General features: G+C 40.5%; 5 protein-coding genes across 13 annotated transcripts in view; all 5 read left to right on the plus strand.

The window, feature by feature from the left end:
• Positions 1-4,725: 4,725 nt before the first annotated feature.
• Positions 4,726-105,814, plus strand: LOC120741398 (rho GTPase-activating protein 21-like). Of its 7 annotated transcripts, XM_040044289.1 has the most exons (26): positions 4,726-5,125; positions 5,815-6,070; positions 55,097-55,285; positions 58,882-58,903; positions 74,612-74,704; positions 75,542-75,620; positions 77,971-78,025; positions 81,060-81,083; positions 82,520-84,488; positions 91,030-91,176; positions 91,267-91,369; positions 91,890-91,926; positions 92,222-92,341; positions 92,640-92,939; positions 94,636-94,700; positions 94,794-94,936; positions 95,564-95,706; positions 95,797-95,955; positions 96,230-96,308; positions 96,398-96,471; positions 96,597-96,686; positions 96,843-96,968; positions 97,048-97,089; positions 98,082-98,187; positions 101,623-101,654; positions 103,029-105,814. In XM_040044289.1, the coding sequence occupies exons 2-26, from the start codon at positions 5,993-5,995 to the stop codon at positions 104,730-104,732; spliced, it is 5,979 nt and encodes a 1,992-aa protein (XP_039900223.1). In that variant the 5' UTR covers positions 4,726-5,125; positions 5,815-5,992; the 3' UTR covers positions 104,733-105,814. The 7 variants fall into 7 exon arrangements, with proteins under 7 accessions (XP_039900223.1, XP_039900222.1, XP_039900219.1 ...); XM_040044288.1 differs by lacking the exons at positions 4,726-5,125; positions 5,815-6,070 and adding an exon at positions 13,140-17,358; XM_040044285.1 differs by lacking the exons at positions 4,726-5,125; positions 5,815-6,070 and adding an exon at positions 17,369-50,580.
• A 3,746-nt stretch (positions 105,815-109,560) lies between these two features.
• Positions 109,561-116,102, plus strand: LOC120741400 (apolipoprotein D-like). 3 transcript variants are annotated; one of them, XM_040044294.1, is made up of 6 exons: positions 109,653-109,690; positions 109,981-110,050; positions 112,755-112,870; positions 112,956-113,077; positions 113,703-113,788; positions 114,768-116,102. In XM_040044294.1, exons 3-6 carry the CDS (start codon positions 112,760-112,762, stop codon positions 114,995-114,997), a joined length of 549 nt encoding a protein of 182 aa, XP_039900228.1. In that variant the 5' UTR covers positions 109,653-109,690; positions 109,981-110,050; positions 112,755-112,759; the 3' UTR covers positions 114,998-116,102. The 3 variants fall into 3 exon arrangements, with proteins under 3 accessions (XP_039900227.1, XP_039900228.1, XP_039900229.1); XM_040044293.1 differs by lacking the exon at positions 109,981-110,050 and having other exon boundaries at positions 109,561-109,690; XM_040044295.1 differs by lacking the exons at positions 109,653-109,690; positions 109,981-110,050 and having other exon boundaries at positions 112,754-112,870.
• A 6,542-nt stretch (positions 116,103-122,644) lies between these two features.
• On the plus strand, positions 122,645-124,791 carry LOC120741476 (apolipoprotein D-like). The gene is made up of 4 exons (XM_040044409.1): positions 122,645-122,968; positions 123,060-123,190; positions 123,387-123,472; positions 124,063-124,791. The coding sequence occupies exons 1-4, from the start codon at positions 122,858-122,860 to the stop codon at positions 124,293-124,295; spliced, it is 561 nt and encodes a 186-aa protein (XP_039900343.1). The 5' UTR covers positions 122,645-122,857; the 3' UTR covers positions 124,296-124,791.
• Positions 124,792-131,316: 6,525 nt separating this feature from the next.
• Positions 131,317-140,989, plus strand: LOC120741455 (apolipoprotein D-like). Its single transcript, XM_040044390.1, has 7 exons — positions 131,317-131,334; positions 133,306-133,354; positions 138,667-138,727; positions 139,383-139,498; positions 139,575-139,711; positions 140,227-140,312; positions 140,413-140,989. Exons 4-7 carry the CDS (start codon positions 139,388-139,390, stop codon positions 140,637-140,639), a joined length of 561 nt encoding a protein of 186 aa, XP_039900324.1. The 5' UTR covers positions 131,317-131,334; positions 133,306-133,354; positions 138,667-138,727; positions 139,383-139,387; the 3' UTR covers positions 140,640-140,989.
• A 112-nt stretch (positions 140,990-141,101) lies between these two features.
• The window catches only part of LOC120741458 (apolipoprotein D-like), a 5,258-nt gene continuing 2,180 nt past the window's right edge, over positions 141,102-144,179 (plus strand). Inside the window, exons 1-4 of the mRNA XM_040044392.1 lie at positions 141,102-141,597; positions 141,801-141,916; positions 142,475-142,596; positions 143,782-143,867. Of these exons, the coding sequence (XP_039900326.1) occupies positions 141,806-141,916; positions 142,475-142,596; positions 143,782-143,867 (319 nt within the window). The 5' untranslated portion in view covers positions 141,102-141,597; positions 141,801-141,805. The remainder of the gene's footprint in view (positions 141,598-141,800; positions 141,917-142,474; positions 142,597-143,781; positions 143,868-144,179) is intronic.

Consider the following 144,179-nt stretch of genomic DNA (forward strand, 5'->3'; position numbering starts at 1 on the left):
CTTGCCACATTAAAATACCTGCAGCCTAGAGGAACCTTCTCTACAAACAAACACACACTCATAGTGAGGTTTAAGTCTAAAGGAGTCAATTGTGCGTATCGACAGACAGACCAGAGCACGCTTCACTGCATAGCAAGCACTCGGGGAGTGTTATCATGTGGCTAAGCGCTCTTGATTCTCAATCACCTGAAACTGCAAACAGCCGTCACATCACATAACAGGAATGCATGTATACACGGAGGTATCATTCGAAAGATCTGAAAAGATTTCTTGAAACAAACCGGGGTGGGATCGCATCTCAGCTAAAAGAAGATGATATAATTAGTGTGTTTATGTTTACTCTTAGTCTGTGTCTTCATCACTTAATGCCGATAACTTGTGACTGCGTTCGCTGTTTCATGTAGAGGCCACCAAGATGTGAAGTGATTCTTGGCTTGAAAGAATATATTAAAAGGAAATTCATTTTTTTCTCATCGTCTCTCTGTAGTAATTCAAAAATCAAATGTGTGTTTTTCTCACATTTTAAAAACATGTTTCCAAGCCAAAGGTAATGATGCGTCTCCAGCTACAAGGCCTCTCCGCGTTAAATGACCTGTTAAATGAGTTGCTATTTGGATAATATGAATGAGTGCAAACAAAGGAGTTCTGGGAGGTTTGGAGCACTCAGCTCCTGCATTAGAAAACACTCTCAGGTTTCACAGCACCTTAGCTATTATATTTAGGGGAACCCTGGATTTAGTCAGATTTCAGCTCTTGTTTGTGAATCTTGCAGAGGTGTGAGATAAGAAATAGGAAAAACTTACAAATAAATCACACAGCTGTCTGGTTTTGAGCTCTGTGCAGTCTGAGCTACAAATACCCCCATTGTACTGCTGTGTATCCTTATCATAAGACATCAGCACTTGGAGGTAGTTGTTAACTTATCCCAGCGCTAATGCCCTCCTGCGCTGCCCTGGGAACTCGCAGGCCATTGTCCTTCACCTCCATGCAGAGTTTGGTGAAAGGAGGAAGGGACAAAAAGCCTTGTAGGGTTCACATGCTGCAGCTTTGTAGCGCTTCGTCGAGGGAACAGAGGTTGGGGATGACCGCAGAAAGTAGGCTACAGGTAAACTGCGATCAGTACAAAAGGAACAAAATGGGAATTGTGCATTTGAATGGCCACACATCCCTGCATCTGACATATGAAGCCTGTAGTTAGAAACAGCCAGCTGGATAGATTTACATCTCACCAGCACAGCAGATGAGGCATATTTTTTTCCTGATGGCAATTATTTGGCTCTTCTACCATTAGAGGAGAGGTTGACATTTCATGTCTGTTAAATACACAGCCAGCAGTCTGTTAGACTAGCTCTGCATAGGGAATGGAAGAACACAAACATATGCTAATTTTGATGACAAATAAATAAGATACCAGAATTTAACTCACGAAAACCAGAGTACAAGCTTCTCTGTACCATTTTTAGCACATTTAAACACACAAAAAAGCATTTTATATATAATAATAATAATATGTAGCCAATAATGCACAGCAGCAAGCATTATGTACATTTAAGCAGCTAAGTCATAAAAAAAAACCCTGTACAGTTGTGATCACACACCTAACATGTTTCTTATTGTGGATGGTGTGTCTTGTGTCTTGGCAGACTTAGCTGGGTATCTCTGCTAAAGCGTAATTTGTGGTCCTGTACCCCACAACCAATTTGTTGTTTATGAAATCAGACAGCAAGGAGAGGGGTTTCCACCCACCATTTCCACCCACTACCCAACATATGCTCACATGTAGTCCTCCAAAAACCCAAGTGCACATTGCCAAGTAGGCCAGAATAGGGAAGCGAGCGACACCAGACACATAACTTGACCCTGAAGAGTGTTTTTTCCACATTCGTTGTACACTGCCTCCATCAACAACAAAGCTCTCCTCGGGTAGATGGGCTGTACCTGGACTGCCAGCAGATTGCAAACACACAACCTCCCTAATGAACAATAGATCCACTTTAGATAGCTACCCTGTGGACCTGGATAAGTGGCAGAACACGGATGAGCAGAAAATTGTAATTACGGCTAAAATTACAGGCTTTAAAGGTGTTTATTTCTGCTGTAAAGTTGGGTATTTCAACACAGGAGTCAGTGGAGCCCGACTCACTTTTGAAACCAACGTCAAGTGGCCATTAGATGAATTGCAGCTTTTGGCTCTGCCACACTGTCTTCATTTTATCACACATCAGCTTTGGCTTAACAAAAAAACAAAAAAGAACAGAAATTTTGTGAAATACAATCATTGCACAACCTTTTGTTTCTGAGAGCTTGATTAGAAAATATGTTTGAAATTTTAAATTTCACTAATTAACACAAAAATCTTGTTATTTCTTTATGCTTGCAGATTCAGCTTTAAAATAAATTATTATGTACTGGACTTTTTACTCTACCCATTTATTATATATATGCATAATATTAATTAACAGAATTTGGATCTTAATAAAATACTGCTTCACTTTTACTGACGTGTCTCAGTACACAAATAGAAAGAACATCCTCTCCGCTTCTGTATTCCACTCACTGACTGGTTGTCCAGTGTGCTTGATAGATTGACTGCCGCTGACTTTCGTCCAGTCATCAAACTGTGTGCCAGATCCACTTACACAACCTGGAGTAGGGAGTGATCCTCATCCTCTTAAACTCTCAAACTCTGCTACAGCTTAAAAAAATCCTTAATGAAGTTATATATGCCATGTCTGATGAATGTAAACCTTGCCCAAAGATTGTTTATGTCCCATGGGTTGTTGAGAACCTATTTTACATACACTCAGCATGCTGTGCTGGAAAGGCGTTTCCACCTGTCCTAATCCTAACGCTGCTGGGCTTTGAACTTGGGCTTCATGTGATGTACTAATCCAGCCAAGCATTTTGCTGCCACGAGAGAGCTGGTAATCTCCTCTCTGCTGAATGTCTGAGTCAGTCTGACTCTGCAGCGTTTGGCACGATGGAATCAGCAGTGAAAGTATTTTAAACAAAGTTTGAAACCCTGGAAAAATGCAGGGGAGATTTATCTGCTTCAGTGAGATATGAAAGAGGTTTCACCCACTCAAATACAGCAGCCTGCAGACTTTCTACAAGCTCTCAATGAGCTTTGTTCATTGATCTAAAATCCTCTGTCCTCACCATTCATAAAAACAGAACTGCGTGCACTCAATGTGTTGTGCACATCAGAGTCTGCAGTGTTGAAGTAACTGAAGTGGAGGGAAAGCCCCACGTAAACAGAAACCAGTAAAACGTTTTATTTTTTATTTTATAGTTTTCTGGAGAATTTTTAAGCACATGTGTGATTCATAGAGAAGCAGATTGTGGGTTGTTTGTGTGGGAAAATACTCCACCTCCAGCTGAGTTTTGTCTCTGATGCAGAATAACACTTGATGTCAACTGCATTGAATAATGTGGCACGGGTTCAGTAAACAAATTAAATGAATATGAACCTCATGTTTACCATCACATAATGCAAGAGTCTCACTTGAATCATTTTAAAGTTCCCCATTGTCTGAATGAGGGTGCACCGGCTCTTTAGACAATAGAGATGCTCTCTGAAACCGGGGAAACCTCACCACAGTATGGGTGAAAAGAGTCCTATTGTCCTATCTTCTATTGTGCTGCTGGAGTAGCCTGCAAACAGAACACTGTCAGTCTTTGTCTTTGTCCGGATCAGCTGGGCATCCCTGTTTTTTCATGCTCTGCAGAGCCCCATGTGGCTGCCATGCCCTACATGTCACCGTAATAAAGTTAAGGACACTGCTGTTACAGTTGATAATGGAAAGGCAAATATGTTAGAAGCTCGGCATATGTGTAGCCCTCAAGTCTTTTTCCCCCCTCAGTATTTACAATGATGTTCTTGTGATTTCATTTGCTGGCTTTAAAAGGCTTAAATGGCTTATTGACACAGTATGGGAATAAAGTGCTGATTAGCAAATGACTAGCTGTTTATTCTGTGAGTGTATAGTTGTCCCTGTCATTGTCACGAATGCCGATCATTAGTCATCAGTATTGGAAGATGAATTTAAAAAGGGGTGGGAGGGTAAGGAGTTCAGTACTTCGGTAATTTTCAGATAAGCAGATTGACAATACGTATAAAGCACTAAAGCAAAAATAAAGTGCTAAAGTACTTAAGATTAGGAAACCACTTGAGAAGCCCCTCTTTTATTTATTGATTCATTCATTTATTTAAATTTTCCATTACTGAATTTAAAAAGACAATCTCAGTCATGTAAAAACATGAAGCTGTATTTGAATATAAAAGTGGTAACATAGTAACAAGCCTATTCTAACAAAGAGTAAAGCTTCTGCTCTCAAATTTATTTTGAGTTTAAATGAAAAAGTGTTATCAGAAAAACTACATCAGAAGATAAGGAGTATGCATAGTACTTTGAAATTATTTTTCAGTGTGTACAACATGTTATGCTTTAAAAAATATATTTTTGTTCATAGACTGGGGTAAGAAATACCGTACACACCGGAATACAAACTTAGTGTAACATAAAATACTATAGTAACAATGTAGCAAATAATAGTTTTCATCCAGTAACCAGAATGAACCAGCTTCTACCTTTTACTGAAATTGTTATGTAACAATGCTTTCCATTGGCCCGCTTTAAAATTCCAAATTTAAACTGATCACCTGATTGGGTTTCCACCAGCGGGAAGGCAAGGCCGAGGGGCGGAGCTTTGTGCTGGTCCGGAGATTCGTCAATCTATGTACAGATTGTCGCGCCGCCAACCGGGACCACATAGGAGTACACGTTACTTTTTTGTCTCTATTTGGAGAAATTTAACATCGAAGTGAAACACGCAAATGAGTGGAAATGAATGAGGTTTAATTTTCGTCGGGTCTCCCTGACGGAGAAATGTACACTGAAGGGCGTTTTCCGTATTTTTTCCAGCGTGTTTTTCCTAACAGGTAGTGAGCCTGAGCGCTCAGTCAGTGCAGCTCTGTAACGAGACTGAATATCCCGCTTTGTAATCTCTTGACAGCCTTTTTAACCCATCTTTGGCTCGACGGAAGCTTGTCTACTCTCAACAGAAATATGGACTGTGTGTTTTTTTGGATATTTTTGGGCGTTATTTTCTGAATTTGTAATAGGTATGGGTTTCTTCTTTTTCTCTTTTTTTCAATGTTCGCATTTATGGCAACAACCTGTCGTCCGCCTGGTTAGTATTTGGCAACAGGGAACCGTATTCATAGCCACAGGGGACGATTTTGTTGTTTAAAGTAGCCGAAAAATAACAAAAATGTTGCTTTTTCTGCAGCCTTTGTGTCATGTGTGAGAGAGAGTGAGCAGCGTATAGTATTATACACGGTGGCTGATGTATTGCCTTTACACCGCAGTGGCATACGTGGGGCTTGATGTGCACTTTCCTCCCCATGGAGTCACGAATAACGCTTTTATTTAACGCGCATATATTTGTGCAGATTATTATTTCAGGTGTGTCTTTAATTAAAAGCATTCGTTTAAAGAAAACAAACCCACTCCCCCTATGCACCTGCCACCGCTCACTTTTAGCTCTCCCTCAATTGAACTAGAGCTAGATTTTAGACAGGTGCTGACTGATTTCCCACTTTGGTATCTGTGTGCTACGATATCACTGTCATATTACTAATTCTGTAAGAATTTAAGGCGGTATAAAGTCTATTAGAGACGTGTTGTTTTCTATCAATAATGATGCAAGGATGTGGCGTTCAGTGGCTGTAGTAATTTTCTAAAGGCTTGCAAAAGTCTGCAAAAGCTTGACTTAGTTTAACTTTTTTTTTTTTTAATTATTTGTGCGTAGGTTTGAGCCATTGATGGACATGAAGAAGGAAGACGGTGTGGATTAGGATCTTCCCCAACCCATTTTTTCTTTTCTTTTTTCTTTCTTTCTATCTTTCTTTCTTTGGTTTAATCCCCCCTCCTCTCGTCCTAAATGTGGGCTCTAAAGGACTTCTTCCCCCTCTGCGGCTTGGAATGAAATGATGGCAGCACGTTGGAGTGATTCACCCCAGGACAATGAGGAGCGTAAACACAGAGCCATAACTCCATGTGGCAAGGTAGGACTAGCTGCAGGATGGAGGCAGTTGATCATATAACTGTTTATTGAGTGCATCAAAGTTCATTAAGGGCATTTTTTTTCCCCTTCCATATGGACCATCTGTTTTTGACACAATGTGAGTTCTGTGCTGTTGTGCAAGGTGCTTGCATGTGGACTCACTTGTCAGAACTCATCACCTAAAACCTCCAAAGTACCTAACATCATCAGCGCTGTCATATAGAGGTATCATCACTTGCACAAAACCTGGGGCAAAATTTCAGAAGAGGGCAAACAAGGGAGTGTGAGCGTAGCGCACAGCACATCTTTCAGTGTTCGGGTTGACAGGGTTCATCTTTTTTTCTTCACTCTTGCAACTGTTTAAGTGCACAAAGAGAGTTTTATACTTGCGGCACTAATCTTACTGGGTCCTTTGTGTGTCTGCATGCCAAACTCTGATAAATGGCACATTGTGGAGCTCATCCTTTTCCTCTTGTGCGCCAGAGCTTCAGCGGTTACATCATCATAATCATCATCTCGGACCAGCTAGGCTTGAAGCATGTCATAACAGCATTGGACTGGTGGCATGTTTTGGATTAATCCATCATCAGAAAATGGCAACAGTGCTCTCTCTCTCTCTCTCTGTTTGTGTGTGTGTGTGTGTGTGACTCTAATCCTCTTACTGTGTCAGTACTAGCTGAGGATGGAGGACATAAATCTTTGGGAATGGAGTAACTCAGCATCCTAGCAGAGCTGGACTGTTTTTGCAGTGGTTGATGGGGTTAAAAAGGAGGTGTCTGCTAATGCTTTTGGTTTAAAGTGAATCTTAATGAGGCCATCAGGCTGGATTGTCAGCAAACATAGTTTATATGTTGTCTGTAAAAACAAACTGCCATGAGGCAAAACCTTTTCCTTGTGTCTCAGCGGTGAAGTTTTCCACTTGCCTGTTTCTGCAATCTAATAAATGCTTGCCACAACATCACTTAACTCTCCCACACTGCGGAAAACTCCAATCACCATATCCCAGCAAGCTCCCAGCTTCCTTTTTCACTGGAAGTCCGATACTTAGAGCTTTTAATCAGCTGAGAACCACAGCTGATACTGGTAACATGCTCAGGGACAGCCCACTGAATCTGCAGGTTGATACAATTGAAATCTGACTCTCCATCACACCTCTGCTTCGCTGCCGAAGCCGTGACTCACCCATGAGTCAGTGCCTGTGTTTAACCTGAATATTTGCAGGCCTGACATATGAGCGAGGCAGGTGTTGTTATCCACCTGATGCCTGCCGCAGACAAACGCCCAATTTTAAAGCTTGGCTGCTTATGAACTGCTGTCTCCCCCCAGGGGTCTAGTGAGAGTGCTCCCGCTCTTCCTTCTCCAGCTTCCCACCCCCACCTCCATCATCTTGGCTTGTTAATGAGGGAGAATTCAGGGGGTGGCTTCTCTAAACCTGCCCCCACCAAACCCCATCCTGCTACTGCCAAAGCAATGGCAGCAACTCTGTGATAATTTAGACACAGCTGCCCGGGCCATTAGGAGAAAAACACCCCACACTGTCTATCTGTCTTATTTGTGTTCTTTTCCTTAGTCGACCTACTGTCACGTTCAGGCTAGCAGGGAAGCTATAAGGCAGCTGAGGCCCTGAGTTGTTTACATCTCAAAGTTACAGTAAAAATATATTGAAAAGCAAAAGACTACACTATCTGTGAATGTTCTTGTTTTTTTTGTTTGTTTTTTAACAAAACACATCAAACCAAAAAGAATATAAGCAGGTTAGCTCTTGGTTGCAGCTCATGTGTGCATGCATTATTAAATAATACCATATTAGATGCTTCTGTTATGTCCTGTGGACAGACAAATGAAGCAGTTCTCCACCTGCTGTGGGTTCTGGTTAGACCCTCCAGTTTGCGGTGGATCTCTAGAGCAGAACAGGGACTACTGTTCAAAGACCATCTGTATCCATCTGTAGAGTGTGAGCCTCACAGTCAGCACATGAGCGTCTCTGGGCATTGACTTACTTTTGCTCCCAACCTCAATCGTCCACCATAACAAGTTTTTGGCACTACTGTGCTGACTTTTATTGGGACTCAGAGGTTGCTGTCTGGTTATCAACAACCGAACTTTCAAACTAAGAACGAAGGGGTTGTGCTCTAGACGATTAGTCATGGATGGCCTTGGTTTTCTGGGACACATGAGGCAAAAAAGGGAAGAAAGGCTAAAATGGCTGTTTTTGGTCCACACGATGACTACTACTGGGAAAAACCTTTCTCTCTCCAAAGCCCTTAAATTTCAGTTTCATTGTTACTTTCGGTAAAGAAAGAATTTGGGTTTCCAAACTAAAGGAGAGTGAGAAATTGTTTGTAAAGGATTGGAAACATGTATGAAACTCTCCAGCTCTCCATTGATTGCATCCCTTGTTGAGGAGGAGGAGACGACCAGTGATGGTGCTCTAAGCAGCGGTGATGCTCTCTTTCTTGGACTAAATATAGCCCTTACTAATTCTGTAAACCCCTGCGCTTTTTTTCTTCTTCCTCACCCGTCCACATGCTTGTCTTTCACCCGTCCTCTATTCCCGCGTGTTTTCTACGATGCTATATTTAACCCGTGGAAAGACGAATGCTGAGAGGGGAAAAATGGAGTCACTGTACTGGAATCGCTGCCTTTTTTCTCCCGAATGCAGTTAAAAGCAGCAAACACGTGAATGTTGGTCAGCACAGTATCATTTTAGGGTTCAGGGAATGCGACACTGGTCAGTTTCTGTGGAAATTACAGAAAGAGTCAGGTTTTTTTTTTTCCAAACAGATACCCAGCTGGACACGTCTTCAGTGTCACCTCCCAACCCTAATATGATTTCATGAAAATGAAATATCTAGCTATGGAGTGCAAAGTCTCCAAAGGATCTAACCGTGTTTGGGCCATGATGTTTTATCAGTCAAAGCAGCGACAAAGGGATGTCGATTTGCATACATCTGAAAAACAAATGTGTCTCGTTGCAGTAGATCAGGCCGCTTTTATGTTCTGCAAACAAGGCATTGACTTGGACATGACCTGGCTTCTGATTTAGCACACACGTGCGCGCACACACACACACACACAGAAGGTGTAATGGGAATAACCAGGAGCACGCTCTTTGAAGGGTTTTCCCATTTGAGAACGCCACTTCTCCCTCGCTCTGGCGATCAAACTGAAAGTGGAGTGCATGTGTGTATATTTTGGCATCTCTTATCGGAATCAAGCTTCCCAGCTATTTTTTTTTTCCTGGAAAAGACAAAAAAGGAAATCTGCATGCATGCTGCACTCAAATCAAGGTCACCCGGGATATGTGTGCATATGTGTGTCGGACCGCACCCGTATCTTTTCCTCTCGTGGAGGGGGTGACATTAACGCTCGGTGAGGCTTCTCCGCTCGGCCACACAGGCCGCAGTCACGCTGGACGCTATTTTTCCATTAGTTAGAAGCACAGACAGATGATTGATGGATGTGTAGGGGGGAAACAAATGGGTGGGAGCAGGAAGCGGGAAGATGAGAGTTTATCCAGTGGAAAAAAAAAATACCCCCCTTTCCTCATCTTTTATTCATTTATTTATTTATTTTTTGTTGTTGTTGCCAATTGGCTCAGTGTCGCAGCCTCTTCTGCCTGGATGCCCCCGCCCCTACGTAAGATTAAGGGAGGGCAGGGGGTAGGGGGTGGTAGGAGTTTGGGTGGTGGTGGTAGTGGGGGGGTTGCACATGTAGGCAGACAGGCAGAACAGAACCAGTCTAATGCTCAGTGAGCATGATACACTATCCATTACACATGCCCAAGGCACCTCCATCAACACTTGCCCCCTATCTGGCTCTGTCTTTGGCTCCGAGGCATGACATACACTGCTCAGATGTGTGCTCAGTTGATCTGCATAGCACATTTCTTAAGGCGGTATTCACACTCCTCCTCCTTCATCCTGTCATATTCTACACCCTGCACGCTTCATGAACCACAGATTATGTAATGCACTGCGCTGTGGCTGCTGGTAGATAATGAATATGTGGAACACATACATCGAAAAAGAGCAAACATTTCATATGACCTTTTCTTACATTTATTATTTATTTTGGAAGTGAAGCATATACTGTATAGCTGTTATTCATTAGCAGTGTCTGCGTAGGTTCTCAGTCATCCAGGTCATGGTAATCTAATGAGCTTGAAGTTTCTTGAAGACGTTTCACCTCTCATCTGAGAAACTTCTTCAGTTCAGCGCATTAGCAGTGTTTGTTTTTGAAAGGACCTTATGTAACAGGCTGTTATCAGAATACATATCGTAACCTGTGGTGTTAGTCTGGGTTCTGAGGTCTTGGCAGGAAACCACATTATTTCCTGTTAGCATCAGCAGTGGAAGTGAACAAGGGCACTCTGATGAAGGAATGATTTCATGAATGGATGGCAGAGAAGCCACTGGAAGCTGTTGGAGGTTTATTTAATATGGCCTTTAAAGTGTACAACACCAAACTGAACACAGCTTCTTGATCGCAGTCTGGCAGTTGTTCACAGAAAAATAAGTGGAACTGGTGAGGTCAGCGTGAGTATATTTAATGTTGCACATACTGGAGCGCTCTCGGTCTGCTATAATGCTAACTGAGTGACACAAGACAAATAGGTGAGCTGTGCAAGTGCTGCTCTGCATGCACATGGTGGGTGAGAGGAGAGACATGGAAGCATGTCAGCTGAACAGGCAAATAAGTATGAAGTCATAATATTTGCCTGTTGCTTTCTATGTTTGTTTAAAGTTTCTTTATAGTTCTTTTGAGTTATTGTTGCAGGTGATCAGGCCTGCCAGACTGTCGGGATGCATGCTGCTGGTAGAAACTCTTGACCACAGTTACTAAATGACAAGCTAACAGTTAATGCTAGAAAACCTCTGCGATTTAATACTCTAATTTACAGTTGGGGAAATATGGGATGTTTTTGGTTTGTTGAAGCCTTAAATATAATTTTAATCAGAGCTAGGCCACACGGGAACCTTTTAGACCATGGGTCTTTGGTGGAAAAAAGTGGTCCCAGTGGGTTGTGGCATCCCCAGGAGAAGGAGCTGGGAATGACCTTTTGGCTGCTGGGGATGCCTTAGTCATGACTGATGAAAAGGTGGAGCACGAGCTGGGCTGGCGGATTGGTGTAATGTCATCAATAATAAAAGCATTGTACCGGACTGTTTTAGTCAAGAGAGGATTGAGCGGAACGTGTCTTTTTCGATTTTACCAGAGCGTCTATGTTCCAGCCGTCACTTATGTTTGTGAGAGCTGAGTGATGACCGAAAGCATAAAGTTGCAAATACAAAGGTCCGAAGTTTGGCTAGCCTCTGCCTTAGAGACAGGGTGGGGAGGTCAGATAGAAGTCTCAGAGCAGAGCCCCTGCTCCTTCATGTTGAAAGGAGATAGTAAGGTGGTTAAGGCATCTGATTTGGATGCCTCCTGGGCACCTCCTTTTGGAAGTTTTCCAGGCACGCCCAACTGGGAGAAGACCCCGTGGTAGACCCAGAACCTACTGAAGATATATATATATATATATATATATTAGGGGTGCAACGATATTCGTATCGATATTGAACCGTTCGATACAGTGCTTTCGGTTCGGTACGCATATGTATCGAACAATACAACATTTGTAATTTATTTTATCAATTTTCCTTCTGACGATGCTGTCTGTGTTGAGCGCTCAGTGAATCTGTGTTCGACTACTCCGCCTAGGCTGCACTGTCGAGCGCAGATCCACTGAGCGCTCAACACAGACAGCATCGTCAGAAGGAAGAGCGCAGGGCAAGCTAGCGAGACAGAAGTTAAGCTCTACTTGCAACATTCAGATCTGGCGTTTGGAATTATTTTGGTTTTCATGTGACGTATGACCCTGAAGGTAAGCGAGTCATGGACTAAAGTAAAACAGTATGTTGGATGTGCCATGCAATGCTCAATTACATTGGTGTGAACTAGTGTGTTAGCGCAGTTAGCTCGTTAACGTGTTTGCCGTCTAGCCCGACGTCCCGGGGCTAGCGATTTTTTTTCAGTCGGGCTACCAAAATCTATCGCTGCCCTGCCTGTAGGAAGGAAAAATATATGTCAATGCTTTTGCATTCTTTCAGAAATGTAGCTGGGTAATTATGTCATTGGCATCGGTGAGCCACTGTCAATATGTGACATATTGCAATCGCGTTTGAATTTGCGCTTGTTTTTTTGCTTTCACTTTGCAATCGAGCGAACTGTGTATAGAGAGCGACAGCACTGATCTGTGAGTGATGATAATTTGTGCACCAATTCCTCTGACATCGTCTTATTAATCGTTAGCTTACTATGCAAACATGACAAGTGAAATCTCCCGCAGCAAGCTTAAACATGTGAGAGGTTGATCGCGCAGAGAATCGCTGAGCATATGTGAGTGAGCGTGTAAAAGCATTTCAGTTCTGCTGAGCCAAATAAGACAGGTCAGGGTGAAGAAGTGACAGCCAAAGAAAAGCTTACCACAAAACGGAGAAGTTATGACAAATCAGACTATAAGGCAAAAAGAAAGTGCAGCTTTATGGTTTCATGGACAAAAGAATTTCTGTGGCTGCAATATGATGAGCTAAATAACCAGGGCTGCACATAAGTGGTCCGCAGGTGCGCATTCGCTGTCAAAATAAAAAACACGCACAAGGGTTAGGGTTAAATTTAAAAACTGTACTTTTGAGTTAAAATATATATTTATAATTTTAATAAATGACAAATTAAAAATGCATGAACATTTTTTTTGTATCGAAAAAATATCGAACCGTGACACCAAAGTATCGAACCGAACCGAACCGTGAATTTTGTGTATCGTTGCACCCCTAATATATATATATATATATATATATATATATATATATATATATATATATCTCAATCATTTGACCTGAGAACGCCTCAAGTTCCCCTGGTGGAACTGGAAAGTGTTGCTGGGGAATAGGATGTCAGGAATACCCTGCTAAGTGGATTGATCAGCTATTTGTTTTGACAAAAATGTAATAATAATCAATGAAACCATTTTGCACATTATACAAACAAACAATAGCAAATGTGTTTCTAAATTAGTCTTAAAACGTTAGGTTGACAGAACAAGCAGTCTGAAGTCATTACACAGGGTAAAATTGGCTGCATTTAGGCAGTGCTTTTCTAGACTTATTAATGTCTCACAGCACAAGTCATAATCAGATTATTCTGGTCACCATTGACGTCATGTTTATTTAACACAATAACTCAATAACTTTTGAAAGAGCTTAACAAAACAAATTGATTTGCAGCTGTTTTTTCTTGTTTGGCTTCTTGAAACTAAGGTTACCAAATGGCTTAATTTGTCGTAGCCTTCTTGTTCAATAACGACTTTCTTACTGTCATCTTGGTCCAGGCAGAACTAAACCTGAGCCAGCATGCTGGCGTCTGAGGTTTGAGTTTGAACACATAAAGTACAGTTTTTAAATATCACTCACATACACAAATTAATGACACATAGCGCAATGTTTTTTTGGGGGGAGGTGGGTTTAGTTTCTTGACTAAAGGCACTTCCACCTACTTTCCTCTTAGCGGATCGCCTGCTCCACCTCCTTGGGATTTCTTTACCTGCATTTTCTGTTTAGCAGTTATAAAAATTAGCTATCTGTATGGATTTGGACTGAATAAAAATGCTAATTTTGATGTGTATTAACTCTTCTCCACTGATGTTAATAACCCACCTCATCCATCTGCTGTCTCAATAAGCCTCGTGTCCTTTTGTGACTTTCATGGCGTTCTCTTCCTGATGGCCTCATCTATTTTCCATCAGTGAACTGAGGTAACGTGGATATCCGTGGAACACACATGCGCTGTGTGTTGTTTTGAACGCGAGGTCGTGTGGCACTGCCTGCGTGAGAGCGCCACGAGATCCATAACTCACAATTGATTGGATTATATTGGCTTCATCGTGGGGGGGACGGCACATGCTTTTGCTCTTTACTGGACTATTCCTGGCGTGTGATGGAGGGAGATTTGGAGCCACATGGTGCTGCATGATGTCACAGCGGTTTACTGTCTAGATGTTATTTAGACAGTTGTGTGTCAGTAATTCAGCATTTTATGCTTTAAATTATTCCAGCATGAGATAATTTGGACTAACGTGATGTCTTTAATTTCCAGAAATCTAAAACAAATTCTGCTATTATAAGGAAAACTGAACTGATGCAAAGTCCTCTCTCACAAACTGCTTTCAGAATATTTTTCAGAAACATTTTGATTCCTTTTAAAAGGTAATTTCACTTTTTTGAAACATCGCCAAGGAATGACGCACTTTATTAGAATTGCCTGGCCTAGATTTAGATATTGTGGGAACAGTGAGTCCTTGTTGAAGATATTGGTCGAAGATTTGCTTGTGTTAATCCCCCTGACTTCTTAAGCATTTTGTTGTGTTTTGTTTTAAATGTAAGATGTCAAAACATCGGCTTTGACGGCCTTAATCTCGCCAGGAAGTCTGCAGACAGCTGGACGGTTTGACTGACATCATGTTTTGACTTATTCTATGTGATATTTTGTCTTGTCTTGCTGAGCATCTTGACAGAAGCCCCCTCCACCCATGTGGTTATTTTTTTTAAGCTAACCAGACATATTTGGTGCCTCCCCTCTGGAGGTAAAGTTAGCTGTAAGTTTAAAGAAGCAATTTCACAGTAAAATCAAATATGCATGTTTTAATTCCAGTCTGCAGACTTCACACCAAACATCTACATTTACATCTTGTCACTGCCATGAATATCAGCCTCTCCTCACAGCTATATGCCATCGACTGCCTATAAAAGATAGAGATAGCCACTGTGACTTCATCCTTATTTACATATTAGCTTTTTGTTCTGAAAGTGACCATATTTGGATGAGAGGGTGAGGTACTAAGTTAACTACTAGAGTCACTGCAACTGGTTAAAAATGTACATTTATAAATAGTACGGGTGCAGTGTATAGACACTATAGGTCATTAATGGTAAGTAACAGACTAAGAAATTCACGGGAACTGAAGCAAAATTTTTTGGATGAATGTTACGACTCAATAAGCTGTAATGTTTGTCACATAATTACAATAAAATTCTCTAAAAGGCACAGACTGTGCAAACACAGTGTACTGAGACCTAGGACACTGTGTTTGCACACACTGGCCACACTTTATAAATGCTTAAAGCTAGGCTTAAAATCCACATGGATTATTATAAGTAAATTCACATGTTGCATAGTTGTTACAGTAGGGAGCTATCCATATAGATCTAAACAGTTTTTCATACTAGGCTATAATAAGCATGCTTTGGTGTAACGTTGAGCATTTTAAAATGTGAGACCATAGTGACTGAAGCAAGCCTCAAGTGGCCAGGTGAGGAACTGCAGTTTCAGGTACTTACTGTGTCTGCACTGTGGTACAGGTTGATTTTGTAGTTTGATAGAATGAAAATAGTTCCTATATGAAATTGCTCACCACAAACTCCCACAGTGGACACCCCTTTAATTAAGTTTAGTAGACATCTCTATAGATGATATCCCTAAAAAAGGGAAACTCATATCAGAGCAATCTAGGTGGGTAAATAGCACTACAGCCCAGAGGAAAAAGCAGAGAAGAGCCAGTGAGTGTTCATCTCCCGAGCTGGTGAGCACTGAGTTTTGGGTAGCCATGTCTGGTCTCCGGTCGAGTGTGGGGACTTGGCTGACCTTTTGGGCCAGACTGTGTTTGTAGCCTCCTGACCTGACACAGTCTCATGTCTGCATGATTACTCAAGCTGTCTCACTCTTCTTTGAAAAATATGAAAGGAGTACTGCTGCTGCTGTTGGTGCCAGTTCACTGTTGTCCCCTTGTGTGTGCAGATGTCACTCAAAAGTTGAACGTTTTCAGATGAGGGCACGATAATTTTATGGATTACATATTCTGAATTTTGCACACGTTTAATTATAATTCCTGCTCAGGCTTTGCAATCTTTAGAGAAGGAAAAAAACAGAAGCTTTTATTAAAAATGTATGAATATTTTAAATCCCACCTCAGGCTGCTTTGTAGTTATGGCGTTTCTCATTTGAAGTGGATTTAATGCATCTCCCTGATGAAGCAGGCTGTCACACTCACAAGCATCTGGACGTCATAGAGCATCAAAGGAGTGGAAGAAACATAAGTAGTCCCAGGCAGCTGTTTACTGGCATCCAGTAGTTTGCAGATTCTGTCTTCTCACATATTAAAATGATTCACTGCATACTTTTTCTTTCTTTTAAAAGCTTGATTTCTTTGATATCCCACAGCGAGAGGAAGTCTTAAACTGGACGCTCATTTACTTTAGAGCGCAAGGTGGGACTTTGCTCTGTGAGGGTGGGGGCTGCGGCACTCCTCCAGCCTTTTGTCAGGGAGTCTGAAGAGTTTTTTGCAGAGTAATGAAATAAATAACTCAGGCTGCACAGCGTCCCGCATTGCCGGCAAAGTGCAGCATCACTCAGGTTTTCAGATTGAGGCAGAGCGCCTGCATAGCGCCTCCCTACTATACCTTCTTGCAGGATATCTTGAGCCCCGTTTAGGTATTACAAGCATTTAATTGAGCTTCAGTATGAGACTGCAGAGGAAGATATGGATCAAGTCAAAGACAGAGACTTTTAAGGAGGCAGAGGAAGAGAGGAGGGTAGTCATTTGGTTGTCCTGCATTGTGGCCTGATGCATGTAGATTAAGAGTGATCCTGTGCCGCTCTCAATCTCAAGCTGCCTGTGCCTGGTACCACTGCAGAGACGAGCACCGGGAGGCACAGCCAGCCTGGAAGAGAGACAGAGAACATCAAAAAGAGCCTAGCAAAACACAGAGACGCATAGCAAGGAGAGGCGCATCCTTCTGCGTTGTCTTTTAGGCGTCGCCGCCGCCGGTCAGCATGCTGTTAACTCTTTTCTCCCACTCCTCTCTCTTTTTTCTTTCTTTTAAATGCTAAGATAATCCCCCGAGTTTCTGTGCAGCCTGAATCATTAACATATTGTTCATTAAGCGTGTCTGGGGCGATGGCCACAGCTGACAGGGTACCTGCTGGGCTTGCAGATGGGCACGTGGACGTACCCTTCTGCTGATGCTTCTCTCTCGCCTCCTCGCACTCGCCTCTCCGGGGTGGAGAAGAAGTAGCGACGGTGCCAGCAGGGTGCCGCTGGGCACAGCGGGGTATGGTACACACAGCTGAGGGGCAGGTGTCTGGGCGGCTCATGTTTCTTCAGTGATAATGGCTCATCTTAAAGTTCTCGACTGTATGATTAACAACAACTGGAGGTTGATCTGTGATCTGTACTGCGCCTGGAGCAATCAGGTCAGTCTTCTCTTTTCTTTTTTCTTTGGTATTATAACAATATTTAGAGCCATCTTGCTGTAAGGCTGTTTTTAGCTATCAGACTAACATAGTTCCCTTACACGAGTCATTCCCATTGCAGCAGTCATGCAGCAGCATTACTTTGACCTGCAGATATCAGTCACCTCTCCTTACTCTTCTTTACGAACTCGCCTTCCTCCCTGGCCCCTGTTTCTCTCTGGAGTTCTCCAGCAAAGGCATCCCTGACATTTCGGGTATTAATAGCCAGCATTCATTCAGAAGTGCAGTGTGGAATTAGAGACTGTGGAGTGCTTGGCATGCTGACCTCTGAGTGTCCCCGTTCTTGCAGACAGAGTGCCTCGTGTAGCCTCAGGTGGCTCGACGCTAAACTTGGTTTTATAAAATCAGTCTTACGAAGTGATTTAATAAGAAGTATTCTCTGTCCAGCACAACTTACTGGAAGGACTGTGGAGGAGAAACTAGATTGAATACGATAAGAGCGATAAGAGAAATACTGACCCAGTTGGGAGCAGTGGTACATTTTTTGCATCAATTACTATGATGATGGTTGTTTTCTTGCATTGGTTTGCATTTTTTTTTGCATTTTTTTTAAATTAAATTTTTGTTGATTCTATAAATTCAGGTGGAAAGATAATGCTGCACATATTTTAAAGCAAAGGTGTTGGGATAATGTGAATATCACTGTTATATAGCTATTGGGGAAAGCAAAATAACCTTAAAATTATAGAAAAAGACTGAAAAAAATGCTGAACAACTTTTTTTTTTAAATTTAGCTTGAAGCAGCAAATGAAACAGGCATTTTCCAAATTTTTGGCAACGTTATCATGCAGACTGAGCTTACAAGCTATCTGAGAGCACATGCCAGGTGTTTAGCTGCGTCTGTGTGCTGCTAGCTCTATCGGCAGTTACCGTTGGGCGGTGGCCGGCTTCAACATATCGCCCAACATTGATTCGGGCTCATTTGTAAATGCAAAAAATACTCTTGATTGGTGTTCAAAAGTGAAGAATAAACTTATTGGGTTAGCTTAGGATCAAAGCCTGGCTGCTGAAATCTAGAGGAAGTTGTACTTTTACTCTTTAATGGGGGTGGGATGTCTAGTAAAGGGTGAAGTCGTCCTATGTTGAGAGAATGATGTAAGCGCCAGGACATCCAAGTATATGAATATGGATGTCTCGTCCATACAATGCTGTTTTCTGTGTTATCTAGTTTGGATCCATCTGTCTTTACATGCAGAGAAGTCAACTTGGCACCATAACAAACCCTTCATATCTCTGACATGCCTCTTAGGCTTTTTCACTGGATACCCACACAGACAGCTCATTGTTTCATGCATTTTTCCCCTCTCCCTTTTTTCATTTTGCCATGGAATGCCTGATGTGAGGACTAAAGAAGTCTTGCCGTGTTGAGCAATGTGGCAGCTCTGCTCTCTGGCTTGCCCCTTCCCCTAATTTAATTTTAGCTGCGCTGAAAATTGTTTGCGTCCCAAGCCGAACTGATAGGCCTCTGTTTCCAGAGAGCCGCTGCTGTCCAGGGCGCTGAAAACAGCCTTTGTGTGCCAGTAGCACAGCACCGAGGCTCCATAAAATATTTACAGGCTCACACCTGGTATGAAACTACGAGAGAGAGGCCAGGGAATCAACAACATTGCCACCAATAACTGTGAGGCCCCGGCGCTATTAATATTCAAGTTAAACAAATAATCAAAGACTATCTCAAAGTCATTATTTGGTTGGGGGATTGCTTTATTCTTAACAGGTTTGAATTAAACACTTATACATCAGATAACACTTGAAATTAATGTCATGTTGTTTAAACATTGTGTTTTATCAGTCGCATGTCTAAATAAAGAAGTAAAAGAAAGTTTTTCAGGCACCAGATGGGGTTAAGTTAAAGCTGTTAGATCTACTCCTAATTTTGGAAACTCCTTCAACCTCCCCTCTATACTGCATTGGATACGGGAGCGACATCTGTAACCCTCTGAAACCAACAGTTGACCAGCTGTGTGACAGTGAGAGTAGCTGGTAATATAGCCTACTTTTGGTTCTTTTTGTTTCCATATATTACTTATTACTGGAGTGTTATGTATATGAAAACCTCCTGAGAGGCCATTACTTGGACCTTTGTACAAGTGCTGTAACCTTTGTGATGGACATTTAGAAATAGAATTTCTCCAGCAGAACTATGGTTGTTTGCCGTTTTTATTCCACGAATGCCAATTTCTTTCACCAAACAATGCACCTTAACTCCAACTAGGACTAGGCCAATTAATCACATTTTATTTTCACATTACAATTGGCTTCCTGGGGTCCAACTATCATGGAAACAAGATTGATTACTCTCCTTCGTGAAGCTCGCCCTGTTGAGATTCACTTGAGCCAAGATGAAGGAAAGAGAGCCTTTGGTTATCAGAGCTGTTAGAAGATTAAAAAGTTGTATCAGTGTTTTTGAAGATGAACATAATCACTGCTGCTGTAGACCTTCTATGGCTCGCAAGATGCAAGATTCACAGTAAAAAACACATCCTGGTTTTGGCCAAACTCCCATTTGTATCCTGGGAGTGTCCCACTGTCCATCTGTCCACAGTTCACATGCATTGCTACTCCTCCTACAGTATTGGGAAGGATTTAGTCAAACTTGCATGCAACAATCATCTGATGGGTCCTCATCCAGATTGGACTCTAGGTCAAGGTCATATATGTTGTTTTGAGATTATGGTTTTTTTTATACTACTAGAAAAAATCTGATGCCCAACAAATATGTTTCATGCAGCACTGTAATAAAATCATTTCCAGATTTTTTTTAAGCAGGGTTTAATTTTTCAGTCATCTTTGCATGCATAATTATACCCCAAAGGCCAATTAGGCAACAGAAAGAAACCCTTCATTATAATTTTCTTTTGTTCTGAGCAGCCTCACCTCCAATAGTTAAATCAAAGATTTACTGTAGCTTGTGTTATGCTAATAGTGGCTAACAGACTGGTAGATTATTAGCATCATGCAGATGTGTTGATGTTGATAAAAAAAACAAATCAAAAAACCCTTCATCAAACAGCATAGTGTTATTTTTTTTTTAGGTTTTTTCAGTTTCACTGTTTTAAAAACTTGTTATGAGTAAAAACTGTTACTCTTGTCTTTAGGTTTAAGTCTCTTTTAATATGCATACAAACTAAAGCAACTACCGGTCGTAGGTAGCATCAGTTCCACCTTGGCTGGTTGGATGTTTCACCTCACTTTGGTCTGAGGAGTACTTCTGACATGGCACTAGGGGGTTAAACATGAGAGTGTATGTGTCATGGGGGCACACTGTCACGACCTTACGCTGTCAAAAGACCTCAAAGAGCAACTAGAATTAATAATTCATCGATGAGGAAAGCAATTATACAGGGCCTTGCTTGCATCGGGGGTGGGGCGACCCTGGGGACTCTAATTGGCCCACCTGCTCTCTTTTCTCTAAGGGGTTGGTGAGGTGACTGGATGTAAGGGCGCTGTGTATATCCGCACTGTCTTTGTTTGGATGCCTCTGGCTCTGAGCTGTACACGTGGGGGGATGGCTTTTCGTGTTGGTGTGTTGGAAGCCATCTCTGACATCCCCATATTGATGGACCACACCCAAAACCAGAGGAAGGGCTTCCCAAACGCTCCATGAAGCTTTATTAGTATTTTTATTGGTATTTTAGTAGTATTAGTAAAATGATTTTCCTAAACAGCAGATCCTTGTGTATATTAATAATAAGTTAAATGCGATGGTTTATTTCAAGGTGTTGGATATGTTAATGCACTTTGACTACTTCTTGGGGCTGAGGTTTTAATTAATTAATGGCAGCAGGAAGCTGCAGATTAGTTAATAGCTCTAAACATAATTAAACTGGCATACACTTGAGTAGAAAACCTTTTTTTTGGCTTCGTGTGGTCTTGCAGTAAACCCCTTTTCAGCGTCTGATGTGTGTCGGCCCACTGTCGGCTGGTCTTTCTCTCTGTCCGTCTGTCCCTTTCTCTCCTTTCTCCTTCCATCTCCATTTCTCCTTTGTGGAGAGGAATTCCAGGCTGTTGGCCCGCACAATTGCCCGTCCATTAGCATATGAAAGCAGCCGAGGGGCAGTGAGATGAGGCGGGAAAAAGGGAGGGAAGGGGAGTCATAAAACTTTCAAATCAGTTCCGAGCAGACTTCAGAACTTTAATCAGCCCCATGCTAGCACATGTGCCTCTGTGGCATGCATTTTCCTCGGGGAAATCTTTATGTTTGTTAATGAAGAAGCGCATAGTTGTCTGCTCATTTGGTTTGATGCTTGAGGTTTTACTCTTGAATTATGTTGAACTATTATGCTTGACAATTTGAGCATGTCAGTAAAAAAAAAAAGAGAGAGAGAAACTTGTTTATCTGTTCAACTACGTTTTTTCAGCCTGAAATGTCCGAACACTCATGATGATATAGTCTGATCATGTGCTTGTCTCAGGCATAAAATCAGTCATTCATAAGGATTTGATTCCTTGAACTTAGATCATAAGGTGGAGGATACATCTAATCACTTGTTTTCTGAGACTTTCTAGCATTCTGTCATCAACACTAGAAGAAGAAAATAATGTGAAAATATTGACATTTTCAGTATTTGATGATTTTTATATAATTTCTGTTTTTTGGAAGTGATACAGATTTGATTGACAGAGAATCCATAAATCACTGGTGTGTGTCGGTCACCCTCTCCATGAAACCCTTGTTCCTCAGTGGCTCATTTAGCTAAGATGGATTGATGAATAACTTGAGATTTTTTTTTCCTCTTAGTAAGTAATTTAAAGAATTAAAACCTCCATCATGGGGTATCTAGGGTTTCCAGCACCTGGGCTGCATTCAGTCTCAAGAAAAAAAAATAGGAAAACATTTTATTGAATTAAACAGCACTTAAGTTATGCAAACAAGGCGCTACTGGGAGCAAATCCCCTTTACTTCTAGGTTAATATCTGTGGGTTTATATATATATATGTGTGTGTGTATACGTCGCTGCCGATTGGGTAACACTTCTGACACTCCCACGAAAGAAGAAAAAAAACAAATCCTCAAATCCTGCTGCACAGCATTGCAACACATTTGAAGGAAACATGTTGTTCAACCAAAGGTTTTTGGTTTGAATGTGCCCTTCTGTGGTGGACTGACTGTACTTGGTATTCATAATAACACTAAAACAGAGGACGGGAGGGTTGTTGACATTACTGCTACACATAATTTTGTAAGAGTGGATTTTCATACTCATCCCCAGCAGAGAACATTTTTCATGGCTCTAACTGACTTAATGTTTATGAAAGGAGCTAGAAAAGGAAAAGATTCTGGTAGTAGGCTGTAGCAGCACTCAGGCAGAACTGTACAACAGAAAAATGCTTTGTTTTTGTCTTATTAAACTGATATAAATGTCAATTCAATTAATTTCAATTTTATTTTTTTATAGCACAATATCACAGCAACAGTCACCTCAAGGCGCTTTATACTGTAAGTTAAAGACCCTACAAAAGTAGAGCGAAAACCCCAGCAATCAGATGACCACCTATGAGCAAGTACTTGGAGACAGTGAGAAGGAAAAACTCCCTTTTATAGGAAGAAACATCCAGCATATCCCGGCTCATGGAGGGGCAATCATCTTGTGGATGGAAGATAGGATAAAAGACACTGTGGAAGACAACATCGTGTATTAAAGTGATGTGTTTAGCCTAGTGCAGTCCACATGCCACCATAGGAGTCTCTGCTGGGGTTTCAATAGTCCGCTGAGCTCAGTGAGCTGTGAAAGATGTTGACTTGAAGTGGTAAACATGTTGCTTTTTCTGTTTGATAAAGGTGAGCAAGCTGAAACTGACAGTTTTGTGCTTTGAAAAGGTTAGGGCTAAAAGGGTAATATTTCAAACTATTGCTTAAATAAATAATTAATCAACAGTAAGTGCTGCTCAACAAGTGGTAGTGGACATTTCCAGTAAAAAAAATTGATTTTCACTGAAAACTATTCAGCTATTCTTCGAAGATTACCTCCAACACCAAACTGCTCACTTATAGTTTTGGACCACATTGGGCGTACTGAGGCATGAAACCATTAGGCAATGCCTCCCACTGAGACAGGTTAATGTTTACATACTAGAAATATAAGCCACTTTTGGCTGTTTCCTTATTCACAAGGGGTTGCCATAGCAGGTAGCTCTGGGTGTGTGATTTAGGAGAGGATGCCCTTCCTGAAACAACCCCAAAGGGATACGTGTCTCCTCCCAGAACTGAAGCGAGGATCTTTTGCTTGTTAGGCAAATGTGTAAACCACTATACTATGGAGCCACTTGGTTAATGTTTACATGCAAAGGGCACTGCTTGTAACAAAACCCTGTGTGTGAAAATAGTTTATCTATGGGTGCATGAACCTTGGAGATGACACTAGAAGCATTTTAACAGGGTTTTGTTACAAGCAGTGCTCGCTGGAGGCACACAATTGTGCTCATTTGAGCACAAAACACAGCTAAACAGCCTGGCAACATCAAATCATTCCTAAAGTAACAGAATATCATGAATCGACTTATACTTTTTTTGTTCTCGCACAAAATTAGGTCACGTCTGATACCTAGAAAGGAAACATTTGCATCCTTTGGTGTTACTCCTGCTGCATCAAACTGCCGCAAATTTGGTTTTGAGTCCTCAGCAGCTGTAGTGAAAAGCGGCGTGAACAGAATGCTGATTCACCCCTTACTGCCACAATAACCCCCTCACTCACTCCCCCTCCGCACGCAACCACACAGATGCATAATCCTGCCGACATATGTACTTAGTGCTGCCGTAAAAACAAACAGAGATGCTGTTTCTACGGGACTCTGTGGAGCTGAAAAAAATCAGCAAAACCAGCAAACGCCTCATCCTTGAAAGCGTAGACCCCTTTCTTCTTTTGAGTTTAATCAAGAGCAACAGTCTCCTAGAGGCAGAGTGCAGGATGCGAATAGGACGTGTCTGGATGCTGCTAAGACTCCTTGGCTTGGGTGAAAAACCTGCTTGGACAAGATGCAGCTCTCTTTGGTGCAATGCAGACAGGGCTGGGAGGAGCGTCGCCAGTGGGTGGAGCTGTGTGAGCATGCATGTATGTGCGATCGTGTGATTGTGAGAAGGTGTTGTTTTGTTTACACACTGCACACTGGCCTTTTTGCCCGCCCCTCAGGATCTGTTGAGGTGATGTTGTTAATATCACCCATATGATGGAGAAGAAATGCTGATTATACTGATTTTTATTTGTGTGGGTTTGTTTTCTGTAAATGCACACTGTATATTTAAACTCAGGCAGCCCGCTAAGAGCAGTTACGTCATACAAGACGGGCAGAGGAGGAGTGATAATCCATCTGACAGAGAATCTATAGATCACTGGTGTGTGTCGGTCACCCTCTCCATGAAACCCTTGTTCCTCAGTGGCTGATTTAGCTGAGATGGATAAATGAATAAGTTGAGATGATTTTTTTCCCCTCTCAGTAAGTAATTTAAAGCATCAAAACCGCAACCATGTCCTCCTTCTCTTCTCTTCCATAAAATGGTGAGCCCAGCATATTTTTGTGTTTTCCTCACAAAACCCTGAGGCATCACAGTAAACGAAGTGCTAATTGGCTGCCGGTCCAAAGCCAGAGCACGTGATTGGCAGGCAGCACAAACAGTGCAGGCTTTACAGTGATAATGATGCCCTCTGTCCCCTATCACTCAGCCTGTGAGCACAGCTTTGTTCTCATGCTGATGAGATGATACTGCATTAGCATTCAGAGCACTTCCACACCTATGGTCCTTTGATAGCATGTCAGAGATTGGCTGATCCCTGATTTATTAATCAGCAGTGATGAATTGCAACCAAAACCAATTTGACAGTGTCATAGGGGAGGTCACAAGAGGAAGATGGGGCTAAATTTGCTATTTTTTGGCAGTCTGAAATCTATTTCACTGCCATTGTTTGTCTTCATCGCGCAAACGACATCCATCTGTTTCTCGCTCTATGTTTTCTTTTCTTTTCTTTTTTTTTTTTAAAGAGGCCTGTGCATGCCAGAGAGGGTGGCTCACTGGTTGACTATGTGTTTACTGTGGTGATGGAGAATGCAGTGGACACTCCCGCTCTGTAATATGGGGCCCACAGATGATTGGAAAACCATCCGATGCGAGCAGACAAAAGGAATGGAAGTGCAAAGGGAAAGAGACACAAAATTAGAGACCGAGATCTAAAGTTGCTGTCAGGAGCAGCGAGAAGGGGCAACAATACAGGACCAGAGATGGAGTGAAAGAGATGAGGAGCACGAGGCTTTATCGTTTCCAGCTGGGCCCGGGTGTGGCCATCATGGCCCGGAGACCTGCTGCGTTTACTTCTGCTCCTTCACAGTCCCTGATCCATCTGCCAAATGGCTTCTCTGTGTGTTGTTTTGTTGCTGCAGATGATCCTGCATGTGTTTGACCTAATAGTGATTTAATTCCGCTGTTGTGTGACATTATTTCTCATTGAAATTGTTCAATTTTAGGGATTTACGTGCAGATTGTAAACGTGCAGCAGCAGTGTTTGGCTGCAGTCGGTGCAGGTTCCTTGACAGAGTGATTTGTTGAAATGCACGGAAACCCAGGAACTCCAGATATGTGTCTGCAGCCTGTAAATCAAACTAGATGCTGCTGCGACATGTTTTATTATTTGTTTAGGGTCAGCTGAGGTAAAAACTGACAAGGCTGCAACTTAGTCAGCACTTCCTGTCCTGTCAGGTTACTGTGTATTCTCATTGTCATCACTGTTGTCTTGTCTTTCATGACAGGTTGAAAGACTATTATATGTACATGAATACTGTACATTGTATACGAGGTAGTGTTTTCCCACCCATACAGTTTACTTAGCCAGGCCTTTGAGGTATATTAATGGCTGCCTAAATAGATTTTGCAAGTCACTTTGTTGTGATTTGGCCCTATATAAATAAAATTGAATCGAAATTGAATTGAATTGAAAAAAATGTAAGCATCTCAGTGTCTTGTTCACAAGTGAAGGGAGACTGACAAGTGGAGTGGTGCAGTGTAAGTTGTGTGCCTGTTTGTTGTGGTGGGGAGAGAGCTGAGTGCAAAAGGCAAACTGTTAATTTACTGATTAATCTGCGTTGCTATCCTCACCTGTGGCTACGAGCTCTGGTAGTCACTAGAAGGATGAGTTTGTGGGTAGAAGACGCAGAAATAAGCTTTCTTTTAAGCACAATGTAGGTCTCCCTCAGAGTTAGGTTGAAGAGACTCAGAATACAGCTGCTACTCCTCGACATCAACATGAGCCAGTTTAGGTGGTTCAGGCATCTGATTAGGATGCGTCCTGGAAAACCCTGGACCTGAGTGAGGCATTATATGTCTCTGTTGGCTTGGGAATGCCTCTATGTCTCCTCTGAGGAGGTGGAGGCGGCCATGGAGAGGGAGACCTGGGCTTTTCTGCTTAGACTACTCCCCCCTGTAACCTGGACCAGGTAAGTGGTAGAAAATGGATGGATAGATGGGTAAATTTTAGCATTTGGTCCAAAAGAGTGACCAACAATTCAGTTGCTGCTAAATGCTAACCAGGTAGCACCTGCTGGCAGCCTGACCTGGTTGCTGTTTTACTGGGTTCCTTGATGTTGGTAGTAACAGTCATTTTCTTAGAGTATCTTGATCCTGGTTGCATGAACTCCTACTCCAGTGTCATGGAGTGCAGCTGGTGAGAGCGATCCTCAGTTTGCTCTGGAGTCTCTTTAACCATAGCATGCAAAAAATCAAATAGGATTTTGCATTTCACATCACATTTTTCTTTTCCTTTTTTGTTGTTTATGTTATACATTAAGCAGACCCCTCTTGTTTACGCTGGCATGCTTTTGCTTCTCACTCAGCAGCCAGACCCTGAACTTCAACAGGTAACAAACTGATGAACAATCAGGCTGCAGCCTCCATTTCCACCTATTCATGTTTCTAAAGTCGAATCATTGTGGCGATTGCTTTAAAGTCTCTCTGTGCTGGTTTTCATTTTTGCTTTTTGCTGTTGTCTTTGGATTCTTACCAAAGTACCAGACCAAAGATCATATGCATGTCCTCATTAGCATAGGGATTTATGTTGATTTGTGGAACTGTAGCCTAGATGTTTATATTGTTAAATGGTAATTGTGAGACGATGCTTTTTGTGTCATTTTATGGAGAAACATGAAAGTAACATAACTTTAGCATTACTTTTAAGAAAATCGTTCTGTGTAATGTGCATAATACATTATTTAATGTAATGACCACAACAAACAGGGAAAATAACTCCAACTTGCCCAAACCATTATTTTTTTAATGGTTTATTATTATTATTAGTATTATTATTTTTTTACCACAGAGGCAGCTGATTAATTAAACATTTTCCAATTTTATTTATATAGCATGAAATCACAATACCAGTTTCCTCTAGGTGCTTTATATTGGAAGGTAAAGACCGTACAATAATATAAAGAAAAGAGAGAAAACCCCCTATGATGACCCCCTATGATAAAGCGCTTTGGCAACAGTGGGAAGGAAAAACTCCCTTTTAACAGGAAGAATAGCTCTGTTTTATGTTGTTATGATATATGCTTTATTCAGTATTTAATATTTAATTTAAAAATGCATGATTGGGCTTCGTCCTGCTACCATAAATGAAATTTTAATCTATGTGAAACACTGATGAGGAATGTTTTCATTAGAGTGAAACATGCTTTGGTTTTCTGTTTTCCAGTTTCCAGAAAAGTAAAGAAACACCTGCAGCTTCATTGTTTCATTATTCACTGATAATTGTGTGGAGACACTGTGTACAGATAGGATGGAAAAAAATCCAAACAGTTACGGGAAGAAAACAGGCAGCCAGATGGACGGTAAAAAAAACCCCATTAGCGAAAAACATGGCTTGAATTGACTTATATTAGGCAAACTAAATTAGAAAGCATGGATTCAATTAAATATCATAATGGCAGACTTAAAACAGTTGCTTTTGTGATCACTTTGATGGATGGCCTGTGACAGAGGGCTGTGGGGTGGTCAGTTTTGGTGCTCTGTGCAGGATTCAGTTTTAGTGAGATAATGAAAGTGTCGCTGACAAGTCGTACAGCCACAGCGGTTATGAAAACACCGCTTTTAAACCAAAGTATTCGTCTCTCACCGCACAATCCTCCTCTGGCAGCCTTTTGGTGCAGATCTCGGTCGTGTGGTTTTTCCTCCTCTCTCATCGCTTCATTATTCAATTAAGCCGTAAAACACATGTTAAGCTTGACATTAACCGCATGGAGGAGCCCCTATTGGGACGAGAGCAGTAAAGCTCAACCGTGGGCTCTTATATCATGCTCTAGCGGCTGCCATGAGACTCTCGGCCTGGTTTCCATTTCGACTAGGGTGATGCTGCTCAACGGGTGCTGCTAGTAAATGCTCGTGGCTTGAAGGGTGTAGAAAGCCAGGTTGGCAGGTCTGGGGTGGATGAGGAGCAGATGGTTAGGTAGAAAAAGTGAAGGCAGAGGCAGGAAAAACACTTCAGTCTATGTGGAAGGAGACTTTTAGTTTCTGTTGATGGAGGTCAATGGGCATAATCCTAAACACTGGATGTGCAGGAGCCATTATGTGTAGGCTAACAGGGTCAAGGAACAGTAAGGCACAGAGCTGTGATTCTGGTGCAGAGATGCTCCCATTCAGCCAGCCCATCAGTCCCAGAGGGACATCCATCCATCAGCTGAGCTCAGGGCCCCTTCGTCTCAGATTTGATTGATTGCTGTTGACTGGCACTAATGGACGCAAGGCTGCTCACAGATGTGTGATTCAAATGCTCTAATGGATGCATAGACACACAGAGAGCACATTGAATATCCCATACACATTTTTATGAATTTACACACCTCTTAGACACACTTACTCTGGGCCTTTTCTACAGTCTCCACATTCCACTGGCCGTATCTCACTGAAGGCCCCAACTGCTTTTAATCAGCCAGGTCACGAGGCACTCCAGATGGGCCTCAGCGTTGGGTGGGACCGCCGCGGACGTGGTGGAGAAGCAGGAGGAGGGGGGGGGGGGGGGGGGGGTTTCAGCTCGTAATAGTCAACATACTTCAGCCCCCTCTCCTCTCTCCTCAACATCCCCTCCCGTCCTGTATTGCGTCACCCTCCTCAGAGACCTGTGTTGGACAGCACGCACTACACTGGCCCTACGGTCTTCAGCTCATGTATTTCTAAGGCTCACACTTTTCCAGCGGTTTAAAAGCAAACATTTTCCATCATCAGACTGCATGTTCCGAGTGTTTTGAAAGGAGCACTGTGTGCCTTTGGAGAACATCATCACAGGATTTGCTTTTATAGCCTCAGCAATGATGTAGGTGTACATTGAAATGTAGTTGCTGAGTTCAATGAGTGCAGAATATCTTGATTTTGAAGACAGAGTATGTGCAGAATGTGGCTTGAGTCTCTTTAGTCCAGGAATCCGTGTAGAAATGTGGTCTTGTGGATGCTTCGCGTCCTTCTTTTGCTCAATATCAAATAAAGTTCTGTCTGTCTGTCTCTTTTTTTCTTTGCACAGTCGAGGAGCGTATCAGGTCACATTTCACTGCGTGTTATACCTGTATAACCATGCACGTGACAAATAAAGAATCTTGAGTCTTCAATTGAATGAATATCAAAGGAAGAAGTCGGCTAAGGAAATTTTGTGAAGCAAAGTGCAGATCAGTAGCCAAAAAGTGGCTGAATGAACGATTCTACTGGCAGGTGTAATATTCACTTTCCGCCTAGCAGACGAGCCATAACGACATACAGCAAGCACGCAAACACAGTGAGTAATTTTATCCATTCAGTTGGTTAACTACCACAAAAGCTGGTCTTTGTCTGCGTATCATTATGCGGTCCAGGGCTTTGATTCGCTCCGAGTTCAGTTGTGCTTTGGCACTGTTTATGACTGTTACCTGGATACTGTAGTACTAATCTCCCATTTCCTCTCTCCCTTGATGTTGAGGTGTCACGTTACGGGGACTGTTGTTGTCTCATTCTCAGCTCAGGCCTGTTGGGCTGATACTCGTGCAGGCCTATCGGGCTGAAGACGTGCACTCTGGCTGAAGGTCACAACACATCCGCGCTACAGGAAACGTCTGGGATGGTCACACACACAGGTTGTTCCTCAAAGCTCACCCCAAGCAGAGCAGTTCATAACCTCATACAGAGAATGTGGGTTCAATTTACAAAATGTGGTGTGACACTGAGCTCAGTAGCAGTGATTGTTACCCTTCACTTTATGTAATTTTTGCCAACTTACCAACTTTGTCACTGATATTTCCCAATTTTCACACGCCTTCAGTGGTTTAAAAAATGTCTGAGGGATTAGGATTAGTCTTTGTTGTATTTTTTGAGGGACAGAGCATGCAATGTTTTTATTTTCCTGGCCTAAAATAGACCTTTTTATGTAGTCGGGTCACTACACAAATATGCGTGAATCGTCCATGTGTGATTAAAGCAGTCATTCAACATTTTATTTTAAGCTTGAGTAAAGGTGATGTGGTGATCATTAGCTATTGTCTGCAAAAGAGGCTTTGGGAGTTAAAAGTGGTATTTTCCCAGCAAGTGACAAAGCCATGTGGCTATTGTATAATTAGGGCAGATGCAAACAGGGAAGTCCATTTACGCAGAAATGCAGAATGTTAAAAAAAACCCCAAAACATCCCACTTCCAACCATGAACATAATTGTTTTCTTACCTTATTTAAACATAATAATTATGATGGTGCAAAAGAACATCTAACCTTGTGTCATAAAGTAATGCAGTACTTGTTCACTCTCTGGCCCCTTGATTGGAGAATGGCTGCTTCAGCTTTTGCAGCCAGTTTATTGCAGTAAAGTCCTGAGGCAGCAACGCAGGGCTATAAAGTGTCTCCTGCCACTATTCCTGATGTGATTGGTGGAACATTCCTGTCAATGGGATTGACTGGGCGAGGTTTACTCTGTTTAGCAGCTGATCTTGGCTCTCCTAAATGGATTAGGAGTTGTTGTGCGTACAGAGTAGATGTTAGGTATTCTTTGACGGCTGATACTGTTACTTAAGGTTATCTGTGGCTGTATTGCTGCCAGTCTTGTCTCACTCTTACCTGCTCGATTGGTCCATGCCAATTTAGATGTCCAAGGTGCTAAATTAATGAGGTCTGGATTTAGCTGAACCCCTGCTGCTTTGCCTTTTTTTTTGTCTTTGCACTTCTTCCTTGAGAGCTATTTAATTGTAACTTTTTGCTTTTACAGCAATCCACAGCCCTCTTAGTATCACTACGTGGCAGTTTCCTACTATAAACAGGTTAAGGGTACCATTGCTACGTTTTGAACTACTTTCTCTGCTTTTCCCTCTTTTTTTTTTCCTCCAAAGATTAACCTTAGATTTTTTTTTCTCATGTCAGTTTAGATGGATTAAGCTTCCCGTAAGCTTTTTTGCATTTGCATTAATGTAAAAAATAACCTCCAGACAGGAGACTACCACAACAATGACCTGTTTAAGTTGTTGTTTAAGTATCAAAACACTGTAGGTTTGTGAAATAAACAAAGACTGTCTGAAGCCTTCCCACCTCGCTTGACTCGGTGCCTTTGTCTCTTGGCGTCTCCACTAAGACTAAGTGTCTTGTGTGCTGCTCTCCTATAACCCTTGACCTTTAGCCTTAACCTTGAAACCTTACACCATTTTACATGCCAGTGAAAGCTCAGTGTGTTTGTGTATGTCAGTGTTTTCGGCACGGTTTTCTCTTTAGTTTTAATATGTGTGAAAGCTGCACAAAAGTCCTCTCTGTCTCCTGTAGAAATCACCCGCCAGCAGATTAGAAACAGATTTAATACTTAATCACTTAACCACCATCACTGACTTCTTCTTGTACATACAAACACACCCATACACACACACATACACACAAACCCTCTCCCTCCTCCCATGGTGGTGGCACAAGCAAGTGGCAGTCAGAGTGGTTTGCTTGTGAAGCCATCTGGCCTTCAATCTGGACATGCAGTAGCACCAACAGCCCTTTCTCTTTCCCTTTTACAGTAGCACATAAGCTCACACATGTGCCTTATCCCAGTATAAACAATAGATGCTGCTGAGTCACAGTTTTTGACACCTTTTATTCATGTGGACATGCAATTGTTTGTATTGTTGGGCCCTTCTTTTATATTCTTGAGTTTTGTTTTCCTTCCACTAATTCTGCTAGCCTGCTAGTCCTTTTTTTCCAGGAATGGTTTTTGCTCATTTGTATATATTTGTAAACATTATTTATGCATGCTATGTTTGGTTGAATATTTTATGGTTGCTGCAAACAGAGTTTTCTTTGAGGGGAGATAGTTAATAAGCACAAAGGAGACTCTCCCTGAACTGGTTGTAAATACTAAGGATGTTGACACAAGAAGAACGCAGCTGAAATAATGATGCTCACAAATAAATTAACCAAAATGCCAGTTTTAAAATAACTAGGCAGCAGTGTTCGCTATTATAAGCTTTAGTTGAAAGCTAAAAAATGCAGCAGAGTAACAAGCAGTGATTTATTTTAATTCATGTTTAGATTGTATATTAATGCTTAGGTCGTGTGGACAGCCCCAAGTGGGGAGTAAGGAAATTTGTGACAGTGAGACAGAAAATTTCAATTTAAAGTTCTACGACTGTGCATGGCAGCTGGCACATATGTTAACAATTACTGTTGATCCACACTTTCTTCCTCAGTTAGCAGTCACACTTCAGATCCTTTAGATAATCTGAGTATGAGCCAACAGATGAGGACTCTGAGCACAACTGTCAGAGCAGCCGGATGTTTTCCTCTAAAGTTTAGTAAAGTGAGTATAAAATTGACATCTCATTTTATGCCAAAAGAAAACTGTAACAAGCTTAACAGGCTACAAACCACAATTTGCTAAGAGAACATCCTGAAACCTTTTGTGATCCAGGTTCCTCTACGTGGCCATGTTGAAGGGATTTTACAAAGCTTCTTCAGGACCTTGAGTTGTTTGATCAGTGTCATATGTCCAAATTATTATAGAAAATGTGCAGCGTTGTTCCTTTATTTCATAAACGGCTACATTCATTATTTTAGCAGAGAAGGAGTCACGGTTAGAAGATAAGCCTTGTATCAAAGTGCAGGTAGAAATGAGATAACTTGCTTCAAGACTCTCTTCATAATGTACCAAAAACTGACTTATTCAGTTCAGTTGAATAAGTTTAAATAATTCCAAATTCAATTAAAAGTAGTGCTGTCAGCGTTAATCTCATTAAAATTATGTTAACGCCATAACCGCATTAACGTGGCAAATCTCTGTTAGCGAGTTAACGTGGATCGCCCCGTGCGTGGGGCTGCAACGAGCCAACCGCGCTAAAGCGTTGACGCCATTAAAAGTAAAATTAGAATTGCATCATGCTTGATATTCATTTTGCTACCAAAACAAAATTAGTATCACATATGCTTAAATTTTTAATCCCCAACATAGTGGCATTAGACAGTTTATTTGAAATGTTAACATTGACTGAAATCGTAGGATGGTTGCCAAGTAGTCTTCATAATGTTATTAAAAAGGTAGTTGCATGAGCATAACCTTTTATTTGCAAACATTTTATCTTGTGCACGAATAGTATAAAACATTTTCATCTGGGTCAGAAAAAAAAAAAGTGTCTTTAACCTGCATTTCACATGGAGGCCACCAGATGGCGATAGCTGTGGTTGCAAAAATTGTTCCGGGTCCTTTAGAAGTCTGCGGGAAAACAACTTTCTGTCTTTACCTCCGTAAACACTTTCATGATAAGCCCACTCACTCATTTTAGGTAAATTTAATTTAAAATAGTGATGGTGATTACAGAAGTTCTTATCTTAAGGCTTCAAAATGGGACTTCAGTAAGAAATAGATGACATCAAAGTAGCCACCTCCGTGTTTTCTACTGTCTGTGAGCCAATGCTAGTTGTTCTTAAGCAAAATGGTAACATGGAGAAGGATGTAAAGTACTTCCACACCAAATTTTTACTGCACTAGTCACCAACTTTCCATTTTGCTGGCAATCTTCTGCTTCTTCTTCTTCAGCAGGTAAGACTTAACACTTGTAGGTGTCTGCTGCCTTTATCGGTTCCGGAAGAATTGTATCCTACGTATGTACACTGCTTACAGTACCTGCAGTGCTTCAGAAAACCAAGTACTGGCATGTTTTCTGAGTTTATTAGAAAGATCTCTTATTGTTTCCTAGTGTCATTCCTATTCTGATCCTCTACATCCTTGACATTAAAATAACCCAATTTTTGTTGAAACTATGATATTAATTTTGATATAAAGAACAAACTAACAAAAAAACCCTTCCAAGTTCTTGGGGGATTTGCCCCCTATAACTCATTATCATAGACTCTGGACATGTTTGATGCGCAAGGCATTACAGATTAAAAGTGTTTAAACATGTCTAAGAAAAGCTATTGTTTAAGTGGTTCCTGTAAAAGGTTACTCATCAGTCAGAGTGGTCTCATTTACTCCAGATTTAAAAAGTACAGTCACACAAACATACGTGGTGCTGATTTGTCGACTGTGTGGCTTCAGAGCTTTTGTCCTTCTGGACAAACATGGGAGGAAAACATTCCAGTGAATAATGGCTTGAGCTGCTCCGTGCTGTAGGGAGGGAGGTGGAAAGCTAAATAGTCTTTTCTTCAGCTCAGCTGGCCTAGGTCCTTATTACATAACTGGGTTTTGTTGGATAGACTCACAGAGAGCAGAATAGAACAGGTCTAAGAAAAGCAGGGACCTGTGTAGCTGCAAAGAGCCTGTGATGTCAGCTGAATACATGGATGCTGTTTGTGTAAATACTCTGCATTAAAAGAATGCTTTGATTCAGTATTTGTGTGATGGTCCTTCTGTGAATGAAACGAGACAGCCTTTAGACTCGAGCGGATGCTAGATGTTGGTCAATAATTCAAATGCGCTTGTTAAAACCCAGACGGACATCAAACAGCATCAGTCAGGGAACTGTTCTCCTCCAGGTGACGTCAGCGCTCAGCTGAAAGACAACATTCTTGTCTCCACAGCTAATACAGGACATTACTGTTCGGCCACACCTGCCCCGCCCCGTACAAATCCAATGTCTGTCTCTCTTTCTGCAGCAGGTCACACGAACCCTCATGAACTCCACCCTGAGCGGCAGTGCTGGCTGACGTTAGCAACAGCTATGCACGGTCCAGACCATTTTTCAGTTGAGTCCATCATCTCTTGGGGCGCTTAGTTTATCTGCAATCCCTTATTTCACCCTGAATTCATGGCCTTATCTCACTGATGTCTCCTGGCCCTCCTTTTTCTTCCGAAGACACTAACTTGGAACGTCCAGTTTCTGAACTGTTCCCTCTGTTTTTCACTGCCGCTTCCGTCACATCCTCATTCCGATCTTTTCTGGAACGACATAGCGAGAAGTAAGTCCTGACTTCCACCTGTGATTAAAGTCATGGCAAAATCAGACAAAATCACATTTGATCTTTCAAAACACTGGCATAAATCCCTAGGAGATACAAAACTACTACATCCATTCATCCATCCGCCCACTTCCTTCCACTTATCTGACAGACTGGCCTAAAAGAGTGCAGTAAAAAACAAAAGAACCAGACAGATGTTATGACTTAATGCTGCTCATTCACTTCCAGTTGTTCAGCTCATATCACTCCATTTATATTTCCAAATTACACTAGGTTAATTCAGTCTGTTCTCTCCTGCTTTCTCCCTCCTAGCAGGAGGCAGTTTATCCAGCCTGTCAAATTCATAGACTTCACAACTGCTGGCATGCAATGCTCTTTGGGTTCACACAACCTGTGACCAACACATCAAACATAAACCATTGCCATGTGGCTGTTCCTAATTTGCAACAACATATGTGGTAATGCAAATACAAAGTGATCAATTAACCCCAGCAGTGCTTTGTTTAACAATGTTTCTGGTGCTGATGCAGCTTTACATCTTGTGCCATTAAGGAGACAAAAAGCTGCTGGTGCTGCTTCTTTTTTCCACAGTCGATTATTCATTTTCACCATCAAATATTGAATTTGTTTTAATATTTGATTATATAATTGAATCTGGAATATTTGTTGCTTTAATGTTGATCCGTCATAAATCAGACCCGGATCATATGCCACCCAGCGAGCTGAGAAGTAATACCCGAACCCAATCAGCTATTAATACATATATGTTTTCTCATAAAGCTGAAATTAGACAGTGTAATTCTGTCCCAGAGATCCTGTTTGTTTGTTTGTTTTTTTGTTTTATTTTTACATATTACATCACATCTTCATAGTGGCACAGGCTCATGTGCTGTGTCGGACTGTTACTATGCAACAACTGTGGTTTTGCAGAGCGGTCATTTTGATTGAATGCAACATGATGTCACTGAGTGACTTGCTGGGCGTGCATGTCAACGTTTAAACTGATGAAGCTTCTGCGGCTAAACTCGGCGGTCTGATGAAGTGCAGCAAAGGGCGTCGGGAGAAGAGGGGGAGTTTAGAGGACACGCCCGTTGGCAGAAAAATGAGGGATGAAAGGAAGTGGATGAAGGAGGAGGGGAGATCTGCAGTACTGTATGTTCTCCAAGTCAGGCCATGTGTATGCAGGGAAAGCACCATGGTGTTTTCCAAGGACCATCATTCCTTTCTCACACACTCTGGGCTTCCACACTCAGAGTGCTCATTTTCTTTAACTCTTCCTCTCTGTTTCTCTCATATTCTGTCTCACTATTCTCCATCACACAGTCCCTCGCTTCCTGGGTCTTAATAGTGGTGTAATTTACAGCTCTTGGTCAGACCAGCACTGTGTGTGTGTGTGTGTTTTAAAGGGCGTGTCCCACAGCCCTCATCAGTGTTGGCTCGAGTGCAGAGTGCCTCTTGTCATAACCAGTACCAGATCTGTCACATACCAGATCTGTTACAGTCCACTAAATGCAGAAATGCATTACAGATTATCTTTTATATGTTGGTGTTAGCATTAGCCAAATACCCATAAATGTTTTGTTACCAGGACTCATCTATTAGTGAAAAGAAGGCCCTCAGCTGTTATTTTCATTATTATGTAATGAATTCAATGTTAAATTACTAAAATTACAGGGCATCAGGGCTGGGTATTAATATTATTTAAATCTCAAGTATGATTTTGGTTTCCAGTGATTATGAAAACACGATAATTGAGATAGAATGAACTAATTTCTGTTATAAAGCTCTCATTTTGCCTGGTGTTATAATTCAAGCACACGCCTTTACTTTACAGAGGTATGCTTTCACCCCACCCTAACAGCCCAAACTCACCGTCTCAGCTGAAGCCAAAATTATGGAAATTCAACCTTTTAGTCAATGTGGTCTGTCTAGCGCCATGTAGGTGAACCTATGGAAAGCTGTCTTAGTCTCCAATCACCAATGGTTTCTGCTGTCAGTTGGCTGACAGTTTTGGCTCTTCATTGCTCTACTGGTTGCTGCTGCCTGAGAGTCTTTTTGCACCCATCTGAACCTGAGGACTTCCTGCAATGGAGCCTCGGGGTATACAGTCCTCGCAGCAGGAACAGTGAGGCATTTTATTTGATGAAATTGGAATTAATGACTAATTTTCACATTTTACAAACCCATCCAGTGGGCTGGATCAAACCTTTAGCAGGCCACTTTGACGATCCTCCTTTAGCAAGTGAATTGAAATTGTATTTGTAACTACATGTTAAACACGTCATAGTTGGTTACATTTCAAAGAAAACATGAAAAATTCATATTAGGAAGCCAAAAGCCTGAAAAGTAGTGATACAATCCTGTATGCAGGCTCACTCCTGTTCTGCAGAGCTGTGTGTCAGTCCTCTCTAAAGTAGATGACTCTCAGCAGTAATAATTGCAATCAAGAGAATATTTACTGCTGCTTTCAGCAATGTGCTGCACGTGACAGAAGTAAACATGAGACATTGCCAGACAAGCTGAAAGTGTTCATATCAAGATGAATATTTCATATTCTGTTATGTAGTAAAGGGTATTTTTAGAGCTTGATAGCATCTCTCCAGTAGCTTATGAATTTTGAATGGCAGCTTTGAATATTTCACCAGTCGACTAGAATAGCCGGGGCTGGATGCAAGATATGACAGGCTGGGTATTTACTGAGTGGTGCAGTGACAGGTGATCGCGCGCTTCATTCTGCCTTGTCTTTTTATTAATGGTTGTCTTCTCCAATCATTCACTAATCGTCTTCCTGTAGCAGTTAAGTGTTGTTTTGATGGCATCACATGCTATGATTTGCTCTAAATTAAATAACAGATGAGTTGTAGATTAAATGTAAAGCATGTGATTAGAGCTGAAAAGAATATCAAACTTATCAATTAGCCAATCAACAAGAAAAACTATTTGGCAACTTTTCAGTTACCAGTATTTGTTGTAGTGATTTTAACAAATAAAAAAGTAAAATATTCTCTGGCTCTAGTGTCTTTGGATGTGAGGATTTGATGTTACTTGATGTTACTTAGTAAGGATGGTCTGAATTAGGTATGCACCAATCAGGTCCAATCAATTCTGGGCTTATATGAATAGTGATTAAAATGGTAATTTGGATGGTTAGTGCTGCACATTATTTTTTTTTACATTGCTTAATCTCTCAAATTGTGCCAGGATAACAAAACAAATCTTCAATGTGCACCCATTCTGAAGTATTTCAGCTCTTCATTGTGGCATAAAATTGATAATATTAGCTAAATACACTCACACTTTGTTAGGCATACCTTTCTAATTCCAGCTTGGATCCTCGTTTGCCTCTTGAATTGCCTCAGTTCTTCTTTGTATAAGTTCAACATGGTGCTGGAAGGATTCCTGAGAGATTTTGGTTTGTACATATGATAGCTTCAAACAGTTGCTGAAGATTTGTCAGCTCCACATTCATGATGCCAATCTCCTGGTCCACCATATCCCAAAGGTGCTCTTTTTTTCACACCATTGTGAAAATGATGATTTTGTGGGAAAATCCAGGTAGTTCAGCAGTTTCTGAAATACTCAGACCAGCCTGTCTGACACCAACAAACCAATGCCATTTGACAGTTAACATTTGAATTGTTATACCTAATAAAGTAGCCAGTGACTATAGGTTGATAGTCATTATTTCATTTCCTATAGTAATGACAAACACACATGTGAAACAGGGTTTTGAAATCCCAATAATCCCTCATTTAATTATTAAAGTAGTTTTAAAAAGGTGCTAAGTCGGACATTCTGCTCCCATTCTCACAGGCCGTCATCAGCCCCCTGTTAATCCTACATGGTTTATGTGTCATTATACGCCGCTTGAACTCCTGCTGCACCAGTTAAACCACAGTGACAGCCTGCACTACATTATCTTTGCTTTAATGAATCAACATTTTATTAAATGAAGTTTCTTTATGCTGAGCCAAGTGTGTCTGCCTGGCTGGGCGCTGTTCTCCATGTGTTGTCACCCATTACACCATCATTATGCATCCATCAGGCATGCGTCTGGAATGAGTGGACCCTCCACTCCTATCCTCCCTCCAGCAATGTAGCCTCAAACCTCAGCTATTGGAATTCCAAGATCAGCTTACACCGTTGCTATATGCTCTCTTTATGAAGCGCACGGTGGCAAATAGGAGTAATACAACTTCTCAAAGGAGCCTTTCAGACAGCTCCAAAGCCAGAGTTTACATTCAGGGTGGACAGCTTAGCCTATGTACCATATTCCCACATTTCTGACTCAGGTGTTTGTCCGCACGTGCCAGTGACTGATTGATGATGTCTGCGCTCAGTTTCCACATGCGGGTGGTTTATGGCATTCTGGATGAATAGTGGTATCTTATGTACGGTGAATCCTGTTTCATTTTCATCGGGTTTTTTTGGTTTCTGAAGCCTAAACAGACCCTATAGAACCACATTTAATCACAAATCCTGTGTATGATGTGTTAAATCTGACCCAGTCACATCAAACTGCTCCCACAGTTAATCCCTGGTAGCATCTGCTACTGCTGTAGAGTCATTCACACCATTGCCATGCTACATGGTTAAAAATATATTGCTTCAATGAGATTTCTTCATGTCAGGTTCATCAGTACTGGTTGCAGTTGTACTGGAAATGGAACAAAGCAGATGTGTGTGAAGTGGTGCATTATTCTGCATTATCCATCCATAATCTATATCCTCTTTGCCCTCCAGTGGGTCACGGGGGGTTAGTAGAAATCCCAGGTGACATTGGAAGAGAGTTTAAAGTCACCAATAATTATGTGTAGGTATTTATTTATTTATTTTAAGGAATTCTGAGAATCACGTGGTTTGAGGATCATCTGTCCCAAAATCAGTGACAGAACGGTCGTTGTTAAGGAATAACAGGACAAACTGGGTTGACTGTGAATAGACATCCAGTCTTCTCACAATTCACTTTTTAGTTCTTTAGAAGCAAATGTCAGCTGCATGTTATGGATTTTTTGCAAGCAATTTGAACAGTTGCAACTTGCGAATGTTTAGCGGCTCTGCATGATTATTTATCACTGCAAACAAATTCTGCACATTCATCTGCAACTGGAAGCTTTTTGCTTTCTGTCTGAAGTCCTCGAGTAGTATGAGTTCTGTTCAACGCTTGGATTTGAGTAGATTTTCTTTGCACAAATGAAAACTTATGATGGTTTAGCTCTTTATTAGCCCATTAATAGTTTTTGGCTACACAGGAAGTCTTGAAAAATTGACCAGTGTCCACAGAGGCAGTCAGCAGGCTAGCCAACGGGTCCCGTGTTGCTTGAAACAGCTGATCTGTCTGATCATTTTAACGCTTTTTTGTTATTATCCCAACTCGTTAAGATCATCACCTTGGTGCTCAACTCGTATTCTGTAAATCTGGATAGTCCTAGACTGAAAAAAGCAATAGTATAGTGTCAAGAGTTGAGAAACCCACTCTTTTATTCTTTGCAGGTAGTCAGCCTTAAAATCTTTATGATAATGCAACACAAAAACAGGGTTGTCAGAATCTGTAGATTGTTACTTTCTGGGATCTTATTATTGCGGTGTTGTGTATGACTTTCAGCTGGAGCTAAGAGGCTCAGAAGAGAGCTTGAGGCACACATTGTCTGTTTCAGCTGTGTCTAATTGGTAGATATGTGTGTCCTTCTGCATTTTGTGTGAAGCTTGTAGTGATTACTGTGTGCCTGTCTGATAAATTATTAAGTTATAACCAGTCAACCTTCTCGTCCCAGTCCCTTTAACTGGTGAGCTCCACAAACCCAGTGGAAAACACCCAGTGGTCTACCCATCTGCTTGTCTTTATTGCTTTATAGCTTTTAATGCAACCAAGTGACATGACTGAAACACATATCCTGATTGCCCTGATTTTCCTAAAAAATAAAAAGTATATAGCTTGATTGTGTCTTACACGCTTGAGGTTACATAATCATTTACAAACATGGAATTCAGAAGAGCCAAAAATAGGGACATAAGTCTGAGATGTCTGAGAGTTAAGCAGGGCCATGTCAGACCTGCTTTGTTTGCATAGTAGCGGCGGCGGGTAAGATGATGCATGTTGACCCAGTGAGGCGGACTTCAAACAAAGGTTTATCGCACATCTCTGTCAGTCCGACAGGAGCATTGCTGTGTCTTCATTAACGCTCTGAGATGATCTGGGCCTCTTTGTCATCTCACCTCTCCTGAACCATATGGTTTCTCCCTGAGGGAAACTGCCTGAGTGAGAAGGGGAGATGCAATAATTAAACATCGGCAGCGATTTTTCTTTTTCATTCGAGAGGTGTGGGTCGGGCTATCATCAGAAACATATTTGCTGCTTTTCTTGCTGTGTGAGAGCAGCTGCTGAGGAGTGAATGTGCAGACTACTGAATGCTTGATTGGCAGAAGCATTTGTCTGAAGGTGCCTGGGGACAATTGTCCAGATCAAGCAGGGCTCCTTCACAGGGGAGCTTGCTAATACACCAAGCTTATGCAAACCCCCCCACCCACACCCCTGCCACCCTCCTCCTCCTCCTCCTGGACCCAGGCTTTTGTCTTCAACTGTTAGTTTTTCCGTGAGTGTCCAACACATACTTCTCACTGCAGCCGACCTGAAGGAAATCCCCTCTGTTTTTTTTTTTCTTTCCTGGAAGTTTGAGGCTGTCATGCAATTTCTTCTCTGCTCCACACAGATGGTCTCCATAGCAAACTGTGGATTTTGATAATTGTTTTTGCCAGTGGAAGAGAAGCAATGCACTGGTTCATAAATATGTCGTGGGCATGACTCACAGGGACTTGGACTGGTAGATTCTGAGATGTTGCATCATGGCTTATGTTTGAGTTGGATGCTTTTTAACATGAAAAGAAAGAAAGCTTGTGCTAACATCCTCCTCATGACCAAAGCATGCATGAGAAAAGTCCGCTGTTGTGTTGGTAGAGGATTTTTTAGCTTGAGGCTTTTGACTTTTGAAAATCAATTGCAAATGTATCAGCTTTTTGAGCTTACTGACATGAATTGCCAGGTATTTATCATGTCAGTAAGCTCAAATTCACACGTAATGTTTTTTGATAGGAAGTAGGTAGAAGTGAGGGCGTTACCATGGCAAACAAGGAAACAAAGATTAACAAGATGCATCTATTGATGTATGTGAACACAAACTTAAGCAATAAAAAGACGCTTATTTATGTTTTTGTGCAAGCTTCTCCTATTGTATGTTCTTATTTAACTCACTAAAGTATTTCTGATTTTTACTGCTTTAAGGACACTGTTTATACTATTTCTAACTGCAACAGCTTCCCTGACTTTCTTGCTTTGTCTTTATTTACTATCCCTTCCCTCCAGGAGAAAGAGGCTGGTTGTGCATATACACCCAAACTCTGTCCTCCCTGGCAGATAGAGTGCAGTAAAATTATATTATAACCCCTTATAAACAATCATGGCCTCATACACTCAGATTTGGGTACTTAACTGAGCTTAAAACAAGCTCAGTCTGCTTGGATATCTGCCTGATCAGCTCAGCAGCCTGTTACCTCCCCACAGTAGTAACTTGCAGGGTTCATACCCCTTCTGTACCCCTCTGAGAGCATTATGAAGAAGGGCTTTATGGGTGTGCAACAGTGTGGGTGCAGTCTGTCCCCTGTCCCTCATTAGCCAGTCCTTTGTTACAGTAAGCCATACCGCGCGGATCCCAGATGCAGCATGTCCAGATTAGATCTTACACCCGCCAGGAGTCTTGAAAAGCTACCCCTGAATCGAGCCTAATCCTCCTGCAAGACTTTCTCTTTTTTTCTGGCTCTCTGCACCACACACAGACACAAAAACACACACATTCACAGCCACAGATACATAATGGGTAACACGCACACATACACACACCAATTGGAGACTTCAAAATTACTTATTGTAGTTTTTGGAGCCTGGTCGGTGCCTTGTGTCTTTAATCCCCATCCAGAGATCCTGTCAGCTGCGCACAGACCACAGGCCTTTTCTCCTTTGTTATACAAATAAGAGCTGCAGATAATCATCTAATAAATCCGAGACTCCAAGATTTGAGTGGATTAAAATGAAGCAGCAATTCGTTTCCATTGTGTTGTGTCCCTTAGAAATATAAACATCTGATATGAGTTTAACAACCGACGAAACACAACTTTGGCTGTTAGATTTTGAGGATATTTCTGTTGTAAGAGCTAGCTTATTCCTTTACAAGTAAAAGAACAGGACGAGCTCCAGCTTGTTTTAGGCTATCCAAATCCAGAAATCCAAACTGGACTTGATCTGGTCTGGTCTGGTGTATAAGCATGTCACTAATGTGATTTCATCTTAAAGACTCATAAGTGGTCTTTAAAAATCCCACACTAGTCCCTAAAACGCTTGGTTGTTTCTTCATCTATGCCTTTATTTCACCACAGCTGCAGTCTTTAAGTTGTCTTTGGCCTTACAAGTGATGTTGTGTGACACCACAAGGCCATTTGTAGAATTATCAGCAGGGGAGACTCCAGTACCTAATTTTCACCAGTATGGTGCCACTGCCAATGGCGAGCCAGTTTTTGTCCTTTTAGAACACCGCAGCATTTCAGGAATGTGTAGAGCTGAGCATTATGTAGCAGAGACTGGGCTTAACGCCGCTCACAGTTGTCAAAATAACAGCAAAGCTCTTGCTTTAGTCGTAACATCTTGTGCCAGTCTTCTCAGCAACACAACACCAGCACTAGATCCAGTTTTGGTGCTTTTTGAGAACCAGCCCAAGATGGCATTAGATGATTAGATTAGATGGTACTCTGCAAACATGCAAAGCTATAGACGACTACAGCTGTCAAAATCTGTCAAAATACAATCCAGAGTGAACTCTGACACTAACATGGCACAATTGTGACATGTTAGTGTCAAACAATGCAGAGTTATTATTTATTTATTTATTTATTTTTAGAGGATATGACTGTGGAAAGATCTTTGAACCAAACATTTCAAACTCTATAGAAGTCATAGCAGTTTTCATGGGTGGATAACCAAAATGGACAAAATATACTTACTCCTTAGTTTCATGGTACCAATTTTAGGACTAGCCTTTTGTTTTGTTTCAGAACGGGTTTTAGATTAAGCAACAACACCAGACTGGTTAAAAATATGACCAGAACTAGTCTTTTTTTCTGTGTAATGGATGGATGCATGGAGTTCATGAATGGGCAACAACTCTGCAAGTCCAAACTGCAGTGTGTTGGGTTTAGGCAACAACAAGGGCAGTGACCAGCAACAATCAGTAAACCCTCTGTCTGATGGTCAGTTTTTCACAGTGCCACCCTCCACACCCACTGATAGAATTTCACAACCATCCGTGACTGGCCTCAGGTTGTTTCTGTCAGCTGGTCCAGGCTCGGGTTGTTGTTACTGCTTTTCTTGGGTTGACAGCATTGGACAATTTACACATTTGTGTTGTCTCATAAATTTCTTCAAAGTATTTTCGTGGTTGGTGTTAAAGAGCTGTTTTATTATGTGTTTGAACATGGGCAGCGCCCCATTAACCTGTTGCAGCTCTTCTCTGTTTAATAAACTGAATACTTTTGGTTTTTTGGCTGTCTGAAAGACACGATAAGGTTGACAGTTTTTCAGATTTCATGACATTTTATGAAGTTTATTTAGTGTTTTTTATTTAAAGTTAATGACATTTATTTTATTTCACTTTCTTTATAAACTAACAAAAACATAGGCTGTGCGCTACACAAAAGCCTGAGAAAGACTTGAGTCTTTAAGGCCTTGTAGCATTAATGTTTTTTTTTTTTTGTAGTATTAGACTGCAAAGGTTTGAGCTAAGTGTATTTTATACAGTTAAGTCACAACTACACAAACATGGAAAACACTGAATTAGTTTTTTTTTTTTTCTGAATAGATTTTTTCTTTGGTTGGCCGCCCGATGAATGTTGCCATGAAATGTCTCTGTAGACACAGTCCTTGCAGCAATTATGGTAATTCACTAACATGCCCTGAATTATCCCAGAAGCTGTGAATATTTCAGCCTACAATCCAATTTCCCCTAATAATGGAAAAAAAAACCCAAAGCCAAATCCACAACTCAGTACTTTTTAAAGTTTTTACTACTCCTGTGTCAAACTTTTATATCCATATAAAAAGTTGTACCTATTATGGTCTTCCTTATTTTCTGTCAAATATTTGATTATAATGCTGCACGCTCATATTGAAGATAACCAAAATTTCAAATGCTGAGTTAGATGTATGTGCAAATAATCCCTGTGAGACAGTAAACACTCATTTTGAGGAGGCCGTTTATTATACTCTTGGCTCTGCATGAAGACAATAAAGGCAGATATTCTCTGTGGTGGAGTCAGTCACACAGCTCTGGGCGTGACCTTAGAAACCCCACCCACCTACCGTTAAGACGTTTTGTTTGCAAGTGGGAGACAGTCAAACAAAAGTTTGATAAAAGGGAGAGGAACTAAAACAGCTTGCACTGAGGTTCACGGTAAGTATTTATAACTGTAACTATAAATCATGTAAAGCTACTTGAACTGAGTTCAATAAAAACATTTAGCTAGAAATTAGCATATCAGATCCCTTTTAAGTCGAATGTGAAGCAAATGATGATTTTTAACATCAAAGAAAGTCAAAGGAAATGATAAACAAACAGTTTTCATAGCTCAAGACGCAAAAAAGAAAAAGTGCTAGAAAGATGAAGTTGATTTTATTTCAGCTTTATTTGATAGACACAGTTTAGAAAGGATAGAAAGGTGAGGGCAGAGATGCGGTAAAGGGCCGTAGGTCTGATTCGAACCTGGGCTGGCCACTCTCAGTCGTATGGCATGTGGTTGCCTGCTCCACGCAATGAGCTAAACCAGCACCAAGACAATTAATTAATTAATTAATTTTTTGACCATCCATGTAGAAATTGTTGCAAAAAACAAACTAACATCCAAAACAAAAAGAAAACAAAAAAAAAGCAAAGCAAGTGCTGATCAAAATGAACAGGATGGGAAAGAAAGCATGTAAAAGGACACTGTTGTAATTATTAAGATGTATGAAAGTTGTCATGTATACTTAAAATAATATCCTTAAACATGACATCCTATTTTTACACTCACATTCACCGATTTCAACTCAACTGCTAAACTCTGCAAAAGTTGAAAAAATAAAGTAACTTCCTGAGGCTGGAAAAGAGAATCTGTTACCATAACTGCACAAAAACACACAAAGAGAACAATTATGTAGTTATTTAAACAGCTAAAATGGATTATTTCAGTGGAGGAATGCAGGGGCTGCACCAAAGCCTAGTAAAGGAGAGATAAGAATTATTCTTTTAACTGTGAATCATGCACGGCTGTAACACATGACCCCTTTAGGTCCAGTTGGTGGCAAATCATCACCTTCTGTGTGTGATAACATTAAAAGACGTCAGGAGAAATGAGACGGACAGCCAGCGTCAAGCCTCAAATCAACACTAGTTGCTGTTCCTCTTGATCACGGACACACACAAACCATGAAATCACACTGAGAACACCCATTTCCAGTGGATGGCATTGTTGTGGTCAGGTATATTGCCGGGGTAACGGCATAATATTTCTGTGTGGCGTGTCTGGTTCTTTCTGTTTGCTTGGCACCAAGCGTAATTCCCAGCCAACACAAATTCATTTTTCTTATCATGTGTTTTAGATTTACAGGAATTCAGATACATATGATGTGGTTTGAAACCCTATAACATCCTGAAATGCATTAATAGAGGTAAGAAGTCTTGTTTGGCTTGAGACACAAGCGGTACCTCATGACTTACCCCCCATGTGTGTAACACACTGTATGCATCTTGTACATAACCATTCTTGTAAGACTTAATCCTTGTTTTGGCTTCCTCAAGTCAAGTGTCTCAGCTGCCTGTGTTTGGCGACTTCTATTTCTGCCGTCTTTTCCATACAGCATACCACATGCTATATCGAGCCGAGTGAATGTGGTAACAAGATGCTCATAACCAAACGCGGAGAAGGAACATTCCACGACTGGGTTCCTGATGTTGTTTTCATGGTCGCTGCTGTCTCGGATGGCAAATATTCCTCAGAATCAAAATAGGCCTGTATTTACATTTTCTCTCTCATTCTAAACGACTTTACACACCACGCCGGCTGTTCACTGATATGCATTAGCTGTTGCTAGAAGTGAACTGCTAATTTGTCCAGTCATAATGCCTCACTCTGGAGACACGCCGGGCTATTAAAGATGGCACCACTTTGTGTAAAGCGCACTCATTGAACATCGGAATCCTGAAGTTGCTGTTAAAGCGGCACAAATGCTCCAGAGAGCGCTTGGATGAAAAATGTGATTAAATATTAAGTTGATGTTTGGGCCGTGCTCTCTTCCGGAGAGATTTACTAAAAGGTATGAGAGCTGAGGTCATCCCAGACATCTCACTGCTCCTAAAATAAAAGGCAGTTGCTGAGCCTCTGTGGAGCTTGAGAGGTGGAAGGATTTGAGAGGTGTTCCCTTGGGGACGTATGAAGGCGTTGGCTGTAGGGTTGCAGAGTTTGGAGTTGAGGGTCTAATTGAGAACAAATTGTTCTGGGCAAAGAGGCGGGGTATCGCTGTCATGCTCAAGGTTATTTGGGGGGGTTTATGGAACGCAGCTAATGTTGAAAAGCTCAAATGCAGTTAGTGGTTCTTGTACCAGTTGTGTCCCCTCGTGTCTGCAGACAGAGTTTAAAATACCAGAGTGTGCATGCAAAAAGACGTCACAGGTGAAGGTAGATAACCTTCTGTGACATGTAAGACCTCAAATTGTGTTTTTGTGGGATTTGTTTTGTCTGCACGCCTTTATTTATTGTGCTAAAGGTGCCTCACAGATGTTCTCAATGACTTGCTACTTCCAAGACGTCACGTGAAGTAATAATGGATTACGAGACTACCCGACAGTCCCTGGTTGAATTCCAGTCTAATCTGAGTGCATCTAATTCCCCTGCTGTCTTTCCCCACACTTTTCAGGAGGAAGCAGCTACAATGCTAACGCTGTAAAGTGATCTAAGAATCCCACAAACCTCTTGCTGCCCATTTCCTGGAATGAGTTGAAAGCTATATAATAACAGATGGGAAAGAGATCCATGCTTTTTGTTCAGTGTATAAATTAATTCTAAAGTTCATCTGATTATTTCAGCAGTCGGAGAAGTCAGATAAAAGGGAATTTTAGAAATGACACTTGCTCGCTCTGTTTCCTCAGGTTCTGTTTCTTTATTCATGGAATAGTAGCAACAGAAACACCACATTAAAAAGGTTTTCTAAAGACACCTGTTATACTTTCACACATCACCTCCTATTATTTCCTGTTGTAACAGTGGATGCTCTTATTAAAGATGGTCAGCACTTGTACTAGTAAACACTGAGCCTAAGGCTTAGGCTTAAGACTGCAGTAAACACTGTGGTTCAGACAGGTTTTTTTCTTAGTCTTGGCTGTGTATGAACAATCCCTGAAAATCTTAAACTCTATTAACTTTATTCCGGCATCTGTCTTTTGGCTTTGGACAACAGCTGCTAACTCAGCCAGATTGTAGGCAAAATGTGGCCAGAAGCCTAACAGGGACATGCTGCAGATTAACGTTCGCTTTGTAGCTCTGCTTAACTGTATGGTTTCTGTTAAATAAGCAAATAAATAAAGGGGGAAATATGCAGCAGTCACCGTGTGTTTGTGCAACTTCTGGTATTCTCTCCGACCACCGTGTGTGCCACCCAGGCATCAGCTCTTTGTAGTTGCCAGATGAGCTGCAGGCATGTAAAGGTGGGTGGATTATTAGTAGTACATTTTTGTGGGTTATGGATTTCTCTGGACTATATATATTTCCTTATCTGCCTTAGGCCCACTTGCCTCCTTCCAAAGATGAAGTTGTTCATTTTTCCTGTCGGATAACTTGAAAAACTTTCAGAAACTTTAAATTTGAGAACATTTTTTCTTTCCTTTGACTTGTGTGCGCCTTTTGTTTTCTCCTTTTATTTGTTCTTATGATTTATTGATTGCCCTCGGCACGTGTTGGTGCATGCGCGAGTTGGCAAGCGCACAACTAAAAGTTTTAAGGGGGTTTGCTGTGGGAGAGAAGAGTGAGAGAGAGAGAGAGAGATGAAGGAGACTGGAAAGGAGGAGAATTCACTTCAGGCTGCCTGAAAGTGTGTGTGTCTGTCTGTGTGTGTGTGCATACTTCAAGGAGAGTTTTGTGTGGTAAGTGGGTGGGTGCGTCAGTTAGTCGGCCTGGGCTCTCTGCAGTGCGCTCAGCCGCTGTGCTCTCCTCTCGGCTGACTGGAAACATCATGTATCTCTTGGACGCTTATAGGAACAGCCTTGTTTCCCCAGACTGAGACCAGAACAGACCGAGGAAGAGAGACGCAGCAAAATGAGCTTTGCCAGAAACTTGAAGTAGAATATCCAGAAGAAAAGAAGAGGTAACAGACACACAAACAGGGGCATTTTTTGAAGGCAGTTTTCATCTATTCGGTCTTGGCTATGCCATGCTGGCCCAGAGGAACGGGCTCCCTCCAGGCTGTAAGCCAGCTCACCTGAAGGATCACCCTGATCTACTGGATGTGGATGTGAAATCCCAGGGTTGTTGTTCTCTCTCTCCTTCCCCATCTTCCGGAGGATGCCCTTGGGCTCGACTAGCGGGTGTGGATGGCTGCTTGTCAGAGCCATACTGTCTTTGGTTCCAGCTTTTGGCCAGAGCCTACTGGGGCGAAGTGGAACTGGGGCTCACCAGTCCCAACCGCAACGTGTCCTGGGCTCGGCTTCGAGAAGCCTCCAGGAAGAACTGCGTCCGATCTCGGGTAAGGAGTGGGTGTGCATGTGCATGAGAGCATCCTGGAGAGCATCTTGGCAATTTGAGATTGTGAAGAGTGGAGCTGTGCTCGAGTTTTGAGGCGCTGGGGGATAACCAAACTCCCTAAAAAATGTGTTTAAGGCATATCTGGCAGAGGCATATAGGTTTACATAGGAAGCATCTGAGCGGGGAGGAGAGGTTAGGGGCAGCTACACTTTGTTGTACTGTCTGAGGAATTTTGTGTGCGTCATCCTGCTCCCCAACAGCAGGGTAGTCCTGTTTCACTGACCGATATCTCTGGTAATGTGAGTGTGTCTCTGTGTGTTTGGGTTAGGTTTCGTTTATTGTTATTGGTCCCTAGGGTAGATTCAGAATGACATTGTCAGGGGACAATATTGTTTTTGGTTCCATCTGCACCTCATATTTTCACGATTATTTTCTTAAATATAACCATGACAGCAGCCATTCTTTATTTTCTGTGGAGTGGGCTAAACCTTAGTGGAATGAAGTCAACCGTTGCGCTGCCAAATTAGGGAATTAAAGGCATATTTTCCTATGATAGAGTGAATAAGGATTACTAATGTTAGAGCCTGTGGGGAGAGAAGTTTGGAAAGAAAACGAAGACAGTATGAAAGCTGCAGAGTGTGACTCACACACTTTTTTTAAGAAAAGGAAAGAAAACTGAGTCCACAAGTAATGCCATTTAGATTTGGTCAAACTGCATATACATAAAGAAGCGGGAACAGGTTTGGAAATGTACTTTGATGTCTGTGTTGCCATATGGTACCAGAGCCTGCAGCAAGCCCTCAGCGTGCACATAATGGTGAGTGTTTTGATGAACAGATTGCATGCATAATTGATTAGTATTTATCAGGTAATTGTGAGCTTGTTTAGAACAGATTTATAGCATTATACATTTCAAATATCTAGACAGTAATAGTTTCCCTTCTATCCTGCTTCTCTTTTTTCTATAATTCAGTAGTAAGAAAAATAAAGCTTTGCCATAGGCATTTAAGCCTAATAGCTCAACTATTGCATAATGCGAATTTAAATTTTAAACACTAAATCAAAACAAACAGCTGAGTTGCACTGCGTCAGCTCTTTTCCCTCTTCTCCTCTGGTTACATTATGGACTGTGGCTTACATCCAGATCCGCACCACTGGATATTGGTGGTGATTTCACCAGTCATACCATTAGGCCCACACCCATCCCACTCTCTGGAGGTTTCTACATGTGCTGCTCCCAGGCAGACAGGCAGGAGAGAGGAAAGAGGAACCAGAGAAACAATGTCTTTGTTTTGGATCCATACCTAAGCCGTATTTTGGTAGGAGAAGAGCCTGTGGAGAGATCTGGGTTGAGGCTGAAACTCTTGGCAGGTTCCCGCATCCTGGAACGGCTATGGTAGTGTTAGCAGTAACCGCTAACGCACGCCCTGTGGTGCAGTGGTTCAGCTCCATCGTTACTTTGGTGATGGATGTGACAGGAGTCTCGCTGCTCAGACAACACCAGGAAAGATCGCTTATGCCGTCATACTGAGTCGCTGTGATTGAGACGATAAACTATTTCCTATTGCTTGAACAAGGTGCAATGTTAGTACTGTTGTAAAGGTTACAAAAATAGTTTGAAAATTTACTTTGGACTAAGCAAAAGATCATTACTTGTGATTTAATGCTTCGTAGTTGATTTTAACACACCAAGCATTGGAAGAGAAGCTCATTTGTACTCTTTTACTCAAAAGTGCGGCTATTTCCTCCTCCATCAGTACTTTATTAATGGTATTGTGGGAAAATTTGAAAGATGAAAGGCTGATCGCTCATGGTGTTCAGCTCTTTCCCTGTGTCCTGTCTCATCATGAGGAGACAGAGCAACAGAGTTGCACCCACTCCGGGTGTCTGCATCTCTTTCAGTGGAAGGATGAGGAGAATGATGGACCTCCATCTCCTTTGTTTTTTTTGATGGAGGCAGTCTTCAATCACTCTAACACCTAAATCCAGTCCGCTGCTCGTATTAGATGAGAAATAAATTACTTCACCCCTCCAGTATGTTGTGGTACTTTCTGCCACCAAATCTTCTTCAGTCCTCAACGGTTATTTTGCTATGTGGGCATGTAAATAAAGTTTTTCTACAGCTGTGCATCCAAGAATTCTTACAAAAACTCTTGCATCAGACGAATATATATATTCGTCTGATGTATCTTTATATCAGATAGACTTCTCTTGTAGATTAGAAATAACATTAGAAGTTCCAGCAATGTTGCAGCATGAACAGATGGCAGTAAGATAATTAAGCCTTATTTCCTTCCTGTAATGTGGTTATTCATTATGAACACAGTATCGATTCAGCCAAACACCGTGTGATATACTTAGTCGCTACTTTGGTTTCAATTGAGTCGAAATTGGAAAACAAGTAAATACTACTCAAATTTTCCCAGTAATATTCTCAGTGCTCCAAAAATTTAGTTTCACTTAATAGTCCAAAAGTTTAGGAATGGTTAAGGAATCGCAACAGAGTAATTAACTAATAATAACAATGATACTAACTAATAATGCACTATTAAAGCTAATAATGTTTAATAGTTTTTAGGACTTTGCTGTATGTTATGTTCATCTATATACATGCATATCTCCTTTTTTTTCCACATAATGCTCTTGAAAAATTTATTGGCTCACAAAGCGATCACATTTCATCAACCTGCAACCCTAGATCTATAAGCCCAGATATGAACAACCACACAGCCTTTCTGCACATACACAGTTTTAATTTTCATCTTCAGAAAATGAGCATGGTGTGCAGTGACGCACTGTGTTATCATCTCGGCTACACTTTCTTTTTTTCCCCCCTTATACAACGATTAAAGTGAGAGTTTTGCAGCTCATGTGCCACATGTGTTGTGTTACGTAGGCATAACTGTAATGTTATGCAACATGAGAGCTGCCAGCATTTAAAAAGGTTGTTTTTTTTGTTTTTTTTTATCTTGTGCTAGTCACAGTTGGTATGTAGAAGATAAGTCTGTCATCACGCAAGTATGTCAAATAGCCCTGCAAAGCCCCGAATGTGCAATAACTGAAGCCATATGTACTGTATGGCTGTGTGGAGGTTGAGGAAGCAGAAAAAGGCTTAAATGACAGTCCTGATTATTTTGACAGATACTGTGATCTCTGACATTAACCACAACCCAAGAACAAAATCTTTTTACTGTTTTTAGTCAGAATTTCAACTGTTTTAAACAAAAACATGTGCCCGAAATGAGGTCTTAATCAACAGCTTTCACAGAGTTTGATGAATTTCTCACCATTTTGGCAGATCGTATTGATAATTTTATATTTGAGACATTTTGAGCTGGAGTGCAAAATGTCAATGAAGTCAAAGTTTAGAAAAGTCCATAAAACAAAACCAAAATAATCCCCTTACGAGCTTCAGGTGCTTTGGTGGAAGTAATCATAAAAATATGTAGCTGTTTGACTTCCCACAGATGTTATATTACAGATTTACTGAATGTTAATCATCCACTGCGATGGTGTTAATCTTCCAAAGTGTTTGTGATGAGAGGAACAAAGAAAGATATTCAACAGCTCTTTTTTTCAGGTGGCAGTTATTTATGAAGTATTACTTAACATGAAAACACACTGAACTAACAGTGAACCCTCTTGTTGACTCTATCTTCCTGTTTCTGAAACCACAAAATGACCCGGTGTTATTCAGCTGGAACAACCTGCTCCTCTGTGATACCTGTGAAGAATCGCCAACAAGGGATTTCTCGTGTTTTTTACATCAAGTTGATGAATAAGATCTGTGCATAGCCATGGGCAGTTTTTTTAAAAAGTAAAAACACACTTCTCTTTGTTTGACCAAAAACCACTTTGCTTTACACAATTATCAGGGGTGTTGTTAGCGGAGTGAGTGCTCTTTTATGTGGCTCTTAGTTTGTTCTGACTCTGAAATAGCAGATTTCATATCTGATAATGCAGAACAACATCTGCAGCAAGGATTTCCACTCATTTTTAGGGGTGAGGTTATGATCAATTATGCAATTTTTTTGTTTAGTTTTCATGTTAAAAACAAATTCTCAGTCAAGCTATACTTACAATCTTAGACATTTAAAGGGAAACTATTATCCTAATACGTGCCTGTTTTTATTTTTGCACTCTACTAGTCTAGTTTTCTACTAGTCTAGTTTTCTATTAGTGGTGCATCCCCTCAGCTCGTTAACTGTTTGAAATAAGCTGTTTTAGTTCCTCTTCCTTTAAGCCACCTTTGTAGTGATTGGCTGGAATAAGTAAACAGCTCATTAACGACCTCGGAAAAAAGCGAAACCAGTGGTGCTGACGTCAGCTACCGAGCAAATTCCTATTTTAAGAAGAAAGTGAAACCATATCATTAACCTAACACTAGAAAATTAGTTTGTAAAACGTCAAGCTAATGTTTTAAAGACCTCCTTTCTAGTATTTATGTCCGGCTTCCACCTGCACTTTCTGTTCTGAAGATAAACACTCAAGTTCCTGTTTGTTTTTCCTCTTTTCAGGCCAAGCAGAAGGATGGGCGGGATCAGAGCGAGGCGTCAGCCGCCGCTTCTCCCGGAGTGGACGACGAGCCTTTTTCCTGGCCGGGGCCCAAGACGCTTCGCCTGCGCCGGACATCCCAGGGCTTCGGCTTCACACTGCGACACTTTATCGTCTACCCGCCTGAGTCTGCCGTCCACAACTCACTAAAGGTCAATGAATATCTCTGACCTCTCTATTAATATATTAAAAAAAACTCCCAATACAACCAACCGAAGAAGGATCTCACTTAATTTAAAATAAAGATGCCTCCATAAAAGGTTATTGGTTGATCAAACTTGGGGATCTGATATCAGGCCTTTGGTATTTTTGAGGCATGTTAAACTTGATTTCATATATAAACGTTCAGGAGATCTTTTAGACTTTGTTTTAGCTTCTGTTATACTGCATCCACATTTTATTGGACAATATTGATATTAAAGACATTTTTAAAGTTTTATACTTGGAGGAACTTCAACTTCAGCGTTTTCATCCTTTTATTAGTCTTTTTTTTATCGTTCTTTTACGTTAAATAGCTTTATGGTAGCCACACTGATTAGTGATCATCAAATTTGCGTGAGACTAGGAAAAATACATAATCCCAGTTCTTTTAACTGCCAAGAAAAAGCAGCTGGGTTTGTTTTAACACAGTCATATATGCAAATGATAGCACATTCTCTTTAAATTCAAAAGTTTTACATATTAGTAGATAAGAAAAAAATATGTGATTCCCAGCAAATCTTAAATTTATGGTATTACAACATCAGAAGAACAACACTACAGGATGTATCACACCCTGCCAAGCCAAAATGCAGTTTTATGTGGAAGGTGCAATAAGTAGCTGCCAGGTGTATTCAGGTGTGTAAACACAGTGCTGAGAGAGAAAGACATCTTAAAAACTAATTTTAAAGAATTAACCTTTGCTGCTCACCAACCTGGGCAGGCTTCTGAGGCCATTTCCATACAATTTGAAGTCCATCATTCTATAGAGAGAAACCTACAGATGTAGGATAGAAATTCAACATTTAATACAGTTAGCAAATTTTCCTAAGATTGGACGTCCCGACATATTCACCCCAATGCTCAGAGAACCCTAAAGCTGCATGTCAGACTCTGTAGGGCTCACTTTGGACAGCACACTGAACAAGTATGGATTGTTTGGAAGTGGCCAGAAGAAAACCTCTTCTCTCTAAAGAGAACATGGCACAGCTTAGGTTTGCAAATTTGCTTCTGAGGAGACCACAAGACCTCTTGAACAATGTGGAGACAGAGCTCCGCGTTTGGGGAAAACCAACGGCAACATATCAACACAAATGCTTCATACCAACTGTCAAGCACAGAGGTGGAGAGGTGATGATTTAAGCTTGTTTTGCAGCCACAGGACCTGGATACTATTAAAAACTCCATGAAGCCCAACTCAGGCCATATTAAAAGATTCTCCCATGTCTTTTTTTAACTGGCACAGATGAAAAATGTCATATTTTCCCTCCAAAACGTCTGCTCTGGCCTTCTCCAAAATATAGATTAAGGGTTAAAGTTAGAGGTGCCAAATACGATGACTTAAACCTCAGAGGGCTAATCTTGTTCTTTTTTAAAAAAATAATCAAATTCATAAAAATGTAACATTTTTGTTATTCTCCTGAAAGTTGTTGATTATTTTCTTTATCCAAGCCATAAAAGTGTTCCAACTGTGTTAAGAGGAAAACATTTATTGGATTTATAAATGTAACGACAGTGTCTAAAATAAAAATGTGAAAAACAGTGTCCAGAAATGGCATGCTAAAAATAAAGCACATATCTTTCATACCAACTTTTGCCACTTTTAAAGTGTGGACAAAAGTCAAAGAGCTGCTTGGAATTAGTTTGCAGTTCGGCATCTGCTTTTGTAAGAGCGTTATGGAAAACTGGAAGCTCCGCCATCACAGACACCAACCTCACTGTGTTTTAGTTCAACTCTAATGTTAATATTCCTGTGTAGTGTTAGTTATGTTCAACAGCAGGGGTTTTAGCCATGCCTCACTTCTTTGATCCCACCTAGGAACTCTGCCAGCCATCCTCTAGATAACATCAGGACCAATCTGCCCTTTGGTATTAATCCAGTCGTTGCAGTGCTTCCGGCTCTGAATGGGCACAGACTAACATGGGGTAAAGGGCTCTGGCTGCACACGATAGGTCTCCTTTAATGGGAAAATGCGCCAATGTTTTTAGTCAGTTCACTCAAAGCTTATCATAGCATGCCTCTTATTAGTTTTTGTAAGTGATAATTCTGGATAAGTTGCGTTTACTTTCCTCTGAAGTCTATTTTGACAACCTCTTGTTTTTGCACAGAAGGATTTCCTACAAAGTCAGCATAGCATGTTCTGTTTATAGCTTTTGGCTTTGGTTCTGCATGTTGAAAGAGAAACTGTGGCACGACAGTTAGGATTTTCAGACTTTTATGAAACCAGAGAGATAGACACATTCTCCCAGAGGTCTTCTTGGGTATCACAGTGTTGTTTCGGGCACTTTCAAGTCCAGTCTGGGTCTACTTGTTTTTTCTGTGATCTTGCTGTAACATTTTCAATATGGAGCTGGCATTAGAAAGAAAACTCGAGGCACTAATGTCGTCTCCCACACTTGGCAATTAGCGCTTTTCTCTCTGTTCTTTTAGTTATGTCGGTGTAAAGAATTACAAGCTGTTTCGCAAGATTTCTCTTCCTTTTAGCTCAGTGAAAAAGCATTCAGATTGAAACATTACATTTGACCGTAACGAGCTCTTCTATTACATAACCTTAGCCGACAAGAGGACAGTTAAAAAGGAGCTCATGCCTGTACATCCATCACTTCTTCTCATTGTAATTACTTTTAGAGTCTTGGATTTGAGCTCTTGACTAATCGCAATGTGAGGATATTGGAGTTAGTTTGAAGAGGGTCAGGCCGTCTTAAGCAAAGCCTTGGGAGAGCAGGGTGACTTAGAGGGTACATGCAGAACATGTGTGTCACAGAGCGGAGGTGGATTAAAGCAGAAGTGTGTGGGCTCTGAAGGAAATAACAGTTTTATGTGTTAAATAAGTGGAAAAACACAAGCATGGCTATGAAATGTGTTTCCTTTAGTCTAAACTGTTTAAGAGATTGTTGTTGTATTCTTCACTTTCATTGGCAATCACTGTAGTCCCTCACCTAAAACTTCAGAAAAGGAAATGCTTCGACCGTGCACATAGCGTAAGACGTACCTGCACGCTTACTTTGGTTTCTCAGCTCTTGAGTCTATCATAGTAAGATTTGCCAGCGTTTTTGTGCTTCACAAGTAGTTCATTTTTGTTACTTTCACTTTTGGAAACGTTTGTGAGTAAACATGGGGTGTGGTGATACGTTGAAGTTTTCCGAGCACCTGCTATAAGTCCAACAACCACAGTTTGATGCTACACTTGCGTTCCCCACAACCCACATGATGTCTGTGTACACATTTCCATTTTAGCATCACAGAACAAAAACAAAAAGGCACCATCGTATGGTGGTATTCAGCTCTGTGCTTCATTACACAAAACTGTATTTATAAGCTGAATTCTCACGAAAGCATATTAGCATATTAGATATAGGCTAATATTTAGCATAGGATGGGTATTGATGATTGACATGAGAAATGATCTGCATTTGTGTTTACAGAGTCTTTCTTGGCTTCTCCGGATGAAATGCAGTGGATATATATGCCAATATAAAAGAATATTAAGAAATAATCAACAGAGGAAAATGCTGATGCTTATTTTCTCTTTTTTCTTTCCTCTACCAGGATGAAGAAAATGGCAGCAGAGGTAAGTCAGAGAGTATATTATCAAATTCTGCATGCATTAGATGTGCACTGTGAGCTGGACCTCAGGTGTTGCACGAGGGAGATGCACACAAACCATTTCCTTGCAGCTCTCCATCACAAGCCCCCTTGAATGATTATCTAATTAGGATTGACAGTCCATTACTCTAATGTGTTCTTGCTTTGCGTGGATAGAATTAATGCATTTTCAAGTCTTTGTTAGAGCATCACATTAACACTAGGAGTTGAATCTCATTGAGTGCCTTATAAAAGCACAGTTTTCACCCAGGAGTGGTTGTAAAACATTTAGAAAAACAACACGTTAAAGGCGAAGGTGTCTTTCCTGCACGCTGTGTGGCAGTAGGGTGGCTTTGTGCTGCACTTTTGCATTTCAAGCCCTCACTCTTCAGAGGGGCAGTCAGAGCTGCCTGTGCCGTTGGCTTGGCAAGGCCTCAGCATTCCTTGGAGCATCCGGCTTGTCATTCCAGTCCCTCAGTATGCTGCTCACGTCTGCAGCCCAGCATGAATGCAGGAGGGTCGCTCTGCTGCTCTTCATCAAAAGCCTTCCTAAGCAGGCCTTGTCTGTATATAGAAACACAATGCTTGTTTACATGGACTCCTATTGTTACACACAGACAGGACAGCTACAGCGCACTCTTAAAGAAATAATCCAACACATTTTTATTGCTGCACATATCTGTGTTTTTCTAAGACATCAGTTTATTTAGTCTTCTGTATTTACTCATCTAAGATTTCCTTTTAAAAACAAAGTTGTGTATTTTTAAACTGAAGTAAACATGGAAAATTGAGAAGATAACCACAATTAGATGTTTGTTTAGCTTGCAGTGACCCTAAAGCCTTGCCAGACGTGTTTCAGTAAACCATTAAGGCATGAGCGGAAAGAGAAAGTGAAAAATCCAGGGTTAGGCTTTTTATAAATATGACTCTTAAATGCCTCTCAGTGGGAAATTGTGAGATTCCTGCAAGCGACCTTCATCATCTCTCTTTGCCCGTGGTGTCACATTCCTCATGCTACCCCCTCCCTACCCAGTTTAACCACTACATGCTTATCCATCCTCATTTAAAGCAGGCCTCCAAGTATTTAACACGCACGTGGGGTCCTCGCTTTGGCAAAAGGAAACCCCTTAGGGAGTAAGTGTCTGCACATTCTTTGCATGGCAGTATTATAGTTTATGAACTTTAATTTCTTTGTGTGAATTTAGCTCAAGTGCATTAGAGCAATTCCTGTTAAAACTCACTAGATGAAGAATAATGATTCTGGTCTTGAGAGCCTCTCTCCTGCTGAGCAGGAAGCCTCTTAGCTCCTCATACTAAGTTCCTTTTTGTGTCTCAGAGGGCAGTGTTGATGATGCTGAAGGGTCCTAGATGTATGATATCAGGGACATCCGGGACCTCCCTGTGAGGCCTCTACAATAAGCACATAATCACTCATAAAATATTGATGTTGTGGGTTCTTAGACTGTAGTTACATACTTAAAGGCAATTTCTTCTTCTTATTATTATTACTATTATTACCAGTTGTAGGAATAGTAGTAGAAATTGCCTATTATGTGTTTCTATCCGAGGTCTGACATTGATTTGATGAACAGCAATCATTGTAATGCACCAATCTGAAAGTGTTTTTTGAAGCTGCCGCATGCTTGTGTTTGTTTGTGGATTTGATTTCTTGTTGACGTGTTTGAACACTTCTCGCTATCGTGACAGACAGAGCAGCCTTTGATGGTCCTGTTTTAGAGCCAGTAAGAAGCTGAATAAGATGAAAGAAGCAAAGGTAAAAGCTTTTAAGCTGACTGAGAAATTGCTTCTCGACATGGAGCTAGATATTTGAATGATAAAAGCTGACTGTGTTCAAATGGTGGAGGAGACCGGCAGTTAATTATAGGGTTGGTTATGTGTGTCACCAGATACTCTATGTTGAGGCAAGACGCTGAACACTATACTGGTGTGGACAACAGGACTCAAATTTATTGTAACGACTTCCTCTCAAATGCAGAGTTGTTGGGACTGTTTGTATCAGAAGCTTGTTTAAATTTTACACGCGGGTGGGAAAAAAAAGTAATTTAGCAAAAACTAGGCTTTAAAAATTATGTTAAATTCTAACTTTAGTTAGTTTCGTAATAAGCTGTAATGTTGAACATCTACACTAGTCTAGTTTTTTTGCTAATAACAGTCTCCCCATCAGGATGTTTGTGGAGTCTCAAAATGCAAGGTCTTATTAGTCTACAATTGAATATTACTGTTTGGATAAAAAAATATTTAAAATGCCACAGACCTTGCTATGACGCTAAATACTGTGATGACAAATTAGATTTCTTGCATTTCTCAGTCTTTGTAAAGAACTGGTCTGGTAAACCATCTCCAATTGAGTTTTATAATGAACAGTTAGCCCCCAGTTAGTCTCTTCTCCCACAGATGTACTCCATCTGCAACTAAATGTCCTTTTACGTCCCAGTCACATAGGCCTAGAAACTGGTTAATGCAGTGGTTCCCAACCTTTTGAAGCCACTGCACATATTTCACATTAGAAAAATCACCAAACAAAAATGTCACAAAAAGCATATTGATAATTTTACCCACGCACCAGACAGCGGTACCTTTTTGAGCTTTTTTCTGACCACTACTCATGCTAGGGCCTTCATCTGGGTGGAAATTTTCTCCAGGGCCCAGGCCAGATTGACTACTTTTTCATTTCAAATATTTATCTGTTGCTATTATGCCCTGTGTCATCTCATAAAAGCATGATTATTATGTAATTTCTTCTTCCTCTTTTTCTGTGTTACTGGCAGTTGACAACCCATTTAATTAGAGCAGGTAGTTGTACTGCCCTCTAGTGGAAGACAATATAATTGTTTTGCCCGTTACTCTCGCCAATCGCTTAGAATACGAATAAGGTGGAACCAGATACTCTTCCATGGCACACTTGATCATTTCTCGCAGCACTCACAGCAATGTTTTCAACAGGGTCCAGGAAGCATCTAGATTATACATTTTTCCCTAGCGACCAGGTTGTCACCAACCAGTCTGTAGGCTTGTGGGATTAAAACTGCTCTTATAAAAATAACAAACGATCTTCTTATGGCAGCTGATTCTGGTCTCCTCTCCATCCTTATTCTCCTTGAGTGCAGCCTTTGACACCATATCTCATCCCATTCTTCTTAGCAGATTAGCTTCTATTGATCTCTCTCATACTCCATTAGCCTGGTTTAAATCATACCTGTCTGACCGCACTCAGTTCATTCAATTAAAACCCTTCACTTCTCAGCCTTCTCCTTTATCTACTGGGGTGCCCAGGGATCTGTCCTCGGGCCCCTCCTTTTCATGATTTACCTTCTTCCACTCGGACACATTTTTTGTAAATATAACATTCATTTCCACTGCTATGCCGATGACACCCAGCTTTACCTCTCTACCAAACCCGATTCTACTCTTCCTCCACCCTCCCTCACCCTCTGCTTAGCTGAACTCAATTCCTGGTTCTCCTCCAACTTCCTTAAACTCAACAGCAATAAATCAGAACTTCTCCTGGTCGGCACTAAACGATTGCTATCCAGAATTAACGATTTCTCTCTCACTATCAATAATTTGTTGGTCCCTATCTCTCCCTCTGTGAAAAGCTTGGGTGTCATTCTCGATAGCACATTATCCTTTAATTCACATATCAATAATGTCACACGTGCAGCATATTTTCAACTCCGTAAAATCAATCGCCTCCGCCCTTTCCTCACTCCTCATGCCACTGCCATTCTCGTCCATAATCTTGTTCTCTCTCGAATTGATTACTGTAACTCACTATTATTTGGCCTTACACAAAAATCCATTTACAAGCTCCAACGTGTCCAGAACTCTGCCGCCCGTATTATTACTAGAACTTCCTCTACCCACCACATCTCCCCAATCCTGAAGCAGCTACACTGGCTCCCGGTTAAATTTCGCATCCATTTTAAAAGAATCCTCTATACATTTAAGGCTATTCATTCTCTCTCTCCACCATGCCTCTCTGATTTAGTACAGATGAACTTCCCATCCCGGTGCCTCAGATCTCCATCTTCTCTTTCTCTCCTTCCGCTCGTCTGATTACAATGGGGGGCGGGGCTTTTAGTTGCTCTGCCCCTCGACTTTGGAATTCCTTACCCCCTGACCTCAGAAATATTAGTTCATTCCCTCTTTTTAAGTCCACCCTCAAAACTCATCTGTTTAAAATTGCTTATGTTCAAACCTCTGTATGCTCCTAACTTGTATCTGTTATTCTTATTATTGTGTATATTTCCAGTTTTTGTGTTTTTATTTTTTGTACAGTGTCCTTGGGTGCTTTCAAAGGCGCGATTTTTAAATAAAATGTATTATTATTGTTATTATTATTGAGGCCTTATGCTCTGTAACCTCAGTTAGCAGCTCGATTATATCAATGTTGTATTTGGGACCTGGTAAACGACTGACGCCACATTCCAGATATAAAGTAAAGTAGAGGGCATTGTCCACTGTTTAAGTCAGTCGTGGATGGCTTGGCTTTCTTTGACAAAAATAAATAAATAAAATGCTGAAATGAGTCACTAAATGACATCTATATATTTTAGCTTTTGATCCTACAAAATATTACACAGTCTTTTCCAGAAGGAGATGTTTCCTCAATTTCCTAATAATCTGTTATTTGCTGTATGTCATAAAATAGCATGCAGGCAGAGAACTAAGAAGGATGAGTGCAATAAAAGACTTTGGCATGTGTTTGTGCTTCTAAACATTCGGCTTTGGAATTATTATTCACTGATGTGTTCAAATTGTGGATGTTGCTATGTGACAACCACTGATCACTATCATAGCAAACGACATACGCTCAAAAACACTCATAGCATCATCGAAAAACCATGTGAAACCCAGACAGATAATCCGTCCCATGTGCTTGGTTGTTTTAATGTTTCGAGAAAAAAAAAAAAGATAGAATGAAAAAAAGTTGCATTCAGCTCGAGTCAGGTCTGCGAGGTTCACTGCGGCCTCCCCATCGCGCTGCACTGGAGTTTATTTGCTTGATTCCGGGCCAGGGCGTGTGATGAGTCTATTGGTGTTTAGTGGAGGAGGGAGGGGGGGAGCTGACCGCATGTCGACTAGCTGGGTGTTGCCGCTGGAAACACTTCAAACTTCTAGAAAGCAGAAACATACGCTGATGTAGATTTAGAGATACGTAAACCCTGACGTACAGAGACATAAAAACAACATGGATATTCCTTACTGTGCCTGTCTCAAATGTGGATGTGTTTATTTCCCTTCACTGCGGTTGTGTACATACCAAGCGGCTGTTATCCCAAATCGTCCTCTCTATCTCACTTCCTCTCTTCTTCCCTCCCTCTTCTGCCTGTCTCTCCCTTTCCTGTATGTCTTTTCTCTTCAGTTGTGTGTTTTAGCGAGCTGTTGAAGGGTGAAATCTGAATGAGGCGTAGTGTGCAATGCTTATGAAACTACACAGCGAGAGAAGCAACACAAAAATTTCTCCATCTGTTCAAATATTTGTTTTTCATTCAATGTGAAACTCTTTTCTCTGCAGCTTTATTTTAAAAGTCAAATTTCAGATTGTTCCCATAAATTCTGCAGAGGGAATGTAATGCAGCACAAGCAAACAGAATTCCCCTGTATTCTCCAGTGGGCTTTTTGATGCCCCACCTTTTTTAACAAAGCTACATCCAAAGTTTAATCTTTTCTCCCCCTTTTTGCTTCTCATACTGCCTTTCTTTTGATTGCTCTTTCCCTTTCTCCCCCTCTGTCTTTCCCTTTCTTTCTCTGTTTTCTCAATTCCCATAGTGACTTCTTTCCTCTGCAACTCTAGTTTCTTACAAATAGTTTTCCTGTCATGTCCTTCTTTCACCCCATTGAGCTCTCAATCAGTGTTTTTCTGCACCGACTCCACAGGCATGTATGAGTAATTGTAAATCTAACATATTATCGGTATTATTTAGCTCATACACCCACTCAAACTGAAAATGTGACATTAATTATCAGGATGATTCTTAATTGTCGAACATGAATGGTTGCCTGTCTGTGTGTGTTAGCCCTGTGACAGGCTGGTGAGCTGTCCAGGGTGTACCTCACCTCTTGCACCGGGGTAGGGCTCCAGCCCCTCGCAACCCTGAACTGGATAACCAGAAGAGATTGGATCGATGGTTGAACATATTAGATATTTTGAGTATAAAAGCTGGGAAATCTAATAGGAAAAAAGGTTCTAAAAACAAGATTTTCTTGTAATTTGCCTTTTTGTCTCAAGAATTTGTTTTTACCTTTCAGAAATGTTTCTATTTTTTTTTTTTAGTACAAATGTAAATGTAAGTTTTTATTCTTAAAAATGTTGTTTGTTGGCCAGCCACAAATTTATTTTTTATCCATCATAATATGTTATTGAAGACTCCCATGGAGAGCCTCTGTAAACTGAAATGCAAAGCTTTGTAATTGTATCTAGCTAGTTCACAGTGCTAATGCAATAACCATTAGTCTGCCTGTGTGGACTTATGCTGTTTGGTTGTTTTCTTAGCTGTGAAAATACATGTACTGAAGTATCACCCCACCCCCAACGCCAACTCCCCCAACTGATTTATCAGGTCCAGGTCCAATATAAACAGCCTGGTTTCACTTGTGATGATAGAGCAATGCAGACCCACCAGTGCTCAATTATAAATGCAAACAACGAACATCACTTACTGCATTATGTCAGCTCTGCAACGATTCAACATACTACTGTAAATAGATCTTTGCTGTGACTGTCTAGCTTTCTGTTGCAACAGAGAACACACAGAGCAATTGGTCTACAGGCTAATCACTTCTACCTGGCAAACATCACTTTTCCTGAAACAACAATTGTCGTTTGCAGATATAGTGAGTGAGGGAAGTTATAAATGTTCTTGTTTGACTGGTTCTAAAGTCAGGATTTTGTAAAAACAACTCTTAAATATGCACTTGATGGCTGCTTAAGCCTATTTAGGACTTCTGGGTGAAGCTATGTAGAGCCTGCTACATTGCGTACGCACGTGGCTAAGGTCCTTGCTTGTGGGAGACCCTTAGCTTTGTGCGCGGTATGTCGAGCATTCCTCTGCAACTTTGCCATTGCAACTTAAGTTGCCAATGAGGTTTGGCTCATCAGGTTGATCTTTTCTCTTTCAGTCAGCTTGAAAAGTGGCAGCAGAAGGAGAGCTAGCCGGAAATGCACCAGTGCAACTAGACTGGCCAATCACAGTTGTTGTAGGCTGAAGTGACATGAGATTATGCTACATTCACATTAGGTTATGGCATAAGTTGTGATGTAGGAAAGATTAGATTTAATGCAAAAATATAAATCCCCCCATTACTTACATCGTTGTGCGTAAAAAGTGATGCAAACATTAAACAACCCAGGCAAAATCATCTGACCAGATGGCTCTGAGCCAAATGAAAAAAAAATCCACAGAAAAGGGAAATACAAAAACAAAACAAACCCCCTTAAAAACATCAGTACATTGGTTGCCTCACAAACAGAATTAAATAAGATACTTTAAAAACTGAATTTTACAAACTACTAACTATTTCACACTGGTAACTACAGCCAAACTCACCTCAAGAGGTAATAAAGTATATGAAAATGTCACATTTCAACCCACATGACAAGTAAATCAGTAGTTTTGATGTTACGGTGCTCCATGAGTAACACCTGCCCTTTGTACAAAATGTGCACGGTGTGATCAGTTTGCTTGGCATGTGTTTGAAAGGAGCACGACACTGAGCAGGAATTTCAAAACTGAAGCTGTTTTGAAATTCATTCTAAGTGGATGAATTTCAAAACAGCTTCAGTTATTATAAAGCTGTGATGGTAAGATAAAATTAACTACACCTAAATGGACAAAAAGTATTATTAAACTGAATGACTCAAGCATAGATTACACCGTAATCCACCTATAAAATTGCACGTTCATGTAAAAAGAACAATTAACAGCCAACGCAAATAGCACGTTTCTTGGGCTTTGCCACTCCTTCGATATTTGATTTGGTATTTCGGTTACGAAAAGGCAACGAAAGCAATGATTCACAGTACAGACCCATGAACGCAGCTTCAACATGTGTGAAGTAATTAGAAGCTCGACAGGCCTGGTTACTGTTGTTGAGTTGCAAGTGGAAAATCAGTGTTAAGGGGACAGGTTTAGCTCATTTTCCAAGAGACCTGAGACAACATTTTAGACTAAAATTACCCCATGTGTCTCCAGATGTTTGTCACTTGTTCCCTCACTTGAACTTGAACTCCCCTGGTGGATAGTTTGGCTTGTTTCACAGAAAGAAAACAAAATACAGATTTTTTTTCTTTTTGCTGTGCATGTCAGTGTAATGTCAATACATATCCGCTTTCCCCTCAGTGGATTGTGGTATGTGTGATTCTTAGAAAAAAAGTGATGGAAAGTACTCCACCACCTTCCTGCCCTGGTGAGAAAAAACACCAGACATGTTTGTGTGTAAATCTGATGTGATGAGTGGACATATGCACACAGTACTGTTAGGCATGTGTTTCTACCTCGGCGTGTGTCCCAGGTTAGGAATGCTGGAGTCCTGGAAGTAACTTATATTCTAATGATCCCGGAACTGCAGGAATCCAGCCCTGCTGGGTGTTACACATACATATTAGGTTACATTTCTTACTACATATTGTGTTGATGATATCATTACTTGGATTGTGAATAATAGTAGCATTGTATGTGGTGGCCAAATTTACCAGGAATTTGTATTTGAGGTATTTTAGAATCTGTTTGATAAAAACATGGTACTTCAAGGCGCATAAATGCTGTTTTTCTTGCTCAACCAATAGCATGTGGTCAGTCTTCATTATTCATATGTTGAAGAGGTGCAGTTTCTTTATTACAAATTAGATTTCCAGTGAAATGAACAGTAGAGAATGTTATTACTTTTATATAGTAAATACAGTAGGTCCCTTTTGAGATGTCTACATTTTAGGTTTTGATTAATATTTCTGTGAAAACTTTCCCTTTTAGGTTTACAAAAGCAAATCAGTCTTTATATTGTGTGTTTGTCTTATATTAATTTAAGAGATCCTAAATAATCAATCTAATCAATTCATTGTTGTCTCATATCATCAGCATTTGACCAGGCAACCAAGCTAAAGCAATGTGTAATCATTATTATAATTAGTATTAGTTTGTTTTCTCTTTGACTGTGCTGAGATCATTCCCCGTGAAACTCAGCGCCACATTAGCAGACTACATGAGGAAAAGTACTGGGCCATCTGCACATTACATCTACAGGAGCTGCTCAGGCTTGGAAACCCAATCCACGAAGCTCCCTGCCCACAGTTTTTGTGCTGATGTTAATGCTTAAGGACGTTTGGAGCTCTTCAGTTATTCAGTCAGCATAATGTTGTCGACTTTTGCGCACTTGTTGCCTCGGCGCTCGGTGAGCCTGCTTTGTAACTTTTAACTTTATGCTTGAATTGTTGCGGCTTATAAACACTTCCACTTTGTCAGCAATGTCACCTACAGCATCTACAGGAAGAAACATCAAAAACTGACTTGTTGTAACAGTAACATCCTGTTGCAGTTCTAATTTGACTGAGCTCTTTGGAACAACCCGTTTCACACATGTTTGTGGAAGCAGGCTGCAAGGCTATGTGCTTGACTTTGTAGGCCTGTATCAATGGGACTAAAAACACCTGAATATAAAGGTTAAGAGGTGTGGCCGACACTTTTTGTCCATGTAGTGTATCGTTGGTGTGTCAGCCAGTTCACTTTGAAGATCTCCTTTGTCAGCAATAACAGCAAAACAAGAGAGTTTCGTGTTGAATCGCTTGGATCAACTTGAAGAGAGAAACTCCCTTCGCCAAGTAGTGTCTTGGCAAAATTGCATAAAAGTTCAGGCGTATGGATACAAGTATAAATACTTGCAACAGCATCAGACACTTGCATTTGCTCTACATGGATTAAAGGCAGAAGTAGAAATTGATCTTGAGACTTGGAATTAGAAGCTGACCAATCACAGCTTGTTTGTTCCTGACAAGCCACAACTTCAGTCAACATTCGAAACCTTAACAGTTTTCACCACTGGCCTCAAAAATACAGCAACACTCTGGCCTGTGTAGAGGTGCCACAAACACAGCTGACTCACTCCTGAGTTAACTCGAATGGTGATGACAGGGGTTTCAAGACGTATTGACATGCCCTGCTCCAGCGTGTGTTTATGTTACTGTCAGAAAGCTGTGTGGCTGTTAACAAAAACCAGTGTTTAGTGAAATAAGACTGGCCCGTCTGATGTCGGCAGCTACAAGTCGCCGCATCATTGTTGATGCAGTTTGTAAGGATGTGGGTTTGCTCAGTATTTCAGAGAGGTCGGGGCTCGGGTACACAGGTGTTTCAGCAGAGTTTAGGCTTTCACAGTAGAGTTGTGTTTGGACTGGCTTGTGTGAACTGTGTATGTTGTTTCTTTATGGAAACTGAAGAAGGAAGGGCAGAATTACAGTATTTATTTTCATGATCTTCTGCCTTGAAGCAATTCAGTTTCTTTGAGCGCATGTTTGGCCTTAAAACAAGCTCTGCTTTTTGAGGAAGTTAGAGTTTATGGATTTATGTGCAGTGTACTTGTGCTTTGACCTTCCTGCACTATGGGGGGACTGCCTTGTGTCAGGGTCAGGCACCTCCCATTTTGATATTTCCCCAATGGAGCGGACCTGTCATAGATAACCATCTAAACTCCAGCACAGACCTTCTTATTAGTATTTGAAATGCTTACAAATGCACGAGTGACACAAGTGGTAGAGAACAGCGAGATGGACAGAGAGGCATTACGCCAGGGTTAATCCAGGGAGTGGGCAGCGGGCCCAGCCCTCTGTAGAATAACATTATCTAACCCAAAACAACAGGGGAGCGGGGAGCTGGCCCACGCAACCAGGCCCAGCTGTGCAGCCAGGGACCTGAGCCAGACACAAGCTTGTTGAAGTCAGGAAGTAGTGCTGAAGCCTTTGACTGTAAAATTCTAGATTGGACCATAAATACAAAGGAAGAAATACAGATAAATACTGCTGCATATGTGCAAGCTGTAATACAGACGTGATGAATACAAAGCATCTAGCTGGAGCTAATTTGCAGCATCCATTAAGCATTTAAATCTAGGTTCAAAAAGTCAAGTGAATTACCTGATAAAACTGATTCAAACTGAAAACAACAGAAAAAACAGACTGAACGCATGTCTATGCACGTATGTCTGCTTTCCTCTTCTCTCTGACTTTGTTTCAGTTATGGAGGAAATGAACAAAAATGCATGGTATTTGGTATTTGGAGACTATTTGAACAGTGCCAAAAGGCCTCGATAAGAAGCTGTCTCGGGTTTGAATGGATTAAGATGTGTCAGCATTGCGTTTCAGTTTTACATTTGTGGAACCAAAAGTACATCTGAAAGAATTGCTTCTCTAATCAAGTCAAAATAATAATATGTTAGTAATGGATTAGTCATTTAAGGACCTTTTTTCAAGCAAATGAGCTCATCCCATTCGATGTTTTCCCTAGCCTTTACATGGATAAACAGAATACCTGAAGTCATTTTTAAAGGCATTTCTTCTAATGGCTGCTTGAGGCTGGCTCCACCACGGAGTCAACTGTAAAATTCTCATTTTTAAAGATAAAATAAACATGTTTATTGCCTGTTATAGATCTTTTGTCTATAAGTAGTATTCTTCTTTTTAGCAGGTCAACCATTTCAGTTATACAGTATCTTAAAGCGTGGCTGCTTTAGGATTCAGACTGATTTGATATCTCACTCAATTATAGTTTAATCCAACCACCTATCTAGGATTATATCTAGGATTATAGAAACCATATTCTATAAGTTAATAGGTGATGATATGGCTTCTAATCCCATCTTTTATATACAGTCTGTGGTTTATATACTCTATATGTACTGGGCCACACATATTAAATGTTTTCAGTCCATTTGGTGCATAAAATGAAAGCAGTCTGCCTTTACAAACCTTTGTGAACCAGTGGGTAATGTTGCATCAAGTATGTTAGTGAGTTAGATATTTCACAATCAGCTGCTAGTGGTATTATTGCAATCTGGAAGTATTAAGAAACCACAGCAACTCAGCTATGAAGTGCCAGGCCAGGTAAAGTTAAAGAGCGAGGTCACCAAGTGCAAAGGCCTAGTGTGTAAAAACTGCCAATGCTCTGCTGACTCAGTAACTCCTCTGACATTACCGGCAGCACAAAACTGAACGCCAGGAGCTTCTTGGAATGGGTGTCCATAGTAGAGCAGATCATGGGTAGGTGGTAGAGTGTAGGTGGCTCAGTACCTTTGACATTATAGTGTATATACCTTTGCTGGCACCTTATAGGTTGCACATGCTTTCTTTGCCACAGTTTGCTTTAGTCATATGCCTTTTTACTGTGATGTAAAAGGGTGATGCAAGCTGGTTCATAAGTGTCATTTGAGAAAGATTTTCCCGCCAAAAATCACTGCGGTTATTCAGCTGTCCATCTGTGTTTCAGATGAGCTGAAATCATTTTGAGGCGGACTGATGTATTTCATTAATCCACATAATAGTTTCTGCTTTAAGACAGTTGGGAGCATTAAATCTATCCAAAGCTTTCCATATTTAATCCCGTTCATCCAGCTGCAGCGCATGGAAACTTCCACAATCCAATTTCTGCTGCAGAGCTGGAGCCTGCTGAGGTTGGCTAATAGCAGAGGGGGAACCTGCTTAGTACACACACTGAGAGGGGGGAGGGAGGGGAGAGTATTTGTTGACATCTGTAGCTACGGCATGGGTCAGTCACGTCCTTAAATGTGCCTGTAACATCACGCCCTAATGCATCAGTGCAGCTTTCATCGCTTGTTTTGGAAGTGCTGAAGAGCCACAATGTCAGCATGCCAAGGTTTTGGTAACTGTTTAGTCACCGGGTAATTCAATGACATCATATCAGCATGAAGAGTGAAAAGCTGCTCTTAACAGTTTTACGCTATACCTGGGTGATGAGTCATTTTACAGCCTCTGCTGCCTTCTGCTGGATCAGAAACAACCCTGCAGCTGCTCTCAGTCAAACTCTGAAGTGCATTTAATGTTGACATCAGAGTAATAAACTGACTTTTGTATAACTAAAGCTCGCATATGAAATCTGTGACATTATAGCTTCCTGAACTAACATGGTTGAGATAATGGTATTGTTATTGTGAGGATTAAATAAACCAGAACATACAAGGGACAACATTTATCAGCAGATGCTGTTCCTTTTAGTAAATATTATAAACCTCCAGTATAATGAATGTTAATTTCCTGCAGTAACACATTCAGCCACAGGAGGGAGGCAGTGGTATAAACATTGAACATGCTGGCTTGCAGGGAAAGAGGACGACTAAGGTGACACACTTGCATTACAACGGGCTCTTCTGGAAACATTTCTGTGGTTCCTCCCAGCAGGAATTCGACATTAAATGCATGCAGTCTGGATGTAGTCATGATTTTAGGAAAAAAGGGACACAGTGTTACAAGGTTGGATCCCAGACCAACATGTGTAAACTCAGTGAATGTTTCCTCATCTTTGAAGTTTTTCTTTAGCAACATCTGCTCCGGTCCAGCTGTTCAGAGCTCTAAAACACACCGACTGTCAGAGTAACCTCTGGCTAGTAAATGCATGTGTGAACTCAAAGCAGGGCACGGTCGTCAGCGTTCCCCGAGGGAAGAACAGTGGGGATGCTCTGATGTTGCACTTCCTCAAAGCCCGTGGGCTCTCAAAGGCAGCCGATGTTAACTGAGATTGTGGCTTAATGGGCTCAGTTAAAGACAGTTATTATCTTCATTACACACAAGGATAACTGCTGGCTATACCTTTAGATAGATGCTGTCTGAATATGTTTGAAATATGATAGTATTGATCCTTAATCAGCTACGTTTTCTCCACTAGCCTGCCTCACTGTACGTCACATGGCATGCTGTGGTAGCTTTCCCTCTGCCATATGAAAGTGACCTCCTTTGTGGCTTGTTCGCGTGCAGCCATGTCAGCATCCTGTGACCTCCCCTCGCTGTCCTTAGCCAGTGAAAGGATGTGACCTGGTGCACAGTGTTTGGATGTTATGATGATGACATTTTGAGATGTGAAATAATATATTTTTCTGTGTAGTTCTGCTAAAGAAGTCGGTGTGTTAAGTTTGAAAATGCAACACTGATCAGAACTGAAAATAAGGCGTCATTCAGTGTTAGCTAATGTAATAAAATTAACCTGTTTGGCTATTTTCTGAGCAGATATCAAACATTTTAGCTATTTAATCCTAGCTTGTAATATGTTTTTCATTGTTTTAATTTAATTCAATGCATTTCCTTTTGTTTTTTGAATTACTGATAAGAAAAACAACAAAAGATCTGACCTTGGACTTTAAGGACAATTGAAACCCTCTGTGACAGTGCATATGACAATGAAAGGTTTTTCTCATTCACCAAACAGCTGACTAACTGTTAGCTGCAGCATGTCAGCGTTTAGTAAGATAGTGAAAAACACCCAAAATACAACATCTGGTGACAGCAGGCAACTTGATTATATATTAACAGCACTTATTTTGTTGCATTTCGACTTTTAAAGTAAAGAAAGAGCAAAATAAATCTCTGCTGCTTTAAACTGACTGAAAACCCAGGTGTTTCCTTTGGACAAGAGGAAAAATGAAAATGGCTGAACATTTTTTCCAAATATTTAGTTCTGATGGAAGTGATTTTTATCACTACTGAACCTTCCAACTTTATTCATTGGATTCTTTTTCTATTTTTGTAAGCTGTTTTTCCTGAGTAAAGTTATCTTTACTAAATAGGTATTCTCACAAATAACAGGAGAATGCACAGACTATCCTTTGCCCTAACTATACTCAATATGAACATATTGGGGTATACATCTTAAACTTTTGAATTTTCAGTCCCATAGCAGCGAGCACCCAGTCATGTAGTCTGCCTTTACAAACATTCATGAAAGAATGGGTTTCTCCAAAGAGCTCATTGAATTTGAGCGTGGTGCTGTAACAGGATGCCACCATTGCAACAAGTCAGTTCTTGAAATGTATTCTCCGCTAGCTTTTCATTCATCAACTGTAAGTGGTATTATTGCAAAGGGGAAGTGTTTAGGAACCACAGCAACTCAGCCATGAAGTGGCAGACCGCATAAAGTTGCAGAGCGGGAATCGCAGAGTGTTAAAAGTGTGTAAAAGCTGCTAAATGAATTGAACTGTAGCGCTCCAAACCTCCTCTGGCATTGACATCAGCACAAAAACGGTTCGCCAGAACCTTTGTAATATCAGTTTCCCAAGCTTAGCAGCTCCCAGTACAGGTGACCCAGTATATTTATCCATAAAGTGTATGTGTAGCAGTCATACTCATGTACACAATCACCTTCAAAAAATAACTCTTTGAGACAGGAAAAAAAAACTCTGCAAGTCATCATCTATCAACAGTCTAAAATTTATAGACTCTCCTTTTTCTATACTTTCCTTGGACTTTGTGTTTTTGCTACAAACTGTGTGCATTTACATCATTTCAGGGCTTCAAAGGGGAAATATGCAATAATCAGCATCATCAGCAGAATATTGAAGCTGTTAAATTCTCCCAATGCAATTTGGCCTAGTTATGACTCCACTGCTGCTGCTTTTCCTAACTGTGTGACCAATCGCCATTCTGCATGTGTGCTCACTCTCTCTCTCACTCTCTGGTTGCCAGGGAGACAGAGGAATCGTCTGGAGCCAATGGACACGATTTTCGTCAAGCAAGTGAAGGAGGGAGGTCCCGCCCACGGAGCTGGACTCTGTACAGGTACACACAAACACACACACACACACAGTCACATTAACACACACACAGTGTAATAACCGGCAGATCTGATTAACTCTGCCTGTCTCATATCTGACCTCAGAGTGCTTTTTTATGCCAAGATTTCTTCACGTCTGTACTGTAGGTAACTCACTTCCTTGTAAACTGCCAGGCAAAACAGATATGAGGTTACAAAATAACAGATGGCTCCTTCGTGGGGGGTTGAGCAAAGTGTAATATGCACGCTGTTATTCTGACCTCTCCTTAAATTTGTCTTTTTACATCTCCCACTTTTTTTCTTGTCTTATCAAAACAGGAATCAGTTCTAATTTTAATCAGCGAACATAAAAATATCCCCTTTTTGGTGAAAGCATGAATCAGCTCCTGCTCTTTACAGTTTCCCTGGAATTTAGGTGATGGCTTACTGCTGCCAGAATTACTGCCAGGTTAGCACGTTGTTTTACAGGAAATGTAAAGCGGTCCAGACAAGCCGTCTAAAGCTGCCTGCCTTTATCTGTTCGCTCTCCTCCTGGGACAAGCAAGTGGTATTTTCCCACAATTATTTAGTTTCACTCCTAAACTCACCTCCCCTCTCTTCCTGTATGATGGCCATCTTCAGAAAACTTGGAGATAGGTCCTAACATGGGGTTTTTACATACATAAACATGCGCTGGTATTACGATTCTCCTTTGATCTGAACACAAATGTGTGTTTGTGCTGGAAGGAGTCACTCCATCGTGGTTTCTTCGGTCAATAATCACGTTGACTGTGATTTCAGATCATTTTTCAGAGCACAAACACGTGCTGCTCTTTCATCTATTCTTTTTCTTTTCTGCCCAGGGGATCGGATAGTGAAGGTGAATGGAGAGAGCATCATTGGGAAGACATACTCTCAAGTCATAGCCTTGATCCAGAACAGGTAAGATTGCACGTTTCAGTTAATGATTCATTTTGAGGGAAAACAAAAAGCCTGAATGACTCACAAGATCTAATCCTTTCATAAATGTTTGTGGCTTATTGATGGGAAAGGAGTTAGAGATGTTGGGAAACATGTTCCTTTTTAGCAGAGAGTTTCCTTCTCAGAGAAAGCTCACATGCTTTCACATCCACGTGTTACATTTAGCTGTGAAAAGATGTACAGAGACGTGACAAAAGAATACTAGCATAAATCAAAGTCTGACTCTTTTATCCTCTTTGGTGCACTTTGATTGGGGCACTGTGGTGTGGACCAAAAAACAGTCTTTTTCATGATCTCCATTTATGATGAAAACGTGATCTGACCCCAGTCTGGCCCACCTAGTCTAAGTGAAATGTTTCCTGTCGTCATGCACCGAGGTGCGTGTGCACAAAAGGATCCAGAAGCAGACTCAAGTGTTAGCAGGAAAGGACACTTTACTGTAAATAACAAAAGGCGGCCCGGGAAAACCAGAGGAGCAAATAAGGAACTAAAAAACCCGGGGAAGCCGGAATCGGGACCGTGGGAGGCTGCAACAGAAAGGGGAGAAGATTAGTAGTGAGCCGGGAAGCTGGGGAGCACAACAAGACAAGGTTAGGGTAGCGGGATTACAATCGGAGTGGGACCGTGGGGCTCGGGAGGGAAGTGGGAAGGTCCGTGAGAAGGGAATTCGTGGAGTTAGTGACGAGGCCAGATGAAGCACCGGGTGATCCAATCGAGCAGGAGGACAGGCAGGTGGCAGACACTGGACGCCGGATCGAAATCTTAAACACAAGAAGGCAGGTTTAACGCAGTTCCAATAAAACATTAGCGCAACGCTTTCGCGGGAGTCTAGTTACCACAGAGAGGTGATTAACGGACTGGCGTGGAGCATCCGTCAGCGCAGGGTTAAGTAGTCCTCCAGGTAATCGCCCCGAGTATGCTGAGTATGATAACCTTGGCAACTGGCCATAAATTTAAAGAGCTCGCTTAGACAAGCAACAAGGTACGCTTCCATATTGATTGATTTTTGTTTCTCCCGTCTCCGACACATGTGGCCAATAAGCGGACTCAACATTCTCAGGTAGTTTTTATTGTTAGTGTTATTAAAAGAAACCAAAAAATGGGAAACATCTAGAGTTTTACAAATTTATCAGCTGATTCAGACCAAAGTAAACAAACTACAGTTGGGAAAATGCCAGTTTCTGTTACTCTGTGGCAACACCGTTATGATTTTGGAGAGTGCTGCCTCATGCAGAATTTGAGGCCCTGCATTTGTGTTTGCTTGCATGACTTTTTGGTTGCACTTAGAGAGAGAAAGACTGTAATATGCAGATGCTTTGGAGAAACACTTGCATGCATTCCTCCCAAGAATGGTGAATGTTTGAAATGGAACAGGAAAGAGAATGATAGCAGGCTTCACCAGGGAGAGGAAGAAATGTGGAAAAAAACAATCTAAATAGCAGCACATGTTGTTTTTAACAATCGGTTTCACGTCATTCTTAATAGACCAATCCCAGTGCCCAGCTTAACAGCCTCACACACTTTGAGACACTTTCCAGCTAAGCCCATGAGTGCTTCCCGGCAGATGTTTTGACGTTTACGCACACTTTCTGTTAGTCAAAGGGACTTTCAGTGTGGTGCTTTGAAAAAACAAAAAAGGACAATGTTGTACAAACAAGCTCGGGAGGTGAACCAGAAAAAAGAAGAACGGGAATGTGAAACATAAGGCCCGTGGCCCAGAAAAGACTCCAATCCAGACATTTTATTTGAATTAACATAAACTTAAGATCAAAGTGGGGTGTATTTGGCTCATAAAGTGAAATGAGTTCAACATCCCTGCTTCAGAAATAACAACACAAATAAGAGTAGCCCTCATATTTTTGACTCTTCCTTCTGGTGACAGTGCACAGCTACAGCAGACCTGAGTCATCCACGCATCAGCACATGCAGACATGGCGAGACCTTAATCTGATGAGTCCAACATCTCCCAGAGATGTTCAGTTGGGTTGAGATCTCATTTAACATTTGCTTTGAAACTTTAGTCATTCAGCCCTTTAATGTATGTCCTGCTGCTGTGGCCTGGCCCAGGTTCTCATCCTAGAAGATACCAATCACATTACAATCCAAAGTTTGCCATTGAAATGCCCCCAATGGCATAACAGAGACACCCAAACCTGTCACTGCAGTGGTTAAGAGTCAAGTTTTTTTTTTCCTTTAATATGTCACCTGGCCATTTCTTACGAGAAATGTTCACACGTCCTTAATTTGAGGTCTATGTTATAACTGTTTCTCTCTCTATCTTTCTCTCTCTCTTATGTTTATCATCCATCAGTGATGCCTTGCTGGAACTCTGTGTGATGCCAAAGGATGAGGACATTTTGCAGCTGGTAAGCATTTGTTTATCTGTAAATACCACAAGTGCACAAACATCTAAAGAGATAATCCCCAGTTGTAAAACTGGAGAGCAGCTTTTAAGACTCTAGGATTAGGTTATGAATGGCTATAATTAATTTTCACTTATGTTGACATTAAAATGTCTGTCTCTTCATTCCATCCATCGTGCAGTACGTGTGCAGGCATACTAAAACTTAACCTGTTAATCTTTTGAAATTACATTAAATAATCACCTTTGTTCTGCTGAAGAATAATGCTCTGGATGTGTCAAACAAACCAGACTCAATGAGATACTTTACAGTATTTTACTTTGTTCGCTGTCACTGTTTTGCTTGTGATTGTGTCAAACAGTCGGGTATATACAGTAACGTATAGTCAGCTAACCTGTGTAGCAATATGCAAAAGCATTACCTTGGTTGCACCTGGTTTCCCGGCTCAATGAACAAATATGACTCAGTAAGGAATTTTTTTATCCAACAATAGTCACATTCATCATCCCTTTCAAAATGCTGGCTACAGACAAGATCATTCTTGAAGTTTGCTTTTAGATTCATTTTCTGTGGCTCTCCACTGTGCAGCTGGAGCCAGAGAAAACTTTACTTGTCAGATTTTTCTTGCAGCAGTTCCACAGATGCTTGCCATGTAGCCAAACAGTTGCTTTAAATTGTCAGTTTGGTGTCCAGACTCCAAAGCAGACAACTTGTGTTACTGGCTGCAAATTATGCTGTTTTGCCTAACCCTCTGAGGTCTGTGACTCTAAAGTGGGATCTAAGCTTCTGAGTTAAATCTATGCCGGAGGTACGCTGTGACCACAAACCCTTCTGAAACTCGACGCCGTGACTCTTAGAAAGTAACTGCGTCGCATCAGAGCAGCCTGTAAAGACTGTGATTGGCTTGTTCAGTACCATCATCGTTTTATCTTCATTTTTCACCTTGACTGGAATACAATGGATCCATTCAAATAGAGAAACTCCAGAACCAACTAGTGTGTTGGTGGCACAATGCTGGCAACAGCACTGGCCACTTGCATAGGTTACTTGGTGGCCTCTACATGGATTCAGCATAGATGCAAATCATGCATAACCCAGGCAAACAGAATACACAAGTTTTGTTTTCATTAAAATATTCTGCTAGTCTTTGCAATCAATAAACAACTAAAATAATCTTTCTGACTAGCACACATCAAAAACTATTCACATTTTTATCTAAAAGAGTCTGTTTTACCTTTCTCCAAATGAAAGGGTTAGGGTTGTGTTAGGGTTACCAAGTATGATGACCTCAGATGTCATATGGCGCCACAGTACAGTATTAATGACAATTACACCATAATTTATTATTTTATTTACGTTTTTAAATAAAACAAATATTTACATCAATTTGAGCATCAGGAGAAAACATCTTATGATGAGAATAATGTGTCGTTAACGTCTGATTATGGCTAGCTAGTCAAGACTCAACAGTTGCAGGGATTTTACAGGCTGCAGTTTGTAGTCACATGATTAATCCACTGTGGAAGAACTCTAGTAATCATTCCAGTGTTGAGTCAATGTTTAACCACCCACTCTATGCAATGTTTCTTAAGGGTTGTTCTTATACTTAAAGCTTGTATTGATTGTCCCATGTGGGTGGGCTAGTTTTCAAAAAGCCGGGAGTAAAACCAGCAAATAGGAACGCCGCCTAGCCGGGTTTCATGCCGCAGCTCCGCGAGTTTATACCGATCAGCCTGAGGAGCTCAGTGACGCAAACAACCAGCATACGGCATCAGTCAGGGTCCAGAGCACCTCAGACGATAACAGCGCAAAGCCGTGTCAAACCAGTCGCCACACGTTTCTCACCTCTGCTTGGGAAAATCACCGTTGAAGCAGAGAGCTGAGTCAGACCCCACTGTGTTGCTAAATTCCTCACATAGCTTGTTAGTTTGGCCTCAGCTCACCAAAAAGCCACAGAAAGTTGCTTTTGGCCTTTTGGAATGAATCAGAGCTCACAAGGGATTCAAAGGAAGCAATTAGCTGTTTCTCCTCATGGAGGAAAACAACAATCAGAGTTAATTTCACCATTTTAATGTACAGTTCACAACAATCTGACCTATTTAAAATCTAGAATGAGCCCCCACATAAAAGTGAAATGTGAATAAACAAGCTCATAGTTCTCATTCCATATTTAATATTTGATCTTGTGCATTAGATTCTATCCCATAAAAAGGAAATATATGAAATTTCTGGTATTCATGTGGAGCTCATATTGACAAGATTGAGAAGACTCGATCTAATATTGTTTCCATAAGATAAAAGGAGCTTGAAGCGGCAACACGAGTATCAGTAAATATGTATGTGTCTCTTTTTAAATGTCTGTTTTGGGAGATACTGAGTCCTAACCGGAGGGAGTGCAGCTGCAGTCAGCTGACTCCCCTCAGTGCTCTGTTTACAAGACGGAAGCTGGTGCAGATCAGGCAAGTAAGGGTGCTCACCCAAAAGAGCAAAAAAAAAAAAAAATCTGACAGTGCAGCATCTGACAGATCAGAGGGAAGACGAGGAAAGAGGCAAGTGTGGAGAGAGTGTAACACACAAGGGCGACGAAATGCTCCAGGAGCCGGCGAGGAAGGGCAAGGGAGGGGCGTTACCACAGTGAGCAGGTGAGAGTGACAGAGCAAAGGGAAGAAATGCAGAGTATGTAGAAGGAGAAAAAGCCAGCAGAATATATTTGCCAGTGTGTTCTGACAGCGACTGTGCTGTGTGGTGGAGGCGGAGGAAGGTGAGGGGACGAAATAATGGGGACAAACAACGAGACTCAGGAAGGTATTCAGGTCTAAGACGAACACCAAATGGGCAGCTGCGCTCTTTTCGATTCTTATTTTTCCACTTTGACTGACCGTGATGCCTCTGTTCAGCCTTCCTACAGCGAGATGTATTTTTAGCTTTTGCCGAAGTCTATCGTTGGTACCTCTTTATCTCTTTATTCTTACCTGTTTACTCTCTTTATTTCCTTTTTTCTCTCTCTGCTTCCATTTATCTAACCTGTGGACTGCAGTTTTCCAGGGATATCACTGCTTTGGTAAGAAGGGAAATCATACTAATCTTCTCATCTTCCACTTTCCTTCACCTCTTATGAAAGATCTCCCCTTGTCTTGAGATTGTGTTTGCAGTGGTAGGACAGGTAGAGCAGGGTGTTTTTCTCTTACCCTGATAAGTAGGTTAAGGGAAAGAAGGGAAAGATGTGTTTAAAGGATAAACAAATGCCCTGAAATCGTCTGTCAACAGACCTTCTAAATTTCCCTCTGTGCTTTCCACGGTGAGGAAATTGAGTTCTCTTGGATTGAACGTAGTTTCAGAGGGAGGCACCCGGCAGCTGAGGTAGTGCTGTTACTGTTAATGCAGCTGTAATCTGACACCTCAGGTAGAGTGCAATCGATTAAAGTCCAACGCCACAACTCTCTCCCTTTCATTTTCTCAAGAACGTCTGTGCTGAAAGGATGTGGAAATACAGTCTGTTCAGTATGCGGCCAGGAGTTTTTTTCTGACGCCATCTGTGGCAAAACAAAGTGTTTTTCTTTAACTTTTTATCACGGAAAGTACCTCGGTGGCTTCAGTGACTGTAGAATTGTGAAGCCATGCTGACAGAAGTAACGTTAGCTGCCAGCAGCAGACAGAGGAGACCCCCGTTCACCCTTTCCTCATGCCTCAGGGCACGCTCTTCGGTACCAAAGGTGGGTAAGCCCCTGCCAGATTAATCCTCACTCAGACTCTGAGGGTTTATTCTGGATTTTCCAGCTTTCTTTCTCTACTTATTGCCCTCTCTGGCAGCCTCCTTTTCCCACTTGTGTTTCTTTTTTTACAGAGGAGTTTAGGCTGCAACATTTGTTTGCCGTCTCCTAGAAAAAGAATTGAGAAACTTTGAGCAGAGCTGTGTTTGATTTGAAGAAATGGCGTGCTATTCATTTAGTGGTATAGACGGGATCAATCCAGTTGTCCCATCTGTCACGTCCAGTTTGCTGTGGGTATGCAGCAATGTTTGACTTTCTGATAATCTTGTCAGCTCATACAAAGACTCCTGTCTTAAATAAATGACACTTGTGGATTACGAGCCCTTCTCCAGTTTTGTAACTTGAGCTACAATGTTTTTGTACTGCAGATGTAGTATTTCTATAGGAACATGCTATTGTGGCTGAAATGGCAGTGGAGGTGTAATATGAGATGTGGTTGTAAATGCATCTTTAGCAATACTGCTTGAGAAATGAGATGACAGGGCAAAAATAGATATCCCACTCTTTGTATTCTTGGATATTTTTGGAAATGCGTCTGCACCAGTTATATTTGTGTCAAGTGTTGTTGTGTCAACTCTACAGCACTTCCCACTCCATGCTTGTCCTTTAAGAGAGTTTAAAATATCTGTTCTCTGGTTAGGTTGATCTCTGTGGATGTGATGGGATTGGTTTAGCTCTTAAACCTCTCTGCAACCAAAGTGATATAATTTCTTATAATCTCTTGCAGGCGTATTCCCAGGATGCATACCTCAAAGGAAATGAGGCATACAGCGGAAATGCCCAGAATATCCCTGAGCCCCCTCCCATATGTTACCCACGGATAGAAGTCAAGGCTGCAGGCATGGCTCAGTCATCAGAGCCTGTCACTGTCACTGAGACTCCCAGAGGGCCAGTTCAAGGACCAGGGAGGCGAGGGGGCGCCACAGAGAAGAGCTATCGGGTGGAAATCCCTGTTCCTCCTTCTCCTCCCCAGCAGACGTCAAAGTCTCAGACAGTGGTGTGTGTCTGTAATGACAATGTGAGGACAGTGCCCCCTGATCAGATCGAGAGGGGGTCTCGGGTGGCTCGGGCTGGACCCAGCCACAGGACTGAGGAAAACCGGTATGGTCCTACAACAGATTCTGGCTCGACCCGACCAAGACCCCTTATTCCCTCAGTCCCTGGGAGCGCTCAGTTACAGTACCCCTCCTCACGCACCACAGAAATGCCAGTCTACCCCCCTTCCTCAACTTCTAGACCTGGAATCTATCCTGACACCTTATCTCCACCTGGACGGGCCTCGCAGGACACGTTCTCCACTGCCATCTCACCCAGCGCCAACCACTACTCACCCTCTCCCACAGCTCCCTCCACCTCCCCTCACCAGAACATTGACTGGAAAAACTACACCACCTATAAGGACTATATTGATGCCAAAAGACTGCACAGTTATGGCTGCCGCACCATCCAGGAACGCTTGGACACCTTGCGTGCAGCTTCCAGTTCTAGTTCTGTCTACACCCAGCAACGAACAACATCTCCTCCCGTTGCCAGTCAGAGAGGGGCACTGGAATCCCAGGTTAGACGCAGGAGTGCATCCAATGACCGTGGGGTGGATACAGGTAGTCAAGGTGCTGCAGTGACAGCTCCTTTACGCAGCGCCTCCCAGGAGAGGCTAGGAGGCGGGGCAGAGAGGACGATAACAACTAGGAACTGGCCTCGTAGCGCTTCACAGGATGCTCTGCCTTTCTCAACCCCAACAGGAGTCACCAAACCTCGTGCTCGGTCTTGTGATTACCTGGGTCAGCATCCCGGAGAGCTAGGTGGGCGTCTCTCTGGAGACAGGTTGGGAGTGGAGGACAGGCTTCAGCTGGGTCAGGGAGAGGAAGCCAGGGCTAGCAGGCAGGGATCTGAGTTGAGGGCTTTACCTCATCTAAACAGGAGTCTCACTGGACAAGAGGAAGAAGGACAGGGATTTTCCAACTCGCCTCTAGCAGCTCCTGTGTTTACTAAAGGTACAACAGATTCTGCACTGCCATCGAGGACAGATGGCATCATAATGAGGCCGTCACGTCTGCCTGTCAAAAATGCCATTTCAGACGCCTCACCTGCCTTACCTTCCACTAAACCCATGGACCCTCTAAAAGACCAAAGAGCTAACATCATGGGCAACCATATGGGCTACTCCTCCCCTCTGCACCTGCAGCTCAGGTCCAGGGCTGACAGTCTGAAAATAGAGAGCAGGTCAGAGGCGGGGCTAGCAGCCAGATCCTCCTCTTGCTCTGGTCCTTCGTCTAAACTGCCCACGCAGAGACAACTACAAAGTGCTGGCAGTGCTTCTACCAGTAATGGAGCTGTCACCCAAAGGCCAAAGGTCAAAGAAACCTCTAGTTCCACTAATTCTCTTGTATGGACTAACGGCAGTCTTGCAGAGGGTGTTGAAGGACCTGATGCTACCGTTGTGGTCCTCAGAAGGGACAAAAACTCTGGAACTGCTCATGTTCGCCCTCCGTCCTATGTAATAGCTGTTAACGACAACCAGAGAGGAGTGACTCATAAGTCACCACACTTAGTGAAGGCAGGCTCTGCAGATGCAGCGATGTGCTGGACGTCTAGTGACAGCTACAGGGAGATGCATCTGAGAAGGCTGGGAGACACACGGCAAAAGTCCGGATCCAACGACTTGGATGACTCTCTGGATTCAATCCCCTTCATAGGTAAGACCTCCTTATCTTTATATGTTCTTTCTATAGCAACAAATTTGACACAAGAACAGTCTGTTTTGTTAAAGTACTGCTGGAATTCATTTTAAGCTTCAACTATCAGAAAGCTGCCATCAAATCATCAGGCACAATCTTGCTTTCATGTCTACTTATTAGGTAAAACTGTATTTCCTCATCCAGAACTTGGAAGCAGAAAATTCAGACTGCAGTTAATTTGAGGGTGGTTGTTGGCACCTGTTGGCACTACGCATAGAGTTTAGCATAGTATTAGTATAGACAGTCCAGACAGATCAAATGATCTTAGTGTGAGTTCACATCAGCTAATGATTTGGCTGATTTTACATAGGGTGAGCTATATAAGCTGCTTTACCGCTGCTGTGCATCTGCAAGCCGCTTTGCTGCCCACCTCTTCAATTTATGCTGTGTCTAACTTAAATAATGTCTGTGGTCATTGATGCCTGCTCCTTTTTATACGAGGACCTTGCTGCTACTCTCCCGTCTTAGGTTTTCAACATATGAATGCATCAAGGAAAGATGGAAAGGTGAAAGACTAGAGCCATGCCACCAAATACAAATAACTGGGGATGCGAAGAACTGTCTTCTTTTGACTTAAGTGACTAAAATTAATTGTCATAAATGGTCAAGTTCATTTTTAAATAAAAAGAGGTTTTACATAAAATAAATACTGACATGCTTCAGTGTTGAAATAATATATGTGTAAATACTGAGTCTAGATAAAAGGCTTTGTATCGAAAAGTTGAATGCTACTGTTAGCCATGCATGACAATGGGCATTAATCTTGCAGGACAGGTAGAACTTCACAGTAAAAATACAATCAGTAGTTTAACACACTCTTATAGATCAATAGATGAAGACATATGACATATTTAATTCTCTGTAGGTAAACTGATCATGCAGTGATGGGCTGTTGAGTTCACACTCTGGTTTGCTCATAGCTATATTTCAGGGGTTCCTTGGGTTTTTATAAAATCTTTTAAAAAATCTATAATACCCAGTGATACCTTCTCATGCATGTTTTGGTTATGTTTGTAATTTATTAAATGTTAAAAAAAGAGTAATTAATTCATAATTAATTCACATGTAATTTCCATATTTAGCCGTTAGAAACCCAAGTTTAAAGTGATATCAAATGAAAAGTGAGAAACATATTTTCCTTCCGGTCTTGACATGACACTCCCATCTCAAAATCCACAGTTTAAGGTGGTGAGAGTGATATTCTCCACTGTTGGTTGCCTGAGGACAAAAATGTAGACACGCCTTCAGTATCTTCCTGTTTAAAGGAAATAAAAATCACCATAACCAAAAACCATGGAAGCCAAATAATTATAATAAAAAATTAGTCTGAACTTCCTGTTTCAGTAGCATTTTATCAGAAAAATGCATTAAAAATCAACTTTAAGCTTGTCCGTTGTTGCCCCACTTTTGCTGCTACAATGAAATACATTGTGTCTAAATGTCATCATGGATATACTATTGCATAATCAGGTGGGGGAATTCCCTGCAAGGTTTGCTCAGTGTGAATAAGAATGAATCCAGTTAACCTGTGTTTTGGTGGTAAACTGCCTTTTAAAGGACACTGTTCAGTATAGAAATTACAATTTTTAAAAAGTTTTGCTGCTGTTAAGCAATGTTTGTGTTCAGCATTTTGAACTTGGGACAACGTGACACGGTACTGCCAGTAAGCATGACATATTCAGACAATCCTTCGGCATCCAAAAGGGCAGCACAGAAAAAAGTACACAGGGTGCACACTACGCACACGTACGCACTCACAGAGCTGCTTTCCAAGTCAATAAACGCACACACACACTCCCTGAAACATCTCATATTTCCACCAGTGTTGCACAGAGAAAGAAACCTAAGCGTATCGTCCTAATGGACTATGACATAGCGGAGAAATGAGAGCATTCCTGCAGCAATCTGCTTCAATTACATTTCATAGTAAGCTTCCAAACAATAAGTGGAACAACTGCTGTACATTATCTGCCTGCCAAAAGTTTATTTTATTTCATGTATTTCTTTTGCAGGGAACAGAATGTAACATACACTACTAGAAAAACATGCGATATGTCACGTCTGCTCATGTTTCTGATGATTCTTTTTTTTTTCTGTGTTTTTCCTCATGAACTGAAGCTGAGAGCTGCATTTACACGTTGAGGTGTTTGTAGAATGACGTTATTGAGTAATGTTTGAAGCATCTTCTGTCTTTCCAAATCTCGTACAACTCTAGAGGCTGACAAGCTTGAACTCGACCTTGCATCCTCAGTTGTGTCTTCATTGATGATTCATTACCATCCAATGAGAGCAGCTCTTGTGTCTGTCTGGTGTCCTAGAACCTGCAGGGATTAATCACATCCTCTTCCAGCAGCACTTCACAGAGGCAGCCCTCACATCTCATGGTCTCGTTCACAGCATTTCGATCAAGATTAGATGGAGATCTTGGTGCTATAGCAGTAATGTGCCTTAAATCAGAACAATCTGGGGTTGTTTTTTTTATCATGTTATGAGACGGCAGTGTGATATTGCTTATACTCTCATGGCAGTCTGCTGTATATTAAGCAATAGCATGGAGTTAGTTTAGCTGAGAATAGAGGATGGAAAGAGGTTTAGCGTGGTTTTTTACCCAAAGATAACAAAATCAACCAACAAGTAACTTTGAAGCTCATTAATTTACTGTTTACGTGTTATTTACTTGATGTGAAGCATCTGGAGCCTGCATGCTGGACTCTTTCTTCTTGCATTGATTTTCCCAGAGTCCCTCATGGATGAGTGCCAAAACATAAAAAAATCCACATGTAATAACTTTGGACAAGATCTAGGTTAGTTGGATCCCCTCTGTTTAAATCTACAGAAACTGATGGCAGTGTGTAAATTCATTCTATCTTGCTATGAAAGTTGGAGGGTAATTTGTTTATTTATCCCATTTCCTCTCACTTTAAATTACTCCAAGCAACAGCAGACTTGTCCCAGACTCCAGTGTATTTACTTGGTAGATCCACTTTGTGTTTGTGAATTCTGTACTTTGAAGTCCAAGCATTTATTTTGAAAATCAGAACTACAACATATTTCCAAGATTCAGAGGAAGAAATGAGCCTCATTTAAAATACTAGCTTTATTGCTGACAAGTCAAAAAGTTGAGCTCAGTTTGCAGTCCTGTTACTTGATAACAACAGAGCTACCTACCATGGGAAGGTAGGGACCCCCCAGAAAAGAGCAATACTGCCTAATGTTTGGAGACCGCAGCATGTGCAATGAACATGGCATCTTGTTGACTTTGAGCTAGTTGCTTGGAGGTCAGCTGTTGTCTTCAAAGCAACTTTGGTGCATCAACATGGCAATTAAACGGCAATAAGTGGAGTCAGTCAGCTGTCAGTCAATTTGGGGTCAAGTTGGCGTTAACGTGCAATCTATTTGTGATAATTAGTGATTAGCTGTGAGAAATTGGTGAAAATCAAAAATTGTGTGCATGCAGAGAAATTTACATTAAACAGAAATGTATGTTGCTGTAAATTGATTGCTGTGTTGGCAATCTGTCTGCATCAATAAATTAGCTATTAGTAAGCCTGTGACAGTCTGTCTATGAGTGATTGCAGTCGGTCCAAGCTGTACTGCAATTATTTGGAGACAGGTTGCCTCCCATCAGGCAACCTGTCCAATTGCTTTGCAGTCATTAGTGGTGACCCAATCGCTTGCCATCGGTGTGTGACAGCAGAAAAATTCGATGCAGTTACCAGGCAACCACCAATTTTTCCTACTTCAGTTGTGATTGAAGCATAATATGAATTACTGCAGACTGAAATACAGTAACAGGCTTTTTTCACTACAGTGGTTCTGACTGAATTGGAGTCACCATTTGCTTTTATGTAGTGCGCCTATATTCTAACGATTTTGGTAAATATATTGGAACAGATCTGGAAGGTTAATGAGTTTATGCTGTTATTTTCCACACGGAACACAAATAAAACCATATGAAAGTCATATCTGTAGAGATGTTTTATGAGAACTTTATTGTACCCACAGAAACGACGTACACTTGTATTTACTATATTGACCAGAAACAAAAAACACCAAACATGTTGTCTAGATGTGGATAGGTGCATGTTCTCCTGCTTAAAGCCAAATCAGTCTTGATGTATGAAAGTGAAATAAATAAATTGTAATTGTACGTGTTAAAACTCGCTGGCTGCCACCATCTTCCCAGAAACAGAGTTAGAGGTATATAAACAAGTGATTAAAGCAAATGGGCATCTGGCTTGCTTGCAGAAATGAGGTTTGCAGTGTCATGGGAGATGTCTTTGCGGTTTGAGGAAAGAGAGGTTTCACAGCAGGAATCTGTACCCTACAATGAGCACATGTTTCACGTTAAATGGCACCACTGAAAGTAAACAGTTTGCAAGGAAATTGTGTCTTTTAGATCTTTTCGCTGTTGTTCTTTTTAGGTATTTGTCTTTTGTAGTCAGGGCACTTTTCAAGTTAAATAACAGCGACAGTTACGTTTCTGGAGATGAATTTGTAAGAATTTGAAAAAGGTATTCTCTCCCCGTGCCACAGTGACCTGACAAGTTTGAAGTCTCTGGTTGAACCATTTACTTGTGCTCTGCACTATTATAAAGAGAGCTTTCAGTAACAATATCCGCGGTGTGGTCTCGCCCTACTTTCTTCATCACCATATTCGCTGATAAGATTCATTTCTGCAACTACTTGTTCGCTGTACCTGTCTCCTAATTTGTTTTTAGGGTTTGCCGCTTTGCACATATTGCATATCACTCGTTATGACACAGTCTCGCCTGTGATGATATAATGCAAGCTGACTGTACTGCATCTGTGTATTTAAAGGAAAGGGGTTGTAGCAGCTTATCTGGACTGAAGTGCTTATCAGCTGACTGACTGACTGAGTCTCTGTCTGCATCATGTAGTCTTCTCTCCGTACGTCTTATCGCTGCTTTTTATTGCGGTTTGCTGCAATGTTTATTCAAGTTGAGACAGCAGACATGACGTAGACCTTGGTTAATGTTGCTCTAATTTGCAGTATTATGGCTCCTATTGAGTTAAGTTGAATACATTTCAAAGATGTGGTATGATTAGCATCTCCAGCAGATTAACCGTGTTAGGAAAATACATATTTGGATCATGATTATGCCATGGTTGGAATTGTTGGTTTGTCACAGCTCTCTTCCCTTTAAGTGACAGCGTCAGCTTATCTGCACACTTTATGGCCGTGTACCATTAATGGTATTCACTTTCCTGTGGTTGTGCAACCTCTGTCATACACTGGAAGAGCCTCATGTTTTTGACTTGAACAGTTTGAAACTGAATTGTGAACTTTTGAGGACTTAATGTAATCATTGATTTGTTGTCAGGTCTTCCTGAATCATCACCATGTCTGTCTTCTCTGAGCCTCGGGCTCAGGCTGCTTCATAACAATAAGTGGCCTGTGTCTGTACTCATAGATGTGCCTGCCATATATGACAAGCCTGATTAAGTCACAGTAGTTTATTAACTTCATGATGATTTTTGTCTTTGATGTTTTTTCTTATGCTGTATAAATTATTGACTTTTATTCATATTAGTTTCACAAATGTTCTTCTTTACTTCTTACCCTAATATAATAGTGATTTTAAAAAATCTTTTTAAATCTTATTATAAACTTAGTGAAAATCTATGATGAAGTTCCTAATTTAAATACAACTTTCACTGAATCTTTGCATAATTTATAAGAGATGGACTTCAGTGAAAAACTAGAATTACTAATGACTTCTTTGCAAGTTTGACTCTATGCAAAACTGGCCAGTGACCGTTTTGCATGCAGGTTCTGACCATCTGCTCTACCAGGTGAGCTACCAGGCTGCCTACAATACAAGCCCCATGCACAGGGCGCTAGTAGGAATCTGGTTACGACTGCTACGATGCGTTTGCACATTTACTTTGGTTACATGCACACAGTTTTTCACGTTGTTTAAAGCCAATCCTAATTACAGTTCTGGATCAGGTGTTATGTTACATGTATAAAAGTGAGGAATACCTCCTGTCAGCGGCACTCTTTGAGCTTTAAGAATTAAATGTGTAAAACTACAGAAATCTGTAACTTAATTATTTTGGTGTAGCATGACTTTAAATGGGGGAGATCTTTATTAGTAGAAAAAGCTGTGAAACTTAGAAATGCAATTAAAAGTCCAAAATTTATGCTCGCATTTTACGTTTTCCAAAGCCAGCCTGGTCCTTATGTTAGACACTTTACTCTGTAGCCAAGCAACCAACCCGAGGGACCCACCCAGTGAAATAGTCAAATATATGAAAAGTTGAATATTTGGGTAAAAACCTAGTTAACATGTTGTAATTTTACTACAGTTTGTTTAAGAAACGTTTTAAAACCAGCCTGAGTGTTCATGTGATCCTTTTTTAAGTATGTTTAAGCTTTTAGCGGATATATTTTGACTATTATACTTCATGTTCAGGGGAGTGTTTTATGATTTTCTTGCCTTGCTGAACTCAGTTTCCTCTTTTCTGTCCTCAGATGAACCGTCCAGTCCGAGCATCGACCTGGAGAGTGTGGACATCCCCGCCTCAGCCGTGATATCTGGAACGCCCATCATCACCACCATCCCAGCCAGCCCCCCTTCTCCGTCCCCTCTCATTCGCCGCCAGCTGTCACATGACCAAGGTGTGTTTTCCATATCAAAGGGTTAGTCAGCTGCTGAATTTGGCGCAGAAAGGGACAGTTTCAAATAATTATGTGACCCTCTTTTAATAGATTCTCTCCGTCTCACAATTATTGAGTCAGATTCTGGTTCTAAAACTGAGCGCTCCAAGTCGTACGATGAAGGCCTCGATAACTACCGGGAAGAAGGCAAAGGGTAAGATGCTCTCACAACAGTGCATGTAAAAACTTGTGAAAACAGCCACTATCAGTCTTGTATTAAAAAAAACAGGACAAACAAAGGCAGGTTTTAGTAGATTATTTACAGTTTAGTAGTAAAAACATGGCGCTGCACAAAAAGCGAAACATACCTCTGGGTTTAACTCCGATGCGGGTCCATCAGCTGTGTGCAGAGTTTTAACAATTTACTGATCACTTGTTAGGTCACATTTCTGGAAAGCTTATTGGCAGTGGATGGATTTATGGGTAGCTTACTCCTGTGACTGATCAATTTTGCTTTTACACTCTCAAGAAAGAGAGGGTGTTGTCTTTCCTAAGCAGTAAAGTCAGAGGTTGTTTTGGTTCTGTTTTACTCCAAAACCAAAGAGAACGAGCACATTTTGTTTGAACCAATCCCACTGAAGCAGGTTTTATTATTTGATGTAGTTTTAAACGCTTATTCTCACACACATCTCATACTTTCTGCTGCCCTCACATTTTTTTCCATTTTTGTCTAGGCGGTCCTTGATACCTGGTCTGAAAAGTCTTATGAAGGTAAGTTTTTTTTTTTTATGAGCTCACTGTCGGCTCTTTGTTTTATCAGCGTTTCCTGCTCAGATATTTATGCAACCTTTGTTTCACACCCACATTATAAACGTCTCTCACCGTAATGTGAATATATTGTGGAAACTGGGAGAGCCGTGGGAGTTGCGTCATGCTGCTTTTGTAAATGATTCATTTAAAAGGAGTTTTTAATTTACTGTATATCACTGGTGCACTTTCGCCTCGTCTTGCACTTGAAAACCTTTCGGGCTTTCATGCGTTTGCATTGGTTTCGTCTCCGTTTCAGGCTGTGGACAGGTCATCGGATGATTCAGGGTCAAGGAGAGATTCCTCATCAGACGTCTTCTGTGACGCCACCAAGGAGGGATTGCTGCATTTTAAGCAGCTTCATACAGAAAAGGCCAAGGTGTGCACCGTCTCTGTTTAAAACCCACAGAGTGCCACAGAAATCATGCCTCACACACTTTTATATCCATTGACCTGCTCGAAATTTGGTTTATTAACCATAACAGCTCCTTCTTGATGATATCTTATCTATATTTCCTCTGCTGTTTGTTTTACCTGCTTGAGCAGTTTAGATTTTCTTGTCTCATATTGTCCACAACACCGTGATTATAAAGCAATAGTAGTGCTTTTAAGATTGGTTGAATTCCTGCTGTTTTGCTTTGTAAACTATTCTCTTCTTCATGACGTGTTTTATGTAGCGTGTCGGAGGCGGCATGCGGCCGTGGAAACAGATGTACGCCGTGTTGAGAGGAAACTACCTCTGCCTATACAAAGACAAAAAGGAGGGCCAAGCACACGCCAACTGCCAAGCAGTGGATGAGCCGCTGCCGATCAGCATCAAGTCCTGCCTGATTGACATCTCCTACAGCGACACGAAGCGGAAGAACGTCCTGAGGCTGACCACGTCGGACTGCGAGTACCTGTTCCAGGCTGAGGACCGGGAGGACATGCTGGCCTGGATCAGAGTCATACAGGAGAACAGCAACCTGGATGACGAGGTGCGAGTCTTGGGTTCAAACTGTTGGGACAGTCATTATACAAAAAGCAGTCACAAGACCCAAACTTTCATAAGCAGGCAAATTAAGTTAAAGTTAAGTTGTTTGAGTCCAAGTGCTGTGACTCTGCTCGTCTCCTCAGGAGAAAAAAAAAAAAAACACTGAAAGAATTTGAAAAATTTTGTTTTCAGATGTGATAAAGTCATAAAAACAGATACCAATATTATCATGTTCGTCACGGGTTAAATAAGCGGTTTGGCATTTGTAATTTTACGATTTTTACTGATATATTCGGCAGCTTGCAGCTCAGTAGTTCTCACTAAGAGTGTCCTCGGGGGCTTTCATGCGCATTAGCTTTCATCTCCTTTGATTGAGCAAAGCTTTTAAAGCATGTAACCTTCTTGCAAAGCAAGTTTAGACAGTTTCCTCAACCCATAGCTGTGTGATTAGCATCTGTTTATTTGTTGAAACTTTATGAAGTACAGTGCATGGGTTACAGGCTGACATATGCGAGTACACTGGGGTTTAAAAAGCAGATAAACAGGAATTTGATTCCTGTAAAAGACGGACAGAATTCATAATGTTTAGCACAGAAAACAGCTTCCAGATTCAGCGAGAACATGTGTTGTACAGCTCTAATCTAAACAAAGATTTACAACTTTCCTCTTAAACAGATGAGCTGTTGGAATATTTTTACTCAAGTTATCGAATTAAAATATTAATGGAAAATATCAAATTAGCGATCCATAAGCCACCCTCTTCTCTCACATACAGTGCTGCTCTAATTTTCCGCTCAGTTATTGATATTTTCTAATAATTTGTGGCTTTCTAAAAGCCACTGAGGCAGCGACGATCTTTGCTACATAAATGCAGAATTTCTGCATGGCGTTTCATCAAAACTCCCCACACCAGTTAGTTTTTCTTCAAATTTGTATTTACTTGTTTCCTCAATTGTGCTCTTTCCGCGTTCTTTCGATTGTAAACATTCATGTGATTCTTGGTACTGTCGGCTGCTCCCTTATTTCTCAGGGGGTCGCCTCAGTGGATAGAGCCGCATATTTGATTTGGCACAGATTTTATTCTGGTTGCTCTTCGTGACGCAATCCTCCCATTTATCCGAGCTTGGGATCAGGACTAGGAGTACGCTAGCTTGTGACTCCATGGTGTTTATTATGGTGCTTATTCTAGTTCTAATTATTTGTTTTAAATATGCGGGATTTCAAAATAAATGTGCCAGTTAAGGATGACACAGTTACATTTCAGTTGCACAGGGACAATAAAATAGCTGAATTTGTGTGTTCATCTGCAGATTTCTGTCAGCAGGACTCGTTGTGTTCATTTCTTTTTCTGGACTTCTGGGTAACATTTATGTGACTAAAACTGAATAAACTGAATCTCTTTGAGTTTTGGTTGGATGAAACTTTTTGGAATGTTTTGTGACATTTTGGAGATGAAATGAAGAACAAAGTAGGTGCATCTTCCCGTATTTGAAATATAAACTCTTTTGAGGACCTAACCAGCCAAATGTTTTGTTCTAACAGTCCTCCCTGTGACACCTGAGAGCTGCAGGTTATATAACGATCTGTCATAGTCTGTAAGGCCGGGCTGAAGGGCACAATTGCACCAGATTCCCGCAAACATTTGTTATCACGTCTCATATCACGCCCTGTCGTTTTTTCCGTCTTCCCTTTTTTTTTAGAATGCCGACTTTACTAGCCACGACCTCATCAGCAGGAAGATCAAAGAGTACAACACCTTGATGAGGTAAGGGTGACATGAAAGCAGGTGAGCGGGGAAGGGAGGTGTCTCATAGCTCATGGGAATTCTCTGAAAGTTTCGTGTCCATGTCTCATGCAGCCCGACTGGCAGCAAGACGGAGCCGTCTCCCAGAACTTCACGCCAGTCGCTAAGGCAGACGCTGCTGGGAGGGAAAGGAGAGACCAAAGCAACAAGCCCACACTCACCCAAAGCTGAGCAGGAGAGGAAGAACATGCACAAAGGTATGAAAAGGAAGAACATTTTATATCTGATAAATAATAAAATTAATTACTAATGCTTCCTTCATTTGTTATGTAAAAGTAGTATATAAACATTTACTACAGTGCGTTGAAGGTGTTTTGATGATGACGATGGAGGGTATCACTTCTGGAAGTAATAACTCATTGTTTTACAGTTAATGTTACTTTAATGCAAGTAAGTACACGTTCAATGAGCTGTGCCTCAAGTACAACACCCGTAGAGCTTGATTCGTGCCTGTTAAAGGTAATAAACTTGAAGATTGTTGCACCTTGTGCCAGAAACTACTCAGCTTAGCAGTACAAAACGTATTAGAGTGGCAAGAAGACTGCAAGAAAACAGTCAGTATAGTTCTGTATTCATATCTGGAGCATCACAATAATCCTGACAGTCGAATCCATTCTGCGCTTAATAAATCCTGTATTTGACAGCATTTGGATCCAGATAAGAATAAAAGCAGAAGTGCTCAGGATTTACACACAGTAGCTAAACATCAATCATATAAAAGGAGTTATTGGATTTTACTACATATCCTTAACTTATCCTTCTCAGACATGTTGTAATTAGAAGCTACTATTCACGGTATCCTGTGTGTTGTCCTGTGTGTGCAGATGACACCAGCCCTCCCAAGGATAAAGGGACATGGCGAAAGGGCATCCCAGGACTGATGAGGAAACCTTTCGAGAAGAAGCCATCTCCTGGAGTCACGTTTGGAGTGAGACTGGACGACTGTCCTCCTGCACAGACCAACAAGGTTCGGGCTGGTTTTATTCAGTGCACAAACCCAATGTTCTGCTCTGGAATGGGCCTTTTAAAACACGGTCCTCATTCCTCTGTGTTCCAGTTTGTGCCTCTGATTGTGGAGGTTTGCTGTAAGCTGGTGGAAGAGAGGGGGCTGGAGTACACAGGCATTTACAGAGTTCCTGGAAACAATGCTGCGATCTCCAACATGCAGGAGGAGCTCAATAACAAGGGCATGAATGATATCGACATCCAAGACGATGTGAGTGTCCTTTCATTGATCTGCTGCTGCTTTAATTAAACTCTCCTTGAAGTGCGTTTCCCTAATGGCCTGAAGTATTTTTAAAAGCTGCAGATTGACAGGTCTCTTTTCTACATCTTTGTACTCTGGCCAGTGATGGGTAAATCTTTAAAATGTAATATCTATTTATTGCAGAAGCTGGGTAAGCTTGTATTTCTGGATCACAAACATTATGCAGCAGAAAACTTGTTTTCCCAAATGAGCCTTTTGCTAAATTAATTGTGTTTTTGTGCAGAAATGGAGGGACCTCAATGTGATCAGTAGTTTACTCAAGTCCTTCTTTCGGAAACTCCCCGAGCCCCTGTTCACCAATGGTAAGTTGATTCTTCTTGCCATCTAGTGGTTAAAAAGGAGAACTGTCATCTGTAAAATTACTTTTACTTCTTCTTTTTTCGTCCTGCAGAGAGGTACACAGATTTTATAGAGGCCAACCGGATAGAGGACCCAGTGGAGAGACTCAAAGTGCTGAAGAGACTGGTGAGTAGAAGTAGTTTTGTAACATTTAACCTCATTAAAATTGCACAAAATGCAACCAAAAATGCAAGAAACTAAGATGTCAGACATTCAATTTGTGTTTTGTGTAATTTCTCTTTTCCTTACAGCTTCACGAGTTACCGGCTCATCATTACGAGACCCTCAAGTTCCTCTCAGCTCACCTGAAAACTGTGGCTGACAACTCTGAGAAAAATAAGGTATTTGTTGTTGTTGTCATTGTTGCTTTTGTTGTTTACATATTTTTGTTCTTGTCTGTAGTCTTATTTATACAATTATGTAGACCACTCTGTTCTGAGTTACTCAGTTTGGAGACAAACAAAAAAAGAAAAAACTTTTTTTTTTAAAAATGTCAGATGGAACCGAGGAACCTGGCCATCGTGTTCGGCCCAACTCTGGTGCGCACCACCGAGGACAACATGACCCATATGGTGACGCACATGCCCGACCAGTACAAGATAGTGGAGACCCTCATTCAAAATGTGAGTTTCAGTGTTGGGTCACTGATTCAAACATGCACACAAATTTTTTATTTTCTCACGTTTATTTCGTGTCTTGCAGTACGATTGGTTCTTCACTGAAGATGGAAATGGAGAGCCAGTGGTGGGTACAGACGTTACTACAATAACATTGTTTTCTTCTCTAAATACTAAAACAAAAAAGGCAGTTTTGGTGAAGTGAGTTGGCAAAAAAAAATGTAGATGGCAAAGAGAAAAAACACTGAATCAGTTCGAAAGCATTGATCAAAAACAAAAACATTGCAGCTCAAAAACATGATTGGTGTTACTACCCAGCTCTGTTAGGAAGGAGGGAAGTAACATAAAACCAGATGGACGTGGCTCAGCCAAAGTATTTATTGCTTAGAGGTTTTCCAAAGGCGAAGAAAAGAGGCAGACTGCAAGGGAAAGGAGGGTTTGTGGGTGCTGCTAAATCAAATAAAAAAGCAAAAAGTGGTAGGACAAAATTTTAGTGTTTTTTTTTTTTTTTTTTTCTTCCACCACCAACAAATCGCTGGTGCCATTCTGTGGCTACTGGATGTGATTTTCAGTTGCATCCTGCAGAATCTGCCCACCATGATTTTCCTAAAAGAAGCACTTTCATCTTTGTAATGCTCCGTTCTCCTATTGGTTGAAATGTGGAACCTCATCAGTGTGAAAAGAAGTAACAGTACAACTGCAGCAATGCTTCCTACCCCAACTAAAACACTCTAGTAGCAACACCACTGTCCCTTGTGGTGTTTCTGAGTATTTCCCATGTGCTGTGTGCTACATGTGAGAAAGGACAGCTTTAGACGCGTAATTCTCCTGATGTTGTTCAGAGTACATGTTTGAAAATTGGTTTCAACTAACTTATGCAGCACCCAAGAAGTTAAGTATGTGTTCTTTCAAAGGATAGTTCACAGTTCCAACAGCAAAGTTAATGGAAGAATGAGGTGCCCAACACCGAGCTGCATTCACTGAACATTGCTATGAAGTTGACCTGCTTTTTGATTGGACGTTGAATGAAGAAAATTAACAAACCAGCAAAAAACTGTTTTACCTTTTATGATGAAAGATACCCAAATCAAATCATTAACTTCTCCTTCCTCCTTTCAGACTGTGTCCCAGGAGGAGAGTGCAGTGGAGTCTCAGCCCCTCCCCAACATCGATCACCTGCTCACCAACATCGGCCGTACGGGCACATCGCAGGGTGAAGTATCAGGTAACACGCTGCATTTTGGCAGGCCAACTCAGTGGTGGGTTAACCTTTCTCTACCCTTTCACCGCTGAGCACTGTGGTCAAAGCTGGGAGGGACCGGTTGTGTTTAAGATTAGAAACAAATGTTGATGATGCTGCTTCTTCCCCAGGCCAAGCTTCCCCTTTTGCTCCTTTGGCTGTTGCCATTAGGAAGAATGGCTAACACTGAGTCCAAACAATGAATTCTCATTCTGGGACGTTACATAATGCCCTTTTGTCAGGTGTCTTTTGGCCCTGCTTTTGCAGCTCTGTAAACTTATTAGGTGTTAGGAATTAGGACATCAGTAAGGGTGGCAGTGTCAGAAGTTACAAGCTTAACAGCACGATTATTGTGGTTGATTCGACTGTGGTTCGCATCCTGTTTTGAGCTTAGAAGACTTTTTATTACCTCAAACTGGGCTTTTGGGGGCCACATATTACATAACAAAAGTCCAAATTTTCATCTTAATTCTGACCATTTCAAGAACTTAACTTCTGTAAATAAAACCCCACGTAGCTCACCTGGTAAAAAAACATCTTTATTCCAATTTATTCCAAGTTTTGTGCACAGGGAAAAATCATGGATTGTCTTAATTTTTATTCCTTGGTTAAGTTTACACCTCTTTAAAGATCCGTTCGTTGATTCTATAACCCGGCGTGTTATGCACTCTACTGCGAAAGGACACCTTCTGCTGAGACACACCAGCAGCTTTGACAAAACGGCATTATCTGACAGCCCCGATATGAGAACAGGCCGGTCCAAATCCCTGTGTGGGATTCAGTGGGCAATTTATTTGCATCCCCAAAAGGATGCAAAAAATTGCCTCCCTCCTTCATTTGCTTTAAAATCTATTCCTCCTTTTCGGTATATGCTAGCCTTTTAAGCAGTTCTTTTTAAACAACCTTCTGCCCTTTTTGGTACCCCCATTTCCCCCTCTTTTTCCTGCCTACTGTTGCACTAATACGGCATGTTCTTTGGCACGTCAGAACTAGATGTTTTTACAGTAAAAGGCGACCTCTGATTCCTCTGTCTCTAGTGAGGCTCTGTCGGGTGTCCTAACGGCTTTCCCAGCATTCACACATACTGATCTTGACACAGGCCAAGTGGGAGGAGTCTATCACACCATGATGTCACTGATGGACTCTATAATGTCTGTGATGGACAGCTGGAACTGTAGGAAGAAGGAGGATTGTTGCCCGCAGTGTAGCTGCCTAGTCTGCAGGAACCCGCAGCTCTATTAAGAAATGCCAAAGAGAGAGAAGAAAACAAAACAAACAAACAAACAAAAAAGTTAATCAAAGAAAGCTTGATGAAAAGGGGAAGCGAAGCGGCAACACGGTACTGTACGGTGTCCGGTTTTCTATCAGAGTATACCTAACACAGGCCGGTGCTACTGTCTGAAAGGCTCTCCGCTGTCTCTCCTCACTGTCTCGCAAGCTTGCCAACAGGAGAGATAGCATGGTACGGTTTCTACGTCACTGGTCAGTGTGCACCTGCATATTGTGCCTCCATCTGTATTGTAAGGGGTGTATAGGGGGGCTTGGCTATGTCACACAAACACAAATTTTAGCTAAGGGACGCTATGAGTGACAGATTGCAGAGCAGGTGAGGACTGATTATAGGTTTTCCTTGCTGACACACTCATTCTCATGTAGTGTCCTCTCTTCTCATATAGCTAGCCCCTCTGTGACCCCCCCGTCACCTTCATTTCTTTTTTTCTTTATTTGGTTTCTTCCATAGATGTTTTTTGTCATCACTGTGTCAATGTGTCTGAGACCTCATATCATCTCACATTGCTTCATTGGCAAATTTGGTATCAACCTGTTTTGACAGAAATGGATCGGTAACATTGATCTCCAGTTAGAAGCTTAAACCATATTTGTTATTTTAATACTGAAGTTTAATTTTAGGCTTTTTTTTTAAAATAAGGTTGACAGTTACAAAAAAACATGGCTAGGAAAAGGGCTGTCACATCATTAGATTGTCACTGTACAAATATTTGTGCTAAAAAGCTTCATGACAACATTATTGCAATATCTGGAAAATCAGAAAAAGAATATTCAGATCATTCAAATTATTTGCAACTTTGTTTATTATGTGTTTATCTCCTTTCTGGCAAACGAATCTTAGTCAGAAAAAAGAAGCTATGACGACATGTCTCCAAAATCTCTATATACTGTGGTTTTATCATAGACTGTATGTAAAAGATGGAAGCAACCGCTGTGAGAATAACTGTTGACTTTTAAAGTTCTGTGTAAAACATGAACTGGGAATTTAGACTTTCACCTTAAACTTGACATGACGAGAGGTTTGGATCTCACTGAAGAACTGAAAATACTGCCCATTCATAAAATAGTGACCAGTCAGTCAAAATGAAGCCAGACTCTATTGTCCATTTTACGCTACATGAAATCATAATTTACTGTATGAACATCAGCTGAACACTGACTTTTTAAAGAAGCAATCTCAGTCTGTGCTTGCTATTTTAAAAGTACAGGTAATAGAAGCCTTTTTGGTGGCTCTTGCATTTTTTATATACAGTCTATGGGTTGTAGCTAGCTAGCAGTTACTGTGTCATCAGGAGGCAATCAACATTAATGTGCAGTGCTCCTAGCATGTGAATGATATGAACTGGGTCATCTACAGTAACAAATTACATGCTTTTTGGACAGTTTCACCTCTTCATGGCTTTGAAAATGATAGTAAACTCAAGTATTTCTTAACCTAAAGAAACTTTTTAAAACCTAGTTGGATGATCTGAAAAGTAGCACAAACCACAGAGATTAAGACACGTGAGAGGTTGACACTTGCAGTGACAATTACAACAGAAGCATTTGTTCATAATTCATACAGTGCAGCCCAAGAAATTGTTGAAAGTATCAGGAGAAATCCTCATGTGTGGCCACTACCAATTTTTTTTTCTATCAGAAAATGCTACCACAGGACCACGGTTTCATTCCTGGATAACAAATCGATCACCATCCTCGTGTTGCATGGCACGTCATCTGCCCCGCTGCTGTTCGTTGCAAAAGTTGCACTCAGAATCACCAAGAGGAGCTTTGATGGAAATAGCCGTCAGCATCTTCTGTGGGTTTTCTGACACCCTCTGGTCTACACTTAATTAGGAAACAATGTCATGTCACATGTCATGTCACATGTCACACATACAGACGTGGACCTGAGTGTAACGCTGAGCTCATCTGTCCCCGTGTGCAGCATGGCCTGTTGTCCGCTTGTGTTTGCTCTCACCTCTCATCGGTCTCGTCTGGTGTTTTTCATCATGCTTCTTCTCATCAACATGGTTCTTTCTCCTCCTTTGTTTCCTGTCACACTCATTTCCACACGTTTAACCCCCTCTGTGTGCTCACCTGTGTTGTTAAATCATCTAACGTGTTTCTCTTTTTCTCTTCTACCTACAGATTCCCCAACTAGTGACTCAGCTAAATCAAAGGTGAGTGTGTGTCTCCAGTGTCTGATGGTGTGGGATGAGAGGAGGTAGGAAGAGAACAGATGATATAAACTTACTGCTGAAGGCATTTTCACCTAATTTAATTTAGAGCAGCATCTTGTTTACTTGTTCTGATTTTCTGCCTTATTCCCGAACAGTGAAAAAGACTAATTTGTGGTACTCACAACACTACTAGAATACATATAAGAAATTAAACAGCAACATCTGCAATGTTCTCATTAAGAGACGGATGTGGTGCTGGACTTTGTTTTATGGTTCAAAGACAGCCTGTCAAAAAATAAGGAACGTTAAAAAGATAATTTGGTGTTAAATACCAGAGGATCAGAAAGAAAGATTGTAAACACAAAACTTAAACAAATGACTGACCACAAAATTTGTTTGGCGTTTGAAAACATGCACGATTGCTGTCACAGGGTGCAGGGATTTTGTACTTCAAAACACCCACAGACCTCACTGTGAACAGTTTTCACTCATCTGTTGCTACACACTGGGCCTCATTCACAAAAATTAAAAGATCACGTGGTCCCTGTCCTCCACCTGCTTGTTTCATTTTCTTCTAGTTGTGGTTCAAAGGGCTCCACATCTGTTATTGCAGCCCAGCTCTCTCAGTTTACCCGAGGAGGAGGTGTGCCGCTTCCGGCTTTCATTCACCAAAGTCTTCCTTTTTTGCATTTTGCAAGTGTTCCGTTTTACAGCAACTTCATTGCTTTCTCAGTAGTTTCTGGGAAAATCTTTGTCCTGGTGAATAACAAAAAAGTTCACTATGAATCTGATGGTAATTCAGAACATTTGTCTGGACATACAAGTGATTGAGGCCCATTGTGTATTCTCAGTGCTGTGACCACACATTATTTGACCCTCACATCCACAGTGAAAACGAAACAATTTCCATGGTTAGATGGTTAGCGAGTTGGAGCCATAAAGGCTGCTGTGCATCAAGTCTTTCGTGAAGTCCTTCTCGGGGACATCCTGGATTTAAAACTTGTGGCTGAGGAACTTGGGAGTGTTCAACAGCTTGTTAGGATGTAGGAGGGAAAAAAAGGCAGATGCTTTCCATCATTGCACTGCTGTTCTCTTCAGCTTCAGCCGCGCTTCAGTTCATGCTGTGCTGCTGCTTCTGCTTCTGCTTTAAAGCCGGCATGAATCAGTACTGTGCTCCCTGTTTATGATGCTGCTAATGTCCCTCTTTCTGTCTACTTGTTTGTCTGGTGCTTCATGGGAACAGGTGGAGTACAGACTTGAGGAAGGGGGTTGGGGTTAAAAGTTTCTGTGTCGTCTTTTGTGTTTCTTAGATTCAGCAGTGCTCATTTTGTTCTTCTTGTGCTCTTTCTTTTTGTTCCCCTCTCCTCTGTGCAGGGTTCCTCAGGGAAGGATCAGTGCAGCAGAGACCTCCTGGTCTCCTCCATCTTTGCTGTAGCCAGCCGCAAAAGAAAGAAGTCAAGGGAGAAGCCGCAGCCTAGCAGCTCAGACGATGATCTGGATTCTGTATTCCTCAAGAAGGAAATCTTTGGCCAGAAGCCAAACCAGCAGACCGAGGCACAGGGCGAGACTCGTCCCAGCCCTAACACCAAACCCAGCACGAAGCAGCAAGCACGGACAGAAGAGAGGAAGGAGAACGGGAGGACAGTGGAGCTCACACCTAAAGCTAAGAGAGAGCACCGAAACTCTTTATTCCTGAGGGAGAAGATTACCCCCAGACGCTCCTCACCTTCACCTTTACCTTCCCCAAAGATTTCCAACTCTCCCAACATCAGCTACCAAACAGCTCCTCAGGGAAAATCCTCATTGTCAGACCCTCCGTCCCAGCTTGATGAAAACACCTCAGACCTTGGGACCATGAGCTCTGGAGCATCAGTGCCACGATCCAGACCGAAAAAGTGGATTGCGGGAGTGTCCCCTGACCTGCCAGCAGGAGCCGCTCTGGGAGCAGGTGCGGGGGCGTCCGCTGGCGCAGAGGTGAGCTCTATCACCTCTGACTACTCCACCACCTCCTCTATCACGTTCCTGACTGGAGCGGAGTCAAGCGCGCTGAGTCCAGAGCTGCAGGGTGGCGAGGAGGCAGATGATGAGCGCAGTGAGCTCATCAGCGAGGGACGACCGATGGAGACAGACAGCGAGAGCGACTTTCCAGTTTTTGCTCCAGGCGGCGGCAGCAGCCAGTCCACACCCTGCCCAGCGCAAAGTCAAGAAAAGGCAGAGGCCAAAGGGGGCAGTGCTATCGAAGGGGGCACCTCACCAAAACTGGAAGCACGGCGGCTCTTCCCAACACACCGCATGATCGAGTGCGATACCCTCTCAAGAAGGTGGTCCCTGAAACAGAAAACAGACAGTGAATCATCAGTCGAAGGGGCTGCTGGCAGCGGGGAGCGAAGCGAGGGCAGGGCGGAGTCTTCCAGCCGGTTGTCTCGAGTCCTGGAGGTGATGAAAAAGGGCCGATCCACGAGCAGCCTCAGCTCTTCTTCGCGCAGTGAGTCGGAGCGATCCGAACCAGCCTGGCACCTTAAGATCACAGAGAGGCTCAAGTTTAGGCTACGAACGTCCGCTGATGACATGTTTACTCAGAAGAACCGATCTCCCGACGGTCGCAGTAAGAAAAAGAACATCCGACGGAGGCACACCATGGGTGGGCAGAGAGACTTCGCAGAGCTGGCAATCATCAACGACTGGCGGGAGCAGGGTGGGGTGGACCAGGCGGCCGAACTCTCAGCTCTAGACCCCCTGAAGCCTAGATGCTCCTCTCAGGACTTATCCATTCGAGACTGGATTGCGAGGGAGCAAAGCAGAGGCTCCGAGCAAAGCAGAGGCTCCGAGCCAAGCGTCGAGGTTGCGCCCAAAGCGGTGCCTGAGGATGATCACGCAGAAGTGCATGAAGAAAGACCTCCCGAAAGACCTCCACCTCCACCGCCTTCGGATTCCCCTGGGGCTCAGCCTCCAGCCGGGGAGCACATTAACGGCAGAGGGCTGCAAAGCAAAAACAAAGGCTCCTTAGGGGACGACGCTCACCCACACAAACTCTCTGGAGCGCAAGTTGTCCGCTCACGGTTCTACCAGTATCTGTGAAACGGAAAACAAAAAACAAAACCGGGATGAATGTGTACGTGTATGAATGTGGGTATTTTAGCTGAGGTTACTGCACAATATTTTTTCTACAAAGTATACTTTATGTATCTACTGTACATACTTATTATGATTGTTACTGGAATTCGACTGAAGAGATGTCTAACACAGACTTTTCTCCTGTAAGATCGAACCCAACGAGTGCAAGAATCTGACTTTAATAGGACACGATGACAAATATAAGGGTCAACTCGAGTATTACTGAAGAAAGCAGGTGCAAGAGTTTTTTTTAATAAGGAATCATGACTCAGTTCTTCCTCTTTGGAGCGGTATGAAGAATGTATTACACTTTTTGGACTAACATGAGTTGCTTGTGACAATAATGTCTTTTTCAAAACGGCATGTCTGTGTTTTTCTCGGCTGTACTTGAAGTACGTGGAAGTAACTGAGGGCTGCTTTCTGAGCTGAGTGCTGTGGGAAGTTTATTTTTTTCTTTTTATGTTTCTTGTCGTTTTATTTTGTATTTTCACAGCACACTCAAAACAGCCAGATATTAGCTTGAGGAACTGGGGGATTATTATAGTTTTATGAAATAAAAGACTGAGAAAACAGTAATAAAAGCTGATACTACAGTATGTAATGCTTGGTACAGTAGTTTTGTGAAGGTATAGTCCAAAAAGTGAGTTTTTACATACGAAAAAAAGTGCCTCTTTTATTTGTTTTGTTTTTAAACTGTTTTTATGGATGGTTGGAAACACAAGGAGGGTTGTTTTTTTCTTTTAACCTCACAGGCATTCCAGATTTTATCCTGTTTTTAGTTAAATTCACAGCAGCATCGGAGCAACATCGGATTTTTATCGCGGTAATGTTTCATTGTAGTTTTATTTCAGTTTTCCACCCCCCCGGGTTTTGCAGTAAAATGGAACGGGTGCTTTAAAAAGCTGGGAGAAAAAAAAAATGTTTGAAACTGCATGAGACAATGTTTGCTGAAGAGTGAACATCTCGCCCGTGTTTACAGAAAAACATGGGCGCAACACCACCTCCTCCCCTCAACAAACACTGGAAATAAATAACCTTTATTTAGACCCTCGTCTCTTTGGCGTCATTGTTGTTATTCTCAGAAAACATCTGGGAAGAATAATAGACCAGATTTTTTTTGTCCAAACAAATATATTTATTACAATAAATCGCATATGTTTTTATCAAAGCATTGTGTTGCTCTTCAGATTTGTATGCTTGCATCACGTTGAAATATTACAACAGCCTGATTTAAATCACAACAATCATGACAGCTGTTGTAATGCAACACCAGCTTCAAAGCTCAGGAATATACAATGATCTCTTGGCTTACTTTCCTGCTTTAAACAGATGGGGTGAAACTGACAGGGATCGTAGACAAATGTTTCTTAATTTTGATGCCTTCAGGATATAAAATTCTGCCTCATTCCAAGAAGTTTAAATAGAAATCTGAGATCAGTTCATGTGCTGCAAACAATATGAAGCATAAATAGTTGCAGAAATAAACAAATTACAAATAACTGACACAAAAAACTTACTGCTCTTGTAATTTACAGCCAAAGTTTGTAGATTTTCCTGTTTTATAACAAAAGTCATAATTAGGGTGGCAAACCAGAGGCTCGGGGTCCAGAAGCAGCCCACAGAAAGAAAGGCTTTGGAAAACGTGAAGGAGGGTTTTACAACTTTTCCTACTGATGAAGACCTCATCATTGGCCACTCATACTAAACAAAAGTAATTTAGTAAAGAGAAAAGTTCCTGTTTTTCCACCATGTGAACTACCAGAACTTTTTCCTGTAGTTTAATAAATTGATTCAAAATATTAAATGTCAAAGAGCCATGCTGACAGATTGCTTTCATTAACTACAGTAACTTTTCTTAAAAATGCAGAAAACCTGAGACATATGCTGAAATTCAGTTAAATAATTAGCAACATGAATTATTATCATATTAAAGATTGTATCTTTTAAAAATAGGAATGTATATTTTTATATTTTTATTCTCGACTCTTTTATATGACTTAATCCTACAGAATAAAACAGAATGAAATTGTAGGATAAATTGCACAGTAAACCAAAAGGATCTGATGAATTTTAATTTTTTTGATTTTTCTATTTTTTCTTCTGAAAAGAACTACTTTCTTTTCTGGCCCATCTTTTGTTTTCTCTTCCATTATTAGTTGGGAAGAACTAATTTGGAAAGTGAAGCTGTTCGCGGAGCATGAATTTCAACAAGTAAAACACCAGAAGAACTAAATGAAAACACAAAGGATACTGTAGAATGACCACTCGGTAGCTTTCCTTATCAGCAGCTCAGCATCCATCACTTAGAACAACACAACAACGGGTACGACAGCTAGGAATAAACTACTAGACAGCCCTGTCGCAAAAGCATATCATATGGCGTAAATCCACAATACCCCACGGCTCAATGTAGGCACTAACATAACCCAGTATATGACAGATACTACTTAGCTCTCTGCTTTTGTAATGATCAGAGCTGATCAGAGTAAAGGTTTGAATGGGTGTCATTACCCTGTCTTACTTGGCTAGTTAAAAATCTACTTATGTGGTTAAAATCAGAATAAAGTTATATTAACAAATACAGCATGAAAACTGGTTTAGAGGATTAAACTGCTCCTGAAGAATTTCTTTTTTTATTTTACTCATTTTTTACTAGAGTGAGATGGAGTTTGTTTTCATTATGAAGGACATTTTCATTCACTATATTTACTCTAATGCCTCGCGATTGTTTTTCTTCCCTTTCTTCTTTTTTTAAACCTAGAATTAGAAGGCTGGAGTTTAGGACGCAGATACAAATGACACAAATCTGCTCATTTCTTGATATGTGTTATAAACAGTGTTGGGACTAACGCGTTATTAAGTAACGCGTTACAGTAACTACGTTATTATTGTGGTAACGAGCACGGTAACTAGTTATTATGCCAAAATCAGGAACGCGTTACTCGTTACTGGGATTTAGATAGGGTCGTTACTCGTTACTTCGTGTGGTGGCCATCGCGGAGCTTCCACAGATTCAGTAACATTAGCAAGTGGTGGAGGCCAGCAGGTGGATGAAGGAAAGGGGACGCAGAAGGAAAAGAGACCCGAGGCGGCCGCCGGTCCAAGTGTGAACTGAACTTCAGGTAAGAAGTTATGACCTGCAGTCTCTCTGGGTCAGATATGAACCAAGTTTAGGTGGAGTTTATTTTCGTTATTCTGACTTTTTCCGTACTGCGTGCTAGCTAGCATGACGGAGTTTCTATACAGCTGGGTGGGTGCTATGAAGTTAATGATGTTGAACTTTATTTTGTTCATAAGTTATTAGAGTTGCCAACCGTCCCGCCTGGTATTCAGAGAAAATATTACGCGTTTCTTATTGAGGTGAAAAGGAACAGTTTGTCCCGTAATTCAGCTACAATGAAAAAGGCACAAAGCTGGAGTTATTCTGTGTCTTTGCTGCAGCTGCCTCTTCTTCTCTCATCCTCTCACCCTCCCTCTCCCGTTTCTACTTCAATCATGAAAACTGATCAATGATCAGCTGATCGGCTCTCTTGTTTGTTTATCGCTCACTTTACGCCAGAAAGAAGAAACCAGCGGATGTCGCGCTAAACAACAGCAGCACGTTTAAGCTTGATCAGCTGTTGTTAGAATTTATTTAATATTAATTTCTAGTATCAGCTGATGTTTGCTGGAGCCACAGCTGCAAAAAAGCTGCTGGTCATGATGTCGGTTTGGTTATCTGGTGAGAGGGAAACATGAAGATGAAACCAGGAGATGTCCTTACTGGATCATCAGAGCTGAACAAGTGATGGAGAAACAGGTTTACCTTTTAGGTGACATGAATGAGTTGAAGGGAAGTTATGAACTGTTTCTGAGAGACAAATAACCCCAGGATCCTTTTTTAGGTAGCTGACAGCTGGTAACTGTGCAGGTGCGGATCTAGCAAAGTGTTGCCAGGGGGGCATGTAGGGCATTAACAGGGAGAGGTGGGCACAAGGAAATACTTTTCTTTCTTATTCTCATTTAAAATGTCTAGCTTTTAAAAAATAATTATCTGAATCTTACAACAAACGATTGATAGATTGATGCATATATACCATCAAAACAGTGTACATCACTGTCACAACAGTGTTTGTTTTCATTCAAAGGCTTTAAGATTTTTCCTATAATGGTGGGCCAGTCTCTAGTCAAAATACCCGGGCCAATTTTCTGTCCCAGTCCAGCCCTGTATGTAGCTCATCTGCAGTCTGGTGTTACCTACATCTTCCTATTCAGAAGGCAGAATTTCAGAGTTCTGAGTACAATCGAAAGCACCACGACTGCAGTTTTTGTGTTGGATGTAAAAGGCGCACATGACTCTGTGACGTAGGCTAGAATCATGGCAACAGTCAATGACGGTCCAGGCGTGGGATTTCTCTCGTGGAAATATGCACATTATCTTTTCCTTTCTATTGGTAGGTGGCACAGTGCACTTGTGGCAAGTAAGCAAGCTAGAAGACTGGCAACGTTATGGAAGCAACACATTAACAAGAGAATTCTGAGTAAAACCAAAGTTACTTTCCCTAGTAACTAGTTACTTTGAAAGTAACGAGTAACTTGAAGTAACTGAGTTACTTTTGAGAGAAGTAACTAGTAATGTAACTAAGTTACTATTTTAAAGTAACTTACCCAACACTGGTTATAAATAAATAAATAAATAAATAAATAATGGCTTATTAAATGTCGTTTCCCATCACAGCACGGCAGTACTCACGGTATCCATGGCAACTCTATACTTCCTGTTCCTGGGTGACATACCGATGAGCCTCACACTTCCGTAATCAGCATACATAAGCTCTGCTTCGCATGACGTAACGTAAAGGCGAGCCCGTGTTTTTCCGTAGAGCTGGAGACATTCACTTTATGCAAGCCTCCACCTGACCTGACGCCTGTGCACCGCTCAGGTAAGACAGAGTTATTTACTTTAATAAACGAAACGAAAAGAGCACCGAAAGAGCACCTATCTGAAAATGGAAGATGGCATGCGTTTATTTGGCAAGGTTTTTTTTGGTTTTGTTTTATTTATTCAATTTTTAGATAACAAAACAAAAGATTATTTTATACGGTTTGATCTTCTTTTCTTCTTGTTGGTTTAACCGTCCGTTGTCTTAGATGAGAGTTTACTGTGATTTTTCTTTAATAATATTCTGGAGTCCCGTCTTTGGATATATTTCAAATATTTGCATTCTTGTAGCACTGAGAAGAAGCAGCACCTGAGTCCTACAGGAATTTGTTACGTGACACCAGAAGAACAGGTGTAACAGGTGCGACAAACAACCTGTTTGCTTTCCGAAACTAAAACACCGAGCAGCAGAGATTTTCTCAAGTAAAATAAAGTAAAACAATGCAAACAATTACAAAAAAGCAAGTATTGTGTATACATGGTGTCTACCATTGAAAGTTAAATTCTTTTTACAAAACAATAATGTTTAAAATATTTACTTAACTTTGAAAGCTTTTAAACTACTAAAAACAGCCATGCTGTTTTGTGTTAAAACAATACCCTGAACCTGTCATGGGCTGGACTCTCACTAATACTACTTTCTGTTTTTAAACCACATTAAGTCAGGGTAACATTCAATCCTGCCCTGACTCTTACGTGACACATCCCTGCTTTATTTAAGCAAACCCAGTTCTTGTAAAAATCAAGCACACATACTAGTAGAATACTGCCTCTATGTGGTTGAAATTTTCATTACACTTGAGAGATTATTAGGCTCTTTGGCCTAGATTGAGTGGAGGGAAGCCGCCAAAGAAGTCAGCTCAGGGGAATATTGAGAAGTTCAATATGTAGCCCACTAAATTCTGTTAAATAAATAAATAAACCTCAATCATACACTATGAAAAATTGCTGAACCCTTTTGTGGTGATCTTCATGATGGTGTAATTTACAGCCCACAGCACATTTAAACAGACAAACATTTTTACATTCCAGATCTAAAAAACAACAACAACACAGTTTCAAAATAAATGAAAGCTGAAAAGTGTGTTATGTCGTGTTAGCTAATTATTGTGGAAAGTAAAATCACAGTGATTTAGTGATCGACAACATGGGTTCAGAATTCTCAAACTGATTCATCCCGTAAATCACAAGACACTGTGCTCGCCTGCATAAGCTCCCTTTGTAGGATAAAATTATTGGTAGTAAATGCCAGCCATTTAAGCCAAAACCAATTACCAATAAGAATAATTATCATAAGAATATGCTTTAAAACATGTCAGCTAGTGCAGCTGTTTACATCATGAGAGTTTTCAATAATAGGTGGATTGTACCACCTGTTAGCTAGCTGTGTACACAAAGGTTTTATAATCTAGGGTCAATAGTTTTGGTCAAGTGTTCACATATATCTCTTCGTCTGTTGCTTTATATCTTATAAACCTGGGGCCCGGCTGTTTGCTGCCTGTATCAGTGTTATTCAATCAGTACTCATGTGAACATACAGTGCTGTGAAAAAAGTATCTGGCCCCTTCCCGATTTCTTAAGTTTGCACATTTGTCACACTTAAATGTTTCACAGCAAGTAAAGTTTATTATTAACTAAAGATAACTTGATTAAATACAAAACGCAGTTTTTAAATGGTGATTTGATGCATTATCCAGACATGATTACTGCCAGAACAGTTGAATCAAGAAATTACTTGAATAGAATCAGTTAAAAGATCTCGAAAAGCAACACGTCATGGCTCGATCTAGAGCAACTCAACGGAAGATGAGAAACAAAGTCATTGACATGCCATCATCAGTCTGCAAAGGGTTACAAAGCCACATTGAGACCATTATCCACAAATGAGGAAAACTTGGAACACTGGTGAATCTTCCCAGGTTAAATTAGTCCAAGATCACTGACTCACCCAGGAGCTCACAAAAGAACCCAGAACAACATCTAAAGAACTCCAGGCCTCACTTGCCTCAGATAAGGTCAAAGTTGCTGATACAGTTACAAAAAAAAAGTCTGGACAAAAATAGCATCTATGAGAGACTTCCAAGGCAAAAATTACTGCTGAACAAAAAAGAACACATTTACCCCCCCAAAAACCCCATCATGATTCCCAAAACTTTTAGGAAAATATTCTGTCCACTGACAAGACAAAAAATGAACTTTTTGGAAGTCTTGTGCCTTATTATGTCAGATCTAAAACTAACAAAGATTTTTATAAAAAGAAGATCATACTAACATTCTAACCCAATTCTGCTCTCTAGCAGAAAATCCCGAAGGATAATGTCTGACCATCAGTTTGTGCCCTGAAGCTCAAAAACACTTGGATTATACTTAAGACAATGATCTGAAACAAACCAGCAAGTCCTCCTCTGAATGGCTCAAAAATATAAAGAAATAAATAAATGAAGGTTTTGGAATGGGCTACTTAAAATCTGACTGAGATGCTTTGGCATGACCCTAAACAGGGCTGTTTGCGCTCAAAACTCTCCAGTGTGGCTGAATATAAAAAAATCTGCAAAGAAGAGTGGGCCAAAATCCTTCCAAAGTGTATGAGAGACTCATTGCCAGTTATCACAAACACTTGATATGCAGTTCTTGCTGCCAAGGGTGACACAATCCGTTCTTAGGTTAGTGTTAGAGAGTTATCTCTGGGATGCTGGTGTGATAACTCCCTCAGGACAAGGACTCGGATCAGAGAGTGGGGCCCAGAGAGTGCTTTCCAGATATACTTTAATGAACATTAACTGATTCAACAGCAGGCCAGTAGTACAGCAATTGGCATACTCGGTGAGAGTATGTGAGTGGTTCTAAATAACAAGAAAACAGGGAGAGAATTACTTTTTAACATAGAGCCAGATAGATCTGAACATTTTTTTTCCCTTAATAAATTAAATTACCATTTAAAAAATGGATTTCAGTATTTCCTGCAAATACTGTACTGTACAGCCTGCTGTATTAAACTGCCAGTGGACAAAATGGATGAGCTGTAGGTGCAAGTCTTGTGTAACATACCTTATCATATCCTAAAGGAACCATGTCTGCTGTCTACCTTCTCCTCCTGCTGGTCCCCACAATCTCGGCTCAGACTTTTCGCTTTGGTGCCTGCCCTACTCCGAAGGTGCAGTCTAACTTCAGCCTTCAGTTGGTGAGCACAAACAGTATTCTGTGTATACATACATAAAAAGTAAGCAAAGAGCTGTACAGAAATGATTGCTCATCTTTATTTACAGTACCTGGATAAGTGGTATGAGATTGAGAAGCTGCCTGCTTCTTTTGCCAGAGGAAAGTGCATTGAAGCGAATTATTCCATAAGGAAAGATGGGACCATCCGAGTGTTGAACTCTCAGGTTGTGTAAGTAGTAAGCAACTTGTGGTTTGCTAAAGGAAAACACCACTTTAATTGTAACAGGCGATAACATGGCAATTGATTTTCATTATGTTTTTGCACGGACGACCAGTCCAGCCACTACACTTCTCCAGCCCGAACGACATTCCGATGTCATTGCTGTATATCCTGGTGGTGTGGATCAGTGAATCGATGTTTTATTATTGCACCTGTGTATTTGCTGTATCAATCTGTACATCACTGAAAAAACAAACAAAGACAAAAATCCTTTCACCAAACAAACCTCAATATTGGCAACAATGACGGGGTTTTTTTTTTTTTCCCCTGCAAGGTGCAGTTCAGGGTGTGGATTTAACGTGTACACTAGGCACCTTTCTTCTTATGTATTGTACGAGGAGAATGAAAACAAACCTGTGACATGATTAACATCTTGACCCTGAACTGTTGACTGAAGGCTCGGTGGCGGCACACCTCATGTGGCGTTTGCTGTAATGACACAGGGTGCTTGCTCGTGCTGAATGTTGTTGACAGAAGTTTGCACAAAGGAAAGAGATTTTGTCTAATTTGCTGTAATTGATTGTGGTAACAAGTAATTTGCTTGATAAACTCATACAGTATCTGTGTGTCTCAGGGGTGGTAAAAGGGAGTTTATAGAAGGGACAGCTGTGGTTCCAGACCGACGAGAACCAGCTAAGCTTGGAGTTTCCTTCTCATATTGTAAGTATTTTGTTATCATCCCATTTAAATCATAAAGTACTCTTTCATCATTAAAGGGCAAAAAAAGTACATAACTTATGGCATTTTTATTGGACCGCATTAAAAATGACCATAAAATCATTCTCTGTAGCGTTGGTAGAGATAGATTGTGGTTCTTTAGTGTAGTAGCTTAAATATTCACCTTGCAAGCAAAAGATTTGTGGTTTAATTCTAGGAGGGTTTGGGGGTGTGTCAGGATGAACAACTGGTGTAAAAACCTGCCAAATGAGACATGTGGAACCAGCTGCTGTGGGAGCCCTTTGTGAATAAGGGAACAGCTGGAAGTAGTTTCAGTGCCAGTGACCTCTCAGAAACAATTTGGTGCCCCTTATTTAGGGCTTTGAGAATGCCAGCAACCAAGAGATGGCAATGTCACACAGTTGACCAAAAACTGAATATTAAAGATGGAAGGAGTAATCAAATGTAGTGGTATACCATTTCACAACCTCAAGTTTAGCTGGCAAATTCATGTTTAAAAAACAAAACAAAACAAAAAACTAACAAACTCATTCACCTTTTGGATCGGATGATAGCGCAGATCTGCAATTTGCAGCCAAGGTGCTAAGTGTCATCCATAACACTTCACACTAGGACACATTAGTGCAAGCTGGAGATCATTAGTCAACAAGTCAGCAGGATAACAAATTCAAATTGGAGACATGATCCTGAGATGACCAAAGGTGTCACTGTATGCTCTGTTTGACATCTAAATGCAGCAAAGGGGCAATGTGGACCAAGATCTCACTGCAGCTGTATGGATCATTAGACATCATATATAGTGGCTTTGTCATTTTACTTTTTATGGCTTTGTATTTGGAGTAATGTATATCATGTTGCATCAATTCTGCTTTACAAATCTAAATCATTTGCAAACTCACCCATATAAAAGTTTGCTATTGTCTGTATTTTATCTTTCTGTGGCTGTGCTTTCTGTTACCAGTTACACCCTATGGCCCATACTGGGTGCTGGAGACAAACTACACCAACTACACCATTGTGTACTCCTGCACAAACATTCTGCGCATATTCCACGTTTACTACGCCTGGATTCTCGCACGGTCACCCTCCCTGCCTCCAGAGACGGTGCATTACGCCAAGAAGTTGCTGACTGATAAAGGAATCAATATTTCCAAGATGACTCCCACATATCAGAGCTGTGGAAATATTTAGGAACTGACAGAGAGGTTCATTCTTTAAAGGGTTTTTCTGTTTGTAGAACTAATTATTTATCCTACCAGCCATGAAATCATAGTACATCTGTTACATTGTTGTTTCTTTTTATTTCATCATTGTTTTCATCATTTTAATTTTGTCATTTGATTACAAAGTGAATGGATTAAAGTAATATTTTGAGATAAAATTCATTTGATAATTAAAACATTTATATAGTACATATTCTTGCAAATAATTAAATACTACATCTGTAAAAAAGTGATTGTTTTGCATAGTAATTAGTCAACGAAAATAGCAACATCCTTTTTATATTCTCTTTTATTATTTACAACAATGAGCAAATCAAGCTGTTCTTGGTGATGGAGCAAAAAAGAAACTGTGGATCTGTTCTACTTAAATTAGAGCTGTTTTTTTGTTTTTTTCCATTTGAACTGGAAATAATCTATTGAATATACAGTCCTGTCTCACAGTGATGCAATAAATGATTCTATGTGCAACTTTAAATACTGATGAAATTAATCAGAATTCACTGATGAGTGGGTGACAACATCAACACTGTGCGGTGAAACAGAAGATGAGAAACTAAGTGTACTCCTACTGTGACTTTCTGTACTCTTACAGGGTCTTCTCAGGAGTGGACATTGCAGCAAATTCACTCCAAAGCCAGACTGTGCATTGCTCAGAGAAACTGCAAAAAACCCAAGAGCTACTCTTCAAATTCTACAGGCCTCATTTAGCGTTACGGTCCTGGGTCGGTGACCCGGAGTTTTGAGTCTTGTACTTCTGTTTTCTTAGGATGGTTGTGTTTTGAGTTTTTGGTTTCCTGTCCTGTTTCTGTGCCCCTTCCCATGTTCCACACGTCCGTTTTATTTTGATAGCTCTGTCCTATCTGCAGTGTGTCTAGTTTTGGTTTTCCTTATCTCGTTTTTTGTCTGATTAGTCCCAGCTGTGTTTCCACCTGTTTCCTATCTCCTCGTCTTCCATCCTGTGTATTTTAGTTCTCAGTCTTTACCCGCTGTGCTGTGTGTTTTGTCGGCCAGCCTGTCTGTTTAGTTTTCAGTTTAGTTATGGTATTCAGCAATAAAGTCTCTGAGAGTCGGCACTTTGGGTCCTATCTTGCCTGCACGCAGCCCTCATATGTTAAATGTTAATGTTCATGACAGAAAAAAAAAAAAAGACTGAACTAATAGGACTTTTTGGGAACGGGTGCTAGGAGAAAGCCTCTTCTCTTTAAAAACAACATGGCAGCATGGCTTAGGTTTGCAAAGTTGGATCTGTACAAAGCTCAAGACTCCTGAACAATGTCGTTTGGACACACAAGACCGTAATGAAGATGTTTGGTCCTAAACCCACAGCTTCACATTTTTTATTTATCTTTTTTAATATTTTTATTGAGAGACAAGTGTACATTAGTTTACAATGACAATACAATCTGTTCCCCTCACATATTTGTTAGTTTTTCTTACATGAACAGATACAATAATACACACACACACACACACACACACACACACACACACACACACACACACACACACACACACACACTTAAATAACCTAAGAAGAAACCCAAAACAAACACACAGCTCCACATTTGGAGAAAACCAAATACAAGATATCAGCACAAACACCCAGAGGTGGGACCAAGTCATTGTTTTGCAAGTCTCAAGTAAGTCTCAAGTCTTTATCCTCAAGTCTCAAGTCAAGTCTCAAGTAATGTCAGGCAAGTCAGAGTCGAGTCTCAAGTCACTGGTGTAAAAGTCCAAGTAAAGTCACAAGTCTGAAACTTTGAATTTCAAGTCCTTTCGAGTCTTTAAAAAAAAAAAAAAACGAAAAAATAATGTTGCAGTTATGTGCTAAATGTAAATATTAGACCATGTAATTTTTAAATCTGTGTTTTTCTCAACACATGACAAAATAGTGAACTTAGAAAATATACACAAATTGTGAAATTGCACCTCTTTAAAATGCAGCTCAATTAAACCTAGCTCCAAGAATAATTTTCACCGACAGTTCTGAGATAAGCTGCATGTTATTCTTGGATGCGCTTGTAGGACTGGCTTTAAAATCGCATGACAAAAATATCATACATAAATAAATGATATATTTTTTTAAAATATCATTTAAAAAAAAAAAACTGCATCACCAACGTAGCCTGGAAAACATTTGCTAGTTAGATGAAGTCAGCTATCTCATCGTAGCATATTTATAATTACACGGTTCTTGGAGTGAGTGCACACACTCATGAAGTTTAGTAACTTCCGGTCACTGCAACAAGCCCAGGTACAGTTTACCGACGGATGGGTGCAGGACCTTGAAATGCACCGTGTAGAAAGTAAAGACCATCGTACGTATCATAAGTTTACCAGTCTCACAAATCGTCGTCATAAATACACATTCATTAACCGTTTATTAATAGGACCTTTGAGCTCAACGGTAATTAATTAGTAGTGGAAATAATTTCTGGTAGCATCACAGAAATGTAGCAGTGACAATAATATTGTATGCTGTAATCGTACTGGGCAATTAGTGATACAAAAAACCTGTTTTATCCTGTGAATAAAAGTATATGTTTTTGTCAATGTACCATAATAACAGAAGCGAAACGCAATATTGTGTCAGGACAATTCACTATTTATGCACAATAAACAAAGGAGCATAGCGCGACAATTTTCTGTTCAGCGCCAGACTTGCTTGTAACCTATATCACTAATTATGTTATGAAAATGACGTATTAACTACAACAGCAGACTGACCTTTGTGGAAATGCTTGGAGCAGACTAACCTGTGAGCTGGAGTGTTCTGGGACGTAATATTTGATCTTCGAATGGCTGCAATCCAGGCCACCCATCGCCTCTTTGTTACTTAGGAAACATGGCTCGAACAATTTCTCTTCAACGACGTAATCCGATAACAACCGATCTCTTTACCCGTCGGCTTCCCGTGGCTGTCATGCGACCGGCTATTGCAGTTAATGATACAACAGCTTCTTGACATTTTTGTGTTTCTTTTTATCGCTGTATAACTGATTTTAATTGAAAGCCTGCGTGCGCTAGTACCGCTTGCCACGAGTTCCCAGAATCCTTTGCGGTTCTACCCGTGAATGACGTCACATTTTCAATCTCTATATAATATGCATGTTAAATTTTATATTTGGGGTAAAATATCAAGTCTTTTCAAGTAAACCGGTTCAAGTCCAATTCAAGTCCCAAGTCATTGGTGTAAAAGTCCAAGTCAAGTCACAAGTCTTAGAACATTTTTTCAAGTCAAGTCTAAAGTCATAAAATTAATGACTCGAGTCTGACTCGAGTCCAAGTCATGTGACTCGAGTCCACACCTCTGCAAACACCTTATACAAACTGCAAAGCAAACTGGTGATGGAGGGATGATGATTTGAGTGGGTTCAAACTCTGCATAAGCAACTGATAAAATCAAATGGAAAATAATTACTCAAGGCATTACTGCCAAAGATACAAGTGACTGAATCGCAAGATGAAGTTTTCACATGACTCAGTGACTCATGGGCAGTGTTGGTCAAGTTACTTGAAAAAAGTAATCAGTAACTAATTACTGATTACTTCCCCCAAAAAGTAATCCCGTTACTTTACTGATGACTTATTTTGAAAAGTAATTAATTACTTAGTTACTTAGTTACTTTTTAAAAACACGATTTACATCCTGAATAGGTGATAAAGCGATAGATCTTTCCGCCCAATTCTACTTTTTTTGCATAATCCATCATACAAAATGTAATCAAATGGAAAAGTCCTTTTTTAAAACTTGTTTTATTGGTTTAATCTTTTAACTTTATGCATCAAGCAAAAATGTAATTATATGCAACATTCACTGACTTGAAGAAATTTAACATTTAAACCTATTTTCTGCACATTCCAGCACATAAAATAAAATATTTTTTGTGTTTACACTCAGTCTTTCAAATAGATGCAAGTAAAACACAGCAGAAAATAAATAAAATCAAAGACTCAGCGGTCCTGTTGCTCTATTTTCACCTGTAAAGCAGGAGTGGGGTAGGCGGAGGTTTACCCTGGTGCAGGTGTGCCGCAGCGGTCAGTGGAAGAATCCGCGAGTTTCTCCAAAGCTTGACCAAAGCTTCATGATGCAAAGGGAAACCTGCAGAGTAGAAATCAGGTGTCTGAGCTTGATTTGCCACATTTAAATCCACCTGGTGTTGAGTCTTCTGATGTATTACCTGCTGGAAATGGTTCTGGTGCTTCTAGGCACGCCGGGAATGTTGGTAAAGGTGCTGCGATAGATGATGTTAATCCAAGTGATAGCATCTCTAATGTTGCAAGCAGAAGTTGTAGGAAAAGTAAATCATCACTCAGTGGCTCAATGGTTTCATCTGCCTTGTCAGCACGCATAATGGCAGAAGCTGACATGGCTGCCCTTCTTGTTCGACAGAGGTTGTTGAAAGAACAGCATGCTTTGGAAGAACAAGAAATACAGCTTAAGAAAAGAAAGGAGCTGCTTGACTTAGAAACTGAAATAGCAGCCTCAGCAGCAAAGGTGAATGTTTTAAAAGCTTCTGAAATGTCCCGAGTCTCAAGTACTGTTAATGGTAAATCTGATGGAATGAATTCGTATTTAGAACGAGAGCAGGGGCATTTAGGCATTTTAAATCCTAATGCTCCGACGTTCAATACTGTGTTACCAGAGCGACCATATCAGGGTGTTGATGAAAGTGATCATCAAGCGCATGTATTGGATGTGAGGCCCAAGGTTAAGAATATTTCTCAGCCTAAGGTCGTTTTGTTGGAACAGTCAGAGGCGAAGTTATATCAAGTATTTCCAGGTGCAGTTTCAACTACTCAGATGATGTCGCAGTCTCACGCACAATCAAAACCTCTTACACATACAGTGCAAGGTGGTGAGGGTCATGATCATCTAGTCACAGTTTTGAAGAAACAAAATGAAATTACAAGTTTATTGGCTGAGCAGCAGTCTCTGTTTTTGCTACCAAGGCGTGACATTCAGTTATTTGATGGTGATCCTTTGCAATATCAAACATTTATGAGAGCTTTTGAGCACATGGTGGAGAGTCAAGCTCACAGTGCTAAGGATTGTTTATGTTCTCGAGCAATATGCTAGAGGCCATCCAAGAGAAATGGTCAGAAGCTGTCAGTATATGCCTGCTGAGTATGGATATGCTAAAGCTAAATCTTTGCTCCAGGAGAACTTTGGCAATTCGCTGAAAATTGCTGCTGCCTACATTGAAAGGGTCAGTAAATGGCCACCTATAAAATCTGATGATGTGAAGGCTTTGCAGGAATATGGGTTTTTATTAAGGCAATGTTGTAATGCAATGGGAGACGTTGAGTCCTTGCATGAGTTGGATGTCTCTGCTAATATGCAAGCAGTTATAAAAAAGTTACCTTATAAGCTCAGGGATAAGTGGAGGAATGTTGCAGGAGAGGTTTCAATGTAAAGTGGTTTTTTGCGATGTTGAGTTTGTCGAAAGGCAAGTTAAGATCACAAGTGACCCATTGTTTGGAGATATACAGGATCCTCCGACAGCCATCAGAAAAGAGGCTAGGAATGGTAAGTCTCAGTTTTACCCTAAGGCTAAGCAGAGTAGTTTTGCTAGTACAGTGGCCAAGGTGGAAGGGAAGATTGAGCCAGTGTTGAGGTGAGAGAGTGGTTCAGTTGTGACCAAGGTTTGCTTGTTTTGTGGAGCAGGGCATATGTTGGATTTGTGTCCTTCATTTGAAAGAAAGTTGCACTGTGAAAGATTATCTTTTTTGAAAGAGAATGGTGTGTGTTTTAGTTGTCTGCGCATTGGGCACAGAAGCAAGGACTGCAGGAAACGTCTCTTGTGTGAAGTCTGTAATCAGAAACACCCCACACTCTTACATATCCACTCCAAGCAGAGGGAAAGTGTTTCAGTGCAAACTAAAGGAGAGGGAGAACCACCAGATGAAGGACCTTCGTGTGCTGTGCAAAGCAGTGGTGTTACTGGGGCCAGTGAACAAAACGGTGCTCTCTCCATAATACCAGTTAGAGTGAAGGCCAAGAAAGGTAATCAGTCACTGATAACCTATGCTTTTCTAGATCCTGGGAGCTCAGCTTCATTTTGTACTGAAGGGCTCATGAATAGGCTGAAACTTTCAGGAAGGAAAACTGGCATTCTGTTGCAGACAATGAGTCAGGAGAAAATGGTCAGTTACGTTGTTTCAGATTTGGAAGTAACTGGTTTGGATTTAGATCACTACTGTGACTTGCCTGACTTATTTACACAGAAAAACATGCCTGTTCATCAATGCAGTATTCCCCGACAGAAAGATCTTGACAGATGGCCACATTTGCGCCATATTAAGATACTGGAGATAAATTCAGGGGTAGACCTGTTGATCGGGACCAATGTGCCAAAGGCTTTAGAGCCATGGGATGTTGTTAGAAGTCAGGATGGAGGTCCCTATGCAGTAAAAACTATGCTGGGTTGGACGGTGAATGGTCCTCTCAGAGAGGATTGTAAGACTGACCTTTTTTGATGTGAGTGTCAATAGGATTTCCGTGGCAAGACTGGATGAACTGTGGGAACGTCAAATGAAGGCTGATTTTCCAGAATGTATTCAGGATGAGCAGTTTGCTTTGTCTAGAGAAGATCAGCAGTTTATGAAGTCAGTGATGGATTCTGTTAAGTTGGTTGATGGTCATTACACCATTGGTTTACCTTTTAGATGCAATCAGGTAAAAATGGATGATTCCTGGTTGTCAGGGCCAAAGTTTCTTGCTGAACCAGAAATTAATTGACCAGTGAACCTTGATTTTTGGAAAGATCTCTTCAAATGATCCAGAGATTAAAATGGCCGTTTTAGTTAATGCTGTTGATGCAAATGAATACAAAGATGGTGCGATGAAGTTAATTATTTTTCTTCGTGGACTCGTCTGAAAAAGATGATTGCATGGATTCTTAGATTCAAAGGTTTGCTGCAGGAACTTAGTAAAAAGAGGAAACGGCTGAAAGAGAGCTTTGCGTCTAGCGTGACTAAAGAAAATCTTGAGGAAAATCTTAAAAGAGAGTTGCAAACTGTCAAGGACCATGCTGCTAAAGGATTTCTCTCGGTAAAAGAACTTAACAAGGCAGAGAATGCAGTTCTTTGCTTTTGTCAAAGGAGGAGATATTCAGATGAGATCAGTAGGTTGTAGAGGGGTGAAAAGGTGAAGAAGAGTAGTGAGCTCTATAGGCTTAATCCTAAGCTTGATAATGGTGTGTTGAGAGTGGGAGGTAGGCTTAGTAGAGCAGCTACCAATTCAGTTTTTCTTTCCTTCTAACCTGAAATTCCGATTTAAATATTTTGAGCTTTGTTATTTACATAATGCTGAACATAAGGAGAACCTTGAAAGCTTTCGTGTGAAACCAGAAGAACAGGTGTAGCATTGTGTGATTTTTCTGCAAAGATTGAAAGCCCACACAGAGAGATGAAGAGATTCCTAACATTGCACATTACCTTCAAGTCATTGCTTAAACGACTACAGGCATAAAAACATTATTCAGCAACTCGCATCATAAAATAAGTCTGAGAATAATGTGGGGTGTTTTGTAACCCTTACACTATACACAAGCAACAAGGGTTTATCATTTCTCTTAAAAAAAAAAAAGAAAAAAAAAAGTGATTCCCCTTATTTCATGTCAGAATCGAGGATGTTGTGTTTTGTCTGAAAACTTGTTGAGTGACATATTTTTGATTAATTGGTGTACCACAAGGGTTGCCTGATCAGTACTGACGTGCACATGAGCCCCACCTTGTTAATAACAAAGTGGACACAAACAATGAGCTTTAGGCACACCCGTGCAGCATAACGTCAAGTAATCTTCCCCGATCTCCTGAAGGAAGCATGTCTCCTGTCTACTTTCTCCTCCTGCTGGTCCCTGTGATCTCGGCTCAGACTTTTCACTGGGGTCCCTGCCCTACTCCAAAGGTGCAATCTGACTTCATCCTTGAACCGGTGAGCACAAATAGCATAATATTTTTGGTTTACTGTCTATGTATACTCAGTATATAAAGAGTTTGAACTAATGGCTTGTCTTTGTTTACAGTACCTGGGAGAGTGGTACGAGATTGAGAAGCTGCCTGCTTACTTTGCAATAGGAGAGTGCGTCCGGGCAAACTATTCTATGAGGGAAGATGGGACTGTGCGAGTACTGACCTCTCAGGTGTTAAACGTACGGTAAGTGATGAAGGATTGGGCCATATGCTGATTCAGCAGGGCAAAATTTATCTTTAACTTATTCTGTCTGTCTGCCGGTGTGGCAGATTAGATCAGGAGACTCGTACCACTGTGTTGTCTGTGTGGTAGACTTAAGATTCTGGGAAATAATTAGTCTTTTAATATATAATGTTGTGCACATGTTTGTATGTCTCAGGAATGGCGGTAGGTGGGTTGTAGAGGGGACAGCCAAAGTCATGGAACCAAAAGAACCAGCCAAGCTTGGAGTCCAGTTCACATCTTGTAAGTACCCATCTTATCAACTTCTTTTATAACAGTGTTTTTCTTTATCTGTTTTTGCTTTTCTTTTTTTTCGCTTGCCTTTTATTCTCATAAGGATGATCAGGCTCTTAAAAGTTGTATGGCATGTCTGCATTGGCTTAATTTTTCTTTTGGAAATTGTTGCTTGGTTTAGGCTATAACAAGCTTACTTTCGCACTTTTAAGGACAAGGTGTTGAATGAATAATCTAACACTGCTCGTATGTTAGCATGCTAACAGTAGTATTTACGTTAAAAAACCGTGACACCAAACACGTGATCACTATTCTTACTGTAGCTTGTTAAAAAAAATCAAATGAATGCCCAAATCATCATCATGTAGATTATACTGCCACTTATATAAGTAAAAATTTGACATGAAATCTTTCTGAAAATGTTGTCATGTAATCAAAGTATTATAGTCTATGCTGCCCAAAGAGAGGAGCAAATATGGCTACATAGAAATGTACAATATGTATTGAAGAAATCTCTCTTTACAGCCTGTCAAAATTGTATTGTTTTGTTCATTTTTGTCTGAGTATCTTTGATTTATTTTTTTTTTTTTGGTTTCCAGTTCTTCCCTACTCTCCATACTGGGTTGTGTCGACTGACTACACCACCTATTCTGTAGTGTACTCCTGCACAGACATCTTTAAGAGATTCCATTTCAACTACGCCTGGATTTTCTCACGGTCGCCCACCTTGCCCTGCGTAATTGTGGCTTATGCTAAAAAGCTGCTGAATGAAGAAGGAATCAACACTTCCAAGATGACCTACACAGATCATAACTGTGAATTGTGTAACTGAGGTCTAATACAGATGTTCATTAGAGTTTTCCTTCCTGAATATTTTATATAAACTACTCAGTTTACCTGTATTACTCTGTGGCCTTTTAATCCTTTGAATTCTTTAGGGCCAGAGAATTTTGTCACAATTTTAGTACATTTTTCACTTAAATGTTAAGTTACATCTAAAATATTCATTTGGTACTTTAAAAAGGGGAACCTATATCAGCACGTTAAGGTATTCATTTAAGATATTATTTGATTAACAAACAATGTTTATTTACTTACAATAATCAGTGAAACAAGCTATTTTTGGTAATTAAAAAACTATAAAGCTTCTGTATAAATTAAAGTTACATCCATCATTCAATTGTTTAATCTCTTTTCATTTTTCTGCTAAACATTTTTATAACTGATCGTTGTAATTGGTTGCTAGGGGTTCACTCACCGGTCTCTAGGCCGACAAAGAAAAAAAAAAAAAACAAACTAAGAAAAAGCAAAAAATGCAAAAACAAAAGCCTGACCAATACTATCTGCTTATTTGGAGGTGAAAAGCCAACAAGGTTGGAAGGTATTTAATGTGGAAGATCACAGAAGTGTTTGACAAACTTATAGTCACTAATATTTAGAACACTCATTTGTTCCAAAGTTTGCAAATTTAAAATAATCAATTAAAATGTAGGTTTTCACTGAATGTCTCTGGTTCATAGAAGAAGAAAAATGTATGCTTGTTAGATAAGGAATGTATTTGTTTCATGTTGTTATGCATGCAGGACTATGAGAAATAACAATTCAAAACCATAATGTGGAGCAAACTGAAAGGTTGTCATGGACAGACAGTGCAAGTTCTCTACCAGCAATAACACCGATGCATAACCAAAACATGCTGGTATTTACTGTTATGTTAAAGGTGTTAGAATCACAATATTATAAATATCACACCGTGTGTGTGTGTGCGCGTGCGCATGCATATTTTTTTCCGCAATGCTCGTACTTTGTGATTACTCACCTGATCCACTGACTATATCTTCTGATCATGTGAAGAGAGTTAGCAGTGGGAGACTTTGTACACGGTCTGTAGGCTGCTCACCCAATCAGAAAATGGGCATAGTAGAGCCTTATCTAGAGCCAGTCATCCTCGTGTTTTTTCGAGATATTTATATGAATCTAATCAAACCAGATAATGATTAAGAAGTAGAAACACATGGGATCTGGATAAATTAAATATTTTATTGCTTGTCATAGTTACAGTGTTTTCATAATTTGGGCACGTCAGCTGCTATGTAACAGGAGCTCATACACTCAGTGCCTACCAGCGTCAGACCACCATATGACATCGGTGAACAGTTTAGGCAAGAAAACTTTAATAGCTTCAAAGGGAAATGCACCAAACTGCAATCTTAAAAGTTTGATGTTATTTATTTAAATATGTTATAAAACACGTACAAGTATTTTCTGAATATCAACAGGTGTTTCATGTAATTGAATGATTCTTAATTGTTCTTTTTTTTTTTTTTAATCGTTACACAGTATAGAATAGTGACTGTGAAACCACAAGATCTGGTGTGGCAACATGTGGTATGCAAAACACCCAAAAGGAAACACAGACCTGAACAAAGGAAATATTTCTGACATTTTTACTGGAAAATAAGTTCACGAAAACAAGACCCACATAACTACAATGTGTCATAACTATTACATCTTAATAGGGAACAAGTGAAGCAAAAATGTTGCAAATCAACATTCATAACTTTGTAATATAACTTCTGGTCCCTGTGATCTCAGCTCAGACGCATTAATGGAGTCCCTTTCCTACTACTTCACAGTTGAATTAATAGTACTCTATTTGTGTTTCTCAGGAGTGATGATACGTGGTCCATAAAAGGTATAGCCAAAGTTGTGGATCCCAGCAAAACTTGGAGTCAACTTCTCACCTTGTGTGTAGTTTTCTTATCACCCCTCTTTACAGCTGTAAATATACTGCTTTTGGCACCTTTTCATTTCTTCTTGCTAATTGTCCTTTTTTTTGGTCATTATTACTCTTTTTGTTTTTCTTCTTCGTTTCCTAAGGATAATTAGGCTCTTAAGATCATTACAAACTGATGAAAAAAGACAACAACAAAACAACTAAAACAATATTTTGCCTCACTTATAGGACCTTTGTTTACCTTGTAACCATTCAATAAGCTTTTCTGAACTCATCTTGATTGAAGGCACACACAACAATAACAACATCAGTTAACATGTAATGCAGTAGTTTGTAATGTTTGTAATGTCACTGATATTAAGGGGCTCTAGGTTCAAGTCTGACTTTGGAGGAACAATTCGTACATGGAAAATCAGAACTACATCATCATTTTTTTTTTTTTTTTATTTTTTTTTTAACATCACCGGTTTTATTCAGTGGGAGACCTCGGTGCGAACTGTGAGGAGGCGCTATCTAACCTCTGAAGTGGCTGCAAATTTTACCAGGGTTTTAGACGAATGCCCCCCCGTGATTTTACCTGCACCCTGCGATTTGATTTTTAATCATTTCAACAGCAAACTGAAGAAAAGCCTTGACTCCGTTGCTCCACTCACCACCAAAAAGATTAACGTAAAACACGTATCACCCTGGAGAAACGAAGAAGTCAAAAAACTCAAAATAAATTGCAGGGCAGCAGAAAGGAGGTGGAGGAAAAATAAAAATACTATCAACCATCAAATATTTTGCGAGCAACTTAAAATGTACAATAATACATTAAGGAACTCAAGAAATTCATACTTCGCCAAAATAATCAGTAATAACAAAAATAATCCCAAGGTCCTCTTTTCCACCATAGATCATTTATTTAACCCTGATTTTAACAGCTCCCAAAGAACCCCCACAGACTCACTCTGCGAGCAGTTTGCAGACCACTTCAGGGGAAAAATCAGCGCCATCAGATCTGATGTTTTATCTAATCGCGATATGTTTGTAAACACATCTGAGGGCTCGATTGTACCTGAGGAGACACTGGACAGCTTTGTCCTGGTTAATGCTGAGAACCTTCAGAAAGTTTTCTCCACAGTGAGACCCACCACATGTCTTTTAGATCCAATCCCTTCTTCACTCTTTAAAACACTTTATGGATTTTTTGAAGCTGAGCTTTTATACATGATGAATTGCTCTCTTCAGTTGGGTGTCTTCCCTGCTGCCTTTAAAACGGCGGTGGTGAGGCCCCTTCTGACGAAGAGCAATTTGGATTGTAATGATTTTAATAACTACAGACCTGTATCCAACTTACCATTTTTAAGTAAAATCTTAGAAAAACTTGTTTTTACTCAGATTACTGATTTTCTCAATGATAGACAGATCCTGGAGATATTCCAGTCTGGATTTAGGGTGAACCACAGCACAGAGACGGCTCTCCTAAAGGTTTTAAATGATCTTAGATATAACTGGGACTCCCAAAAGCTCTCAGTCCTGGTGCTACTGGATCTAAGCGCAGCCTTTGATACAGTAGACCACGCTATTCTTTTAAACAGACTGAAACACATGGTGGGCCTCTCTGGTGCTGTACATAACTGGTTCACTTCCTATCTCTCTGACAGAACTTTTATGGTGAGTATGGATACATGCTCCTCTAAGATCCATAGAATGACATGTGGTGTGCCTCAAGGGTCGGTTCTAGGCCCTGTACTTTTTAATTTGTATATGCTCCCTCTCGGCAGTGTCATCAGGAGGCATGGAGTGAACTTCCACAGTTACGCTGATGACACTCAGCTGTACATCTCCGTGTCTCCTGATGACACCAGACCAATGGATGCCCTTTTTAACTGTATCTTAGATATACGATCTTGGATGGCAGAAAACTTTTTACAGCTTAACCAGGACAAAACTGAAGTTTTAATCGTCGGTCCTGAGGCTCAGAGAGAGAAACTCTTGTCTAAATTAGAGGCATTTTCACTATGTCCTTCGCTACAAGTGAAAAACCTGGGTGTTATTTTTGACTCTGAGCTTGGTTTTATCCCACATATTAAACATGTAACCAAAATTGGATTTTATCATCTAAAAAATATAGCCAGAGTCCGCCCTATTCTCTCTCGGGCCAACACAGAGATGCTGATGCATGCTTTTATTACCAGTCGCATTGATTACTGTAATGCCCTGCTCTCTGGTCTTCCTAAGAAGAATATTTCAACTTTACAACTTTTGCAAAACTCGGCAGCTCGTGTGCTGACGAAGACCAGAGGGCGGGCCCACATTACACCGGTTTTAGAATCGCTGCATTGGCTCCCCGTGTGTTTCAGGATCGATTTTAAAGTTCTTTTATTGGTTTTTAAATGTCTTAATGGTCTTGGGCCTTCTTATCTCTCAGATCTGCTTTTACCATACGAACCCTCGCGGACCCTGAGGTCCTCTGGTACTGGCCTTTTAATTGTCCCTAAAGTCAGGACACATACTCACGGAGAGGCAGCTTTTCAGTGGTATGGTCCTCGTCTGTGGAACAGCCTGCCGGAGGAGCTCAGGGCCGCAGAGAACGTACATGTTTTTAAGAACAGGCTCAAGACCCACCTTTTTAATTTAGCTTTTACTTAACGTTTATTTATTTTATGCTTATTTATTCTATCCTGTTATTCTATTATTAATTTAGACTTTACCTAATATTTATTGATTTTATTCTTATTCATTTTTTAATCTTCTTACTCTATTTATATTTATATTGTATCTTGTTCTTATTTATTTTATCATTTTACCCTGTATATATCCTATTGTGTCATATCTCCAGTGTTTCCTCAGAGGGCGCTCTCTGCACCGGGGCTGTGATCGACTGTGGCTGCTGGGTTTCTGGGGGTCCTCTCAGCCTGGCTGGGGGGCTCCTTGGCCTCCCTCCTGCTGTGTGCCCAGCCTGGAGGCTGCGGTCTGTGACCGGCTCCCGGTGCAGACGGCTCCCTGTTATAGTGTTTCCTCACTTGGCTCATGCGAGCCCAGCCCAATTTTTACTCTTTAAGTGTGCGCGTATGTGTGTGTGTGGGGGGGGAAGATATGTGTGTATTCACATCATTTATGTTAATGAGAGTGTGGGGAGTGAGTTGGAGGGTGGGGTGGGCTGCTTTTAACTATGTAAAGCACTTTGTGCTACTTTTTTTTTTTTTTTGTATGAAAAGTGCTTTATAAATAAAGATTGATTGATTGATTGATCATGAGATCTAGAGATCAACAAAAGTCACACCCTTTGGCTGCACCTAGGAATTCTTTTTATGAAAAGTTTTAAACAGAATCAGTGAGAGAAGGCGGCCTTAGCAGAGTTCATTGCCCTCGGGTAACACGACTGTCTTGTTGTTAGCTATGAACTAGTTCTGTTGTTTAGGGCTGAACAGCCCAGTTAGTAGACCTTTGAGGTTGTGCTGAAAAGAATTACACAGTTTTTACTGTTGAACTGTAAAAACTGTGCCATGAACAAAACTTGTGGTTGTACAGTGACTGAATTTCCAATAACAAGGGGCCCGATAACCCAAACTCCCAAAACACGTTTCACAAAAACAAAAATTCTTTCTTTTAGTAGATTTCCATGCACCCTTGAGCATCCTCAAGAGGCTCAAGAGCTGGTTTAGTGTTCTGCAACCAAGACGAATCAGAATTGTTAAGGAATATGAGGAGAATTGGCCACAGAGATGGGCACATTTTAGTATATTAGCGTATAAGTATATGTTCATGACATTGTCCCTGCCTTTTTTGCACCTTAAATGAAATATGAGAAACTAATGATAGTGAAAGATGTCACCACAGTTTTCACTTATTTGATCAATATTTCAATAAATGATTAAGATACTTAAATTTTGGGAAGGAGCTGATAAACTATAAAATATATTATTGTAAAACATCACCATATACTTTGAGTTCCATCAGCATCTAAACATAAATCATCCTGACAGTGTTACTGTTCCTCAAATCAAAGTGCAGTGATGTAGATATGGAAAATTTCCAAGTTCCTTTTGGAAATTCTTTTAGACATTGTCGTTGTGTTAAAGGACATTGACAAAGGGAGAGCTGTTAAGGTGATAGATGATTGCTAGCAGGCTCTATTTGACTAGGTAAAGCTCTAATGTATTTACTACCTTGCCATAAGTCAGTCACTGGTATCCTGCTCTCTCATTTGTAGGCGCCTAAATTGCTGATCTCAAAGTTGAGGAAAGTTGCCTTGGGATCTGCTCACTTTGTGTTGCAAGTAATATTTCCGTCTGTAATCACTACCGAATGTCACTGATTTCGACTCACTGGGAATTGTTTCCTTTGTGGATGAAGCTTTAGTTGTTTAGTCAATATAAAGATGAAGCAACCGACATTAGAAAAGTCTTCAGTCAAGAAATGAACTATTTTCTGAACATGAGAATGTCTGCTGTAATAAGATTACAATATGAAATAAATTATCTCCTGCTAAAAAAGGCTCAGGTGATGTGAGGACAATACCTTAGGAAATTTTTCTAATAATTAAAAAAACCCGATAGGTTTTGTTTGTGTTCAGTTTATCATTTTTCTTTAAAAAACAAAAAGGCGATCAATTTATTCTGCAGTAGATATTGCTTTTTTAATCCTCAGTTTTATTTTGTAAAGCTAGCTCATGATCAATCAAATTTGTACAGCATGCTTCTCTTGATTGATCAGTGTGTGTGTTATCCAGTAAGTACATATTGACTGTGTACCTAAACACAGATGTAAAAAAAAAAAGAAGGAAAGTGTGTATACTGAAGCTATAATGAGCTCTCTTACACAACATAACTTTTGTAATCGAACAAAGAAAGCATGCCTGCTGTCTAACTTCTCCTCCTGCTGCTCCCTGTGATCTCAGTTCAACTTTGAAGTTGCAGCCCGGTTCAAAACCTGTATGACCACAAATTAAAAAACTAATTAAACAAAGCTGTTGTACAGGCTCACCTTCCAGCACATTCACTTCATCAGATGCACATTCTTTCTTTTCCTCGCCTTTGATTGGGTGTGGTGCTTGGCCTTAATTGCACTCACCTGTCACTCGTTATAGAAGGACTGCACTCACCTACCCCTCACTCTTTCCTCATTCCCACATGGGGCGGCAGCTGAGGTATCTCTTTGAGTCTCCTGAGTTCATGTATCGTTTCGAGTTACTTAAATCATACTTTTTGTCCTTTTTAGAGATAGCAGTCCATGTGTGTCTTTCCTTCCTTTACCCATTATTCTAGTGATGGGCAGATGAAGCTTCATGAAGCACTGAAGCTTTTCATCCAATTGGTTCACCCCAGCGCAAAGCTTCTTGAAGCTTCATTTGCTCTAGTAGGACACCTACTGGACGTAAAAATATTAGTTGGCATGAATTTGAAGAGTGTGGCCTTTTGCACACAGCCTGTAAATGTCAACAACAAAACATCTATATTGTATTGATGGCAGTATACTTTGTATATTTATACTGGCAGTATGGAAAATGATCATTTGGAAATGCTTAAAATGGAAATGATCATTTACTGTGAGGTGAGGAGTGGTTGGGGTGTGGACAGTGGTTGTGCTTTTGTAACGTTGAGGTATGGACAGCTACACACTGAGGCTTTGAGCCTCAGTCCTGCCTGTTCACATTTTATTCTGTAAAAACTAAATTTTCACTGCTTTTATGACCTTTTTAGTGGGGAGAACATAGCTAGGATTTAATGATTTAACAAATCTTTTAAATCCTTTGTCCTCCACAATGCCATATGGCTGGGAGTCCTCAATCACCATGCTAACCAGGTCTTCATCTATTTGAGATTGTTCTCCTGAGGAAAGACAATAAAGACAAAGCACAAATATAAATATCACACACGTAACTTATTACAGCTGTATAATATTGTTATATCATTTAGTAACATTACTGCATGCTATATTATCATGGCATTTGATGGCTCACCTGGTCTTGCTCCACAATCGGTGTTCCCCTTATTCTCATGCAAAGCTCTGTAGTGCCTAAGCATGGATGAGGTGTTGTTGTCCCAACTCCCTGGCACATAGCAAACACTTCACCTTGTACAAAAGTAAAGACAGCTTAACATAAATAGCATTGCACCATCAGTATTATGAAAATACATCTTCTGTAGAAATTTACATACCTTGTTGGGAGGAATAAGATCAAAATGTTCCCACACAGGGGAGGACATCCTCCTCTTCTTAGCTGGCTCCATTCTCTCCTGACTTTCTCTCCTCACTCTCCTAAACCTCCAAACTGTCTCCAAACTCTCACTAACCGCAACTCTCCATCAAACACCCACATTTTGAATGAAGTCTGAGGGGTTTATATCGCTGTCATAGCTCGCGGCAAAGTTCGAACCACTTCATGAACCAGTCACGTGATACAGCCGGGCAGCGAGGCTTCGGACGTCATCATTTTCAGCTCCTCCCATAAATGAAGCAAGCCTCGATACGCGCATCGCGGAAACGCCTCCTCCATTACTCGACACAAGCTTCGAAGCCTCGATACAGAACGTCACATCACTACATTATTCAATAAAACGACAAAACCTGTAAATGATTGACTGCTTATTCTCATTCTAATCGGATGAGCCCATGATGACTACTTAAACCCTGAACCTTCCTTCCTCCAAAACAAAAGCTTTAAAAAAAAACCTCATAAATGAATTGTCTTTGTGTATAGTACCTGGGTAAGTTTGATGAGGAGTGACAATAGGTGGACAAAAGAGGGCTAAGGTTATGGACCCCACAAGAACCAGGGAAACTTGGAGTCAGCTTCTCATGTTGCAAACATTTTTTTAATCATCCCCATATGTTTGTCATCTTTTTCAACATACTTTTCATGTTATTGTTCTCCTTGGTTGCTATTTTGTTAAGCATAATTATACACTTGGAGACAGAGCCAGCTAGTTGTTGTTTTGTTTTGTTTTGTTTTTTTTAAACACAAAATGTTTTTTGTTTTGTTTTTGTTTTCTTAAAATAAATGTTGATGTTGTAGCGATTTGGCACATTATAAGTAAAATTGAAGCACACAATCCCGTCGCTACAACATCAACATTTATTTATATACAAAATAAAAATGCTTTTTTCTTTTTTACAGAAAAGACTTGTAACTTCACAAGTCATCACAGTTTACGTGGGTTCATAGGGTAAGTCCTCACCCTTAACCCATAGTGATTCAGCTAATTTCTCAGGGCCTTGGAAGGCTGGCCATATCAGGATACATGTTTGAAAAATACGCTAAATGTAGGATACATGTTTGAAAAAGGATACATGCTTTTAAAAATGTGGTAAAATGCAGGTTACATGTTTTATTAAAGAAAAATCTGGATGCATGTTTGAAAAAATAAGCAGGGTAGCTGTTTGAAAGATACGGTACAATACGTTTTTTGGAAAGAATCAGTGTTTCAGAGAAAACATTAGCAGCCTCCTTTGTAACACTCTGTGACCAACCGTAGCTGCCCGATTTTCAGCACGTCCAACCCCACCAGATTGTGGTATGCCTCGGCGATGGTGTCAAAGACTTTCCTTACCGATTTCAGTTCGTGCAAGAGAGTCTCGTCACCCCTCGTTTCATTCCTTCCATTCAACGTCTGCTGATTGCCCACAACATCAAAATGGACGACGTCAAAGTCCGCACGGTGGCGTGACAACTTGTGTATTAGACACCCTCACTCCAAAAGCATATATCTATATAATTGGAATCTCCAAGAATGTCATCCTAAAACGGCATTCAGGGGGGTTGTTACAGTAAAATAATTTTTTTTCAAAAGTAGTAAAATTTTCATCTGAAAATGTTGAATTTTAGTAAAAACAATGCTTTGTTGCTTGATACTGTCACTACAGACAAAGTGGTTGTTTAAGTCTTTTGTATGAAGCGTTTGAAATGCAATACGTCTCCTTATCAGCTGGAAATATTAAAGCCAGAACTTACAACACGATACTTTTTACTTCATGTACAGGGTTTCCAAAATAAGTTTTATTTCAAGTAAACAAACAAATACATTTGATTCAGGTAAAACAGATCATCACATTTATTCTTGTAAAGGGTTTTCTAAAAGGTTTTATTTCATGTAAAGCGTTTCCAAGGCTGTTAGCCGCGTTGCCCTGTGTTGAACTTATTTACAGTGTGTCAGTAAAGGCCGACATGCACTTCTGGCCCCTGTGTTGAATGAGCCCATGTTGGGTTTGTGAATTTGACACCTTAAGGTTTTGAAGTTGGGGATACATGCTCCTGGTGAGCATAAGATGTCTGATATCAGCTTGACATCTCAGTTATAAATGGAATTCAAAATGTTTTTGGAAGTATGACTAATGTATAATCTGTCTTCTAAGGTAAGCACAACAAGGTCTAGAAGATTATGGGGGACAGTTTACTTCGTGCTATAAAAACACAAACCTTAATCTTTGATCTTCCAACTTTATCTTTCTGTTCTGGTTTTAGAGTCTCTGTTTATTGAGTTGTACTTTGGGAATCACCCTGTAGTGAGACAAGGGTACGCTGGGAGAGAATATGGCATTATACAAGCAGAGTGTTTTGGCTGTATCAGTAGATCTAAGAAATACACCTGTTATTTGTTTTTAAAAAGAGTTAGCTGTGGTGGAGGTTTAATTTATAATTTTTGCATGAACTGTTCAAGAATTACAGACAGCTTTATATATTGATAGTGCAGGCATTTTTTTACTTAAGTAGAAGCATAACTGCTAGCGTCAGAAATACTCAAGTAAAAGTTTGATAATGTATGGGCTCAGAAATGTGCTCAAAGTAAGAAAGTCAAAGTAGTAACCTAGCTGAATATTGTGCTATAATAAAATAATATTAGCAGGTGAGACTACAAACTTAGTCTGGTGGTTGCGCCTGATAGAAAAACAAAACAAACAAACAAACAAACAAAAAACCTATAAACTAACCCCTTGTTTAGAGGTGATTGTCAGTTTGCTGGGTTTTTAGAGACACTGAGAGTGAGAGAGATCATGTTCTACATTACGTTAAAAGTGGTTTTCAGAGCTGTTGATGTATGAAACAGTGTCCATAGAGACATGGATCAACTCTGTTTATGGCATTGAGTGTTAAATTGTTTCAATAAAGCCTGCAAAATTCTTGCATTCATACTGGGGAGCAATGAAAAGTTAGACGTTGGTTGTACTGTTGAAAATCAGTTTCACAAAAACCATGTAAACAGACATGAAGACGAGTGTGTTTATAAAACTAGCGGTAAAGTATGGGAGCTATAAGGCAGGCTGTTTCTGCTATCAAAACAGTTTGTGTTGTTAATCCTGAATGATTCTTGGTCACAACATTTTATTCCACACACATTTGGAAAATCGCATAGTTTGACAATAAATATCCCAGTAAAGACGCTTCATTTCTTAAGAAATATGCAGAGGGAGTGGCCATGAAAACAATGTCACATCACAGAGGCCTATTTCTGTTCAGGAATGTTGTGAATACTTTGAGATTTATATTAATTGCAATTCCTACCTCTACATTTATTTTTTGAAATATATAATTAGCACAGCGTGGCCGTGCAAATTTTTTTTTTTTAGTTTTTATTCCTATCAATGATATTTTCACTTGTTACCTCTGAATTATTGAATCAGACCTAGATGACATGAAATTTTCAGCAAAATTATAATTCAAATACTCCTTTAATTATTGATTATTCTCATTAATTTTCAATCATTTTATATATTTTTCCATAGTATTACATTTGAATTTAACAGATCATTCTCTCACATAACAGACAAATATTTGTGAAATTATGATACATTTCTGAATGTATTTTTACAATCTAAATATGCATATGTACAAAAAATATGTTTAAAAAACAAGTAAATTGTGTTTTACTATATTTACAGTGATGTTATGTTATTTTACCTTTGACATGTAAAATCACAGTCTACTTATGTAAATTGAAGATATTCTAGAAAGACAGTACAAAACTGTAAAATATACAGTAAGATACTTTGACATTACTATTTTTTTGGAACAGTGTACACTTCTTGTAAATAAAAAAAAAAAAAAAAAAAAAAGCTGATTGGAAATGCATAAAAAAACCCCATCCTGCCTTGACTTTCGTTCTGCGAGCACGCACACACACACACACACACACACACACAAAGAGATCATTAATACAAAGGATTGGAGCAGCTTTTTGGATTTTCACTCTTTGATGGATTTAATATGAACAGCCACATAAAATTCATTCAAATTTTTTTGCCTTTGCTTCAGTTAAGATGTGCCTTTAAATCTGTGATACCTGCCTTGTTCAAAAAGTTTACTGACATAGTAAAGAAGTAGCTAGGGAACTCAGTGAGCAGCAATTCCTTAGGGACACTTTCTCAAAGAGGATTTCATCATCTGCAGTTTGTGGGGGGGAAAAAAAGTGCCACATTATAAAACAAATCAATTGATCCACAAATTATGGATGCAGACTCTTTTCAGCTATAGGTGTAAAGGTATACTTCATGCACTTAGCATTGGTGCACGCTTCATATAGGACCGGGTGCTTCCAAAAACAATAGATGAGATGTCGATGGGGGGCGATACACCTGCAGGGCACCTTGCTGTGCAAGTTTAAAACAATGAGGGTGGGGCAGGCTGTTGCTGAGCTCCGGTGTAACTGGCCAAGATAGGCCTAAGGGTCCGCTGTTGCTGGCTACTTCAGAAAATAGGCGAGACCCTGCTCGACTGGTACATCTGCGGGGCTTTTACCTTCTCGAAGAATTACAAAAAGAGCCGATACCGGCCACTAAAAACAACTAGCTGGCTCTGTCTCCATCTAGTTCAACATCCCGAAATCCCGATTTTTAAATAAAATGATCGCATCAACCCGTGAAAGAAACCCCAGTAGATGCGTAAAAAAAACTAGTTAAACTAAAACTAGTGGTTTGATTAAACGAAACGCTTGTGAAAAGGCTGAAATTGCCCATTCAGAAGAAATTGCCATTTTGTGCCGTTTTTATGCTTCCATCACTGCAAGCTGAGACATTGTCAGAATCACAAAATGAGTGTGATTAAAACACTATTACCAACACTTTTGACTAGATGTAAATAAGAAGCATTCCCGCATGTTAATGCACACTGTGAACCAAAACGGCTTCCACCCCTCCACGCTAAAACAAAGAATTGCTTTTAAGAACACATATGTCTGCATAACTGAATGTTGAGACACGCCAAAGCGATAAAAGTAGTTGAATTAAAAACCAATGGTTTGATTAAATTAAAACCCAGTTAAAAACACATGAACTCCCTCTCTGAGCCCTGTGTGTTTCCACACATGAACTCGCATACCCCCAGCACACCTGAACGCGCATGCGCACACGCACGAAACCGATCCAAACAGGTTGTCAAACGGTTTTGGTTGGCCGCTATATTGGACTAGTGCCATCATATTACTACTAGCAGCCATACTGTAAAGAATGTATTCCTGCAAAAGTGACTTTGACATATTCCATTTCTACTACCCAGGGATTTTTGTACAATTGCCCTAACAGCCAACAGAGATGGTCGATTATGCCAAACAATTCACGACTGACGAAGGAATTGACATTTCCAAGATGACACAGAAATCAGAACTGCAGAAATAGGAAATAACTGATATAAGTAATTTTATCTTTTCAGATTTCAGATCTGTACCTGTTTTACTTTGTTGCTGTCTTTTAATGTTTTATGATATCCTGAGAATTTAATAGTTTTTCCACTTAAATTACCAAATTGCATCTTCATCATATCCTCCTTAGAACCAGCCTGCTCATTTACGTCCTTTGTATTGGACATTTGCTTTTGGTCTATTTCTTTTGAGTTATCTTAGCTACCATACTAAGTCCTAATGTACTAAATAGTGGACATCCTGGGCTTTCCATTGATATCTATGTTTTGTAGTTTAACTCAGGGTTAGCTTCTTACTATCTCTGGATATTATAGATTGAACATGACATTGGTTTCATTGCCTAATAGTGTATTTATTATTATTGACAACAACTACAACAAGTCAAATGAGTTGTTCTTGAGATTAAAATTTTTTATTAAGGTTCAGTATAGATTAAAATTTCTTGCACATTAAACAGCAGCTTGGTTTATTTTTATGTTAACTATTATTAACCTTGCAAGTGACAGTGAACTATGATTTATGTAAAGAAGAGAAATGTCAGCTTCAAATAGTTAAGCTGACAGTTTATCTATCATGTAATTTACCTAAAAAAAAAAAAAGGTAAATTTTTCAATAATAGCAAAAAACACATTGCATAATGACAAAGCAAATCTGAGATAAAGTGAGCATTAACACATGAGGCCTGAATGGAAAAAATGTAATCAATAATATTTAACCCTTATCCCAGTGACATTTCACAACAAAAGAATATTCTTGTAACTAGCGATAAGGAGCTGGTGAGTGCTGTTTGACGTGTTGTGGAGGCCAACCTCTGTTCTGTGAACTGTATATAAAATGTTTGTTCCTAGAGCTCACACACTCAGTTTCTCCCAGCCTCGGACCTTCACCTGACATTCGCACACAGCTCAGGTAAGATCTTAAATTACTTTGGTGTTTTTTCTGTTTAAACAGAAAAAACACCAAACTCAATTGAAAATTTGTACTGTTTTAGCAATGTTGATATTTTTAAACACAGTTTTCTGTAATACTAACTCCAGCATTAATTTTCACTCATTTTTATCATTTTTTTTGTGTTATCCTAAATCAGAATGTATTCTGATATCTTTACAGATTGCATTTACCATATGCTTGTTGTCCGTATTAAAATATATATTTTTAATGATTATGACATGGTGCTGAACACATGCTTCGCAGTGTCTCACAGAAAGCATTTCTGAAACCAGGAAAACAGGTGTGACAATATTTGCTACAATAGTTAACCCTCACAGGAATGCAAAACTTTGTTCTGTCGCTTTCTTCTATCTAATTTAATAAATCTGTGACCTTCTAACCAACCATTTCACAACTAAATGGGGAACTTGCTTCAAATCTTAAGAGTGAAGAAAAAATGTTTTGTATTTAGTTTCCGTTAACCTTTCAGTATAAAAGGTGATGACATTTTTCAACTTTAGAAATGGAGAGAGTGAAACACACTCTCTACATGTATTAAAAAGGCTGAATGAACTGAGACGGGTATAACTGCTGCATAACACAACTTCTGCAATTCCCCCTTTATCTTCTAAAGGAACCATGTCTGCTGCTTACCTTCTTCTCCTGTTGGTCCCCGCGATCTCAGCTCAGACTTTTCACTGGGGTGCCTGCCCTATTCCAGAGGTGCAATCTAACTTCACCCTTCAACCGGTGAGCAAAGAGATATATGCATCCAGAGTAAACATTTTTTAGTGCAGAACTCATAGCTGGGTGTTTTTTGTTACAGTACATGGGTAAGTGGTATGAGATTGAAAAGCTGCCCGATATTTTTGGAAGAGGACAGTGCATCAGGGAGGAAAACACCATGATGGAAGATGGGACTGTTCAAGTGTCGTACTCACAGGTGTGGGACCCCCAGAACCAGTAAGTACTGAAGGATCAGGTCGATGGATTGATGACTGGAATATAGGTTAGATGGACTGATACTATTCATTTGTCAGTAGAGTTAGATAAGCTTAGGATAAAGGAGAATAATGCAGGGAAATGCTAGTATAGTTCCGCCTGCAGATATCAAAAAATCCTTTTAACTATGACAACAAAGAAAAAAAGTCTAGTTTCTTGCAGTAGCATTAATGTTGTTGAAGCAATTGGCCGCTGGTAATAGATGGCTAATAATGGATGTGTTTGTCTGCAGGGTGAAACCTTGAACTTTACTTCTAGTGACTTTTCTTTGGATTTGTTCCTAGTGTTGATTTTAATGTTTGCACAAGTATTTTTCTTCTGAAGAGCTGGGTTGAGTAAGAATAAATGCCATGTAATCTATGTTGACAAAAGGCTTAGTGGTGACACACCTCAAGTGAAGTTTTGATTAGGAGCAAATGACATCCTGATATGACACAATGAATAGATTGATGAAATTGCATATTTGTCTCTCTCAGTCAGGGTAAAAGGTGGTACCTGGAAGGGACAGCCAAGGTTATAGACCCACAAGAACCAGCCAAGCTTGGAGTCAACTTCTTGTCTTGTAGGTTCCTCCTTTATCATCTATATATGTATATATATTGTTTTAACTGTTACAACACTACTTTTAACATTTTATTTCTGTTTCTGATCTTTATTCCCAGTTCTTCCTTACACCCCATACTGGGTTCTGTCAACCGACTACACCAACTATAGCATTGCGTACTCCTGCAAAGATGTCTTTGGGATCTTCTACTTTGATTTCGCCTGGATTCTTGCGCGGTCACCCTCTTTGCCTCCACAGATGGTGGATCAGGCCAAGCGGATGCTGATCAGCGGGGGGATCGACATTTCCAATATGACTCCCACAGATCAGAGCTGTAGCGTTTAGCAAGAACTGGCAGAGATGTTCAGTTATTGTAGAGTGTTTTTCTCTCTGAAGGTTTTTTCCTTGATTACCCTACGCCTGTAACTTTTTACATGAGCCATTGTTTTTAAAAAGTACAGTAGTTTTAATATGTTTTGCACATGAACACAGAAATGGTTTGAACTCTGTGTGAGCCGCCTGATAGTTGGAAACTATTCAGTAAAAGCTGTCCTATTTTTAAAGGTTTTGGATTTAATCAGCTAAAGAGTGTTTGCATATCCTTGATTGCATGTAATAATCCATGAAACATGCTGTACTTGGTGTAGGAAAAACTTTGCTAAGATTCTGCTGGCATTAAAGATGAACCGATTAAACACTGGCTTGGCTTACATTCATTATAACTGTCATTAAATGAAGAAAATGCTATACGATCCTGACCCACAGTGAAATAATCGAGGGGCATTTTATTTTTAATAAAGAAAAAAGTATTTGCAATTTCACTGTAATAAAGTGGAAGAAATATCACACATAAATCATCTTTGTTCCTAGCCTCAAATCACAAAGCGGTACAACTGAAGAGCCATCAGTACTGATTTTTCAACTAGTTATTTTATCTGTAAACAATTTAAAGGTGATGAAGAATAATATCATTTATATAATTTCCCTCATTCCAAGGTGGTATCTTCAGGTGTATGACAAACAATTCAAATGAAAATGATAAAGAAATAAATCTGAGCTTAATTCGGGGATGAACCCAGCATTAACACAGCGGTTCCTGAATGAATAACGACATTCATCCTTTCTCACAGTGACAGCACTTTCACCATACAGGAATGTGCGCATGATTACAATTAGTTAAACAGATGTCCTTATGCTGTCCGAGTGACGTAATGCGAAGGCTGACCTGTGTTTGTCTGGAGAGCTCAGACAGTGACCGAGAGCTCAGCCTCTAACTTCCACCTGACATCTGTACAGAGCTCAGGTAAGAACGCTTTAATAACTTTAATAAAATGGAAATGCAACAAACATCTTGAGCATAAAGGTTTATGTTTTAATACCCATAGTGTATCTTTTTACTGAAATTCTAAGTATATTATTAATGCAGCTCTTGCATTATTGCTACTGAAAATATACACTCCTGCAATAGCTCTCGTCTAATGTAACTTCTACCCTAATCTCCTGAAGGAACAATGTCTGGTGTGTGCTTTCTCCTTCTGATGCTCCCTCTGCTATCAGCTCAGACTTATCACTGGGGTCCCTGTCCTACTCCGAAGGTGCAGCCCAACTTTAACCTTCAGCAGGTGAGTACAAACTAAGGCATACACTCCTATAATGGCTTTCCTTCACTGCCTTTCAGTGAAATCCATTAAAAAAATGTTTTAACATATAAAGACCTCCTAAATATAAAGGCTCCTAAATATATATATAGCTGAGCTACTGGGACCTTATAACTACAGTCGTCCTCTCTGATCATCTGATTGGGCTCTTTTACACCCTCTCACACACCCTCTTCTTTTAAATCTAGAGGCTATTGCAATTCTAAACATTGGGTTAGCCTTAGCCTTCTGAAAATTAATTTCTATAGGTTAGCATTTCCTCAAACTTTTTCCCAATATTTTTGGCTTTTGTTCTTCTAATATGTATTTATGTGAGTGCGTATGCAAGAATGAGTGTAAGACCACATGTCTGACCGTGTTTTTTGTGTGCTTGAATATGTACACCTATCTTCAATGTGTGATTTTATGCAAACTGTGAAGCATTTTCTAACTGTGTTTTATTTAATGATATACAAATGAAATAATTATAATTATTAAACAAAGAGTTGCACAGATCTAATGACTTGCCTATGGTTGTTACAGTACCTGGGTAAATGGTATGAGATTGAGAAGCTGCCTGCTCCCTTTGCAAGAGGAAAGTGCATTGAGATAAACTACTCCATTAGGAGAGATGGGACCATCCAGCTGTTGACCTCGCAGATCTAGTAAGTACTATAGCAAAGGATTCTTATTGTTGGTTCGCTTGACACCACATTTCTCTGCAACTTCCATTTTTCTCTTAGCATATACTCTTTTGAAGGAATATTGATACCACTGAAAAGATATCACTCTCATTTGTATGGTTGATATGATGCTGGAGACAAAAATAATTCTACTGTTTCTGGCATAAAAACCGTTGTCTGTGTAAAGAATCAGAAAGAATGCTTTGTTTCAAAACTCATTGTACCAAAAATCATGTTCTTCTCTATGTATGAAATATGTCTGTATATAGTCCCAGATTCAAGAAAGTAAACAGCGTAAAAGTGCTTTAAATCGAAATCCTTTGTTATGGTCAGCAATGGGCAACTCCTCTTATTTGAAAAAAGATTCTTGTTTGAATTAACGTTGCACAGGACTTTTGCCATTTTAGTTTGCCATGTTGCCACAGTGACAAACTTCTCCCAACTTTGATGCAAGTGATGAAAAAGACAGCCAATAGGAGCACAGTATATTGGTGACTCACAGATGACAGGATACAATATAAATTTGAGGATTACTTTCAGAGATTACATCCAGAGCCTGGAATGACAAACAGTTAACCATCGGCTTTAAGTGACAAGTGATGAATAGGTAAGCCAACCCTGAAAAGGAATGCTATTTACATCAATGCACAAGTGAGTGTTAAACATAGGCAAAAGGCATGTGAAACATCAAACAAGTAAAACAAAGGTGATAAGGTCTAAGAGTCAAACATTCCAGGGGAAAGGCAACTGCCATCTGGTTATAGGTATTATGACCAGGATGTTAAAAGCAAAAGATTCCACGAATAGTGAGTCTGTCTCAGTTTCTAGCGTGGTTAGGAAGATACATCTATGTTCAAATCAAAGGGCTTACAGCAGTAGCTCAAAGCACACCTTGGTCCAAGCCGTGATGATGGGTGATTTGATTTTTTTGTGAGTTTTTTTAGACTCCTTCAGGGTGTGTATTGTATGATGAGCAAAAAGTAATAAAGCTGACACTGACCATGGACAACTGACCTAAAGCTGATTGCCGGCACACCCGAGGTGGAGTTTACCTACATGAGGGATTCTGTCTTTCTGTCTGCCACGCCTCCAGCAGCAGATTTTATAATTAGTTGAATTAATAGTTAGTCTGTTTGAAATCTTTGTTGACATATTTTTTCATTTCAGTAAAGATAAGAAGAGGCATGCAGAAGGGACAGGTGTAGTTTCAGACCCACGAGAACCGGCCAAACTGGGAGTCAGTTTCTCATATTGTAAGTACTTATTATCCTTATTTTATCAACTATTTGATGAAACGTTGCGGTATTCCTGCTTTACTGAGATCAAATTGTACGAAGTCTGGTGGTCCTTTGAAATTACATCTTGACATTTGTATTTTTTCATTCAAAAACATTCTGTTGGCTATAATTTGGAGCTGTCCAGTACTTTAGTTGATGACAATATAGTGTGAGATTGTGAGTATACTGACATGCTGATACAAGCATTTGCCTTAAAGCACTGTGATAGGGGAGACCGGGGATAGTTGTAACATTTTTGACATTTCTGTCTGTAAATTGGAGCTCTTT

The sequence above is a fragment of the Simochromis diagramma genome, unplaced genomic scaffold (genome assembly GCF_900408965.1).
Source record: "Simochromis diagramma unplaced genomic scaffold, fSimDia1.1 OVJJ01000602.1, whole genome shotgun sequence".
Classification (NCBI taxonomy): Eukaryota; Metazoa; Chordata; class Actinopteri; order Cichliformes; family Cichlidae; genus Simochromis; species Simochromis diagramma.

Bases quoted from the DNA above. Each gene is read 5' to 3' on its own strand.
- LOC120741398 (XM_040044285.1), top strand. From the start codon at position 50,269: ATGCTGGCCCAGAGGAACGGGCTCCCTCCAGGCTGTAAGCCAGCTCAC. The intron at 92,940-94,635 runs GTGCGAGTCTTG...CTTTTTTTTTAG, and splicing joins ACAGCAACCTGGATGACGAG to AATGCCGACTTTACTAGCCA. The intron at 95,707-95,796 runs GTTCGGGCTGGT...TCTGTGTTCCAG, and splicing joins CTCCTGCACAGACCAACAAG to TTTGTGCCTCTGATTGTGGA.
- LOC120741400 (XM_040044293.1), top strand. From the start codon at position 112,760: ATGTCTGCTGTCTACCTTCTCCTCCTGCTGGTCCCCACAATCTCGGCT. The intron at 113,078-113,702 runs GTAAGTAGTAAG...TGTGTGTCTCAG, and splicing joins GTGTTGAACTCTCAGGTTGT to GGGTGGTAAAAGGGAGTTTA. The intron at 113,789-114,767 runs GTAAGTATTTTG...TTCTGTTACCAG, and splicing joins TGGAGTTTCCTTCTCATATT to TTACACCCTATGGCCCATAC.
- LOC120741476 (XM_040044409.1), top strand. From the start codon at position 122,858: ATGTCTCCTGTCTACTTTCTCCTCCTGCTGGTCCCTGTGATCTCGGCT. The intron at 123,191-123,386 runs GTAAGTGATGAA...TGTATGTCTCAG, and splicing joins TCTCAGGTGTTAAACGTACG to GAATGGCGGTAGGTGGGTTG. The intron at 123,473-124,062 runs GTAAGTACCCAT...TTTGGTTTCCAG, and splicing joins TGGAGTCCAGTTCACATCTT to TTCTTCCCTACTCTCCATAC.
- LOC120741455 (XM_040044390.1), top strand. From the start codon at position 139,388: ATGTCTGCTGCTTACCTTCTTCTCCTGTTGGTCCCCGCGATCTCAGCT. The intron at 139,712-140,226 runs GTAAGTACTGAA...TGTCTCTCTCAG, and splicing joins GTGTGGGACCCCCAGAACCA to TCAGGGTAAAAGGTGGTACC. The intron at 140,313-140,412 runs GTAGGTTCCTCC...CTTTATTCCCAG, and splicing joins TGGAGTCAACTTCTTGTCTT to TTCTTCCTTACACCCCATAC.